The 144,179-nt window shown below is 45.5% G+C and overlaps 2 protein-coding genes across 3 annotated transcripts; both read right to left on the reverse strand.

The window, feature by feature from the left end:
- Nucleotides 1-28,292: 28,292 nt before the first annotated feature.
- On the reverse strand, nucleotides 28,293-68,060 carry TEX26 (testis expressed 26; the record flags this gene model as incomplete). The annotated part of the gene is made up of 6 exons (XM_082675642.1): nucleotides 67,942-68,060; nucleotides 63,699-63,783; nucleotides 57,099-57,267; nucleotides 52,987-53,155; nucleotides 30,225-30,400; nucleotides 28,293-28,376 (listed from the first exon to the last, which is right to left on the reverse strand). Exons 1-6 carry the CDS (start codon nucleotides 68,000-68,002, stop codon nucleotides 28,293-28,295), a joined length of 744 nt encoding a protein of 247 aa, XP_082531768.1. The 5' UTR covers nucleotides 68,003-68,060.
- A 5,675-nt stretch (nucleotides 68,061-73,735) lies between these two features.
- Nucleotides 73,736-99,330, reverse strand: MEDAG (mesenteric estrogen dependent adipogenesis). Of its 2 annotated transcripts, none has more exons than XM_082675735.1 (5): nucleotides 99,048-99,330; nucleotides 86,959-87,068; nucleotides 84,096-84,208; nucleotides 77,726-78,011; nucleotides 73,736-75,886 (listed from the first exon to the last, which is right to left on the reverse strand). In XM_082675735.1, exons 2-5 carry the CDS (start codon nucleotides 87,002-87,004, stop codon nucleotides 75,762-75,764), a joined length of 570 nt encoding a protein of 189 aa, XP_082531861.1. In that variant the 5' UTR covers nucleotides 87,005-87,068; nucleotides 99,048-99,330; the 3' UTR covers nucleotides 73,736-75,761. The 2 variants fall into 2 exon arrangements, with proteins under 2 accessions (XP_082531861.1, XP_082531860.1); XM_082675734.1 differs by lacking the exon at nucleotides 99,048-99,330 and adding an exon at nucleotides 96,732-97,131.
- Nucleotides 99,331-144,179: the final 44,849 nt, after the last annotated feature.

A 144,179-nucleotide genomic window follows, 5' to 3' on the forward strand; every position in this document is an offset into this window, starting at 1 on the left:
CACCTTAGTTGTTGTCTTATGGACACTGTGAAGTGGCCAATGAATGCCGTCTTCCTCTTTGTTCTGGATTCTAGGAAACTCAAAGAAAAAGATGCTCTTCGTTTAAAAACATTGTTTAGGGTATTATGAAGTATATTTTGTTCATTGACTCTGTCTTCCTATATATATTTTTTCCCTTCACCTTCATTCATCTGTGTGCATGTGTATTACATTTTATTCTATTCTCTATCCATTGCTGAAAGTGTCCCCAAATCCTCTTTTAGACAATGCAGTTATTAATAAACAAAAACACAAATGAATAGATTTTTGCCTATCCTGGAAGTTCTTACACTTTAATCTTTTATTGCACAGAACTTTCCTCAAGTTTTGCTCTCATATCTGTTGGTTAATCTTTTCTGGACTTCTGTCCTTAGAGTTCTGCTTTTGCAAAAGACTTTGCTTCACCCTCATTTTATTAAGATGTTCTCTTATATTTTCTTCTAGTATCTACTTTAAAAATATTTAGATTTTTATTCGGAATCTATTTTTATGTATACTGTAATTTAAGGACTTAATTTTTTCCCTTAACAAAAAGCTAAAAATTATTTGTTAGACTGTTCTCCCACTAATCTGAAATGTTTGTTTAATCAAATACTACCTTCCCTTTATACATAGGTCTGTCATCGACTTATTTGTCTCTCCTTTGTACCAGTATCTTTTCTCTTTCATTTACTTTAACTTAACAGCTTGCTTTGATACCCAGTAATTCCAGTCTTTTCTCCTTATTCTTTTTCAACATTTTCTTGGCTATTTTCACATATTTACTCTTCCAGATGAACTTTAGAATCAACTTGTTGAGCTTCAAAGCAATCTCTTAGATATTTTGATTGAAATTCCACTGAAGTTGACATTTAATTTGGGGAGAGGTAAAATCTTCACAATATTAAAATTTCCCATTGAGGAACATAGTTCCTTTCCCTTTTTTTTTTTTTTTTTTTTTTGCGGTACGCGGGCCTCTCACTGTTGTGGCCTCTCCCGTCGCGGAGCACAGGCTCCGGACGCGCAGGCTCAGCGGCCACGGCTCACGGGCCCAGCCGCTCCGCGGCATGTGGGATCTTCCCGGACCGGGGCACGAACCCGTGTCCCCTGCATCGGCAGGCGGACTCTCAACCACTACGCCACCAGGGAAGCCCCTTATATTTTTATAGAAGATTTAAAATATAAAATTCAACTCCTTGCACACATTGCCATTCTCCCCAGCACAACACTTTTCAGAATTCTTGGGATTTGAATATCATAAATAATCTGCCCAGTCTACTGGTTTCTCATTTGCTTGACCTACCTTTTAATAGTCTTGTCTTCTACCGTATTTCAGCCACTCACTGCCACGGTCGTACCCTTGATTTTGTTAGTAATACCTGGAACCCCTCCAGGATCTCCATTTCAAACATCCTACCTCCAGTCTTTCTAATGTATTCGCACTATACTCCAGCTTTAACTTAGGACTTTCAATCCATTGATCCTAACACATTTTCACTGCCCCTGACCCTTCCATGCCTCATTTTCCTTCATATCTGGCTTAAATTCCATGGTCAGTTATAACCACTTTCTCTGTATACCCCCAACTCTCTCTTTTGTTGTTGCCGTTCTTTCTTGGCAAAAGTACACCCCTGATTCAACCTGACTTTCCACCCACCCTCTGCATGCACGCATGTGAAAATGTGGCTGGAGACGAACCACACCGCTGTGCTGAGTGGTCCGACTCCAAATCCATGACCACAAACCACAAATAAGTTCTTAGTGCTTCCTGGCGGCCATCCCTCATCTCCCACTCTCCAAGACCATGTCACACTTCCTCTTTTCTCTGAAAATCTCCAACGCTTCTTCCCAATGTCCATTCTCAGATGAGGATCTTGCTTCCTGAGTCATACATCCTTGCCTGCAACCCCTGTGGCTCACTGATGTTTTTCCCTCCCCCAGCAGTGTCTAGTGAGCGTTGCCTATCCCCCCACCCACGAACTTTCTAGTACCTTCCACGCTATATTTGTTCTCCTTGGCCCTCACTCCCTAACTCACTCCTTATTGAGCTTGTACATTGCCTGTCTCCTTCCACGAGGATGGAAGTCCCCTGAGAGCAGAGCTTTTATCTGTTTCTTTTCCTGCTGGGTTCCCAGCACCCAAACAATGCCAGGCGCGCATGTGTGGATGGGACTTCCTTAGAAGGCACCCTTTACAGAGTTCTCTGTGATCAGCCCCCACACTTGTCACCGTGAGCCTAGACTAGAACACTGTCCAGCACTACTGGATGCCGTGGGTTGGCCTGCACTCTGCACCCACGGTCCTCAGGGCGGCCCTCATTCACCCTCGCCTGCTTTGTCTCCAAGCCTCAGCCAATATCGCAGCCTCACCTGGACGTCACAGGGCTCCCAGCACACACTCCCCACTGCCCATGGCCTCCTTGATTTCTGGACCTCCGTCACCCAGCCAAACTCAGGGCAGCCTCTCGCCCGCCCTCGACTCTGTCATCCTGTTGAATGAATGTTGGTGACCAGCCCAGTGTCTGTCACTGGCTAGGCACTCCCCCCACACCATTCATTCCTTCATTCTTCAAATAGTTATTGGCTATATACCAGGTGCCCAGTGCTGTTCTAGGCTGATGGAATATAATAGAGAAGGTCTTGCCGTTGTGGAGCTCATATTCTAATGGGCAGGAGATAATAAACAAACAGCCACATCAATACATCACGTGTCAGATAATGCTAATTGCTATGGAGATAAATAAAGCAGGGTGAAGGAATAAGCAAATTTGGGTCTGGGGGTGGGAGAGTGTATTTTCATGGTCAGAGAGGCCTCTCGGAGAAGTGGGTGACACTGGATTGAACCACATGGATTTCAGAAAAGAAGGTCACTCCTGGGGGTGATGATGGCAAATGCAAAGGCCCTGAGGTGCACGTGTGCTTGGGGTGTGCAAAGAGCAGTAAGGCATGCAGAGACCTGGAGCAGGGTGGGCAAGCAGGAGGGTCCTAGTGGGGACAGAGTAAAGGGAGGAGGATTTCCCCCAGAGCCGAAGGAGAGCCTCCTTGGGCTGGGGGAAGAGTAAGAGCAAAAGAACCACAAGGGAGGGGCAGGAAGAGAGGGCTGAGGGTCCTAGTGGGCACGCAGCCCAGCTTCCCAGAGGGGCTGCCTGGGGAGCAGTGGTTCCCCAGGAACGTGAGAAAAGTGGCTGCGTGGAGCTCCAGACAGACGTGCCACCTGGTGCAGTCTTGTGTACGAGACAGCCTCAGACGTGAAGGGGCCTTGGTGACGGCTTCCCACCAGTGCGCCCCCCGAACTCTGGCACTATGTGGGTGGGGGAACCCCTGCAGTGACTGATATTATGGTGGGTGCTCAGAATAGAATTGAACTCGAGTTTTGGAAACTAAAGTAAGTTATCCTTCTTGCACATCCAAGGTTACAGACTAAGATTCACACTTGCTCCGTTATTCTAAGTACATTAAGATCAGGGGAAACAAAGTGTCGTGCACCGCTGGCTTATCTTTCACAAATTGTTGCCCTTGGATGTTGGCATATTTTTCTTACAACAAGACTTTAAAGAATGGAGAGAGTTGCCTGAAGTGGAGATCTCTGCTCTGCTGTGGCTTACCCTGAAAGGAGGCTCCGAGCCTGCCTCAAAGTGTGAAATCGCCAACTTCTCTAAGAGAGAGACTCCAGTGGTATTTCTGCCAAAAAAAAAAAAAAAGAAAGAAAGAAAATCCCAGAAATACATCCATCCTGAATATCAGAGCCCAGAAATTATTCATATCACTCTGCAGCTCTGGCAAGAGACCAAATTCCTGGAATTCGAGGCATCCGAATCATTTCATTGTGCCTCAGTAACAGCGATAGACATGGGCGATAACCATCTAGAAGGATTGAGTTTTTCAGAGGGACTATCTTTGATTTTTTTTAAGATGAAAAAAGGTCCAATTTAGGACTGATAATTTCCTCCCTTCTTCAGAAATCTCTCTAGCTAATCTGTATGTTTTAATCTCAGTAAGGGCAGCAAGGCTCTCATCTCATTTAAGAGTTAGGTTTAGAGGAATCTTATCCAACTAGCTGCAGCCCAGGGATTCAGGAGAGCATTTTTTCACATCTAATAACCTGAAGCTTTCATACAGTGCTTAGGACAGGGCCCCAGACCCAGGGCGTACTCAGCATATGCCGCTGGAAAGAACAGGGGGGCCAGGAAATTGGAAGCACCCAGCAGGACTTGGACTGGCTCCAGATTTCATTTCTTTGAACCTTTCTAAATTGCAAAGCATTGTGATAAGTGAGTCAATTTCTGACAAGTCTTAGTATTCTAAATCCTAATGACCTTACCATCTCCATATTTTTTCCGTCCGGATCACAGTGAGCTAAAGCGTAGAATACATCTCCTGGTTTCCCCCTTCAAAATGGAGAGGATTGTGGAGTCCAGTTATGAAAGGTGATGGGGAGACTGAGGCCAATGACAACTGTCCACAAGGGCTCATCAGTGTTTCTGTTTTTAGGTGGCAAAAGAGAGAAAGGCCAGTAAGATAAGAGATCACACTGAACGTGTCCCTAGTTATTGACGTTAGATTCTTCCTCTCTAGATATCAGCCTTCCAGGAATAAAATAAGTGGATCATCAAGGCTCCCAATTCATAACTCAGCTCAGGAAAGAAGGCAGCTGTTTATACTCAGTGCATGCTTGACCTGGACCAGTGGATTGTACTAAGGCACTGAAGGGTGGCTGGGATTCTGTCACTTATGTGAGAAGTCTCATCTGCGGCATCATGGGGATGCCATTATGGGATGAACCATATCTTGAGAGAGCCAGGCATGTCTTAACATCAACCTGGATGAAACCCAGAAAACAATGGTGATTCTGATCACTTTCGTACTTCAAAGAAGCTGGGAAGGAGTGCAGATCATGTGACAAGCATCAGTGTCCAAAAAGGCCTCGACCCACTGGGATACGGGCCCAATATCATTGATATTTGTTCAAGAGTGTAAGCAGAGCATAATCAAAGCTGTCTAGAGTTTGTGGGCCAAGTTGCAAAGAGGAGAGACTGGAGGCTGTGAGCCAATCAACTAGAACATGCAAGCAACTGCTCCCACCCACACTGGGGCAGTGACTACAGAAATGAGAGGAGAAAAGGGACAAGAATTCGTCAGTGATTGGAAGTAAAAGATGAGGAAGAGAGGAAGCAACCACAGGGAATTCCAAGGTTCTCAATTTGAATGATGAGATGGAGGCTGTAATCAGGACAGAAAACAGGAAACACCGCAGAATCTGGGCGGGGGTGGGGGAGGGGGGGAGGGCTGTTGTATTTTGACACTTCAGTTTTGAAAGGCCTGTAGGATACCCACTCAAAGATGAACCTAGGAGCTTCCCTGGTGGCGCAGTGGTTAAGAATCCGCCTGCCAATGCAGGGGACACAGGTTCGAGCCCTGGTCCAGGAAGATCCCACATGCCACGGAGCAACTAAGCCCGTGCGCCACAACTCCTGAGCCTGCGCTCTAGAGTCTGTGAGCCACAACTACTGAGCCTGCGTGCCGCAACTACTGAAGCCCACACGCCTAGAGCCTGTGCTCCGCAACAAGAGAAGCCACTGCAGTGTGCCACCGCAGTGTGCCACTGCAGCACACTGCAATGAAGAGTAGCCCCCGCTCACTGCAACTAGAGAAAGCCCGTGCGCAGCAACAAAGACCCAACACAGCCATAAATAAATAAATAAAAATTTATAAAAGAAAAAAAAAAAGATGAAGCTAGGATTTAGAGGACAGGGGTCAAGAAGTAGATTTAAAATCATACCAAAGCCATAAAAAGGAAAGATAATACTGAAGGAGATAATGTGGTGAAGGAGAAGGCCAAGGCTAGGACTTGAGGGGCTCTCAGCATGTGAGAGGGAAGAGGAGGACAAAGACAGGAGGAGTTGGAGAACCAGGGAGGGATTTACTGCAAAGGTCAAGGGAAGAAAAAGTATATGTCACACAGGTTGGTATAATGAAGACTCAATAGAGGGAAAAGATTTGTCTCTTAGGATGTTATTGTATTAGGTTCAGTGAGAGATAGTGAAGGCTGGCAGTGATGGTGTCATGGGCACATGGCAGAGGATGAGGGACAGGATGCTGTGAGTCCCTGAACGTGCAGGGTGAGGTGTAACTTTACACCTGAAGGAACTAAAAAAAAGAACAAACTAAGCCCAAAGTTGGCAGAAGGAAGGAAATAACAAAGACTAGAAAAGAAATAAACAAAACAAAAAACCAATAAAACTGAGGGTTTTTTTAAAAGATTAACAATATTTGCAAACCTTTAGCCAGATTAACTAAGACAAAAAGAGAGAAGACTGAAATAAATAACATTAAAAATGAAAGAAGAGACATCACAAATGATACAACAGAAATAAAAAGGGTCACAAGAGACTACTATGAACAATTATATGCCAACAACTGGATAACCTAAAAGAAATGGACAAATTCCTAGAAACAAAATCTACCAAGACTAAATCATGAAGAAATACATAGTCTGACCAGACATATAACTAGTATAGAAATTGAATTGAAAGCCCAGGACCAGATGACTTCACTGGTGAATTCTACCAAACATTTAAAAAAAGAAGACCAGTCTTTCTCAAAAACTTCCAAAAAATTGAAGAGCAGAGAACACTTCCAAACTCATTTTATAAGGCCAGCATTATCCTGATATCATAGCCAGACAGAGACACCACAAGAAAAGAATACAACAGGCCAACATCCCCGATGAATCTAGACACAAAAATCCTCAACAAAATACTAGCAAACTAAATCCAACAGCACACTGAAATGAATGATGGTTCAAGGTACAGAAATCAATTAATGTGACACATCACATTAACAGAATGAAGGATAAAAATCACATGATTGTCTCAATAGGTGCAGAAGAAGTGTTTGACAAAATTCAAAATTCTTTCATGATAAAAACTCAACAAACTAGGAATAGAAGGAAAGTATCTCAACATAATAAAGTTTTCTTCCAAGAAATCCTCTGGGGTAGTAATGTCATATCCCTTAGTACAGTGGGTTTTTTTCCCCTTCTTCTATTGTTAGTTTACTTTATGTTCAAAGAGGGCAATGTCTTGCCCTAGGTTAGCAGACAAATTAGCAGTAAATCAAGCTGAGATTTAAAAAATACTTATTTTTTACATATTTATTTAATCAAAAAATAGCTATTGAACGTCTTCTATGATCTAAGGGCTCTATTAGGCAGATACATTTATCACTCATCAAAAGTATTTCTCTTGCCTTCCTGTTTTGTTTTTATAGCTAAGAGTTTTAAGGCTGAGACATACCTTAGAGTGTGTCTACAAGAGTGTAAAAGCAACAGAAAAGAAGTTGTGTGTGAAATTGTATATTAAAGGTAATAATAGAGTGAGTTTTGCACGTGGCAATTAGTTTACAATGTGCTCCCACAAATGCACTCAGACACCATGATTAATGCTCCCTGGAGCCTTCAGTCTCTGTAACTAGCTGTCATTGTACTTACCAGAACACCATTCTCCCAGGATATTATGATAAATACCACGTTGGTTCTAATATTGCTGTAAGTGATTAGGTCTGGGTGTGAGAGGGGGTGGTAAGATGAAATGGAGATAAAATGCAAAGTTTACGTTCTGTCTGCTTAGCTGGAATTCAGTAAGAAACCAAGCCAGCAATCCTTCTGTGAGGTTTTGGGGTGACACAGAGACATCCCACCCACCCCACAACACATACCCATGCCCGCTCTGTGGGGGTTTTAAGTGCTGTTTCAAATTCATTTTCTTTTGGGTGTGTCTGGAAGCTAAATATCAGAAGGCAAATGCCAGAACGAGAAAACTAGTCTCCACATCAGAGGAGCAGGGTATCCTGAACCTCACCCCTAGTCCAACAGAGAAGCTCTCAGAGAATGACATCATCAACAAACAGTCCCATTGGTTGATGGGATTGGTACATGGCCCATACCATTGGCTCCATCCCGGTGAATCCCTCAATAAGGGAGGGGTGACTGGTTAGAGTATACAACCCAAGTCAGTAAATATTCACTGTTGTGTACGAAATGTTTGTGTCCCCTCAAAATTTGTATGTTAAAACCCTAACCTCCAATGTGATAGTATTTGGAGATGGGGCCTTTGGGACGTAATTAGGGTTAGATGAGTTCATGGGGGTGGGGCTCTTGATAGGATTATGAAGAGACACTACAGAGCCCCTCCCCAATACAGACACACCAAGGAAAGGCCATGTGAGGACACAGTGAGAAGGTGTCTGTCTGCAAGTCAGGAAGAGAGCCCTCAGCAGAAACAGAAGGGGATGGCACCTTGATCTTGGACTTCCCAGACCCCAGAACTGAGAGAAAATTAATTCCTATTGTTTAAGGCACCCAGTCTGTGACATTTTGTTGGGGAAGCCCCAGCACATTTATACATTCACATTCACTAGAATGTGCTCTCCTTGAGGCTGGGTGTCCTGTGTGTTCAATCCCTGAATCCCTAGCCTATAGCAAAAGACTCCTCCTCACCCCCCAGCTCCAAGCCCCAAGAGTGGTGGGACAGGACAAAGTCTTCATGATGTCCTGGGATCACAGTGTCCCTGGAACCTTTGTTAATTTGGGGTGCTCTCCACTCAGCCCTCCCGTGTCAAGAGTTCACCTAATCATGATAATGGAAACCAGAATTTATAGTGTCCTTCCTGAGTGCCAGACAAGTACCTGACAAGTATTATCTCATGAAATCCTCCTAACAACCCAATGAGCTGGGTACTATTTTTATTTACCAGTTTTACAGACAAGGAAAACTGAGGCACAAAGAGTTCAGACCACCTGCCAGTAAATCCTAGTGAGATTTGAGATCAGAGTCTCAGTCTTTGATTGCTTATTCATTTTTTTTAAAAAAGTATTGAACAGCTATTATGTGCCATGCCTTGTGATAGGTGTTAGACCTACAGTGGGGAACAAAACAGTTGTGGTTCCTACCCTCCCAGTCTAGTGACAGTCAGTAGACAAAGAATTCACCATCTATACTCATAGGCCCATGACATGTACAATAGGGAAAATGAACAGGGTCAATGGGCGCATAGTCAGATAAGGAGGAGGTGAGATTTAAATTAAGGTCGGAAGAGAAAGATAGGGGTGGGGTGGGCATGGTGCTTCAGGCAGACGGAACAAGGGCAAAGGCCCTGAAATGGGAAACTGCTGAGGACATCTGAGTAACTGAATGAGGCCACGGAGGCTGGTGCTCCAGAGACTGGGAGCGAGTGAAGCGGGAGGGGGTCCGAAGAGCTTTGAGGCCATGGTGAGGACACAGGGGGCCCGCGGGCGGTCATGCGTTGTTCATGCCGCTCCCAGCACGTCGGGACTGGAAGAGGAAGGGCGTTGGCTGTGAGGAGCACCTGTTCTGCTGGGTGAAGTGTGAGCGCCTACATCTAGGACGCAGGTTTCATCTTCACCGCAGCCCTGTGAGGCCAGCCTTATCATCTCCGTCGTGCAGGTGGGCCACCTGAAGTTGAGAATGAAGACTGGACTTGCCCAGGTCCCCAGAGATGAGTGAAGGGACTGAGATCTGAGTCCACCACAAAGTCCTGCCTTCGCCAGAGTCCCCAAGCTGCCCCAGGTGGAGCCCAGCCCTGCTGCCCTGCCCCCCATGCTGGGAGCTGGGGTCTGGCCCAGGGATGGGAGAGGCAGGAGGCAAGCCCGCCGGGAGGAGCTGCACTCGCTTTGCTGGGCCTGCACGAGTCCTCTCAGGGCTGTCCTTTTTATTGTCTCATCAAAGTGGCCTTTCTTGAAAGCAGTGATAACACAAAATATCACTTTCAGGAAACTCTCCGAGATGGCGTGAGTAAAAAGCAATCAGTCACCCACAACTCAATCATGTGCCGCCCCCACTGGGCCAGGCTGGGCACCTTGGGCCCCACAGCACAGGGAAAGGCTCCAATGCCCCCTCCCCCGACCCCCCGGAAGGGGGGGTCCTCCTCCTGAGGAGTCAAGCGTGCAGCCCTTTGGGGAGGAGTGGGACCTAGGGCAGGACTGCACATGCGCACGAGGGGCGCTGGGGACGGGCTCTGCCTGGCTTTTTTCTATGGGAACACACTCGGCTACAGGTTTGCTTTTCAATCACTTCCTTCTAAATACATCAACTTTTCTCTGTATTTCTCAATATAAAAAATGATTGGCCACTCTGACTGGTGTGAGGTGATACCTCATTGCAGTTTTGACTTGCATTTCTCTAATGGTTAGTGATGTTGAGCATCCTTTCATGTGTTTGTTGGCAATCTGTATGTCTTCTTTGGAGAAATGTCTGTTTAGGTCTTCTGACCATTTTTGGATTGGGTTGTTTGTTTTTTGTTATTGAGCTGCATGAGCTGCTTGTATATTTTGGAGATTAATCCTTTGTCTGTTGTTTCATTTGCAAATATTTTCTCCCATTCTGAGGGTTGTCTTTTTGTCCTGCTTATGGTTTCCTTTGCTGTGTAAAAGATTTTAAGTTTAATTAAATCCCACTTTTTAATTTTTGGTTTTATTTCCATTACTCTAGGAGGTGGGACAAAAAAGATCTTGCTATGGTTTATGTCAAAGAGTGTTTTTCCTACGTTTTCCTCTAAGAGTTTTATAGTGTCTGGCCTTACATTTAGGTCTTTAATCCATTTGGACTTTATTTTTCTGTATGGTGTTGGGTAATGTTCTACTTTCATTCTTTTACATGTACCTGTCCAGTTTTCCCAGTACCACTTATTGAAGAGGCTGTCTTTTCTCCATTGTATGTTCTTGCCTTCTTTGTCGTAAATGAGGTGCCCATATGTGTGTGGGTTTATCTCTGGGTATTCTATCCTGTACCATTGATCTATATTTCTGTTTTTGTGCTGGTACCATACTGTCTTGATTACTATAGCTTTGTAGTATAATTTGAAGTAGGGGAGCCTGATTCCTCCAACTCCATTTTCCTTTCTCAAGATTGCTTTGGCTATTCGGGGTCTTTTGTGTTTCCATACAAATTGTAACATTTTTTGTTGTAATTCTGTGAAGAATGCCACTGGTAGTTTGATAGGGATTGCATTGAATCTGTAGATTGCTTTGGGTAGTATAGTCATTTTCACAATGTTGGTTCTTCCAATCCAATAACATGGTATATTTTTCCATTGGTTTATGTCATCTTTGATTTCTTTCATCAGTGTTTTATAGCTTTCTGAGTACAACTCTTTTGCTTCCTTAGGCAGTTTATTCCTAGGTATTTTATTCTTTTTGTTGCAATGGTAAATGGGATTGTTTCCTTAATTTCTCTTTCTGATTTTTCATTGTTGGTGTGTAGGAATGCCAGAGATTTCTGTGCATTAATTTTGTATCTTGCAACCTCACCAAATTCATTGATTAGTTCTAGCAGTTTTCTGGTGGCATATTTAGGATTTTCTATATATAGTATCATGTCATCAGCAAACAGTGAGAGTTTGATTTCTTCTTTTCCAATTTGTATTCCTTTTATTTCTTTTTCTTCTCTCATTGCTGTGCCTAGGACTTCCAAAACTGTGTTAAATAAGAGTGGCGACTGTGGACATCCTTGTCTTTTTCCTGATCTAAGTGGAAATGCTTTCAGTTTTTCACCATTGAGTATGATGCTTGCTGTGGGTTTGTCATATATGACCTTTATTATGTTGAGGTAGGTTCCCTCTATGCCCATTTTCTGGAGAGTTTTTATCATAAATCGGTGTTGAATTTTGTCAAAAGCTTTTCCTGCATCTACTGAGATGATCATATGGTTTTTATTCTTCAATTTGTTAATGTGGTGTATCACATTGATTGATTTGTGTATATTGAAGAATCCTTGCATCCCTGCGACAAATCCCCACTTGATCATGGTGTATGATCCTTTTAATGTGTTGCTGGATTCTGTTTGCTAGTATTTTGTTCAGGATTTTTGCATCTATGTTCATCAGTGATAGTGGTCTATAATTTTCTTTTTCTATGATATCTTTTTCTGGTTTTGGAATCAGGGTGATGGTGGCTTTGTAGAATGAATTTTGGAGTGTTTCTCCCTCTGCAATTTTTTGGAAGAGTTTGAGAAGGATGGATGTTAGCTCTTCTCTAAATGTTTGATAGAATTCACCTGTAAAGCCATCTGGTCCTGGACTTTTGTTTCTTGGAAGATTTTTAATTACGGTTTCAATTTCATTACTTGTGATAGGTCTGTTTATATTTTCTAATTCTTCCTGGTTCAGTCTTGGAAAATTGTACCTTTCTGAGAATTTGTCCATTTCTTGATGGTTGTCCATTTTATTGGCATATAGTTGTTTGTAGTAGTCTCTTATAATCCTTTGTATTTCTGCAGATTCAGTTTTGTTTTCTCCTTTTTCATTTTTAATTTTATTGATTTGTGTCCTCTCCCTTTTTTTTCTTGATGAGTCTGGCTAAGGGTTTATCAATTTTGTTTATCTTTTCAAAGATAAACTTTTAGTTTTATTGATCTTTGCTATTGTTTTCCTTGTTTCTCTTTCATTTATTTCTGCTCTGACCTTTATGATTGCTTTCCTTCTACTGACTTTGGGTTTTCTTTGTTCTTCTTTCTCTAGTTGTTTTAAGTGTAGGGTTAGATTGTTTATTTGAGATATTTCTTGTTTCTTGAGGTGAGATTGAATTGCTATAAACTTCCCTCTTAGAACTGCTTTTGCTGCATCCCATAGGCATTGAGTCGTCGTGTTTTCATTGTCATTTTTTTCAATGTATTTTTTAATTTCTTCTTTGATTTCTTCAGTGATCTCTTGGTTATTTAGTAGCTCAGTGTTTAGCCTCCATGTATTTGTGTTTTTTACAGTATTTTTCATTTCAGTTATTGTGTTGTTCATCTCTGTTTGTTTGTTGTTTAGTTCTTCTAGATCTTTGTTAAACATTTCTTGTATTTTCTCAGTCTGTGCCCCCATTCTGTTTCCGATATTCTGGATCATCTTTTCTATCATTACTCTGAATTCTTTTTCAGGTATATTGCCTATTTCCTCTTCATTTATTTGGTCTTGTAGGTTTTTACCTTGCTCCTTCTCTGTGGCATATTTTTTTGCTATCTCATTTTTTTTTTTTTTTAATGAGTTGGATTGTGTTCCTGTCTTACTGGTTGTTTGGCCTGAGGCTTCCAACACTGGAGTTTGTAGGTTGTTGGGTAGAGCTGGGTCTTGGTGCTGAGATGAGGGCCTCTGTGAGACCTCACTCCGATGAATATTCACTGGTGTCTGAGGTTCTCTGTTAGTCCAGTGGTTCAGACTCAGCGCTCCCAGTGCAGGAGCTTTGGCCCCTGGCTCATGAACCAAGATCCCACAAGCCGTGTGGGGTGGCAAAAAAAAAAAAAAGCAATAACAAAGTAAAAAATAAAATTAGACTAGGAAACTAACAGATATGTTAGAAAGAATATAAAATAAAAATATAGATGAATCAACAACCATAAGGTACATCAGTACCACAATAGTAAAACAGAGGAGGAAGGAAAAGGAAAAAAAAAAGAAAAAGAAGAAAGAAAAGAAAAGTGGGGGGAAGGCCTTGGCTGTGGAGGCGGGGCCTAAGCAAGGGCGAGGTTTGGGTGTTGGGTGGGGCCTATGCTCAGGACCCACAGGGCTGGAAAAGGCCCTGGGGCTGTGGGGGGTGGGGCTTAGGCTCAAGGAACAGAAGGGGCCCAGGCGTGCCCCCCACCCCTGGTCTCAGAGGGCAGGGGACCTCACCTGGGAGCCCAGCAGGCTTCCTGGGCTCGAGTGGGAGGGGCAAACACCCTCCTCTCCTCTCCTGCTCCTCCCACCTGTCTCTCCTGATCTCCCCGGCCTCCCTCCTATGCCCCCAAGGACCCACGCGGCCTGGAGGGGGCTTTGGAGCGGGGGTACCAGCCTGGGAGCTCAGCAGACTCCCCAGCCCAAGTGGGCCAGGTGATTGCCTTCTGCTCCTCTCTCGCTCCTCCCGGAGGGTCCCTCCTGCCTGACTTTCCTCATCTCCCCAGCCTCAGGGGCGCTGATCCTGTCTGGCCTCCACTTCTCTTCCCCCCCCAGCCCCCCCAACATCCTACTGGTTCACTTGGGGGTTCCTCCTGTCTCCCTGGGCGTCAGAGTCCCCCACCAGCGGCAGGCAGGTGCCCTAGTTGTGGAGAGACGCTAACTCCACGTCTTCCCACACCGCCATCCTGACTCCTGAGCATGCTTTTTAAAATCCAACCGGGCTGAATTTAGAAATCCAAATTTGTTGCTTTTTAATAGTTAATATTACTTATAAGAATATATATTAATATGTTAATAAGTATATTTTAATAATTAAACTTAACTTTAAACTTAATTGTATTTAATAGCCCGGAGGATGTGAGGTTGTATTAACTGTTCGCTAAGGTGATTGAAGCCTAGGAAACCAGGGGCTTCTAAATGAGGCAAGTTTGGGCTTGGGTGGAGTCAGAGGAGGTGGGAGGAGTCAGACAGGGTGGTGGGAACCACATTCAAGCTCCGCCCCTTCACTTAGCCACGCCCCCAGCCCCATGCTAAACAGCCTAATTCCTCAGCCTGGACACCACCGCCCCCATCACAGTTCACCCTGCTCCAGTGTTGAACTTTCTTTTGCTTCAACCTTGTTTTGGAGTTTTCCAAAATTCCTTCCCACCAAGCCGCAGCCCCTTGCCTTGGCCCATTACTGAAGTTGCTTGGCACCCGGGATGCTGCACGTTCATTTTCATTATGCTGCCATTGATGGAAACCTTCAGTATCTTCCTAACAGCCTGACCCATTCTTTGAAGGCTCTCCAGCAGTGAGTATAGTTTTTTGCCTTGTTTTGTTTCGTTTTTTCTTTGTTTTTTACTGTGGATTTTATTTTTTGAAAAATAAAATCACTTTGGACTGAATTTTGGTGGACAATAAAGTGGCAATATTATTTTGAATCTAAAATAAATGGTACTAAAAGGTACCATTTTCTCTCACTCTGGAAGTATTCCAGAAGAGGGCCCTGTCAGTTTGAGGCAAGGACAGTATCATTGCAGTAGGCCAAAGTGATAGCTTTCTTTGCACAGCAGCTTTTTTTTAAGGTCTTCATACTTTACCCTATTACCACAGATGGGTATGTGTCTGTGTAAACCCACACATGGAAATGAATTTCATAGCCCAACGATTTTTCACTTAGCCATTGAAGAGCTGCAGGCACTCACCCAGTCCCTAGGATCAGTTTGTTGTACTGTGGCGTGCGGGTGACATCCGTCACCCACCTGGGCTTCCGAATGATGGGCTTGTCCTAAAGGGTTGAAGGGTGGAAATAAACAAAAATATGCCCTTTTAATGATAAGACAATTTCCATTGTCTCAAGCCACTCTGGTCCTTAATATGCATACTTAACATAATAGAGTTTTCTTTTTTTTTTTAACATCTTTATTGGCGTATAATTGCTTTACAATGGTGTGTTAGTTTCTGCTTTATACCAAAGTGAATCAGCTATACATATACATACATCCCCATGTCCCCTCCCTCTTGCGTCTCCCTCCCACCCTCCCTATCCCACCCCTCTAGGTGGTCACAAAGCACCGAGCTGATCTCCCTGTGCTATGCGGCTGCTTCCCACTAGCTGTCTATTTTACGTTTGGTAGTGTATATATGTCCATGCCACTCTATAGTTTTCTTTAGTTGACTTTCGCTCTCAACTACAGGCGTATCCCGGAAATATTGAGGGAGGGTTCAGTTCTAGACCACTGCAATAAAGCAATTCACACAAATTTTGTGATTTCCCAGTGCATACAGAAGTTATGTTTACACTATGCTGTAGTCTATTAAGTGTGCCATGTCTTAAAAAAAATCAATGTACATACCTTAATTTAAAAATACTTTTTTGTTAAAAAATGCTAGCCACCATCTGAGGCTTCAGTGAGTAGCAATCTTTTTGCAATAGTAACATCAAAGATCCCTGATCACAGATCGCCATGACAGATAAAATAATAATGAAAAAGTTTGAACTATTGCGAGAATTACCAAAATGTGACACAGAGACACAACGTGAGCAAATGCTTTTGGGAAAATGGTTCTTATAGACTTGCTCGATACAGGGTTACCACAAACGTTCAATTTGTAAAAAAAAATGCAGTATCTGTGAGATGCAATAAAACAGGGTCTGCCTATATAGAGAACTTGCTATATAGATTTGAAGAACCACCTTTATTCTCTCTCTCTAGAGCGGGCTTATTTGGCAGCCTGAGGGTTATTGTTTAGCTGTAACTTCTAGGGTGGATGATAAGTTTCCTGAGGGCAGAAATGGGTGTCTGTACCCCCAGCACACAGCACAGAACCTGAGCAGTGACAAGGGCTCAACTATTTGTTGAGTGAGATAATAAAAGAAAGACTTTAAAGACAGAATATATTCTGGAATGGGTCAGGTATTGTTATTCCTATCCTAAGTGTAGTTCCCAAATGCTTCTTGCCTTCTGAATTTCTGATTCTGTGATTCTGTAAGTTCTCTAAGGAGAAACCCTCACAGAGCAACCTAAACTGAAATAACCATTAACAGGGAGAAAAATTCTTTTCCATTTGTCATTCATTAAGACATATGATCAAGTACATGATGGAATCACGTGTAATTCATCCATCTGATTTAGTAGCAAAATGAGGAATTATCTCGCACTACATATAGAGATCATATTTTATTTGCATTCCATAGACTGGCAAAATCCAACATGAATATATTATCTTCAAGGACACAATTTCTGTAATCATGCCACTCGAGGAGCAGTTTAAAATAGCAAATAAAATCAAACTGGAGCACTCAGCATCCTTATCAAATGAGAATCACATACAAAAACCCGCTTTCTTCTTTTCAACTTCAGCTGCAGGGACCAGAAATAAACGGCTCCATCTTCTCTGATCATGATTAAGGTGTCGTCAGGCGCAGAGAGAATGCACAGCACGGGACCCCCATACGACAGCCCTCGCAGCACAGCAGGCAGCTGGGAGGAAACCTCTTTCTGGCGAGCCAGAGCACCAGCTTGCTCTGAATACACTAACTGCAGGTACGTGCAGAAGCCATCCTGGTGAAGAAAGGAAAATTCAGTAAACGTCTACTGTCTTTCAAAAGTTCTCTTTATCCTCAGGACATGGATAAGTCCTGACATAATTAGTAGCTTATCGATGTGAACTTGGTTGCCAAAAACTCGGGGCTAATAACTGGGGTGCGCCTGTTCGGCTAGGGCTGGAAATCTGCTACTCAGTGTCTCGCTTCCCTGCCCAGTCTCTCTGTCTAAAGATGATGGTGAGGGTTGAGCACATACCCTGTTCCGTGCAATGTGGCCCTTCACCTCCATTCTTGCCATAGCTGGATAAGGTAGGTACTGTTACTCTCCTCATTTTACAAATTGGGGAACTCAAGCCTAGAAAGGTTAAATAATCTGCCTAAGATCAAACAACTAGTAAGTGGCTGGCCTGAGACTTGAGCCCCCATTGGTCTGACTGTACAGTTCTGACCCACCAGGATGTACGCCTCATTTCGAATCTCAGCAGTGCACGTAGGGAAAAGCCGACCTGCGGTCTGGGGAAGGGGTGGGCGTGCCTATAGGGCCTGGGAACATCTCCATTTTCTCTCCGCTTCCCCCAAAGCCCTAACTCACTAGAGTCTTCCCTTCTCTTCCCTGGAATCCTGACTGTTCCCTTTCAAATGAGATGACAGTGAAAACACTGTATTTGCTTTGGTTGGGGCACTGGCCCGAGGTCTGAATAGAGGTGAATGCCGCTCAGCTTGTCATTTTAGAACTTGATTCATCCTAGAACAATAGGATACTGATGCACAATGGCAGAGAATTTTAAAAGCAGATGTCTCAGCTCCTCATTATACAACCCAAATTGGGAAACATTAATAATGACAACGATGATAACATTTGTTGAGAAATTACTCTGTGGCTGCCCCTGTTCTAAACACTTTCCATGTGCCAGTGATCTGATTATCACCAGGTGTTGCTTGTTCGCAGGATTTCTTGCTCACCGGCGTTTCCCTTTTGCTTTTGGGTAGGGTGGCAGATGTAGCCCTCACTTCCTGGTTTTAGGAGCGCCTTCTTGGAACTTGCCTGAGCAACTGCAATTCCTAGTGAAGCTATTCCAGGCATATCCTGACATTACGAGAACTTGAAAATTGTGAATATGCATGTCCCCTTGGTTCAACTTCAACTTGGCAAGGGTACTGAGGGGCACAGGGTACTCCAGAAAGGCTCAGAACCAAACATTTTATACATTTTCCTCACTAACTTCAAGTCTGACTCACAAAACACAACCCAACTTACCCACTGAATTCTACCCACTGCTTCATAGTCTATTTTCATGAAAAGTTGTTCTATTTGTTCAATACTCTAGAGAGAAAAAAATCAATCTGTGTTTAGAGTAAACTATTCACTAGATTGGTGGGCGACAGGATACAGGAGGGGGAAGATATTCATTTTTCCAATTTTCATATTCAAAAACGCATACTACTCTAAGATCTCTGGAATGTTTGCTCCAAAACATTAATAGGACTGTTAATCTGAATTCAGTGCACTGACACCAGAACTCTTCCCCAGCAAGAGGCTGAGCTCCTCGAATGTCTATGTTTGAAATCAAGCCTTAATTAGTAGGAGGAGCTGTGGGTCTCCCAGGGCTTATGCTCCCAGGGGGTCCCACTCCACCCTAGTCAGTTCCAGCCAGAGGACTGAACTGAGTTTCAGTTTGAGACACTGAAACTCAAAGTGTATCAGTATCTTTGAGTGTATCCCCACTTTGAGATACACAGCAAAGCAAATTCTGAGGACAGTGGTTGGGATGGTGAGGATACTCACTTGGGTGTAGCCAGGACAAAAAGGTGCGCAAGTCATAAGAATTACTTTCAAGTGTTAGAAGGATCATTGTGTGGGAGAGAGAGTAGATTCCTTCTGTGTGGCTGTAACAGGCAGACGATAAGATGGATCCCACGATCCCTTCCTCTTGGTATTCAGGCCGATAAAACCCCCTCTCTTTGAGTAACTTGCTGGTAACCAACCGTAACTTCTGGTAGGCTGTCTCTCTCCCTAGCTGGCTTTGAGGAAGCTGGCTGCCAAGCCATGAGCTACCCTATAGAGGCGCCTACATGGAAATGGCCAACAGCCAGCAAGGAACTGAGGCCTTAGTCCAACAACCCACAAGAAACATGGCAGAGACCATGTGTCCTTGGAAGTGCCCTGTTCCCCAGTCAAGCTTTCAGATGAGACCCTAGCATAGCTACCACCTTGCTATAGCCTCGCGAGACACCCTGAAGCAGAGAATCCGCTAAGCCAGGACTGGATGCCTAACTTACAAACACTGGGAGATAATACATGTGTAGTTTTAAGCTGCTGAGTTTGTGGTAATTTTGTTCTGGTGCCATGGATAACTCAGAGAGTGGTGCAGAAGCTTAGAAACTGGGCTAATGGGTAGGATGTCAAGAAAGACCAATTTCAGCTCATAAAGGGAAAAAAACAAATTTAAGGTCAGAGCTCTCCAACCTTGAAACGGGCTACCTTATAAAGTATCGAGTTCCCTTAAGCTGAAGGTATTCAAGCGTATGCTGGCTCCTGGCTTAGCAGAGAATAGAATCTGTGCATTGAAGTGGTTATATACTAAGTGACCTCTAAGGTCCTTTCAAACCCCAGGATTCCATAATTGCAGCTTCAACAGAGATGGTCAGGTTTTATGTCTATTTTGGGGAGTGCGGTGTTGGCTTTTCTCTTATAAGTCTCAGGGGTGTTTGCCTTTGCTCAGTAATGATACCAAATGGAAAAAATGAGATGATGCCTTATTTCAAGACACCAGGGCATTGCCCCTTGGTGAGTCGATACCCAGTGCCAGTGTAGGGGTCGTGAGGAGAGACCCTGGCTGTGGGACTGAGCTCAGACCCAGTTCCCTCTACATCATGCTCCAAAGGAGACATCTCACACCCCTGGGTGTGGCTGCAGCGCAGACATTACCATGGCAACTAGGCAATACCACGCACATAATAAGTAACAAATATTTTTGGAATGAAAGTCCAAACAGACCCAAACACCTAGAGGGATGGCTTCCCGAGAGATTAGGATGAGAGATGCAACAGGAAACAGAAAAGCTCAGGAGGGGGGCAGTCACTGCCTGGGCTCGGGCTGCCCACCCAGACCACCCCTGTCACCACAGAGCAGAGCCTGGGACAGGTGTGGGTCCACCTGGGCAACTTGGAGCTCCGGACAAGGTGGCATGAGGCAAGGGCCGTGCAGTGTTGTGGACCACAGTGGGAGTGGGCCCTCGGGCAGTACATGGGCCATCGTACGGCCACTCCTTGGTCTTGCAGCACCGTGGCTTTGCCCAGAGAGATGCAGCCTCCCCCATCAGTCACAGCGAAAGGGGCACTGGGGTCTGCATGAACAGCCTCTGGCCCTGCCCTGGGGAACTGCCTTCTCAGCATGATTATGTGAGAGACACCGGACCACTTCCTCCTCACATCGCTCACTCATTGAGCACCAGTGGCATGACAAGCCCTGTGTCAGATGCTGCAGCTTCAGAGCTGAAAGATGCCTTACTTGCCCTCATGGCGTTCGCTGTCCAGCAGGGTCACAGCAAAGCAGCAATGCAGTGCCAAAAACAAATTGTGTTAACAGGAAACTGCGGACCACTATCGGCTTAAAAGGAAGAGCAGCTACTTCTTTCTAGGAAAGTTAGCACAGCCTCGTCTGAGTCCATGATGACTGTACTGCATTAAAGTCAGTCATTCATTTAACAGCATTTATTGGACATCTGTATGGGCCAGGCATGGTCCTAAGTTCTGGGAACATAAGAAAAACCAGAATCCAGGGAGAATTAGTACTCAGGCAAAAAATGGGAGGAGAGTATTCTAGGCAAGGGAACAGCACGTGGGAAGATACGGGAATAGGAAAATAGGGCATCACCTTCTCTGCTCCCCACGGGAACCACAAGTTTTGGTGTAAGACCCCCATTCCTCTAGGTGGCACCCATATCTGAAACACTCACCCTGTATATTGTGCCCCTGAAAACGCAGCCCAAGGTTCATCTCCTCCAGGAGACCTTCCTGGCTCCCTGGTCTGCTTTAGATGCTCGCGTAGCACCCAGGCTGAATTCTAGGCCAGCTCTGACCTCCCGGAGGGCAGAGTCCACTTGACTGATGCTGTGTCGCTAGTAAATGTTTATTGAATGAATAAATGAGTGAGTGAATGAATGCATGAGAGGAGAAGAGAATGAGTAGATCACTGACTAGGGGGGGCAGGCATGCTAAAAATGCAGGTAATTAGACTGCTTTGGCTAAAAAGATCTGGGATGTTGTTAAAACACCTGATAATTTATCCATTGAAAACACTCCTCTCTCTACCCCATAGTTTTTTGTTTAATATTATGCATACAGAGTAGATATTTTTAAAAGACGGGTGTTTTTTAATGATCACTTCTCCATAGCAGATGAAACTCTAAACACACATAAACTTCCACTTGAGCCATGGAAACCGAGGGCTTTGTAACTCAGAAGGGGCATTGGGGGCCTCACCAGCCTACAGTCTGACAATGGTGGGATTTTGTTTAAACTCCAGGGACAAGATCATAGTGCATTACCTTGAATAATTTTTTTCTATAGTTTAAGATGTAATCATGAAACCTTAGCAAGTAGAGCTTAAACAGCCTCTCCTGTCATCATATGTATTTTATCTTATGAATACAGCCTTGTTCATTGCTCTGTTTGGAGTTTTGTGTCCCCGCCGCCCTGCCAAATTCATATGTTGAAACCCTAATGGCCAATGTGATGGCATTAGTAGGTGAGGCTTTGGGAGGTGCTTAGGGCGTGAACGTGGAGCCCTCAAGAATAGGATTTGTGATCTTACTGAAGGGACCCCAGTGAGCTCCCTCACCCCTTCTGCCCTGCTAGGATCCAACGAGAAGTCTGCAGCCTGGAAGAGGGCCCTCACCTGACCCTGAGGGCACCCTGACCTCGGTTCCAGCCTCTGGAACTGCAAGAAATAAATGCTTGCTGTTTATAAGACTCTCATTTTATGGTTTGTTTGTTTGTTTTTTAACAGCAGCCTGAACAGGCTAAGATATTCAATAAGATTTCATATTCTGGGCTAAAAACTGGGCTAAACAGAACTGCAGAGAAAATATTTAAAATCCTTAATTCCAGCAGTTTGGGGGTGGGAAAAGTGTCCAAACTCTTTGGAAACAACCCACATGGAAATAACCAGTGATCTAATAAGAGCCTTTTTCTCCTTTTCCAGAAAAGTTTCTAAATATCTTGTTGGCCTCGTGTACTAAGTAATTTAAAACTATTTTCCTATATGAACTGTTGTTCAGTAAGTCGGCTGGGTGTTAGCAGAAATCACAGTTCAGAGCTGAGAGTGATTGCACAGATAGATCATCAAGCCTAATTGGTTCCTATGGTTGAAATTTTCACCGTGGTTTCAATGATCCAGCATTTCTAAAACCCATCTACTTTCTTCTGTGACCTCATGCTTGCTTCATTATGCATTTTTAACTTTCCATATCCAGCAGCCTTCCTCTCTTCTCATACTCCTAGGAGGGAAAACCAATAGTTAGCTCTGAACATAGTTGCATTTTGTTTAGTCTGGGTGTAAGAGTCCAAAGAATGGAATGTCTAATTGGACCTACCTGAACTCTGTCAACTTCTAGCGTGCTATCCCTTTTGTTCATTTCTCTGATGCATTCATACTTTGTTTCTAATTCCATTAAGAAGTTTTACAGACAATTACAGAGAATTTATTCTTCCTTGCTATTTTGTAGGAATTAAAAGGCATGTACTTTTCACTGAAAAATCAACCATCAAAAAGAGAATCAAGGGCTTCCCTGGTGGCGCAGTGGTTGAGAGTCCACCTGCCGTTGCAGGGGACACGGGTTCGTGCCCCGGTCCGGGAAGATCCCACATGCCGCGGAGCGGCTGGGCCCGTGAGCACAGGCTGAGGCCTGTGCTCTGCAACGGGAGAGGCCACAACAGTGAGAGGCCCACGTACCGCAAAAAAAAAAAAAAAAAAAGAATCAAATTAGAAAGCTCACCTGCTCAATTCCTACCTGAAAGAGTGCATTTAAGTGTTGTAGCTCTTCAAGGGTCACTTGATGTTCAATCTCATCAAAACAAAAAGAAAATAAATTAAAAACATATAATGCTAATAGTAATGCCCATAACATGCGATTTCTGGAAACCCATAATTCCTCTCTCTATGGGAGGCCAATATGGGGTGGCTAAGCCTCTGAGTAACACTTAGGCTATTCCAACCGTCATTGTTCCCAGTGTCTACTCCAATTCAGCTGATTCCTCAGCCCCAAGTTCTGGAGTAGGCTTGGCTCAACTGGCCTGGAAGGAAGGAAGGAAGGAAGAGGTGGCGGGTGGTGGAAGGAAAGGAGAGGATAGACATTGACTTGGGAAAGAAAAGATCAGGGACGGGACTGGTATGAGAAAAGGGAGAGTGAAAATATTTGCCAGATCACATTCCAAAGACGCTCTCTTCCCTGTCAGGAGTCCAGCGCATCAGAACTGCCAGTGCCGCATTCTCTGCTCCTTGGTCCGTCTCAGCCCAGGCTGAAACAGGAGGAGGCCCTGGGGGAACTGATCTGTGGCCTCTTTTTCTGGGGTAAATTTTCTGAAGCTATGGTCAGAGGCTCTTGGTACCCTTGGTGTTAGGGAATTTGGTTAGTCCCCTGTCCTCAGCTCAATAAACAGATTCCCCAGAGAATGCCTCTGCCTCACCTCCAGTCTCTTAGCTACTATCTCAACAATTTGGCTTTTATAAATGGAAATCCTTAAACTTCCGGCTTAGAAAGAATGAATAAACTGTCACCAGTGGGTAGAGCCGAGCTGAGCTCTGACGTTCTTTCACCATCTCCTGAGGCCCGAGGAAGATAGCAAAGGAGGAAATAGGCTATTTCCCCAATAGGATCATCTTCTGAAATCTCTCTGACCACCTCCAAGCTTCCAAGGTGGTGGCCTTTACCATAAAACTCGGACTAACACCAAAGCTCCTGGGAGATCCACAAGTTTGTAAAGTTGAAGCACCTTCAAATTCTGTCCTAAGTGACTCAATAATTACTTTTGAACTTGCTTTCACCAAGGAACAAAGTTGGAAACCTAGCTCTAGAAGGGGAAAACACTCCACCTGAAGTTTCTGCTTAAAATTTCCCGGTAGGGCTCTTTTGGCAAGACCTGAGCCCAGGAGGTAATGTTTAAAAAGCTGACTGGGAGAAAGACCCCAACAATATTTGACTACACGTGAAAGATGATTCCATCACACTGAGGGGCCATTTGCCCTCCCCAGTAAGAGATATTACCACTGAATGAATTCAACATTTTCTTAGACTACGCCAGCATCCAAAGAAGCAGTGAGACTATACCAACCTCATATCAGGCTCACACACAACATGTATGGGAAAAATGTGCTTGAATCTGAGACCTAACAAGAAGATGTTGCCTCTAAGAGCATGTGACTTCTTATCCTACATCCCAGATGTGACTTCCAGAGGGTGAAACAATTTTTTAAGGATTTGAAAATTATTCCCCTTAAGGTTGGAATATTATGGGGAAACATGGTATTATTTCAGTTTTCATATTGTATTTTTCTGAGCCTTTACAATTAAATACACAGTGTACCTTATGAGTCTGTACATAAGACATTTATTCCTAAATTTATATTGCTAAAAACACTTATATCCCTACAAAGTGGTGACTCTAGATTTGTACAAAGCAGTCAAAACATACTGCATATATGTTATCCTTACCGCAGACTTCTATCCTTCCACTGCCCCTGAATATCTTTTTCTCTTAGCTTCAGAATTTCCTGAAATTTATATCATGATCATTACTTGTCCACTAACCACCTTATTATGTGAAATGGGCCTTTCACCCTTCTCTACCTCCATTTCTGAAAAAGAACAAATAACAAAAAATTGCCTACCTCCCAGGAGGGGGCTCCCCAATCCAGAAAGAGACTAATTCATCTTCTCTCCTTAAATTTACTAGAAATGCTTCTGCGAGAGTGAAGTGAATGCCATCACTAATAATAGTAATGAAGGGCATGAAACCAAAGCCAGTGATTATATAATTTATGAAAGGTTTTACAGCAATTTTCAGTTAAGTATAAAATGTGACCAAAAAGCCTCACTCTCTCCCTTCACAACTTCTCCCCAGAGCCATCCTTCTATCCCCCAAAATATCCTACCCAGCCTGCTTCCTATTTATTTGCTCATGACACACCTACAGCCTCTGGCACCTTCCAAGCTTTGCTCTCTGTTATCCTGGTCATTCTATTCCATCTTGGCCTCCTGTTACAAATACACGTGCTTCTGGCCTCCCCTTCTCCCACTGTCCACAAAAATAAGGAAGTGAATGAAAACCCTAACCTTAACCCTAAGTACAGAAGACTTTTCAGGGCTGCAGTACCGAATGATGTTAACGAAATTTCTGTTGCACTTAAAAAATCAGTTCTTAAATCTCACAGCCCTAATCAAATTTTCATATGTCGTGACGGAATGCAAAAATCCAGTGATCATTAGCCAACTTCTTTTGAAAAGGCAGCAATATAAATACGTTTTGGAGAAACACAGCTACAAAACAGAGCCATTATTGTGCTCTTTCTTGAAAATATAAGTCAGGCCTTCACATAATTGCATGTTTTTAAGGCAAATTTGGAACACAAAGCAGAGAAAACATATGTCCCTTTCGGGGACTCCTGTGTTTGGCAGGGCTTGAAAATTTGTAACTGCCATCGACAGCCAGTCACATTGCATCACTTGAATGACTTGTTTTCCTACAAATAAAAACAGAGAAAAGCCTGACTATTTCCAAACTATCATAGCTATAGTGACAACCATAAATAATTGAGTCCACAGTTGTGGAGTCAAGTTTTAAACATACTGTCTATTGCCCAGCAATGCATTTTGTTGTATTCAAATGCATTTTCAGAGAAACCTACCTAGATATTCTCTAATATCCTATATTGCAGAGGGTTCATGGAGCTGTGACTCTGTTTGTCCTTACACTGCAGTCTCCCCGAAAGCAAGCAGTTTTTATGATTAGAGTGGTTTTCCCATAAGGGTTCATTTGCCGGCTGGTTGCTCATTTGCAATGCAAATGAGCTCTCCTATTGTTACATCCCAACATTTCTTTGCTTCTCACTGTAGAGTCTCCTCGGTCCGGATGGTTTAGGGGTAACTTCTCATCTATGATAAGGGAATTGACTAATTAATTGAATAAAGTATCCTTTTGAAAATCTGTTCCTTGAGTGTCTGTCTCTATAGCTTCAGAAAACAGACAGTTACGATCCCGTGGTCTTAAGATTCTTAAAAGAGATAGTAACTCCAGAAGATTTGAGGGGTTCTCCGGGTTGAAATTTAGGGGCTCCCATGGTGGATCGTCCTGATGAAGAGGAAAAGGGGAGGCTGCAGGGAGTTCTCCAGTGAACCTAGACTGTGAAAGTGATCTTTCTCTTGTGTGACACAAGATCATAACCACAGGAAGAAGAGTCAAAAAAAGGCCTGTGGGGCTTCCCTGGTGGTGCGGTGGTTGAGAGTCCGCCTGCCGATGCAGGGGACACGGGTTTGTGCCCTGGTCCGGGAAGATCCCACATGCCGCGGAGCGGCTGGGCCTGTGAGCCATGGCCTCTGAGCCTGCGTGTCCGGAGCCTGTGCTCCGCAGCGGGAGAGGCCACAACAGTGAGAGGCCCGAGTACCGCAAAAATGGAAAAAAGAAAAAAAAAAGCATCTTGATTAGTTGCTAATAAAACTAAAAAAAAACAAAGCCCTGGGTGATTCTGCCAGGAACTTTCAAACTCATGATAAACTGAGGCTTAAAATAAAAAAAAGCTTGTCTTTTTAGCCATCTTAGAAGCAGGAAGATTAGAAGGTGGCTTCCATTTTAAACCAATTAACGCAGCCTTAAACAGCACTGCCACTAACATCTAACCTTTATTTGAGCTTATAATGTACAAGCTGCTGGATACTTTACACGCAGGTTTCCATTAATCTTCATAACAACTCTGTCAGGGAGACAGTATTATGGTCCCCATTTTACGGACCAGGAAATTGAGGCACCGAGAGCTCAATTAACTTGCCCACTTTCTCACAACCAGTAAGTGCTGGCACCAGGACCTAATACCAGCTCTCTTTCTGCTGCCGCATCTCTGCTGGAGGTCCCCAGCCAGTTCCTGTTCCATCTCCCAAGAAAACACAGGCAGATGGGTAGACCGGAGGGGTGTGGACTTCCAGACCTCCAATGTCCACTATCACTCATGTCTCTCCTCTGGAGAGACTAACAGTCAGAGTGGATTGTTTCAACCCAAGTGACTAGTCCCCTAGAAGTGAACCTCAATTCCCCTTTACTTGGAGGCATTTTTACCTTGCTGTTTTAGTTATGATTATATGTTATACGGTTAAAAGTACGGTGACAATTGAAGAGTCAAACCTCCTCCTTCATTCAGAGAGTATTAAAGACTTCCCACCACAGGGACATTCTACAGCTTCTACAAAGTTTTTTTTTTTTTTTTTTAAGATTTTTTTGATGTGGACCATTTTTAAAGTCTTTATCGAATTTGTTACAATATCGCTTCTGTTTTATGTTTTGGTTTTTTGGCCACGAGGCATGTGGGATCTTAGTTCCCCGACCAGGAATCGAACCCTCACCCCCTTCATTGGAAGGCGAAGTCTTAACCGCTGGACCTCCAGGGAAGTCCCCTCTACAAGTCTTAAAGTGGATGCAAATGGGCTGCAAGGAGCACCCCAAGCATTTCCCAGCTTGCTTCTCTAAATTAACCTAAAATGAATACTTTGCTGTTTTCCAGCTGCTTGGGTAGATTCCATGGCCTCTCAGTGGTTAAAAAAAAAAAAAAAAAAGAGAAATGCTTCTGCCAGCCTTAGCAAATAAGAATGGCAAAGCTGACCTTGCACGTGTGCACTGATCGGTTGTAGCAGTCGAGTACTATGTTGAGAAGGATTCTGAGGCTCTTGGCAGGGAAAAGCCAGGATGGATTCGCTCAGTTTGCCATGAGCACTGGGGGGAGGAGAGAGAACAGAAGCAACAGACCTATACTAAGAACAAGGCAATGGAGAAATAGAGAAGAACTGAGCTGGAAGGGGTCTCAGACCGTTATAGTCACGCCCCTTCCTTACAGCGCGGAAGCTGAGGACCGGAGAAGACAAGTCCCCAAGGTAGTGAGTGGCAGAGCAAAAAAAGTCTTCTTCTATATCCAAAGCCAGTACGCCGTGAGCAACTCTGGCTCTTGTAGTTCTAACACAAATAAAAAATAGCTGCTGTGTGCCCGTTTTCCCACAGCTCATTTAAATATGTGTCACTGAAGCCATGCCTTTTCCTTTGAAGCCGCATCATCGCACATCCTCCTGCACAGCCTTGATTCCACACCAGCCCACACAGGCTTCGAGCCAGGAGCTGCAGATCCCGTCACTGTTCTGAGATGGCAACGGGGAGCCTCAGGCCTCGGAGGCACCCTGTCAAACACAGCCCAGCTACAAGCAATATGGCCTGGGTCACCGCAGGCTCCAGTGTGGCTAACCCAGTCAGCAAAGGAGCAAAACCTGGCCTGGCCGCAGTCGGTGAAAAGGTCACCCTCAACCAGGAAATGTCCCATAACCTCTGACAATGACTGAAAAGTTCTCATGGAAGCCTGGAAGACTGAAAAAGTGTTTGCTGGGCAAAGTGAAGGTCGGAGTATGACCTACATGGTTGAACTCTCTATGCACTGACTTGAGAGGTGACCGGAAATAGATTGTTCAGGAAGAACCTCAGTGGCTGAGATCACACGGGGGCAATTCGTTTCAAATATTCTGACCCGTTTGACATCATGACTCAATGCACACTAGGCAACAAAAGTTTCGCAATACACGACTTTTGCTTATTCAGAAGATGCGCTCTGATATTAACTAATAGCTGTCATTATTTTAGATGTCAGTCATATTCCAGCAAATCAGTCTCCTGACCCATTAATTGATCTCGCCCTCACTATGAAGATCCCTGCCCTGAGGAAAGCTCCTTTTGATATATTATCTGCATAGGTCACAATGGCAAAAAGAACAAAACCCCAATTTTTTTTTTCTTCCCCGCCGCGCGGCTTGTGGGATCTTAGTTCCCTGACCGGGGATCGAACCTGGGCGGGCCCTCGGCAGTGAACGCGCGAAGTCTCAACCACTGGACCGCCAGGGAATTCCCTATTTTTTAATCTCCTCATCGTCCATTTCCAAGCTCACTGTCCAGCATTCATCCCATTTCTGCTCCTCGGGCCCCGTTTACGTCAATCACTTGGGTAGCCTGGTGTGCTGTTTCCTCCACGTGGGGTGGCCTCCACTTTGTGATATCTTGGAAAAACTGCTAGAGATCCTTGAAGGCCCATCTCATATGCCACCTTCTCCCAGAAGCCTTCCTTGTCCTCAAAAGCCAGAAGTCATGTCCCCCTCCCCGTCTCCCCATCAGGGGCACGTGTCTTTGGATACACATCTCTTACTGAGCTCCTGTTTTCCTAAAACTTAGTCATGAGTCCATTATCTGTACAGATTTTTCTCATTCATTTACTTAATATTTTTCTTTAAATAGACTCACTTATTGTACATATTACCTTCTTTAGCCTCATCCAAAACAATGGTAATCAGGAAATCATGGTTGGGTTCGATGTGCTTGTTAGATTTCCAGGGAACATTAACATAAATATACCATTATTAAATTTAAAAAATCTCATTTTGGTACTCTAAAACATTTCGTTTGAGGAAAAAGTGCTGGTTGTGTAAGGTCTTGAGGGGCTATATTTTGTTTAAATTTGAGTTTTTCTCTAGGGCTCGGTATATGATACGCTCCATAAATGTTTGCAAAATTAAAATCAGATGAGATGGATTAATTGGAATTTATTCATACCCTCAACATATTAGCATGAATCTGATTTATCCGGAGAGGCATTTGTGATCTTGGGAAGCAAAGAATGAGACTTGAAAGGAGGTGGACCTAAGAAAGGAAAATGTTGATAGGCGTGGAAAGGAGAAAGGAAAGACACCTGCAGAAGCTGGGCCCGGCCGATTATAGGGATGCTCAGCGAGGTGCGTGCCCGCTGGGAAGGTCGGTAACGGAGCAGCAGACAGCGGATGGGTCTGGATGGGTCTTCCGTGGGAAGAGGAGGCCACAGCACACCTGATATGGACCCCAGCTTTAAACAGCGTCACTGGCCACGGACCCTAGGGGGCTCCAGCGCAGCCCTAAGCCTTGCGCGAGAGCCCGCATGGCCCACAAAGGCGGTCCGATCGCCGCTCCCTCACCCTTTCCGTCCGCAGGCTCTGGTGTGGAGGCGGCACCCACCTCCGGGCCACGTCCTCGGTTCCGATCGAGGGGCTGCGCATCTTCCCCGGGTGAGGCAGGCCCGCGGCAGCCAGGCTGGGGGGTCTGCCCTCCGCAGCCCCTGCTCCCCCGAAGGCCGAGGTCCGGCGGGGCAAGTCTGAGCTCGAAGCATTAGCGGCTCCCCCAGGATCGCCACTGCATTCAGGTTGCTGCCCGGACCCCATCCCGAGACACAGTCCTGTCAGGGGTCTCGGTAAGGAGACTTGGGTCCCCCTCCACCCCCATTGCCCATGACCCCACATCCAATTCCCTTCTCAGAGGTGGCACCAAAAGCGGGCCAGGACTTTTGGGGGTGTGGAGGCAGGATCTCTGCCTTAACTGACCACGACGGAAGGCATCAGCTGAGCCCTTCCCACTCTGCTTTAAGTAAAGGGGGGGAATAAAGAGACCCCTGATACAGCCCCAGAACTACTGGTTTCTTAGACGTTTTCAGTTCTGAACAGACAATGTAACGAGTAGGCAGTAAACTATTAAGACAAAATCCATGGAAGTTAAGGATTGTAATTAAATAAAGCTTACAACAAAGTGAATCTGTCATGATAATTTTTATTGTAGTCTGTAGTAATTAGGTATAAATGACAAGTTGTTTAAGCAGTAATTCTAATTACTGTTAATTTGACGACACTGTTACGGGGGAAAGTCCCCGAAGGTGCCTGGGATTGCTGGTTTTTCCATGTGTTTCCATCTTAGGGAAACAGAGGCAATAATAGATTTGCGACTTTTTACTTAAGTACTGTGCCCTTTTGTATTTGTTCTTAGAGTAGTACTACTCTTTCTTAAACTTCCTTGATTTAAAGATCTTGCTTATTGGGTCTTTTTGAAACATAGAGGTTGGGGGGAAAACTCATCTCTTTGGTTGCCAAGTAAGGCAAAAGAAGTTTGTAATCTCATTTCAGCTGATTGGGTCCATGTTTAGTCTCTGGGAAAAGGAACAAAAAGGTAGACCAGTTATCCCGTCAGAGGCCCAGCTGTAGGCCTTAGGGCAGACTGTGTGTCCTCGTCAGGGTTCAGGATTATTGGATGATTAAGAGGGCCGCCTTTAGAGCATCCTGGATGTTGCATGTAGGAACTGAGTCTACAGAGCCTGTGAAACTCTTTGAAGAATTTCTCACTCTTGGTGCCTTGAAATTTTATTTCATTGTAACCAAAAGAACATAAAATCTGTCTTGGAGGAAAGACCACTCTAATAATGGCAGACCTCACACAACGCATCAGGCTTGCTGGGGTCAGGTGAAGAGAGGGGCGGAGAGCTGGAAGTGAACTGAGAGGAATAGGATTTGGATGAGTGGGGGAGGGGAGAAGGAGTAGGGTGGTTTTGGACATGGGGCATTCTGGACAACTAAAATGAGAGCACGAACCTCTGCAGTGTGGGGGGCTGAAGGAGAGAGAAGAGGTTGGGATACGGAAGTGTTGCAGACACTCACCCTTTTTTTCTGGGGCGGCAGAATGTAGACATACAGCTTCATGGGTCATAATATTAAACTTCCCCAAATGAAGTGGTCGTAATTATAGCGCCCATCTCACAGGGTAAAAAGTGAAGGAAATGTTATCATGTATGTCAAGTAATTAGAGCAGTTCAAGGCACATAGTAGGTGCTCCAGGTATGGTAGCTATTATTATTGTTGTTATTATTATTATTTTTTGCAGTACGCGGGCCTTTCACTGTTGTGGCCTCTCCCGTTGCGGAGCACAGGCTCCGGACACGCAGCCTCAGCGGCCATGGCTCACGGGCCCAGCCGCTCCGCGGCATGTGGGATCTTCCCAGACCAGGGCACGAACCCATGTCCCCTGCATCGGCAGGCGGACTCTCAACCACTGCGCCACCAGGGAAGCCCTGTTGTTATTATTATTATTAAGGCCAGCCCTGCTCCTTCTGTCCTACCAAAGGCTGATCAGGTACCCTTGACCCTCTTGCCCGCAGCTGATTAGAGGAGTAAAAGATGTCCATCAACCTGAGGACTACTGAAAAGATTAGCTGGGCCAGTGAGAGTCTCTCTCTGTCTCAGTGTCTAAACTAGGACATTTGAAAAGTGTTCAGGAAATGGTGGGAAAATGTTCAGGAAATGGAGACAGGACAGACAGAAGCAGACAAGTGGAGGGAGCTGAGTTACACGAACAAGGAGGCGCCAGAGTGGAGCTTTTGAGCTAGTGCACCTTGGCTCCCAGACATCCTCCGAATCCAAAGCCACTCCCGACTCTGCCTCATGAAAGCCCGGTTCAGAGACAGCTTTCTGTTCTAAGATTTCCATGGGATTCCCTGTCATTGCATGTGTGTCCTCATCACAAAGCCCCTTGACTCGAGCCACCTTGACGGGATTTCTGTTTCTTCCAAAAAGCCAGATTGAAAGAACCAATTGTCTCTGGTGAGGGCTCCACACATGGTTCCTATTTCCTTTTCTTTGTGCTTCTCTGTATTCTATATTTTCTACAATGAGCCTATACAATCAACTTATAATATTCTATAATGAAGACTTATTTTGTAACCAGAAAAAAAAATGCTACGTAAGTAAAAGAATTGGCCCACATGTTCGCAGCAACTAGAACATTTGCCTGGGAAAGATCAGTGAACTCTAAGTCAGATCTACGTCCAGTGGCTTTCTCCTCATCCAGTCCTGTGCCCTGGCCCCTAAAATGAGAAAGTGGGTGAAGGAGTCTCTAGGTTTCATTTTGGTTCTAAACACTATTGCTATCTCACTTATTACCCAGCTTGTCAGAATCTGTACTCCCACACCTGTAGCAGGTTTGAGGAGGGTGGCTTTCTCCTGAGTCAGACTCAGAATTCTGGAAGCAGTGACCCTTCGGAATGGGGTCGGGGGGTGTGCATGGTGGTATAGCGTTATGAAACTCTTCGTTCATTTCTTCATCCATTCTCTCATCTTGATCAGCATTTTTTTTTTTTTTTTGCGGTATGCGGGCCTCTCACCGCTGTGGCCTCTCCCGTCGCGGAGCACAGGCTCCGGACGCGCAGGCTCAGCGGCCATGGCTCACGGGCCCAGCCACTCCGCGGCATGTGGGATCCTCCCAGACCGGGGCACGAACCCGTGTCCCCTGCATCGGCAGGCGGACTCTCAACCACTGCGCCACCAGGGAAGCCCGATCAGCATTTATTAAGTGCTTGACCTATACCAGATATTGGGCTAGACGCTGGGGCTATGAAGACAAAACAGAGGACAGACAGGTGAGCCAGTAATTTTAACACTCTGATAAGCAGCAGGTCTGTTGGAGCCCTGGAACTACACAGAGAGGAAGCACTTAACGCTGGCTGGAGAGGTCAGGGTGGGGAGACGCTTCTCAAGGGAGAAGCCACTGGAAAGATAAGTATTAGTTTTCCAGGCAGACTAGAGGGGCAGTGCCTTCCAGGAAGAGACAGAGCAAGTCAAACAATCTTGACCCCCGTGTATCTAGTGTATGTCATACTTAGGAGGCTGGATTTTGTCCTTAAGAAAATGAAAAGCCACCTTAACAAGACGTCGTAGGACCATTCTCTCTGCAGCACGAAGGAGAGAGATGGAGAGGGACGGAGACCGTTTGCAGGAGTCTCGGAGAGAATTGCAGAGGGCCTGAAGCAAGATGGTAGTGGGAATGGAGATGCAGGATGTGTGTCGGTAACAGGGTCCCATGACTCTGGAGGCTGGGGAGATGGAAGACGGCACCAGGATTCTGAATGAGGTGAATGGGAAGAGGCGATTAGGAGAACATGGGGAGAGTAAAAAGACGTGCAATATAAGATAATTCATTCCACTGGGGGCGTATTGAATTGAATCTCCTTTTGAGATATCCAGGTAGAGAGGTCCATCCAGCAATTGGAAATGGAGGGCTGGCGCACAGGAGAGGTCTGGACATGTCACCACAGGGGTCACTGTCGAGTGAGGTCACCACAGGGTCATTGTAGGGTGAGGGGACCAGGGAAGTTTTAGGTGGAGGGCGCCTTGTTCTCATTCAGAAATGTCAGGGTCACTGAAGTCCACATGCGCAGGGAGTGATCGTCAAGGTTAGTGATTCAGAGGTGACTGTGCACACAGCTTATAAAGGATCAGAGCTTGGGGGTGACAATAGGAAACACGAAGCCAGAGGATTCAAGAACGAGGGAGATACGACCAAGAGGCAACTCTGGAGCCAGGCCTCCATGCTGGCCCTTGCATGAGGTTTGGGAGGCGGAGGTGGGGGGTCCCTCTGTTCCTAAAGGTCCAGGGCAGCCTTCACTGGCTGCAGAATCTCTCCTCTTGGCTGTCTCACTGGCTCCTGGATCACCACCTTCCCAATGCTGCTCCAGCCTGGTTTCCCCAGAATGACCCCCACTTTGGACCATCCTCAGAGCCTGAGTCCTTTTTGACTCTTTCTACTGCCCACTTTCCTGGAAGCAGAGCCACCATTTGACCAGCTGCTCAAACTCAGAAGTTGAGTCATTCTTTTCCTCTTTCTCACCTTCCATCCCCAGCCACCAAGTCATTCAGTCCTCCTACTACCCTCTGTTACCATGACCCACAGCCTGGGTCGTTTCTGGGTCTCCCTGACTCTTGCTGCTCTCATCCTTGATCCTTCTTGACCCCAGATCCACTTTCCTGAAGCCCCCTTTCCTCACCCCATCCCTTTGCTTGGAGCCTAGGGGCTCCCCACTGCTCCATGGTCTGTACACACATGCCCCTCTCTGGTTTTCTGACCTTGGACAAATTGTTTAACTTCTGTGACTTTAATTTTAGTGTCTGTGAAGTGAGGAGGTTCGACCAGGTGATCTCCCAGGTGCTTTTTATGATTTCTTTGCTGCACCTCGAAGACTCTCCTCATCTCACACCTGTTAGGGTGTCTATTATCCAAAAGACAAGTAATAAGTACTGGCCAGGATGTGGAGAAAAGGGAACTCTTGTGCACTGTTGGTGGGAGTGTAAACTAGCGCAGTCACTAAGGAAAACGGTATGGAGGTTCCTCAAGAAATTAAAAATAGAATGAAACAGCAGTTCCACTTCTGGAATGCATATATATCCAAAGGAAATGAAATCATTGTCTCAAAGAGATATCCATACTCCCCAGCTGACAGTAGTGTTGTTTACCATAGCCAAGGTATTGAAACAACCTAAGTGTCTGTGGACGGATGAATAGATAAACAAAATGTGATATATACACACATATACATTATATCTTTAATGGAATATTATTCAGCCTTAAAAAGCAAGGAAAAAAAGAAGGAAATCCTGTCATTTGCAACAATATGAATAATGAAACTGAAGGGCATTATGCTAGGTGAAATAAACCAGACAGAGAAAGACAAATACTGTATGATATCACTTATATGTGGAATCTAAAACAGAAGTCAAACTCATGGAAACAGAGAGCTGAGTGGTGGTTGCCAGGGGCTGGGGGTGGGGAAATAGGGAGGGGTTGGTCAGAGGCTATGAACTTTCAGTTATAAAGTGAATAAGGTCTGAGGATCTAATGGATAACTTGGTGACTGTGGTTGATGACAATGTAGTATTGATATAATTGAAATTTGCTAAGAGAGTAGAACTTAAATGTTCTCACCAAAAAAAAGGTAGGAAAAAAAGGACTTTCCTGACCCCAGTTCACACAAACCCTGAGGCTTCTGGGTCTCCCCACGGTCCAGGAACACCCGGTGTTAGCTTCATCTAAGACCTTCTGCTCTCGTTGTTCCCACCTGAGGCACCTCCCTGTTGTAGCAGGTGTGCAAACTGACATAGACGCCTCAGCTTTAAGTCAAGGAGTGTGCTCTTCAGTGGCGGGTGTGGGATCTATCTCTCAACCAGTCTGCTCTTCTTTGAATCTGACCGAGACTAGTCAGTGAGGTGGGGACAGATCATGTTATGGTATAATAAAAAACCACCTAATTCTTAACTAAATGTTTTCATGATTCTTGTGACTATCAGTGGCGCTCTCACCAGGAACATCCTATAATTCATAGTTTGTGTCCTCTCCCCCCAGATTCATATGTTGAAGCCCTCATCCCCAATATGGTGATATTTGGAGATGGGACCTTTGGAAAGTAGCAAGGTCATGAGAGTAGAGCCTTCACGAATGGGATTAGCGCCTTTACAAAAAGAGACCCGAGAGAGGTGATCTCTCTTCACAATGTGAGGAGACAAGGAGAAGTCAGCTATCTATAAACCAGGAAGAGAACTTCAGCAAGGACCCCACCACACTGCCACCATGATGCTTGGGTTTCTAACCTCCAGAGCTGTGAGAAGTAATGTTTGTTGTTTAAGCCAGTGTATGGTATTTTGTTATGGCAGCCCTAGATGACTGAGACAGGCTCTTTTGACAATGAATTTAGGTTTGTATTGACATATTTAAGTGGAGTCATCACAGGTCATTCCTCTGTGCCATCCCCTCCCTCCAGCCCTTTTAATGGGACCTGTCTGCCCCTCACCCCACTCCCAGTGTTTGTTTTTGCCCAAAACCACCCTCTCTTTCCTCTTCATGCCTTCCTGTTTCTTGCTCTTGTTTTTCCAACCAGCGTACATCAGCTCCCAACATCTGATCAGGACCTCTTCTGGGGAAGACCCATTGAGCCCACTTTCCAGTTGACCAACCAGCCTGCCTCCTGGCCTCTGACCTGGGCATCCTTTTTGCTGCTCTGACCTCAGACCGTCAGCAGCTATGGGTGGAGTTTCTCGTTGCCTGCTCTAGTCCACACGGCTCCATCACACTCTCCCCACTCCATTCCCCAGCCTGCTTCAACACACACACAGAGGGGATACTGAAGAAGTCCTGTGTAAATAGGAGTTTTAAAAAGCTGCGCAGTTCAGATGAGAACTAATCCAAACCATCACAGGGGTGCATTTGTGTGGCGGCCAGATCAGAGCCAACACTAACATCCTCTCCTCCCTTGGAGTCTGTCTGCAGAATGTGCTTCCCAGGCTGGGAGACATCAGCCTGTTTCAGATCACAAGCTGGCATGCCCTGGTTGCCCATGGCAACCCAGCTGCACTGGGGTGTTCGCATTTGTAAAGTGTGTGGGCTTAAAATTATATTAGTGATTCTGTCTGGAAGATGCTAGTCTGATTTGTATGTAGCTCTGAACAAATCACTCATTATCCTTTACAGCCATCAGAGTATGAGTCTCTTTCTCTTTCTCTTTTTTTTTTTATTTTTTATTTTAGAGAGACAGCAAATTGTGTCAGCAGATGTGAAATGAAAAGCTTCCCATAACAACCATACTAAGAAATCAACGTCCAGGGCACCATCCCGGGAAGTAGTCTGGGTGTTACTGAATAGATAAAAAATGGAATGAATTGGGGAGGGATGGAACCTATATTGGGTAGTCTGTTTCAAAGGGACCATAAGGTATAGTTTGAGTTACAATGAAAAGCAGACAGGAGCAGAGGGAGATGCAGCCCCACCCTGGACTTGATCAGTTCCAGCTGAACACAAGCTTTCTCTTCGTTTTCTTTGATGTGTAGTATATACTCGGGCAGATTGAAGTGTTGTTCCAATTCAACACTCCTCCCTGTATCCACGCTTTTTGCCCTGTAGCTCTGTAGATCATCCCAGAAAAGCCCTTGACTCTGAGCTTGTTCTTACAGCTTGCTTTGACTAACTAGCTAAAGTGGCAGTGTGCCAGCTCTGAGTCTTGGCTTTAAGAAGCTTCAAGAATTTCCACTTGCCCTCCTGTGTTTTTTGTCATTAGTGTGAGAAGAACTTCCCTTGAGTGGGACCCACAATGAATACATGTGGAACATTCACCTCTTCACCATCAAACCCAGCCAGATCGATGGCTTGAAGCACTACCCCAGCAATACCCAGCCCAGAGGAGCCACTTCAGCCAAGCTGCAGGTGCATGGGAAATAAATTCTCATTGCCACCAAGATTTTATAGGTGCTTGTTATGCAGCAGTAGCTGACTGTTAAAATCCTCCATCTTTTCAACATCACAGCCATCAGTGTCACTGATGTTGGAAAAGAAAAGAACAACATCTCTCAACTCTTCATTTCAGTAGTTGCTGATCACAAGACTTACTGAGAGAAAATGCAGACCATGCATCACAATGTCAATTCACGTTGGGCCCTCATTGTGCACTGGACCATTGAATGTGGCATTGCTACCAGGAGCCATAAGGAAGCCAATGTACCTGAGAGAAGCTCCAAGTAAATTGTAAGATTTCACCTCTACACTTTTAGTGCTCATGGAAGTCCTGCCGAAAGATTGGTGGGCTTATGTTTGACTTGGGGAGGAAGAGTGGCATCATAACTCTCAGAAAGCACTGTCAATGTTTCTTTCAGTTCATCCCCAAATGAACACCTTTATCAGAATGTCCCATGTTATTACCCTCAGGCTCTTTCTAAACTTCCGTGTTTCCACTCTCCAGTCAAGGGATGTACCATACAAGCACACTCAATCATTTTCAACAAGTATTTGTTGAGCACCTACTGTGGGCTGGACACCTATTGTAGGAGCAGCGTGCTCGATGCCATGTTGAATAAAAGAAGAGTGGTTGTGATGGGCAGTTAGGGAGGGTAAGAGTCAAGACTGACTCCCAAACGCCTGTCATGAGACACCTGGCAGATGGAGTGCCATTTACTAAGATGGAAAACCTGGGAAGGGGCTGGTTTGGGGGAAAATAAAAAGCTCGGTTTTGGGAGTATTATGTTTGAGATGCTTCTGAGACATGTAAGTAGAGCTGTCACGTGGGAAGTTAGATGTCCAAATATGGAACTCAGAGGAGAGAGGTCTGGGCAGAAGATACCGATTTTGAGGGTTGCCAACGTGTAGATGGCATTTAAAACCACAGGACTGAGGGAGCACACACAGAGAAGAGAAGATGGCCCGGGCTGGGTGCTGAGGAATCCTAGTATTTCAAGGACAGGCAGACAGAAGAGGAGTAAGTAAGGGGGCTATAAAGGGGCAGCTAGGGAGACAGGAAGATGGGCAGTGGAAAACATAGATGTCTGCCCATCATTCCCACCCAGTAGCCATCTCCCCCCCAATGCTCCCCTGCTAACGGAACTCTGCCTCATGTAGGTCTTGGGGGTCATGCCCTTCGTGAGAGGGAGAGCTTCTCCCCATTCTTGGGGGGTGAATCGTGGGGTCTAAGACAACCATGGTAATCTGCTCTCCTTGCTGGCTTGGGTTTAGTCATGAGCATGTGACACAACTTTGGCCGGTCGGGTGTGAGTGGAAGTCCACTGGGTGGTTTTGGGCAAGGTTCCCATGCTTTTGAAAAGTGAAGGAAGGGAGAAAACTGAGTGCTTTTCCTGCCTCAGATGTGGCCTCTGGATGGAGCTGCTGCAGCCATCTTGCCAACAGGACACACGTGAGCCCCAAAGCCCAAACAACAAAGCTACAAAGGATATTTGTGTTCAGTTACACCTTTGAATTGTTGAATTAACCAAGTGTGGAGCACTCCCTACCAACAGATTTATTTTGTAAGGTAATCGATTTTCTAAATATTCGGGCATTGTGGGTCTTCTATGACCTGTGTGTAGCTCTAAGCATCCTAGGTGGTACCTGTGGTTTCACACGACAGAGATCAAGGTGACTCGTGCCTGCTGGTAAGATGATTGTGCCAAGGGCTTGAGGGTGACGTTTCGCTCAGAACTTAATGGTTTCTTTTACCTTATTTGAGGGAATAGTAATTTCCCAAACTTTTAAGTGTATTGTTTGTCACTCTTAATACTGATTTAATATTATGCTTACAGTTTGTTTCTTTCAACAAAGACAAAATTCTTCTGCCAAGCTAAAAGCATGTTTTATCTCAGCAATCTCAGAAGAAATGGGTCACTTTTAATTATGACATCTCATCCACACCTGGTCAGCAAGAAGGATGCTGAGAAAGAGAGCTGGAAATATTCTAGGGTTTATTTTCCAGCGAACATGGAAAAGATTCAGGATAGGGCAATGCAGGAAGGAAACATAGATATCAAAGGGTCAGAACAACGAGAAAATGAGACAGGAAGTCAAATATAAATAAAGTGCCCGGAAGTCAAGGTGTTTGATGACACTTAGTGCCTTAATTAACCAGATTTTAAGATAATGACTGTATATCTTCAAATGGTTTGGGCCATCCTTACAGGTCTTTGAATAGTGGGTTTTTTTATTCAATTAATGCTTCTGAAAGAGCTTTAATTTTACATTAATCAAAAGCCTTCATGATATTCTCAGGATTTACTCAAATTCAAGGGTTCTTTTTGTGTTTTTTTTTTTAAGTGCAATTAAGTTATCAAGGCAGAGGCTCTGATTGCAGGGACAAAATTCCATAGCAACAGCTAGCTGAGCACACTAAGCCCCGTGCACTGCTGCACCCCATGTTTGTGCCAGGCTGAGGGGAGCATGTGGTCAGTCTTTACAATGAATGGGACAAACTTCCCTTTACCTTCCTCCTGAGGAGCAAAACGTGCTTCCTTGAAAATGTAAATAGTTACCTTATAATACCCATTTTTACTGCAAACAACTCTCTGCCTGTACCCCAAGCAGAATTCTAGAAAATTCTATGAGATTAAAAAGAAAAGAAAAGGACAAAGAGAACGTTTTCTTACCTGTTAGCATGAGATGTTTCTAACCTTTCCAAAGCAGAACCTGCTCTTCTTCCTCTCCAGTTCGTGGTATCAGACAGCAAAACCTGCCAGGGACTCCTGTACTGATTAGAATCATGTCTACTCTGTCCCCAGGGGTAATTACTGATGCTCACAGAGATGCCAGGTGAAGAAAATCTTGCTACTTTCTTGCTGGGAGCAGCCAGTGCTGATGAGCTGTACCCACAGTGGTGGCTCACCCCTCACTGTGCCAGGATTTGTAACTGGAGTACCTGGGGAGGTTCCTCCTCTCTCCCCTCCCCCTCCCGCTCCCCCTCCCCCCTCCCCCACCACCCCGGGTGCATTAATCCCATCACATGTGAAGGTAATTGATGCTAACATGAAGCTGGGAGGTGGGGTGGGAGGAAATGCCAGGGAGTGAACAAAGAGGAAAATAACTGGTATTAAAAATGCTCTCTTACCATCTTGTCCTGCCAGGGTGCAATTAATAGTAATTATGTGTGGGTGCTATCCACTGTCCAAAATGGAACCCTTGATTACCCAATCCCACGCCTCCTCCACCTGCCCTGTCTCACATAACAACTCCATTTTTCTAATTGCCTAGGGAAAAACCCTTGGAGTCATCTCCCTCCCCTCTTTTTTCTCCCAAGCACACATTCAGTCCACCAACAAACCCTATTTGTTCTACCTTTGAAGTGTCTTCAGAATCTAGCCACTCCTCACTTCTGCCACCAATACCTCCTAGTCCAAGCCACCCATGTCTCTCACCTGGACCTTGGCAGTACCTCCTGACTCGTCTCCCGGTTTTCATTTCTGCCCCCACTACAATATGTTCTGTGTAAGGAGTGGTCTTTTAAAAACAGAAGTTGGACAATGTCAACCCTCTACTCAAATACCTGCCATGCTCCTCATATCATTCAAAGTAAAATCCATAACCTTGGAGGCTTCTCTGATCTGCCCTTCTACCTGTCTGACCTCATCTCCTACTGTTCTCCCCTCACTTCTCCAGGACAACCTTGACCTTCTCTTAGAACTTGCAGGGCTTCTGCCCTTGTTCCCTCTACCTGGAAAGTCCTTCCTCCAAACATCCACAAGCTTCTCCCCTCCTGCCTCACTTCTGTCAGGAGTGAGCTCAGTGCCACGTTATAGAGGCCTTCCCGGCCACCCCACCTAAGATAGCAGCCCCCATGCCTCTCTGTCTTTAGCCTGCTGTAGTTTTCTTCATACTCCTGAATTCAACGTTGTATTATATATTTACATGGTGTATTATACGTATGTGAAACCCACTTTAAATGAAAAGACACAGATGGGTTAAAAGTAAAAGGATGGAAAAATATACTGAAACTAACCAAAAGAACAGAAATAGCTACATTAATATCAAAGTGGACTTCAGCATATGGAATACTATGAAACATAAAGAGGGAGATTGTAGTGATACAGTGAAAAAAGGGATTTTCCTGAAACCCTACACAACTGATACATGCTAACAGGGCTACAATTGTCTAGAAGGGATGTCACCAGCCCCTTCCAGACACAGCAGGCACTCTCCAGTTCACCATCGTCCTCACCACTCCCTATGGCCTCACACCTGGCCCACTGCCCTTATTTTGGTCATCTGCCAGGCCGCTGTAGGCATTAAGTTGAGACTCTTGCTTGTGAAAATAGCATAATTACAATGCCATTGCCTCCAGGAAAGACCTAGGCCCAACATCATTCCAGCAACCTTCCTGACCCTTCAGGCTGGGTTAGGCAAGCTTCTCAGAAATCCCGTAACACCCTGTGCTTGGCTCTATCATACGTCTCTTCAGAGTTTATTGACAATTCTTTCTGTATTAGTTAGAACACTATTGACTCCCAGCTCAATGCCGCTTTCGTCAAAAGGGGACATGAATTGGCTCGTGTGGCTGAGGTGCAGCTGGACTCAAGGACTCACTCCAGTCTCATCAGGACCCTCCCTCTCTTTCATGCATCCTCTCCCATGTCTCCATTCTCTGGCTGGTTGTCCCCATGAGGCTGGAAGAAAGACCACGGGTAGCTCTGGATGTGTCTTACAGCCTCATAAGCACAGAGGAAAGAGAGCTCTGCCCACATCTCCACTGAGGAAAACCCGGGCTGGACCCAACGGTGGCCAGAGAGGAGAGGTACCAAACATGGCCCAGGCTGACTGCAGTGAGTTTTCAGCTGACATCAGAACCATGTGCCTGGAGTTGGGGGCAGGGAGTGCCCCCGAAGTGGGGTGCACCACCCTGGGCTGGTGAAATGTAACATCGCTAACTTGTCTGTATTTCCCACTAGACTCTTAAATCTTTAAGAATGGTTATTCTGTCTTTGATTTTGGTATCTAGTACAGCACAGTGTCTGGCGCAAAAGACTTAAAAATACTTTATTTTTATTTTTGGCCATGCCATGTAGCTTGTGGGATCTTAGTTTCCCGACCAGGGATTGAACCTGGGTCCTCGGCAGTGAAAGCTCGGAGTCCCAACCTGGACTGACAGGGAATTCCCCGAAATATTTTGTTTTAAATGTTGAATGAGGGATAAAGTTTGAACTGTCATAATCATACACCTTGGATTTTCTGGAACCATCCCAATTCATGAAATGTGATTATTTTTTAAAAGATGATTCTTTAAATGAATAAGTTCGCTGTTTTATAAAGTGTTCTATAAAATTACATTCAGAAATCGTATTCAGTACTTGGCCACACACTCTGCTTTTGGTTTTGGTTGAGAAAACCTGGCCGGCTGTGTTGGTTATATTCTGTTTGGCCTCCAAATCCCCTTAATACCTTCCCTAGCCCACTCTGTGCCACTGGAGCCTGACCCTTTGGGCTGCATCTTCCTCAGTACATTTCTGGTGGCGTCCGTTGGGCTTGGTCAATGAGGGCCGCTGGAGGAGCTCAGATTGTATCGGAGGGAAGGAGAAAGCAAGAGTGGAGTATTTCTTCCCCTGTCTCTCCCTGTTTCATGTCTCTGGCCATGGTTCTTTCTCTCTGTGACCACAGCCCCAGGGGACAGCAGCTCCTCCACGCAACTGGGTCTCACTGGGCTCCAGTCACATTGTCCATTCAGGCCTAGAGCTGGTAACAGCTTCCTTCCATTGTTAGCCTCTGCAAACCTCACCCTCAGAAGTAGTCCGTTCATTCAAGCCCCATCATGTGAAACAAATGGGGGGGATTCTGTTTCCTGCCTAGAGCCTAACTGAGCCATCCACGTAAACCTAGCAGGTACAACTTGCCACTCCCCTAGGTCAGTGTGGCTTCCTCTTTGCTGTGCATTGGAATCACCCTAGGGAATTTTAGAACAGACTGCTGCAGGTTCCATCCCTAGATTTTCTGATGCAATGGGTCTGGGGAGTGGCCTGGATATCAGGATTTTTTCAATCTCTCCAGGCCCTTCTATCGTGCAGTCAAGATTGAGAAGCATTGCTCTGGCTCATATGCCTCTTGTACAGACAGGAGATTTTTAACACATAATGAAAACTCAACTACACATGTCCCATTGTGATTTTTTACAAATTATTGCAGTCTTCAGTTGAAAGAGATGTTATTTTTCTACTCTTCTATTCGTGAAAGCATTTTTTAACAAAATAGAACAGGTTTAAACATATTTATAGATAAGAAACCAAGATGGCGGAGTAGAAGGATGTGCTCTCACTCCCTCTTACGAGAACACCAGCATCACGACTAGCTGCTGGACAATCATCGACAGGAAGCCACTGGAACTCACCAAAAAAGATACCCCACATCCAAAGACAAAGGAGAAGCCACAATGAGATGGTAGGAGGGGCGCAATCACAGTAAAATCAAATCCCATAACTGCTGGGTGGGTGACTCACAGACTGGAGAAAACTTATACCACAAAAGTCCACCCACTGGAGTGAAGGTTCTGAGCCCCAAGTCAGGTTCCCAACCTGGGGGTCCAGCAACGGGAGGAGGAATTCCTAGAGAATCAGACTTTGAAGCCTAGTGGGAATTGATTGCAGGACTTCGACAGGACTGGGGGAAACAGAGACTCCACTCTTGGAGGACACACATAAAGTAGTGTGTGCATCAGGACCCAGGGGAAGGAGCAGTGACCCCACAGGAGACTGAACCAGACCTACCTGCTAGTGTTGGAGGGTCTTCTGCAGAGGCGGGTGGTGGCTGTGGCTCACCGTGGGGACAAGGACACGGGCAGCAGAAGTTCTGGGAAGTACTCCTTGGCGTGAGCCCTCCCAGAGTCTGTCATTAGCCCCACCAAAGAGCCCAGGTAGGCTCCAGTGTTGGGTTGCCTCAGGCCAAACAACCAACAGGGAGGGAACCCAGCCCCACCCATCAGCAGACAGCAGAATAAAGTTTTACTGAGCTGAGCAAAGAAAACAATAGCAAAGATCAATAAAACTAAAAGCTGGTTCTTTGAGAAGACAAACAAAATTGATAAACCATTAGCCAGACTCATCAAGAAAAAGAGGAAGGGGACTCAAATCAATAAAATTAGAAATGAAAAAGGAGAAGTTACAACAGACGCCGCAGAAATACAAAGCATCCTAAGAGACTACTACAAGCAACTCTATGCCAATAAAATGGACAACCTGGAAGAAATGGACAAATTCTTAGAAAGGTATAGCCTTCCAAGACTGAACCAGGAAGAAATCGAAAATATAAGCAGACCAATCACAAGTAATGAAATTGAAACTGTGATTAAAAATCTTCCAACAAACAAAAGCCCAGGACCAGATGGCTTCACAGGTGGATTCTATCAATCATTTAGAGAAGAGCTAACACCCATCCTTCTCAAACTCTTCCAAAAAATTTCAGAGGAAGGAACACTCCCAAACTCATTCTATGAGGCCACCATCACCCTGATACCAAAACCAGACAAGGATACTACAAAAAAAGAAAATTACAGACCAATATCACTGATGAATATAGATGCAAAAATCCTCAACAAAATACTAGCAAACAGAATCCAACAACACATTAAAAGGATCATACACCATGATCAAGTGGGATTTATCCCAGGGATGCAGGGATTCTTCAATATACACAAATCAATCAATGTGATACACCAGATTAACAAATTGAAGAATAAAAACCATATGATCATCTCAATAGATGCATAAAAAGCTTTTGACAAAATTCAACACCCATTTATGATAAAAACTCTCCAAAAAGTGGGCATAGAGGGAACCTACCTCAACATAATAACATAATAAAGGCTATATATGACAAACCCACAGGCCATATATGACAAACATCATTCTCAATGTTGAAAAACTGAAAGCACTCTAAGATCAGGAACAAGACAAGGATGTCCACTCTCACCACTATTATTTAACATAGTTTTGCAAGTCCTAGCCGTGGCAATCAGAGAAGAAAAAGAAATAAAAGGAATACAAATTGGGAAAGAAGAAGTAAAACTGTCACTGTTTGCAGATGACATGATACTATACATAGAGAACCCTAAAAATGCTACCAGAAAAGTACTAGAGCTAATCAATGAATTTGGTAAAGTAGCAGGATGCAAAATTAATGTGCAGAAACTCATGGACACCAAGGGGGGAACGTGGCGGGGGGGTGGGCGGGTGTTGTGATGAATTGGGCGATTGGGATTGACATGTATACACTGATGTGTATAAAACTGATGACTAATAAGGACCTGCTGTATAAAAGAATAAATAATATAAAATTAAAAAAAAAAAGGAGACAACCAAGAGCTAGAGCTAGGCTGAATGATAAGGTTCAGGCAAAAGACTGATGATAGTTGGGGGGTACAGAAGGCTGAGGGAAGGGGAAATGAGTGAAGGTGGTCAAAAGGTACAAACTTCCAGTTATAAGATAAATAAGTTTGGGGAATCTAATGTACAGCATGGTAACTACAGTTAACAATACTGTATTGTATTTTTGAAGGTTGCTGAGAGTAAACCTTAAAAGTTCTCATCACAAGGAAAAAAATTGCAACTATGTGAGGTGATGGATGTCAACTAAACCTATTGTGATCATTTTGCAATATAAACATATATCAAATCATTATGTTGTACACCTTAAACGAATACCATGTTATATGTCCATTATATCTCAATAAAACTAGAAAAAAATGGGAAAAAAACCCTATTTATAGAACAGTTTTTTCCAAGAGGTTAAAAACAAAGAACAGATGTTTCTGGAAAGCATAGAAACATGGACTTTTTGGGATAGGATGTGTGTGTGTCGGCAGGGGGCAGTGAGTTTTGCAGGAGGTTAGAAAGAGAATCAAAAGAGCCATCAGGGTACACCACAAGAGAAAGAATTTCAGAATCATTATCTGTGTTGAAACACTGCTCTCTTTGAAATATAATAATGAAGGTACATAATTAACTCACGTCAAGTACATTGATCCGGTCTTGACAATCTGCTCTGAAAAAGGGAACATATTAAAGCACTCATTCACATCCTTTGGCACGTTAAAATAAGCCGCGGCCACTGGCCTCGTGAGAACCTTTGAAGTGTTCAACGTTTAAAATGCCTTCATTATTTGGCAGGTTTTAAAATACAAAAGGACCACAACAACACTCTCCTGTCTTAGAAGACAATCACTTTTTAAATGCATTTGTCAGTGGTGATCAGACAATATTTTTAAGAGGGAAAACGGATTCTACCAAGCCTTTCATTTCGCTTTGAGGGTTCCAGAGACGTCTCATCTAAATAAACACTGTGCCTGTATCTATTAGCTCTTGCTGTATTAATCTCAGTGGCATGCAATGGGAAGCACTTATTTCTCACTCACACTTTGTGGGTCCCTAGGGAGGGTCAGCTAGGGTAGCGGTATTAGTCCATTTGGGCTGCTAAAACAAAACATCATAAACTAGGTAGTTTATAAGCAACAAACATTTATTTCTCATATTTCTGGAGGCTGGAATTCCAAGATCATGGCACAAACAGATCTGGTGTCTGGTGAGGACTTTCTGGTTCAGATGGCCATCTTTTCTCTGTGTCCTTACATGGCAGAAGGGAGCTCTGTGGGGTCTCTTTTATAAGGGCACTAATCCCAATCATGAGGGCTCTCCCTCATGACCTAATCACCTCCAAAGGTCCCACCTCCTAATACCATCACCTTGGGGATTAGAATTTCAACAGATGAATTTTGGGGGTACGCAAACTGACCATAGCAGTAGCTCTCATCCACATGACTCTCATCCTTCTCCTGGGACCAGTGGGCAGCCCAGACTTATGTCTGCTAACATCCCATTGGCTAAAGCAAGTCACATGACCAAGCTCACAGTCAAAGGCTGGGGAAATACCTTCCAAAGAGTGTGGAGGCAGGGAGAGATGAAGAACTGGGGACAATAATTTAGTTTACCACAGTGTCCAAAGAAAAAGGCTGTCTAATAGTGCATGTTTATAAATGTAGCATTTCTGGCTCTAGAGTGGCAGTCACTTACCTGTTCTACAATTCTGTATGTAGTATGCCTTTCTGTTTCCAGCCAGATGGGAGGCTACATTCATCCCCAGGCTGTCTGCTGCGAGGCAGTGGGTGATAGTGGCTTTTCTTGGCTGTCCTGCCCTTAGAATACCAAAACTATCTCCAAAGAAGTAACGACAGGTTTGGGAAGAGAGTCAACTAGGTGAAGCAAGGGGATATTTTAGGTGGTGAAACTATTCTGCATGGTACTATAATGATGGATATGACACTATGCTTCTGTCAAAACCCATAGAAATTTACAGCACAAAGAGTGAACTCCAATGTATATAAATTTTTTCAAAAATTCATTTAAGAGGTCAAGGATCCCGTTTGGGATTCCCGGAAGACAGCAAATGCTGAAGACGCAGCCACAACATGTCTGCAGGGATGAACACTCCAGCCCCAGACAAGGCTTTGTTAGAGGATTAACGTAAAACCAAACCACGTTCATGAGGGATCCACAACTTGAACCAACAGAAATTTATGGACTATTCTGGAACACAGAAACTACAACAAGAGAGTCCATGCTATTAGGAGCCAATGGCACTCAGTCCATGCATGATCTCACCCCCGCCCCTTTGACCCCTTTTGTATGACTGACCCTCTGCCCTGTCCCTAGCCGACTCACAATGCTTCAGCCACTCTGCCTTCTGACTGTTTCTAGGACGTTTCAAGAAACACTTCAAGCTCCTTCCTACTTTGACGCCCTTGCCTTGCTGCTCCGCAAGCCTGGAAAGCTGTTGCTCATCTCTTCACACGGCTGGTTCTTTCCCCTCTTAACGGGTCAGCTTAAATGAGGCCTCCTCACAGGACCCCATCACAGCACTGCTTACACTGTGTGTGGCGCTTATATTTTGTAATTATACTGTTCATTTTGACTTGTTTTTGATCTGTCCCTTCTTCTAGAATGTAAGCTCCATGTATGTTTTTTCACTACAAATATATTCCCATGACCTACAACACTGCCACACAGCAGGTGTTCGATAAATATTTATTGAATGAAGGATGACTCATTTTTTAATATTTGGTTTAAGATCCCAATGGAATATGGACCATGATTTGGAGAGTGTTGTGAGGACAGGAAGTCCCACTATATATACTAAACTAAGAGAGAATCCACATGAAATTACTGGTTGGCCACAGCTACAGTCCCCAGTGCTCCAAGAAAGACATAAACAGCAAAAAAGAAAAATGGGGAATTAAGTAAATGCAAATAAAATACAAACCCAGCATGAATGGCAACATGAATATCAATTAAAATGTAATTTAAGGTCAAAATCATTAACGGGGTCAAAGAGGAATAACATGTAATGGGAAAAAAATTAATTAATGAAGAAGCTCTGTATAAGTCATAAGCATTGATAAACAACATAGTAGCCAAAAATATGTAGCAAAAATCCCAGAAATACAAGGAGACATTGATGAAAACATTTTTGTTGTGGAATGTTTCAAATATTATTGCCTCAGAATTTGACAGGTCAAATATGCAATTAAGGCAAAGGTAGGAGGGGCTTGAAAAATACAATAAACTGCACATTTTTTTCTTCTGATATTCATCTAATACACAAATTAATCTTGGCATAAAAATTTTTTTGCTAATTTTCCCAAAGCAGAGATTTGTTTTTTAACTTTCAAATAGGAAATCAATAATAAAAAGTTTTTTTTAATGCCGTAATTATTGAAAAATTAAGAAACCTCTTCCACATAATTCTTGGTTCAAAGAGGAAATCAGAATTGAAGACACAAATTAAGCATCCAAAAGAGAATAAGAAAAAAAGTTATATCAAAAGCTATTGGGGCTTTCCTGGTGGCACAGTGGTTAAGAATCCGCCTGCCAATGCAGGGGACACGGGTTCGAGCCCTGGTCCGAGAAGATCCCACAAGCCGCGGAGCAACTAAGCCCGTGCGCCACAACTACTGAGCCTGCGCTCCAGAGCCCGTGAGCCACAACTACTAAGCCCACGTGCCTAGAGCTTGTGCTCTGCAACAAGAGAAGCCTCGGCAATGACAAGCCCGCACACCGCAATGAAGAGTAGCCCCTGCTCGCCACAACTAGAGAAAGCTTGCGTGCAGCAACAAAGACCCAATGCAGCCAAAAATAAATAAATAAAAAATAAATTAAAAAAAAAAAGAAACCTACTGGATACAGTTAAAACTAGGTAGGTAGGGAGGTGGGGAGGGAAGAGATGACTTGCAGCCCTAAATGATTTTATTGTTTAAAAATAAAACAAACAGGGCGGGCTTCCCTGGTGGCGCAGTGGTTGAGAATCTGCCTGCTAATGCAGGGGACACGGGTTCGAGCTCTGGTCTGGGAGGATCCCACATGCCGCGGAGCAACTGGGCCCGTGAGCCACAACTACTGAGCCTGCGCGTCTGGAGCCTGTGCTCCGCAACAAGAGAGGCTGCGATAGTGAGAGGCCTGCGCACCGCGATGAAGAGTGGCCCCCGCTTGCCACAACTAGAGAAAGCCCTCGCACCGAAACGAAGACCCAACACAGCCAAAAATGAATAAATTAATTAATAAACTCCTACCCCCAACATCTTCTTAAAAAAAACAAAACAAACAAAACCCAGGGCTTCCCTGGTGGTGCAGTGGTTGAGAATCCGCCTGCCAATGCAGGGGACACGGGTTCGAGCCCTGGTCCGAGAAGATCCCACATGCTGCGCAGCAACTAAGCCCGTGCGCCACAACCACTAAGCCTGCGCTCTAGAGCCCGCGAGCCACAACTACTGAAGCCCGCGTGCCTAGAGCCCATGCTCCGCAACAAGAGAAGCCACCGCAGTGAGAAGCCCACGCACCTCAATGAAGAGTAGCCTCCGCTCGCCGCAACTAGAGAAAAGCCCACGCGCAGCAACGAAGACCCAATGCAGCCAAAAATAAATAAATTAATAAATTAATTAAAACACACACACACACACACACACACACAAACAAAATAACACAAAGTCATGATGAAATTATATTTAGAACAATTTGGATCTTATTTTTCCTTGATTATTGAGAAAATAACCTAGTTATGTTCAGATTTTCTTCATTTGAACTATTTTCCTTTTTAATCCGTCCCTTTGTCAACATCACAGTAAGAGTAAATAAAGCGATCAAGAACCTGTCGGTCTGAAAATTATGAAGAAAAACAGGATGAAATTTTCCATTTAACTATTTAAGTGCTAAATAGAGAAATTCTAGGAAGGAGGCAAATATCTGATAATAGTACTCTAAATATAAAATCAATGAGACCAAAATAATCAAAGGATAGTATGTCTAATAGCTAAAAAGACACAATTATGTTAATTATTGATTAAAAAGAGCAAATAATATTCAAGGGATCAGCAAGACTTCCTGGAAAGAGCATGGATTTCGGAATGAAATAAACTTAGGTTTCAGTTCTGTGCTGGCAAATACATCTGTCCTCTCCATTTATTCATTTCCTCATCTTTGAATACAGGTAATGATACTTACCTAGTGCAGGTGAATGGACAAGGAATGCTATGTGTGAAGCACCTAGACAGGGCTTGGCCTGGGTGATGTGATGATAAACAAAACAATAGAGACTATTGTTCCAAAAGTTTCATCCAAGCCAGCGTTGCTTTTCTGCCCAGCAGGGTTGGGAAGCTTTGCAATCTTTGAGTGATAACTGATCATGGGAGGCCCTTCAACTCTCTGGCCTCCATTTCCTCATCTAGAAATTGAAGGAGTCTTTTCTGGTTCTGAACATCTATGGTCCCCTAATCCTAATTACATATTTTTTAATTGTACTTTGTGAAGCTGTAAAGCTTTGTCACTTCTAGCACTTGCCATCTCTGCAGCCAAAACTAAGAGAAAGGAAGAATGCGAGTGATAACGTGTTTTCCTATTCAGTGTCCATGTTGTCATGCTCAGTGTTACAAATGCCAGCTGAGGGCTGGATATCAGGTGTGGGGGGGGGGCGGGGGGTGTTCCTGGTTTACTCTCCAGTTATGTGATTTTTGTCTAAAGCGCTACTTGATCCCAACTCCATGCAAGGAATAAATCACTGTCTCAGACGAACACCAGATTATCCTCTTACCGAGGAACTCGGAGGTGGCTTGGTCAATGGAACTTTTAAAAACTTTTCTGTTGTAAACAACAGCAATTGGGGTCATAAAAGAACACTCAAGTAAAATCATTGCTAAATGTAAAAGATGCTTGAAGGATGTGCTGTGTGGATAAACTTCCAGGGGATAACTGACAAGTCTAATTTTATTCCCGAGGAACTTTTTTTTTATTTTGGTTGTTTAATAGCAACTAAATCCTTCCTTTCATTTTATGTGGGGGGCATGTCCCCCAATCCCAACAACTGTCCCTCCCAGGCAGGGGATGTACTCATTTCACGGCACCAGCAGTCATTTCTCTTCTAAGACATCATCCTCATTCCCTGGGTTTGAGGCTAAGTGCACCAGAGTCCTAGTTTTGATTCCATTCAGGGGTCACTGACATTCTCTATGACTATAATCAAGGTCACCCACCAGGGCCCTATGTGTTGAGGAATCTTGGAGCGAGAACAGTCTATGAAGTTGTTTTAAAAGCTACAGGTGTGAGGGCTTCCCTGGTGGCGCAGTGGTTGAGAGTCCGCCTGCCAATGCAGGGGACGCGGGTTCGTGCCCCGGTCCGGGAAGATCCCACATACCGCAGAGCGGCTGGGCGCGTGAGCCATGGCCACTGAGGCTGCGTGTCCTGAGCCTGTGCTCCGCAACGGGAGAGGCCACAACAGTGAGAGGCCCACATACCGCAAAAAAAAAAAAAAAAAAGCTACAGGTGTACTTACCTAGACCCTGAGAAGCAATGGGTAGGCTTGAGTAACATCCATATTTGAAACTAAAATCCTGAAGCTCAGGAATTTTAGCTGGAATTTGGTAATTCCATCGAGATTCAGTGTCTGCTGTTCGGGGAAGTAAGTTTTTCCATTCCAGAAACATCTGAGAATGTTGCTTAATCTTTTGAGCTGGGGTACAAATGAAAGGCAATAATTACTCCTTGTAGGCTATTTCTAATTAGCCTCGTATTTTCATTTCATTCTGCTTCTGTCAGTACCTTCCAATTTATCACACTAAAACACACTCTTCTTGCATTTAGAGGTATGGTCAATGTACTTTTTAGGGACATTTCAACCAGGAAATAATTTTCTGCTTTATCAGGCACAGGAAGTACAAGTTCAAATGATTAGCAGTAGTTTCTGAGTATATTGTACATCAGTTAGGAGTGCTCATTTGTTTCTGCTCCGTGGACTCAGGAAGCACGTCTCACTCCAGTAGCCTGTCTAGTCCCTGGGGCAGAGGTTAGGGTGCAGAGTGAGAGATTTTAGTTAGGGCTACGGTTGCCATATAAAACATAGGGTGCCAGTTAAATTTGGGGGGGGCACACCATGTGACTTGCAGGATCTTAGCTCCCCAACCAGGGATCAAACCCATGCCCCCTGCTATGGGAGCACAGAGCCCTAACTACTGGACTACCAGGGAATTCCTGGATGCCAGTTAAATTTGAATTTCAGATAAACAATGAATAATTTCTTAGTGTAAGTATGTATAGGTACTCATTTTTTACCTGTTATACACCATTATTCAAATTTAACTGGGCGCCTGTATTTTTATTTGCTAAACCTGGCAACCTTAGGGCAGTGCATATCATCCCCATTATCTGGAAAAGAACCACTCAAAGGAAAAGAACCTTACCGATGGAGGGTTAGGTAAGATCATTGTCATTAGTGGACCGTAGCACTATTATTTTTGGAAATAACTCTGCTAACAAATACTCATTAAACATATGATCCTTAAATACCTCTGAAGCACTGACTAAAACCAGGTTCCACAAGCACTACCAGATTAACTGAGGAGAGAATCACAAGTCATTTCACCTGGAGCGAGTTCATCCCTAATTCTTGCTACAAAATGTTGGTTCAGAGGCACATCATACAACACCAACTTTAATTGGGACGTAGATATTAAAAACATGAATATCACCTAATAAGGACCTACTGTATAGCACAGGGAACTCTACTCAATACTCTGTAATGGACTATGTGGGAAAAGAATCTAAAAAAGAGTGGATGTATGTATACATATAACCGATTCACATTGCTGCACACCTGAAACTAACACAACATTGTAAATCAAGTATACGCCAATAAAAATTTTTTAAAAATAAATAAAATGAAGAGAAAAAATTCAAATCGTGGAAATATGGACAAAATCAGTTACTTGTGATAGGAGATGAAAAAGAGCTTAGAAATAAAGATCAAAGTCTTCTCTGAAAAAATAAAATAAGTGATACTAGAAAAAATAAAGTATTCATAACCCTAAAAAAAAAAAGCCACAAATATCATGAGCAATGTCACAACAGTGCTAATTACTATTAACACTAACCTCTATTCTTTTTCCAAAATAGTTTTTCAATAGGTCTTTTCAAAATAAATTCAAATGTACATTGTATGTCAAACAATATGTGATGTCACCTACTGGTACTCGAGAGCATTTTAATATTGATTTTTAAAAATTGATCTCTGTCCAGACCAGCACAGTGGGAAAGGGTTTCACTACATGGTGCCTCTTAGTTTAGATGACTCAGGGAGAGAGGCCATGGGTACTCAATGGCCCTCATAATGACCTCATAAACCACCCGAGGAGAAGGCAAGGTTATAGAGAGAGAAGCAAACTCTCGGGCTCAAACAGCAGGACATTCCTTAAGCTATTTTGGAAAATCATCTGGTATCGTTCCCAGTAAGCAGCATCTATAAGTTGGTTTTTGTAAATTACTAATGGCTTTATTAATAAATAAATTCCCATTGAAATACTTGATACAGATGTCTATCCTTCTCCCCTAGCTGACACTCAAAAGCAAATGTTTTCAGTTCCTATATGGATTCTGTGCCAAGGTTAAAGGTAATTAAGTCATTGTTCTACCTCAAGACAATCTCAAACCAGTGTGATTAGAAAGAGATATACAGGATACATGGAAATGGAATGTGATATCTTGCAACCATAACACTTGGAACTGTGGTTCTCACATGGAGATAATACATCAGAAATACCTAGGAAGGTTATTCCAAAATATACCTGCTGAACCTTATCCCAGACATTGAGACTTTCTAGAAGTGGGACCCAGGCACTTATATTGTGAACAAGCTTCTCATAAGAATCACTCACTCAGAGCTGTGGATAAGGTGCTACAGAAGCCCAGAGGGAGTGTGACAGGCTCTGTTACCGGAAGGGAAGGAAGACAAGAATCAAAAAGGCACACACAGCAAAAGGCATGTTTTGAAAATGGGTCAACACTGAAGCAAAAGATGCACAGAGTGTTCATGAAATGCGGTCTAGTTGGTGCGAGTGAGGAACGCAGGGAAGCGGGGACTGGCTGAAGGTGAAGCAGGAGAGGAAAGTTAGGAGCCACGTTGAGAAGGGTCTTGAGGGGCTGGTGCATATGGACCAGGATGGACCAGCACAGAAGGAGAGCAACTGGAGATGAAGACCCAGAAAAGACAAAAATCAGGCTCTGGATTTACTCTGAGTTCCTTTGAAGATAAAGATTAAGTCTTTTTTTAAAATTAATTTTTATTGGAGTAGAGTTGCTTTACAATGTTGTGTTAGTTCCTACTGCACAGCAAAACGAATCAGCCATACATATACATACATCCTCTCTCTTTTGGACTTCCTTCCCATTTAGGTCACCACTGAGCATTGAGTAGAGTTCCCTGTGCTATACAGCAGGTTCTCATTAGTTACCTATTTTATACACAGTATCAATAGTGTATGGGTGTCAATCCCAATCTCCCAATTCTTCCCATCCCTCCACTTTCCCCCTCGGTATCCATATGTTTATTCTCCACGTCTGTGCCTTTATGTACTTAATTAAGATTAAGTCTTATTCTTCATTGATCCTTAGTACATATCACTGTAATAGACCTCAGTAAATATTTACTAAATTAATGCGTGAATAAAAGAAAAAAAAAGAAATGTAATTGCTATGTATTAGCAATTAATCTGAACCACACTCTAGTTACTGCCTATGTGATATATGCTTAAAGTACCTATTAGTTCTTAGTTCTTCTTGACTAATGGTTTTATTGTCTGTATAAAATTTCATGTTAATGAGCTCCTTTGGCATTATTAAGAGAAGTTCCTGATACAAAAGGACCTGACCAAGGTCACTTATTATATAGTATGATTCCACATATAAAATATCTAGAGACAGAAAGCAGATTGGTAGTTGCTAGAGACTAGGGGAGAGGGAAACAGGGAATAATTTCTTAATGGGTACAGGGTTTCCTCTTGAGATGATGAAAATATTTTGAAATGAGGCACAGGTGGTGGTTGTAGAACATTATGAATGTACTAATAGCCAGTGATCTGTTCACATTAAAATGGTTAATTCCACGCTACGTGAATTTCACTTCAGTTAAAAAAAAAACTTTCAGGGACTTCCCTGGTGGCGCAGGGTGGTGCCAGGGCAGGGGAAGCCGGTTCGAGCCCTGGTCCAGGAGGATCCCACATGCCGTGGAGCAACTAAGCCCGTGCGCCACCACTACTGGGCCTGTGCTCTGGAGCCCGTGAGCCACAGCTACTGGGCCTGCGTGCCGCAACTGCTGGGGCCCATGTGCCTGGAGCCTGTGCTCCGCAACTGGGGAGGCCACTGCGGTGAGAGGCCCGCACACAGTGGCGAAGACCCAGCGCAGCCAAAAATAAATAAATTTATTAAAATAAATGTTTCTTATGTAAGGGGATAAGGAAGTAGGAGTTAGAAATAAATGTGAGAAGGTGAGCAGAAAATAGTCTAAGAAGGACCACAGCTTAGATGATGAAGGATCTTTGGGATATATCCAAACTCTCATTCTTACGGATTATTGATAGAATATCACGTTCAAAAGATATGTAGATATTATCTTACTTGACTGGGGTAATAAGATTTGTGGTTCTTGATTCCTCTTGAGGTTCCAATGTTGATCAAATCTTCTTTAGAATATGATTTCCAAACATACTCATCATTGTACTGTGTCTGGTTGGGAACAGGATAACTAAGTGAATATGTATATCCTAATCTTCTGGTACTTTTCTGACTGTGAGAAAAGGGTGGAAACTAGAGTAAGGGATTAAATACCAAATTTCACAAGAGTACACATGTCAAATAATTTTTGAAAGATTGGCTGCCTTAAGACTTGATGCCAGAAATAATTTAATTTCTAGGTTTCCCTGAAAAGAAACAATCCTGTATATTATTATGGCCCTTAACAAAAGTAAGAGTGTCCTAAATTTAAAAGAATAATCTGAAATACATTAATTTTTTACTTAATTTTTTTAAAGAGATGAGTACTCTTCTGTGTAAACAGTACTTGAGTATAACTAAATACTTGGTGAAGGAAAGTTTCTTTATGTAAAAAGTATTCCAGTTAATAAAAGGAAAAATATAAGAATTAGGATACCACTGGCTTGCAAGTCCCTAATGAAATGACGCATCTAGGCAATGATCAGCAGTTGCCACTCTGGATATACGTGCCCAACACCACCTATTAAATACTTTTGTGAAAATACCCAACCTGAATCAGATGAAGTCTTTGGAATATTAGATTACAGGAAATACATGAAAAGAAGGATAGTTTTAAATGACACTATGGGGATGGAGTCAGAAAAATCCAGAACAAATCATCTGTTTCTTCAACAAAGAAATTCTCAGAAAAAAAAAGTGGAGGAACCTGTAGATTAAATGAAGTAAGAGAATACAATGCAGAGACCTTGTCTGGATTCAATTTCTAACCAACTGTTTGTTTTTTTTTTAATTATGAGACAACTGGGGAAAATTTGATCGCTTATTGGCTATTTGATATTAAGGAATTGCTTTTTTAGGTGAGATAATGGTATCGTTACGTATTTTTAAAGCATCCTTATCTTTCAAGAGATACATAAAAATATACTTTGACTTATGATGTAATGCCTGGAATTTGCTTCAACATTAGCCAGTGGGAAGGCTAAGTGGAGGATATACATTAAAAATGTCCATGTGTTGTTGATTATTATAGCTGGATAATAGCTAGGGATTTATTGTATATTCCTTTGTGTGTGTCTAAAATATTTCATATTGACTTTTTTTAAAAAAGAGGGCTGGGTAAGATTCAGGTTACGTCTGTAAGAAACCAAACATCTGGAAAGTGGGATACATCTGGACGCTGCACTATTTCACTTGTCATTCAGATGTACAGATTCAAGCATGACTGTGGTCCTAAATCAAACTGAAGTCATCGAAGGTGCATGAAGACCTTTCCAAAGGGATCACAGCACAAATTGCTTTAAAGGAATAGATTTTCACATCCATATTTCTCAGTATATTCTTTCTTAACATGTATCTGCCTGAGACACAAAGCTGCATATCTAGTGGGTCTTTTCCTTCCCGCATCCTTTTCTCCCTTCCCCACTTCACCATAGGATCTTACTAAGGTGCATTACACCTCAGGGTGTTAGCTGCCAATGGTGAGAGGGGCGCCGGGAACTTCATAATGGTGATTCAGGGAACTCCCTTGTAACCCAAATTCCATATACTTACCTAGGGCTTGCCGTTCTAGGTCAAGAGTAAAGGGTGGGGCTATAACCAGAGCATTATGGCCTGTGCAGGGATGTTCTGAATGTAGGTACACTGTAGATTGGTGTGGCTGACAGTAATGGCTAGTTTTCCCTGTCCTAAAAATTATCAAATGTTCATCCCTCTTTAAGGAGAAGCTTCTAAGAGGAGAGCAGAGAATATAGATTGCTGAAAATGGCTCTTTCCCCTACATATTTAAAGGTAAGCATTTTTCCAGCTTTAAAAAAATCCCTAGGATATGTCACTAGCTGGAAAGAAGAGCATCTCTGTTTAGATGAAGCAGTACAGGATGGCGATGCTGATTCTTTTCAATGTACCTGGAATCTTTTCTGAGACTATCAAATTTTTAAAGATTCACTGGATAAAACTGGTACATAAAAATCTTGTGATCTTTTTTTCAGATTTTGTATTCATCATTCAATAAGGTATTTAAAGCTAAGTTTTTAACCCAAACATATTATGAAATATTTACTTCAATATAGCCAGTCCTCATTTTATTTGATGATGTAAAATATTTAACAATACATGAAAGTATACGCTAGCTTGTCAGACTAGTAATTTTCCATATATAACAATATACTTACCATATATAACTTTCTCTTTCATTAAATACATAGTAAATGTTTGATTTGGTTTCCAAATAAATCAATGAAATTGTTTCTGACTTTTATGCATGATATTATTTAATTATTTTCCAAAGTCAAGCACTAGAGTTCTGCACACATGAGAACATATTTAACTAAAGAACCTCATATTTTTTTATCATACTCCTCACTTCACAGATAACTTACATATTTAGCTACATATTTCATTGCATTATTTTTGTTACTTGGATGTAATTAATCATATTAGACCTGAATCTTTCTACACTTCTCCTGTCTACTTTTAATAATCTTCCCTACAACATGCATTCTATAATTTATCAGTAGTTTTCATAATATTCCTCAAAACAAATATTAACATTTATTTAACCTAGAATTGTAGTCAGATTTTTATTTTGACAGGAAGTAAACCTAATTTCACTTGTTGGTTGGACCACAAGGACTGATTTTACCAGCTAGGTAAACATGGTGTAAATTGTATGAGTTAAATCTTTAGCTCAAAGATTTGGATAAAAATATATTTAGAGTATGCAATGACAAAAGCATTTTTATAAAAAAAAAGATTATTTTGGAAAACCTTTATTGAAATTAATGTTCCTATTTTCCAAGTCCTTTTTGAGTATATAATATTAAATAAGTTTCTTCCAAATGAAGGAGTAACAGATGTAATTTAATAGTCATTTGTTAAGACGTGCCTTTTCAGGCCATATATGACAAACCCACAGCAAACATCATTCTCAGTGGTGAAAAATTGAAAGCATTTCCTCTAAGATCAGACACAAGACAAGGATGTCCACTCTTGCCACTATCGTTCAACATAGTTTTGGAAGTCCTAGCCATGGCCATCAGAGAAGAAAAAGAAATAAAAGGAACCCAAATCAGAAAAGAAGAAGTAAAACTGTCACTGTTTGCAGACGACATGATACTATACATAGAGAATCCTAAAGGTGCCACCAGAAAACCACTAGAGCTAATCAATGAATTTGGTAAAGTAGCAGGATACAAAATTAATGCACAGAAATCTCAAAATGAAAATCAAAATTAATGCACAAAATAACATAGGAGGAACACTCTTTGACATAAATCACAGCAAAATCTTTTAGACCCACCTCTTAGAGTAATGGAAATAAAAACAAAAATAAACAAATGGGACCTAATGAAACTTAAAACTTTTGCACAGCAAAGGAAAATATAAATAAGACGAAAAGACAACGCTCAGAATGGGAGAAATATTTGCAAACAAATCAACAAAGGATTAATCTCTGAAATATATAAACAGCTCATGCAGCTCAATATTAAAAAAAAACAAACAACCCAATCAAAAAAATGGGCAGAAGACCTAAACAGACACTTCTCCAAAGAAGATATACAGATGGCCAAGAGGCACATGAAAAGCTGCTCAACATCACTAATTATTAGAGAAATGCAAATCAAAACTACAGTGAGTGATGATGCCCAGTTAGAATGGGCATCATCAGAAAATCTACAAACAACAAATGCTGGAGAGGGTGTGGAGAAAAGGGGACCCTCTTGCACTGTTGGTGGAAATGTAAATTGATAACAGCCACTATGGAGAACAGTATGGAGGTTCCTTAAAAAACTAAAAACAGAATTACCATATGACCCAGCAATTCCACTACTGGGCATATACCCTGAGAAAACCATAATTCAAAAAGACACATGCACCCCAATGTTCATTGCAGCACTATTTACAATAGCCAGGTCATGGATGCAACCTATATGCCCGTCGACAGACGAATGGATAAAGAAGATGTGGTACATATATACAATGGAATATTACTCAGCCATAAAAAGGAATGAAATTGGGTCATTTGTAGAGACGTGGATGGATCTAGAGACTGTCATATAGAGTGAAGTAAGTCAGAAAGAGAAAAATAAATATCATATATTAACACATATATGTGGAATCTAGATAAATGGTACAGATGAACAGGTTTGCAGGGCAGAAATTGAGACACAGATGTAGAGACCAGATGTACGGACACCAAGGGGGGAAGTGGCGGGGGGGGGAGAGCTTGGTGGTGGTGGGATGAATTGGGAGATTGGGATTGACATGTATACACCAATATGTATAAAACTGATAACTAATAAGAACATGTCTAAAAAAATAAAATAAAATATTTTAATAAAAATTTTATATAAAAATACAATAAAATAAAAATAAAATTCAAATATAAAAAAGAGACAGGCCTTTTCAGTATACTTCTCAGAAAAAGGAGATAGGGAATAACTCAATAACTGGATGACAAATCATCTAATTATTTGCTTTCAATGAAACTGAAGGAGTACACAATCAAGCTGTCAGCCAATCAATCATTAAAAAATCACCTTGTGATTTTTGGCATATAACCATAAAGAGTTCAGAGTGTCGAATGACAATGCTACACTAAAACTCCTTTCATTCACATCTACTTAATTATGAGAACAAGGTTTCTCAACACTAGCATTTATAAATTGAAAAAAAAAAAGCAGGAAAAATTGATGCTGAATGTGGTCTCATTCCCAACATAATAACACTCAAATCTGGAAACATAAAGTAATTGAAAACAAAACAGCCCCATTTATCTCATCAAGATGCAATTCCAAAAAATTTACTTTTTCTGTTTAGTAATTATTAACACTTGTAATGTGTTTATTGCTTTGAGCAATTCTGTACTAAAAATAATTGTGATAACTCAATACTTAGGGTCCTATAACATGTTTAAAAATTAATGTCAATTAATATACTGAAATAGTTGCAAAGAGGTATAATGGAGTGATCAATAAATTGCTTTCAAACACAAAATATATTAGAGCAGCGTAAAATTCTATGGAGGAAGTAGACTGGGAGTAAGAGCTCAAGAAGGAAAGAGAATGAAATAAATGATCTGTTAAAGAAGAGCTTGTTTGTATATATTTTTTAAAAAGGGTCAGAGTGAGTATCAATTTGCTAAGGTGGTTAGATTACCCACTGGTTATATGTAAAGAAATGATTTAATGGTCTTGTTTTAAAATGTCAATATTTAGGATGGGCTGGAAGTTTTATCTTTTACAGCTATTTAAATTTATAATAAGAACTTTTCTGTGGACTTTAAAAATATGTGAATTTGAAGACCACTGACCTAGACTCCATAAGTACCCATTTGGTTTTGGCTTTCATCCCAAATGTTTCTTCTTCAGACAACTGTTACTGTTTGGGAAGCTGGCATAACCCTTACTGTCAGATGGTAAACCTCCCAGTAGGGGATATAACGTGACTCAGTGGGATAGCCGGTAACTCGGAAATTAGGAGTCTTGCAGACCTGCACTTTTTGGAAGTCTGTCGTATATTATGCTGGGGAAAAATGAATGAAAATTTGGGGGGTAACTTCTTCGTGCTATAGTCACTGGATTAATGCTTTCAGTTTGTCCTCAGAACAACCACCTTATGCAGCAGTCATCATTCCCACTTTGCCAACCATAAAACTGAGCTGTAGCTGGCTGGTTACTTGCCTAAGGGAGCAGAGGAAATAAGGGGTAATTAGAGCAGGGAGCTGAGGCTGGAACCCATTTCTGCCTGACTGCACCACAGTCTGGACAGTACTCCATTTGACTTCTCGACAATGTGAACTTTTAAGGTGAAAAGATCCTCTATTTTGGAAGTAATTTACAGAGTGAACACAGTCAAGGGAAGGTCCTCCATGCTAATTTCCCACCTACCACTGATGCAATGAAAGACAGGGCTTTCGCAGCCCCACCCTCTCTCACCCACCAATGAGCTTAGAGAGGCGGCTGATGGACAGAAATTCCCACCACCCTCGGTTCAGGTGGAATTGAGGGAGGAGTTGCAAGCAAACATTGCTTTAGGAAGCAATAGTTGGAGGAGTGAAGGTAAGGGGAGGGGGACTGTGGCCTTGTTCCAGCTTCCAAGACTAGTATTGGGTGGAAGTGCTAACAATTACTCACTTATCCAGTCATTCAGTTGTCATTGCCTGCCTACTGTATACCAGGTAATGAACTCAATTCATGCTCCATGTTTAGGTAGCACAGTTCTCTTAACTGTATACTGGCTCTGTTGTAAAGCATGATACACAGTGGCTTTATGAAAGATCCATGTGTTAATTTTCTCAATTTTCCTGTAGGAGCTTGGGATACTCTTTGAAGGGGAAACCCCCTCTGATGCTTGGAGGAGACCTGTGCGTGCAGTGGGTCTTATCTGAGTTCATTTTCTACAAGCCTTCTCTGATTACTCTCTATTGGTTTTGGACTCTGAATAATAGAAGAAAGGTGAACAAATTCAAGCGTGTATATCAATCTGATTTGAATTGGAATGTACCGAATTAAAGCAGGCACTGCTCCTGTCTTAGGTGTGAACGCAGTCTTCGTCATGGTGGCGTAGGAATCCCGATCGGTATCACCTGCTAAAAGCACAATAAAACAGTTTTAAATGTGGCAAGCCAGCATATTTTGATCAAATGTTGTTTTAATAATTAAAATAATTTTGCAAGAGACAAACATTTTGGGTGGTAATGCAGAGTGTAAAGGAGTGAAGGCCAACTTGTGAGCTCCACTAGGGTAGAGGGGAAGCTCAATTTAATTATGAGTTCCCCCCCTAGATAAAAATAGGTCTATTGTTTTTCTTGAGAACTCACATATACTATTTTAAAGAATTCGAGCAATACATAAAAATATAAAGAAAAGAGTTCATTTGAAATTCTATCATCTTAGGATGTTCACTATCGCTGTTTTATTGCCTGACTTTTCATGCATCACATTAGATATACCTGTAAATGCATGAACTGATTTTACACAAAGAGGGTCATAGTTTCCATGTCAGGTTCTCTCCTGGACCCCTTGTCGTGGCTTCCTCCTGGCCCTGCTTGTAATCACCCTCCTCCCAGGTAGCCCATGTCAACAATTGTGCCTGTTTCTTTCCAGACTTTTATAACTGCTACTATAATCATATACAGATTGATATATACGTACATCAATACATTATCACATTGGGTTCTAGTCCTATTTTGTTTTACAAAAACAGGCTCATCTTACACAAAGTGTCCTCTTCTACCTGTCACTTAACGGCGCCGTATGGGAAGCCCCTCTGACTCGTCTGGTGCAGCTCTAATTAATTCTTTGTAACGACTGTGCAAGATTCCGCGGCATAGCTGTTCTTTAAAGCTGTGAGAGTGAGTGAGCTCAGCAAGGGAGGGAGTGGCATTAGAGGAGGTGACGTCCAAAGGCTGAAGCCCGGGGCCCCCCAGTGTCAAGAGGCTGGGGAGCTGAGGGGAAGCCGGTGAAGGAGGCTGAGAAGCTCAGTGAGCGAGGTGAGTGGAGACCCAGGAGGCTGTGGTGTCCTGATGGCCGAAGGAAAAACATGATTCCAGGAGGAGGGAGGGACACCTACAACGGCAAATGCTGCTGGCGGGCCCAGAGGGTGAGGATGGAGAATTCATCAGTATGCAGACACGAGGACTGATCTGCCCCAACCTCCCCTTGTGAACGGAGGTACCACCAGATTACTTGGGAATATATTTTTAAAATTTAATTCGATCATTCTCTCTTTCTTCATATCTAGGCAGTTACCTGTGGCTTTTTAGATTTCACTAGCACCTGGGTGAAATGATCCCTTCCATGTTCGAAGCAAAGCCGTCTGGGGTCCATCACCTCACCTCTCACACCGCACCCACCTCACTGCCTGCCTTTTCTCCCGTTCACGCATCCTGAATACAATTGCCGTAAAGCATCTTTCTCAAAGGTGTCTTCAATTTCCAAATAGTCTGAAAACCTATATGCCACTGCCTACATATAAAAAAGAAACATTTAGTTTTTGCCATCTGTGTACTTCTCCCCATCTCTCCCATCTCTCCATCTCTGCCATCCAGGGCTTGTTTCTCATCGAACAGGTCCTTGAATCCAGCCAGGCAGCTGCATCTGCCCCTCTGTAACTATTCACCCGCCGCCTTCACACGGGGTGAGCTTCACCTCCACCTGAGGCTTCCCCGGGCTAACTAAAGCCTTAGCCCCTGCCTGTCACGCTCTGTCCTTCTGTTCACAGACTCCTGGCTGGTGTCTACGCTCTGATCCCATTATACTAGAAATGACATTATCCTTTGATTCTTCTTCTTTAGTGGGAACCACTTTATACTTTAAAGCATTTTATTCCAACAGCAGAATTAATGTTCTTTGTTAAGAGAATTTCAAGCACGGACAAGTAGGTGGGGAGAAATTGTGAGGCTGTGTTGCTCTTAAAATAAACTATCACTTCACCTGATTTGAAGCTGAGTTTGACTCTTAGAAGGATCTAGAAGGATCTTCTGCACAGAGACTGTCTTTTTCCGAAGCAAGCAACACCAATCTAGGCCTGATCACTCTGCAGATGCAAGTAGGATTTGAGATGAAGAACACCCTAGATTATCCGGTGGGCCCTAAATGCAATTTCAGTGTCCTCAGAAGGAAGGCAGAGGGAGGTTGGCCACGGAAGAGGAGGAGGTGATGTGACCATGGAGGCCGAGACTGAAGTGATGGGCCACAGGTCAAGAATACTGACAGGGCTTCAGGGCTTCCCTGGTGGTGCAGTGGTTGAGAGTCCGCCTGCCGATGCAGAGGACACGGGTTCGTGCCCCGGTCTGGGAGGATCCCACATGCCGTGGAGCGGCTGGGCCCGTGAGCCATGGCCGCTGAGCCTGCGCGTCCGGAGCCTGTGCTCCGCAACGGGAGAGGCCACAACAGTGAGAGGCCCGCGTACCGAAAAAAAAGAAAAAGAATGCCGACAGCCACCAGAAGCTGGAAGACGCAAGGACGGATTCTCCCCAAGAGCCACCAGAGGGAGTGCAGCCATGCCAATAGCTTGATACCAGGCTTCTGGCCTCCAAAATGTGAAAAAAATAAATTTCTATTGTTTTCAGCCACCAGTTTGTGGAAATTTATGGCGGTCCTTGGAAGGAATACAGCACTTAAGAGCCCAGTCGATAGTAATAGTTCGATAGCAATTCGTCCATAGGCGTCATCAGCCTCATCCTATTTTGAGACCAGAGCTGGACAGTGACACATTAGGCCCACCTTTTAGAGGGTGACCCTTCCATCAGTGGAGGATGGAGTAGCACAGAGTGGCTGTTAGAGACTCAGGACCGGAGGTGAAGGGGCAAACTCCCCCAGGGGAAGGGACACTTTGGAGGCAGAATCAGTGACACCTGGAGATGACATTGAGGTGTCAGTGAAGCTGCCCTCCCCTCTCCTTTAAGCAGATGGGACCCTCCTTACTGAGCTTCCAAGTCTAGGAAGACAGTATAGTTTTGTACGTGTTGCGTTTGAGGCCCTTCTGTGCCATCCAAGTGCATCTGGTAGACAGATGGATATTTTGGTCTGAGATCTAGGAAGAGCATCTGAGTTAGAGATAAAGATGAGAGAGCCGTTGATTGGCACCTTTATGTAGACTAGAAGCCCTGTGGCAGGATATGGCCACTCACATAGGGGATGTAAACCAAGAAGGAGAAAACCTGGAGGACGCCAACATTCCCAGACAAGAGGGGGGAGAGCAGACAGTGAAAGAAACCAAGACAGGGTGGCTAGAAATGGAGGACGAGACTCAGGGGAGTGGGGCGGGGGGCCGGGGGGGGCGTTCCTGGGGAGGGCTCCAGCTCCTCTGCCTGGACACCATAGAGAAACTCGTGTTGTAAATATTTTTGTATTAATTATTTTCATTTGCTCTTCGTAATTTACAAAGGGATGAATGGGATGAAAGTATGCATTTCATTCATTCTCCTGGGACTACAATTCTAGGGAATTTGCAGTTGAACAATCCCCACTGCTCTGTAGCCACCAGGGAACCACAATTACCCAGCTAGAGGGCTGCGATGGGTTATTATTGCCATGAGAAAGACCAGGATGGAGCTGACTACACAGTAATCATGCCAGTAGCACCACAGCTAGAGTGGCTCTCCCTCCACTGACACAAACAGCTGAGTTAGTACACCAGCTGCATTCGCATGCAGAATTAGTATTAAAAGCACTGCCTCTGTTAGATACAAAATCCCTTTGAAAGAAAAATCAGCGAAGTTTAGAAGCGACAGCTGAATGCCATAGTTCCCAGCCTCTGCTACAGCCGCGGGGGTGGGGGTGGGGGACGCTGCAGATCCTCTTGGGGGTCGCTTCTCTGCATTCTGCAGCCCCTCCCCGCCCTCTTTCTGCGCTGTTTCCCAGATCCTGCCGGGGATCAGGGCCCCCGCTGGGTCTGCTCTCTTCAGAGCTCCCGACCTCTGTTGCTTCTTTGTCTTTGTCTTTGTTCTCCAGACACTAGGCCTTCCTTTTGCTTGTCCCCTCCTGGACATTTCATGGGGTGTTTAAACTCCGAGCTGTTTAGGGAGGGCTTTGACAGAAGGTATGGCGAAGGGCTGGAAAGGGGCAAGGTCGTGAACACCCTTTCATTTTCCCTGACTCCCAGCCTCTCCTTAAATTGAGTCCCACCCGTAAGGAGGAGGCACACACCCTTGAAGACCCGAGCGGCCTTCGCTCCAGGCACCGCGTCTCCAAGGGAGAGCCCGTCCCCGCCCCCCGCCGGCTGGCAAGGTCCGCAGTCTTACTTGGCAGGATCTTGTGGCCGCATTGAGAAGGACACGGAGCCTCGGGCCCAGGCTCTGCCATTCTTGCTAGAAGAGGCCGTCGCTGGGCCTCTCGCACCAGCCGGGCTGGGTGCTGCGCGGCTGCTTTGCGACGCTTCGCCATGGAGACGCGGGGAGGTTCCCGGCGGCTCAGCCCCCGGCAGACGAGGTGCAGGGCGCTTCACCGGGCCGGCTGGGGAACCCGGTCTGAAAGTAAAAAGATGTGTTTCTAGTAATATGATGGATACCTTACTTTCGTGTATTTGTCTAGTTCATGCAATGAGCTTTCCCGAGAACTGTCTTATATATATTTGGGGAGAGGAGCAAAAGAGGCCGAAGAGAAAGTAATATTGTCAGATTTTCAACTGCAAATTGCCAGCTATGCACAGTTTTCAGCTTAAGCGAATGAAGGCGAAGTCGTCAGGGATCTTGCAGGATCCGAGCAAGAGGAATTAAAAATCACAAGTAATCTTGCGTTACGTGGAACTAGAACCAGAGTTTCTGAGATAGTTTCATGCCATCAAACTGGTCATCTCTGCACAGGAATTAGGAGCCGGCAGGGAGGTGAAAGAAAAGTGCGCTTGGAAAGAGGAGTGAGTAGGGACGTGTGTGACACCTTTCTTCTCACCGGGCCATGTTCCTGGCACCAAAAATCGTTTTTGTGACGGTCAGTGTCATCATTCTTCTGTCCCCACAGGTTCAACTGGGTCTCTCACCCCCATGTATGTGGAGGGTCTTTTATATTATTTGACAGCTACCTGGTCATTTGGCACATAGGTGCTTAGTGATATTGAATGTCTCCTGGCTAGGACACAGCTATTACCCACTTGGATGCGAAGAGGAAACAGTAAGTACGCATTGGAGACTGTTGGCACCATGCTTAGAAAGCAATTTACAACCATCCCTTAACCTTTCAAGGGGTTATTCTAACATAGACCTTAAGCGAACAGTGAAGTAACAAAAGGGAATTTATCAAAGGAGACAGAATAGGCATCAAAGTAAGGATCCCATGTACCTATGCAAGGATTTCTTCAAACTGAAGAGCTCAACCAGAAGTTTCTGAGAGTCGAGTCCCATCCATGTAATGGAATGAATATAACAGATTTAGGCTCTCAAATTTATAGCGATGAATGGTGGGACACACAGACTGCTGTCGATGTTATTAGAAGGAAGGAGTCTAAATTAGGATTTAGTAGTGGAGTCTAAATTAAGAAAGTAACACCCAATAACAGATCACTGTCTGGAAATAGTAGAGCTAATTAGCATAGCATAATTTAAAAGAAATACACTTTAAAAATAGAGCAGTGAGTATATAGAATTTTTGCAGTGAATTTGTATTAATATCTTACATTTGTCTCGTCTTAGGCAAGCTGTGAAATGGCGGGGAGGGATACGCGCTGAACCGAGAGCCGGAAGATCCGTCACTTTCTACCTGAAGGCCTTGGGCGTAAAGCAGGTACTGCTCCGGGCCTCAGCTTCCTTATCTGTAAAATGAATATGTGAGTACCCCCCTCAGTGGGCTGTAACGATGAATAATTCTAATGATAAGTTATAAATCGTAAAGCCACACACACCTAAGGTATTGCTCTTTTGTCTTATTACTCTTTTGATCTTTTTTTAAAAAATTTAATTTTATTTTAAAAATTTTTTAAATTATTTATTTTATTTTTGGTTGTGTTGGGTCTTCATTTCTGCGTGCAGGCTTTCTTAGTTGTGGCAAGCTGGGGCTACTCTTCGTTGCCGTGCGCTGGCTTCTCATAACAGTGGCTTCTCTTGTTGTGGAGCACGGACTCTAGGCGCGTGGGCTTCACTAGCTGTGGCACGCGGGCTCAGTAGTTGCGGCTCACAGGCTCTAGAGAGCAGGCTCAGTGGTTGTGGCTCACGAGCTTAGATGCTCTGCGGCATGTGGGATCTCCCCAGACCAGGGCTTGAACCCGTGTCCCCTGCATTGGCAGGTGGATTCTTAACCACTGCGCCACCAGGGAAGTCCTTCATTCTTTTTTATAGCCTTTCATTTCTGCTTCTGCTTCTGCAGACGGATGGTTGATACAGGTCCATTTCATTATGAGCAGTATAGCTCTCTTCCTGCCTTTGAATTTGGGTTCCTTGAGGCAACTCCGTTTAAGGATTAAGCAGAATATTTTTCCTTTCTTCTTTCCCTCAACAAATACTGAGCACCTGAAGTGAGCTGGATGATGACATTAAGGGCAGTGCCCAGAGTATTATGGGACCTTGGGGGAGGGGGAGAGGAATTGCCTGAGCTGAGTTTTCCAAGATGCCCGGGAGGCGACCAGATGAAGAGGGAGAGGTGCCCCAAGGCCCAGAAAGGACCCAGGAGGGGGAAACAGCCTGTGTCCTCCAGAGGCCCTGTGAGCTTGGTCTTGCCATACTGTGAAGGGGGAGGGGGACAGCCAAGCAGCCCCACAGCCCCGCTGAGGAGCTCCACCTGAACATGAGGAGTGTGCACTGAGTGGGTCAGGCAACAGCGTGAGGGCTCAGGTCAGTCGTTTAAGTAAATCCTCTTTTCCAGGAGTAAGAGAAGCAAGGTTCCATTCACCTGCCAGAGTGGATCCATCACCCAGACACTAAGACCTTGAGGTTGCCAACGCTCCTGTGACAGAGTTCTGAATTGACCAAAACCAGTTGAGAGCAGCTGCATCAAATGAATTAAATGGGAACTGGTTTCCAATTCACATTATTACAAGAAATTTCTTTCTGCCACACACACGTACAGAGGGAGCGTGATATGAAGAAGTCAAGATGGGGGTGGGTGGTGGAGGGAAGAGACAGCAACAAAGGAACACTCAAATTTTTTTTTTCTTTCTTCCTTTTTTGCGGTACGTGGGCCTCTCACTGCTGTGGCCTCTCCCGTTGCGGAACACAGGCTCCAGACGCGCAGGCTCAGGGGCCATGGCTCACGGGCCCAGCCGCTCCATGGCATGTGGGATCTTCCCAGACCGGGGCACGAACCCGTGTCCCCTGCATCGGCAGGCGGACTCTCAACCACTGCGCCACCAGGGAAGCCCGAACACTCAACTTTTGCCTGTGAAGGAGAAGAGGGTCTAGTGGGGGAAGAGGGTGTGGGTCACATGGAGACTTGAAAGGAGAGAAGAATAACCAAGTTCATAAGCCAAGGGTAAGAAGCAGGGAGAGAGAGAGAACTTGATGCTCCAGGAGAGAGTAGACAGGGTCCCAGCCAGGAGAAAGCAGATGTACCAGCAAGCTATCCCCAAACTGAGCGTGTCCACACCACCTGGGCATTTGAAGAGAACACGAGTTCTGAGTCAGTAAGTCGGGGGGGAAGCAAGATTCTGCTTTTCTAACAAGATCCCCAGGTGATTCGTAACGCTTGAGATGGACAGGTCTAGAGCCTTGTCCCAGGACCAGCGGCCTCGGCATCACCTGGGAACTGGTTAGAAACGCAGAAACACAGCTCTCCCTCCCTCCCCCACCGAGCTCCTGAGTCAGGATCTGCAGCTAAACCTCCAAGAGATTCCAGGGCACATTCGAGTTTGAGGACCTCTGCTCCGGGTAACGTGAGAGGAAAGGTTGTCTCCGGAACGAGAGGAAGAATGTGAAAGAGTTGATGGGAGACTTGGCCGGTGACTGTTTCCAAAAGCCCAGAAGAGGTCACGGACATTCTTCAGCAATGCCAAGTGCTTTGGATATGAATGTACTGAGTGAAGTTTTTCTGGCTTGCTTGCTGTATTTTGGCAAGACTTCCTGTTATTATGTGGTATGCAATGCTTTTATTCAAGTGTCTTCATGTAAAAAAAAAAATACTGTCTTTTCTCTTTGTTTTAGCTGATGGATTAACTCGTAAAACATTTTCTCCATTTCTGTGATGGACTCTGTATTATTAAGCGTTCTCTAGAGAAACAGAACCAATAGTGTGTGTGTGTGTGTGTGTGTGTGTGTGTGGAGAGAGAAAGAAACTTAGTTTAAGGAACTGGATCACACAATTGTGGGGACTGGCAAGTCCTAACTCTGCAAAGTAGGCCAGCAGGCCAGAGGCCCAGGGCAGCCCAGGGCAGATCCTACATTGCAGTTCAAGTCTGAAGGTCATCTGTGCAAAATTTTGTCTTGCTTAGGGGAGGTCAGACTTTTGTTCTATTCAGGCCTTCAGCTGATGGGAGAGGTCCATTCACATTGTGGAGGGCCATCTGCTTTACTTAAAGTCCACTGATTTAAATGTTAGCCTCATCCAAAACACCCTCATAGAAACATCAAGAATAATGTTTGTCGACACATCTGGACACCGTGGCCCAGCCAAACTGACACTTAAAATTACCATCAGAGATCCAGGTCTTCCTGAGGTCACCTGGTTCATATCTGCCACTAAGAAGGGTTGTGTTTAAGCCGTCCAAGAATGATTGCTCTGTTTTTATTGAAAAATCCAGAAAAGAAAATTTTATAATGGTCTCTATTTTATTAGGACAGTCCAGTTTAACAGGGTAAATTCTAGCTCTTCTTCTAACCTGCCACTCACCAAACTCACATTTTTATCCAATTAAAGCCGTAACAGCAAATTCAGACGTTCGATTCTATCAAAAGCTCATCATCAATCGTATATAAATGTCACCTCCTTCCTGGGCCATCTCTGCTGTCTCTGATTCTTGTGTTTTTCTCTTCTCTGAACCCTTAAGAACAATTACTAATGCCTTGCATTATTGGGTCTCTCAAGTTTATTCAAGCCGTGAGTATCAAGTGTGAACACTCATTTTAAATCTGTTAGACCAGCAGTTAGCCATCCAAATGAATGTTCTCTTCTTCAAAGTAATCATTTATTATAATGACAGTGCCATTGCTTAAAGCATCTTTGAAATTCTTTAGAAACTCCCTTCAAGCACTGATGCACATTCTTTTGAATTTCTTAAATTGGGGTATAACTTTGCTCTTTGAAGATAGACGGGTATTTGAAACAGTAAGAAGACATTCGAGCTGATAATTAAGGTAGGCAATCAAGTTGGACAATGTTTTCCTTTGGCCAACAATCAAACTCTAACCATGAGGTAATAAGAGAAAAACTCCCTTATTCTGTAGATAATGTCCAGATTGCATTCTTGTTGGAAAAAATTAATAGCTTCCAAGGTGACTCTTTCACTGAGAACTTCAGTAAATCAGTTGCTTGGATAAATTGATCCTTACATGTTTCTTTTAAAACTAAATTTTACAGTTACACGTCAGTAATTTTATCTCCAAAACCGGATCATAAGCGTTTTAGACGCTTTCCTTTTTGAATCTCTCCCGTAGCACTGATTTTATTGTTCTTACTAGCTGTACACCTGTCTTTTACAAGACTGGATGTTCCTTGAGAGCAAGGGCCATGTTTTAGGCACCTTTATATACCAGCTCCAGTGCACTGCACACAGTAGGCGCTCAATCATATGTGATAAATGAATGAATGAATGGAATGAATGATTGCTTAGGCCATTCTTGTCCTATACATTTCTACTGATCTTAAACTGTTTAAGATGTCTGAATTAGGGCAAATATACATCCAGACTGAGGTCACTTTGACCCGGGAAGATCTGTCCCAATAGACTTTTCACCGATTTTATAGATTTCCCAGTATCAATTCTTTGTGACATTTGCTAATGAAATATACATTAGCACAGTGTATATTTCCTTGGAGGCAGTCATAAAACTTTGGTAAGTGAATATCGAATTAAGTAAATGCATTTGGCTCTGAGTTGACTGAAAACAATTTTTAATGATAAAAGAAACATTCCAGGGGCGGACACGAGTTTCAGCCCTGGTCCAGGAATATCCCACATGCCACGGAGCAACTAAGCCCGTGCGCCACAACTATTGAGCCTGCGCTCTAGAGCCCATGAGCCGCAACTACTGAAGCTCGCGAGCCACAACTACTGAAGCCTGCGTGCCTAGAGCCTGTGCTCCGCAACAAGAGAAGCCACTGCAATGAGAAGCCCGCGCACAGCAACGAACAGTAGACCCCGCTCGCCGCAACTAGAGAAAGCCCGCGGGCAGCAACGAAGACCCAACGCAGCCAAAAACAATAAATAAATAAAATAATAAATTTAAAAAAGAAAACTTCCAGATCTTTAGTCCATTTCTGGAGCGATTACCAAAGGTTTTCCTGAATTCAACTATTTTCAAAAAATGGACTTTGTCAATTTTTGTGAATAGAGTTTCTATTTCCTTTGGGAAGCATATACTATTTGATATTCACCTAAGGTTTGTTTGTTCTGGTGTATAACTTATTTTTTTGTTAATACTCTTCATTTTGCACCGAGTGAATAACAAATGTTTATCACCTTCTGTTATTAAGGAACATTCCCCTTTTCTGAAACATCAGTATCAATTTTTTTTCTCCAAATACTTCACAGACCTATTCTTCAAAGAAGGCTCTTGATAAAATAGCTGTAAAACCACAATTCTCACTGTAATAAGTTACAAGGCCAACATACCACCTGCAGGGTGTGACGGAAAGATCACACATCCTTGGTCACAAATTTACTCAATTCGATGCTGAATGTTAAGGAAAAATTTAATTGCACAAATATAGTACATACCATTTCAAATATAAATGAAAGGACAATCAGTAGTGCTATCATAATGTATAATACAGGAATATTTTTTAAAAGGACAGAAAAATTATACTCGGGACCCAGAAATCTTTCTCATTATAAGCCTGTGTAGCAACTCATTCATGCAGGTTTTTAGGATGTAAATAGGATGATGTTTTGTGTCTTTTGGAAGAACTCCACTGTAGCTATGAGATGAAAAATGTATTGCTGTAACAATGTATTATGGTGATGGCATAGCTATCTTCTCTTCTGCTTTTAGTGTTAGGATTGCTAAAAGCTTATGAAATACCCAACTGACATAATGTGCTTTTAACAGAGAGGACAATGCCGCATACATTATCCTTCTCCTGTCATGTTTGGTATCACATCACCTGGCCTCTTTCTACGCGGGCCACTTTGTTAAGAGGGAGGTCAAGGGAGTTCAGATTTCAGGCAGCGGGTGGCAGGGTTACCGCCTTATCAACCTGGCCAATCCTCCCGCGAGCCTCACCGTGAATGTTTCTCCTAAGGTTTCATCCTATGGGCAGGATGAAAAACATACTTGCCTTCTGATGAAGGATGTCCTGGGCTTTTTGCTCAGCAAGGTTTGCAAGAGAATGGCACTGCTAACCCCGTGCTTGCTGGGTTTGGGTTCAGACAAGCAGAGGGCTAAACCCAGATTTATGAAGCGTCACAGGGCAAAACCCAGGTCAGGTGGCTCCCACAAAGGCTGCCCAGGAGCTCCCAGGACGCCAGGGCATAAGCGAAATATTCAGGGTGGCAGGACTCTGCCACTCCCTCTGCCTCTTTGGAGAAGTGTTAAAAGGAGAGGAAGCACCCAGGCCATGGGGCCAAAGCCCTCCCATCCTGAAGACAGCTGCATCGGCCCTGCCAAAGCATCACCCACAAAAATGGAAAGGAGAGCGGCTTCCCTGGTGGCGCAGTGGTTGAGAGTCCGCCTGCCGATGCAGGGGACGCGGGGTCGTGCCCCGGTCCGGCAGGATCCCACATGCCGCGGAGCGGCTGGGGCCGTGAGCCATGGCCGCTGAGCCTGCGCGTCCGGAGCCTGTGCTCCGCAACGGGATAGGCCACAGCAGTGAGAGGCCCACGTACAGCAAAAAAAAAAAAGAAAAAAAAAAAAAAATGGAAAGGAGGGGTCTCTGTAGGAGCAGAGGGCAGAGGTACCCGCCTCCCATCTCTCTTGGATCCCCTCAGCCTTGGGTTCTGGCACAGGCCTGGGGTGTAGGAGGAGCTGCAAAATGTCCAATCCAATCAGATAAATGGGTTGGGTGTCTCTTCAGATTCCAGAACACATGGAAATGGTAATTCTGCCAAAAGAGGCTCCATCAGAGATGATCTGGGTGACAGACTGCAGTTAAAAACTTCATCTAGTGAACCTGAGAAAAGTAAACAGGGCTTGCATTATTACCATCTCTGGAAAACTACAACCCAAATCCAACAGTACCTAAGGCCCATGCAGCATCCAACGTAACCATTTCAATAATGAATAGGGAATCCTGGCTTCCTCAGAAAAACTCAAAACGCTGACAGAAACGTGTTCCTTTCTGTTCACCAGGAGGATGTGGATGTCACTTGCTTCTCCATGGGCTGGAGTTACAGGTACCCTTTCTCACTTGATGACAAAAGGCCCACAGGTGGGGAAAAGATGCCTAGGACAAAGATCTGTTCTCGAGAAGGAGATGAAGCCAGGCTAAGTGATCACCAGGGCTGAGCCAGCGGAGCTGCCTGCCGAGTGGCTGATGCATGGTGGTTGGGTCACCTGCAGTGCATGACGACGACTCAGGTGGGCCTTGAAGAATCCTTCCCCACTGCTCTGAAGTAGAAGTGGCCCCAGGGCCGGCTCAGAGTAAACTTGCAAGGAAGCACTGCCCAACTTCACATGCCCCTCAGTCTCCCCAGGATGCCAGTGAACACCCGGGCAGCATAAAGGACAGTGGGTGAGGGATGAAGAAACAGAAAAACCCTGCTCAGGCTGCTGTGGCCAGTGGGTGGGCTGGGGGGTGTCCCAGGAAGGACCTGGCATCTGGGATGGCCACAACCAGGCAAGGTAATCTTCCCCCAAAAGGATGAGCACATAACTTCCCCTCCCCCCCCCCACCATGGCAGCAATGGAGCAGAGAACAAAGGCATCTTTGTAAGAAGCACCCAGACAGAGAAAGCAAAGCAACAAAGAGGGAGAGAGAAGGAGGAGGGGGAAAGGCAGGAGGGAGGGAGGGAAGCAGGAAGAGACAGAGACAAACAGAGACAGAGGGAAGCTGCTTTCCAGGATAAGAAATAGCTAGGAGTAAGCATTTTCGCTAGAAACATTGGAAGAAAGCAACTGTCATTAAATGCAACTAATGAAGCCTCTGTTTTTTGTGTTTTTTTTAACTTTTTGAAAATGACAGGTTCGTAGAGACTGGTGTTTTGTTGTTGTCTTTTGCTTGTTTTTCTTTGTTTATTTGTTTGCAATGAGCAGCAAAAGTCCTGGTTCAGGGAAGTTGCCTTCCAGCACAGACTAGCCTGGGACAGACAGCAGGCTCAGCAGAAGACCGATCCAGGTGATTTGACTGATATCACTGCCTTAGCCACATCGGACTGAAAAGTCTCCCCAGGTCCTGGGAAGGAGGCCCTGGATGGAAAATCTAGAACGCACCGGATGTGACCTGTGGTCTGTTAAGTGAAGCAGTCTCAAGAGATATTCTTTTGTGGTCTTAGAAACTCTGGAGGACCCTTCCAAATATTTATAAAGATGGATATCTCGACCACGTGTCTTCCCCCCTCAGCCAACACTTTTCCATACATTCTGTTGCCCTGAATATGCACATGAGGAAAGCATCATTCTTCTATAGTTAAATTATTGTTAATAATATTTCAATGAGTATTAACATGTATTTACATTAATAATATATTTAAAATTATTTTCTGGGTATGCTGCACTGTAAAACTGCTATGTCAGAAAACTTAAAGGAGCCTAAAAGGAAAAGTCACTATATTTCTTTTCTTTTTTTAAATTTTTATTGACGTGTAATTGGTTTACAATGTTGTGTTAGTTTACTATATTTCTTTTTGGTAGTAAATGTTTCTCACTTCCTAGTTTCTGAAATATGTGATATTATATTTCCCCTTTACCAAGAAGCCTTACCTTTTCCATTAATTGATTCTCCTCCCCCATGATATTATTCTACCCTTTAATTTAACTACGTTCCTCGGGTAGTTGAGAATTTTTAACATACCTCTGGAAGTTACACTGAATTTTCGGTCAGAGAAACTGCTCCTTCGGATTAAAGGTTCACTCATCTTTTCCAGAAATAATTTAATGGTCTCCTTCTTTTCTGGACTTGTACTTGACAAATTCAGAACTTTTCCATTCACTTTTACAGTGGAATTGCTGAGCCCAAACCAATAGAAGAAATCAAATAACGCGTCAGCTTTGAATTCATACGCAAAGCTCAAATTTTCTCCATTAACCACCTTGTTTCCTGGAGGGAGAAAATTCTTTACTGCCTCTTGAAAATCAAACTGAAAGAGAGAAGCATTTAATTAATTTCAGTGATATAATGATAATGTTGTATTACAGACTTATATCATAGAATTATATTATAGAATTAACAACTGTCCAAATGTCCAAAATATCACACCTCTTATTTCTCTTCCTTTCTGACATACTTTTTTTCCAAACAAGAAGGTATAGATTTTTTTTAATTGGGGTATAGTTGCTTTACAATGTTGTGTTGGTTTCTGCTGCACAATGAACTGAGTCAGCTATATGTACACATTTTCTGACATATTTTTAAACAGTTGCCTTTATCTTTTATTGATTTATTTGACATCTTTATTGGAGTATAATTGCTTTACAATGGTGTGTTAGTTTCTGCTTTATAACAAAGTGAATCAGCTATACATATACATACATCCCCATATCTCCTCCGTCTTGCGTCTCCCTCCCTCCCTCCCTATCCCACCCCTCTAGGTGGTCACAAAGCACCGAGCTGATCTCCCTGTGCTATGCGGCTGCTTCCCACTAGCTATCTATTTTACGTTTGGTAGTGTTTATATAAGTCCATGCCACTCTCTCACTTCATCCCAGCTTACCCTTCCCCCTCCCCGTGTCCTCAAGTCCGTTCTCTACGTCTGCGTCTTTATTCCTATCCTGTCCCTAGGTTCTGCAGAAACTTTTTTTTTTTTTTAGATTCCATATATATGTGTTAGCATACTGTATTTGTTTTTCTCTTTCTGACTTACTTCACTCTGTATGACAGACTCTAGGGCCATCCACCTCACTACAAATAACTCAATTTCGTTTCTTTCTATGGCTGAGTAATATTCCATTGCATATATGTGCCACATCTTCTTTATCCATTCATCTGTTGATGGACACTTACGTTGCTTCCATGTCCTGGCTATTGTAAATAGAGCTGCAATGAACATTTTGGTACATGACTCTTTTTGAATTATGGTTTTCTCAGGGTATATGCCCAGTAGTGGGATTGCTGGGTTGTATGGTAGTTCTATTTTTAGTTTTTTAAGGAAACTCCATACTGTTCTCCATAGTGACTGTATCAATTTACATTCTCACCAACAGTGCAGGAGGGTTCCCTTTTCTCCACACCCTCTCCAGCATTTATTGTTTGTAGATTTTTTGATTATGGCCATTCTGACTGGTGTGAGGTGATGCCTCATTGTGGTTTTGATTTGCATTTCTCTAATGATTAGTGATGTTGAGCATCCTTCCATGTGTTTGTTGGCAATCTGTATATCTTCTTTGGAGAAATGTCTATTTAGGTCTTCTGCCCATATTTGGATTGGGTTGTTTTTTTGATACTGAGCTGCATAAGCTGCTTGTAAATTTTGGGGATTAATCCTTTGTCAGTTGCTTCATTTGCAAATATTTTCTCCCATTCTGAGGGCTGTATTTTCGTCTTGTTTATGGTTTCCTTTGCTGTGCAAAAGCTTTGAAGTTTCATTAGGTCCCATTTGTTTATTTTTGTTTTTATTTCCATTTCTCAAGGAGCTGGGTCAAAAAGGATCTTGCTGTGATTTATGTCATAGGGTGTTCTGCTTATGTTTTCCCCTTAGAGTTTTATAGTGTCTGGCCTTACATTTAGGTCTTTAATCCATTTGGAGTTTATTTTTGTGTATGGTGTTAGGGAGTGTTCTAATTTCATTCCTTTACATGTACCTGTCCAGTTTTCTCAGCACCACTTATTGAAGAGGCTATCTTTTCTCCATTGTATATGCTTGCCTCCTTTATCAAAAATAAGGTGACCAGGGAGCTTCCCTGGTGGCGCAGTGGTTGAGAGTCCGCCTGCTGATGCAGCGGACACGGGATCGTGCCCCGGTCCAGGAAGATCCCACATGCCGCAGAGCGGCTGGGCCCGTGAGCCATGGCCACTGAGCCTGTGCATCCGGAGCCTGTGCTCCACAGCGGGAGAGGCCACAACAGAGAGAGTCCCGCGTACCGCAAAAAAAAAAAAAAGTCCAGTCAATGAAGTTGCTTTCGCATGTGCGAGCAACAGGGCTATAAAAAATAAATAAGGTGACCATATGTGCATGGGTTTATCTCTGGGCTTTCTATCCTGTTCCATTGATCTATATTTCTGTTTTTGTGCCAGTACTATACTGTCTTGATTACTGTAGCTTTGTAGTATAGTCTGAAGTCAGGGAGCCTGATTCCTTCAGCTCCGTTTTTCTTTCTCAAGATTGTTCTGGCTATTCGTGGTCTTTTTTTGGGGGGGGGGTCTTTTATGTTTCCATACACATTGTGAAATTTTTTGTTGTAGTTCTGTGAAAACTGCCATTGGTAGTTTGATACAGATTGCATTGAATCTGTAGATTGCTTTGGGTAGTAGAGTCATTTTCACAGTGTTGATTCTTCCAATCCAAGAACATGGTATTTCTCTCCATCTGTTTATATCACCTTTAATTTCTTTCATCAGTGTCTTATAGTTTTCTGCATACAGGTCTTTTGTCTCCTTAGGTAGGCTTATTCCTAGGTATTTTATTCTTTTTGTTGCAATGGTGAATGGGAGTGTTTCCTTAATTTCTCTTTCTGATCTTTCGTTGTTAGTGTATAGGAATGCAAGAGATTTCTGTGCATTAATTCTGTATACTGCTACTTTACCAAATTCATTGATTAGCTGTAGTAGTTTTCTGGTAGCTTCTTTAGGATTCTCTATGTATAGTATCATGTCATCTGCCAACAGTAACAGCTTTACTTCTTCTTTTCCAATTTATGTTCCTTTTATTTCTTTTTCTTCTCTCATTGCTCTGGCTCAAACTTTCAAAACTATGTTGAATAACAGTGGTGAGAGTGGACAACCTTGTCTTATTCCTGATCTTAGAGAAAATGGGTTCAGTTTTTCACCACTGCAAATGATGTTGGCTATGGGTTTGTCATACATGGCCTTTATTATGTTGAGGTAGCTTCCCTCTGTGATTACTTTCTGGAGGGTTTTTATCATAAACAGGTGTTGAATTTTGTTGAAAGCTTTTTCTGCATCTATTGAGATAACCATATTGTTTTTTCCTTCAATTTGTTAATATGGTTTATCACATTGATTGATTTGCGTATGTTGAAGAATCCTTGCATTTCTGGGATAAACCCCACTTGATCATGGTGTATTATCCTTTTAATGTGCTGTTGGATTCTGTTTGCTCATATTTTGTTGAGGATTTTTGCATCTATGTTCCTCAGGGATATTGGTCTGTAGTTTTCTTTCTTTGTGACATCTTTGTCTGGTTTTGGTATCAGGGTGATGGTGGCCTCCTAGAATGAGTTTAGGAGTGTTCCTCCCTCTGCTATATTTTGGAAAAGTTTGAGAAGGATAGGTGTTAGCGCTTCTCTAAATGTTTGATAGAATTCACCTGTGAAGCCATCTGGTCCTGGGCTTTTGTTTGTTGGAAGATTTTTCATCACAGTCTCAATTTCAGTGCTTGTGGTTGGTCTGTTTATTTTTTCGATTTCTTCCTGGTTCAGTCTCAGAAGGTTATACCTTTCTAAGAATTCGTCCATTTCTTCCAGGTTGTCCATTTTATTGGCCTATACTTGCTTGTAGTACTCTCTCATGATCCTTTGTATTTCTGCAGTGTCAGTTGTTACTTCTCCTTTTCCATTTCTAATTCTATTGATTTGAGTCTTCTCCCTTTTTTTCTTGATGAGTCTGGCTAATGGTTTATCAATTTTGTTTATCTTCTCAAAGAACCAGCTTTTAGTTTTATTGATCTTTGCTACCGTTTCCGTCATTTCTTTTTCATTTATTTCTGATATGATTTTTCAGATTTCTTTCCTTCTGCTAACTCTGGGTTTTATTTGTTCTTCTTTCTCTAATTGCTTTAGGTGTAAGGTTAGGTTGTTTATTTGAGATGTTTCTTGTTCCTTGAGGTAGGATTCTATTGCTATAAACTTCCCTCTCAGAACTGGTTTTGCTGCATCCCATAGGTTTGGGGTCATCGTGTTTTCATTGTCATTTGTCTCTAGGTATTTTTTGATTTCCTCTTTGATTTCTTCAGTGATCTCTTGGTTATTTAGTAGTGTATTGTTTACCCTCCATGTGTTTGCATTTTTTACAGATTGTTTTCCTGTAATTGATGTCTAGTCTCATAGTGTTGTGGTCAGAAAAGATACTTGATATGATTTCAATTTTCTTAAATTTACCCAGGCTTGATTTGTGACCCAAGACATGATCTATCCTGGAGAATGTTCCTTGAGCACTTGAGAAGAAAGTGTATTCTGTTGTTTTTGGATGGAATGTCCGATAAATATCAATTAAGTCCATCTTGTTTAATGTATCATTTAAAGCTTGTGTTTCCTTATTTATTTTCATCTTGGATGATCTGTCCATTGGTGAAAGTGGAGTGTTAAAGTCCCCTACTAGGATTGTGTTACTGTCAATTTTACGGCTGTTAGCATTTGCCTTGTGTATTGAGGTGTTCCTATGTTGGGTGCATAAATATTTAGAATTGTTATATCATCTTCTTGGATTGATCCCTTGTTCATTATGTAGTGCCCTTCTTTGTCTCTTGTAATAGTCTTTATTTTAAAGTCTATTTTGTCTGATATGAGAATTGCTACTCCAGCTTTCTTTTGATTTCCATTTGCATGGGATATCTTTTTCCATCCCCTCACTTTCAGTCTGTATGTGTCCCTAGGTCTGAAGTGGGTCTCTTGTAGACAGCGTATATACGGGTCTTGTTTTTGTATCCATTCAGCCAGTCTATGTCTTTTGGTTGGAGCATTTAATCCATTTACATTTAAGGTAGTAATCAATACGTATGTTCCTATTACCATTTTCTTAATTGTTTTGGGTTTGTTATTGTAGGTCTTTTCCTTCTCTTGTGTTTCCTGCCTAGAGAAGTTCCTGTAGCATTTGTTGTAAAGCTGGTTTGGTGTTGCTGAATTCTAGTAGTTTTTGCTTGTCTGTAAAGGTCTTAATTTCTCCATCAAATCTGAATGAGATCCTTGCTGGGTAGAGGAATCTTGGTTTTACGTTTTTCCCTTTCATCATTTTAAATATCTCCTGCCACTCCCTTCTGGCTTGCAGAGTTTCTGCTGAAAGATCAACTATTAACCTTATGGGGATTCCCTTGTAGGTTATTTGTTGTTTTTCCCTTGCTGCTTTTAATATGTTTTCTTTGTATTTAATTTTTGATAGTTTGATTAATATGTGTCTTGGAGTGTTTCTCCTTGGATTTATCCTGTATGGGACTCTCTGCACTTCCTGGACTTGACTATTTCCTTTCCTATATTAGGGAAGTTTTCAACTATAATCTCTTCAAATATTTTCTCAGTCCCTTTCTTTTTCTCTTCTTCTTCTGGGACCCCTATAATTCGAATGTTAGTGCATTTAATGTTGTCCCAGAGGTCTCTGAGACTGTCCTCAATTCTTTTCATTCTTTTTTCTTTATTCTGCTCTGCAGTAGTTATTTCCACTATTTATCTTCCTGGTCACTCATCCGTTTTTCTGCCTCAGTTATTCTGCTATTGATCCCTTCTAGAGAATTTTTAATTTCATTTATTGTGTTGTTCATCATTGTTTGTTTGCTCTTTAGTTCTTCTAGGTCCCTGTTAAACGTTTCTTGTATTTCCTTCATTCTATTTCCAAGATTTTGGATTATCTTTACTATCATTACTCCGAATTCTTTTTCAGGTAGACTGCCTATTTCCTCTTCATTTATTTGGTCTGGTGTGTTGCTCCTTCCTTGCTTCTTCATCTGCTGTGTGTTTCTCTGTCTTCTCATTTTGCTTAACTTACTGTGTTTGGGGTCTCCTTTTCACGGGCTGCAGGTTCATAGTTCCTATTGGTTTTGGTGTCTGCCCTCAGTCAGTTGCCTTTATTTTTTTTAAAACAAATCTTTGCATTTGCATCAAAATCCATGTAAAGACCTTGAGCTGCTTGGTCAAATTTATATTTATTCTTACCCTATTTCTAAGAAGCTGCTAGAAACTAAGTTCACTTTATTGGTAGTGATAATGAAGCAATCGAAAAGGTCTGTGTCTGGATTCATTTAAGTTAGAGTTAAGCTCTAGGGACTCAGTCCTGGCCTGAAACGCCTAGACCCTCTTCTGTGTGTTGGCAGCCCTGGATTCACACAAGCCAACCTCACCTGAAGCCAGTAGCTTTCTCCAATCACTGAGGAAATGACCATGTCCATCCCCTGCTCTATCTGTCTTCTTATCTTGGGGTGCCTGGTGTTCACAAGAAACGCATACGTTCTTTCTAGAAATTAGGAAGTAGAAGTCAGAAAACAAGGGTGCATGTGTACTTCTTAGTATCTGACAAAGCAGTGATTCCCACCATATTTGGAGATTTTACTAATTTATAACCTCCCTCGCTGCTCCCTCACTGCAAAGCCTAACCAGGTTTCTAGAAATGTTTCCAAGAAATTTGCAGGCGTGAGGAAGCTCCAGGATACTGTCAACGCAGGTTAGAAAATCAGCTCCCCCCAGGCTGCACTTTGTCACTCATGCCTCAGAAATCGAAAGTTCCAGTCCATAATTATCACAGATAAGCACTGAGTCTCCTCTGTGTGCAGCCAGCATGGGAGCCAAAGTGAAAACTGGAGATGGCTGGTTTTCGTGTCACTGCCTTGCTGGATAAACAGCAACTTGGCTCTCGCCCACATTTCCTCACTTACAAAGCAGAAAATCCGTCCAGGGAAGGACGCTTCCCCCTGCCTTCCCCCTCCCTCATCATTCCCTGTCCTCCCCCAGAGACCTGGCTTTCAGTCTGCAAAGGGCTAGTCTAGAGTTCTAAGGACCAAGGTAATCTGAGATTGGTTCTCCTCCACGTCCCAGCCCAGGACAAGCCCAGCAGAAATGTCCCTCCCATTGTTTAAATAATGCCACGTCTGTGTCCTGGCAGTTGTTTTCTGTTCTTTATTTGATCGGTTTGGTTTGGTTTAAATCCAATTCTGTCCAGTTCTATCTAATCTAAGCAAAGGGGTGGTTGTTTACTCCCTAGGAAATTTTAAATACTGCGAACCAACAACCTCTTAACTTTTCCAGCCCCCGGAATCAAGCTCCATGTCCTTCATTACTCAAGCACTTTTTCTAGGAAGACCCATAACATAGAATGCCACCCTTTGTTTAAAGGCCATGCAGCATGTGATTTGGGGAACTGAACATCCTACACCGGCTTTGAGCATCAAACCTGTGGTCCACCAATAGCAAGTGTTACGTCCTTGGGGAATACATTTTGAACTAACCTTTGCACTAACCTTATCCATCTTCTTTTTCCTTCCCCTGTTTTCCTTTCTCCCAAATTATTTTTTGGGGCACTTTAGATAGAAACTACCTTATTTCCTCTTTGAGAAAATATATAAATAAGCAAGTAAAGCAAGCCAGCTATTTGATACCTTGAATTAACTTTCACATAAACTAAACCAAGACCTTTGGGCTCATTAGATACTTAAGGCCGCCACCCTCCATCCATCGTTGTGCAGGTTGGGCAGGCTGTGCACTGCACAATTCTAGAGGATGCCAATCGCTTCCACATTGTCTACTTGTACATTTATTATGACAAACTTCTGGGAAGGATTAGTAAATTGTCTTGAGTTAATGGTGGCTTCTTCTAAATTTGCACAAAAGTACAAGTTTAGGATAGCAGCAGGGCTGGACGTGTTGCCCTAATCACAATTTTCATAATTTACACTTGAGCATCTTAAGCTTTGTGTCACAGAATCTCCTCATTGCATGGCTTTCCTCACAGCCAAGGAGGACTGGGTTTCTCTACCTCCTTCCACAAGCATTATATAACCGCCAATCTTTTCAAGGCCACCCACAAATATTTCCTTTTACCACTCCCTGTATGTTCATTGCAATGTTAAAATGGAGAGGTCTCTTATTCTGTCTTAAGAACCCTCCTGAGAGATCGATGCGGGAGGTATACTGGATACATCTGTGCTTTACACTCTTAGAGAATTCTCAGCTTTCTGGTCACCAGCAAGCCCAATAGCATCAGGGGCTCAGATGCTCTACTGAGCATTGCTTGTTACAGTGTGATCTGTTCCCGGCCCCTCCTGCCAAGAAGGACATTGTGACTTTGAAGTATGAAGTGAGAAGGGAATCTGAATGACTCTGAATGAGACGAGCAGAGAATCAGGTCCAACGAATCTGAATGAGGAAGGGCATGTCTGAGGAAGTCTATTTGGAATTTGTAGATCAATTCTTAATCTCTTGGTCTCATTTGAAGAACGTTATTTAGAAGTAAGTGTAAGAAACACTACTGCTATTACAGCACTTATGCCCATGACTTTCCCCATGTATCACTGAGCGGGAGGGAGAAGGGAAAACTGAGATATTTTCGTATTGGAATTTGAGTTAATATAGTTGTTATCAGTCTGATTTCTGAAGAAACAATAAAGAGAGATCTCTAAAATTGAAATTCGAAGGCCAGAGCGTGAAACATAAAAGCATCTACATAAGCGTTTATTTTCTTTACCTTAGTTTTCTCATCTATAAAATGGGGATGGGATAAGTACCGCATAGGCAGGACGGCCAGGCATCCTGGTTACGCCTGAGTCAGTTCTAGTTTATACCTTTATCCCAGCATACTTATTACAGTTCCTGCTTTCATGCTCAGAAATGTTCTCCTTTGCATGATATGCCCTACTGGGCTGTTGACCAATTATTCACATTAGCACATGCCTCACAGAAGTGCTTGATACATGGTAGGCAATATTATATATCATCATCTTCATCACTCTGGTCATTTTTGCAACCCCTGCAGGCTCAGAGATCACTTCCTGCTTAGACAGGAAGTATGAAACAAGACTCAGAGACAGATGGCTTCTGCCGTAGGATCACTTAGAGGTCTGCTCTGCAGGCTTGTGCTGTGCTGATGGCCTCACACACCAGGCTTCCAGCCTTGCACAAGCTGCTTTCTCCATGCCCAACTTCTACCTCATCGGCAGGCTACAGTCCACAGCCCAGCAAGGCGGAACCAAACCCAAACATTTACAAACCTACCTTTCGAGGAGTCCTTTTTGGTCTGTACATTAATAAAGAATAGCATTGGTTTGCTCAATATAGTTTCCCGGTAGTCTTTATAATCGCAGTAGTTGGTCAGTTCCACGTATCTATGAAAAAAGAAGAGATGATTACAAGTGCGATGTACCTTCCCATCGAGGTCAGGAAGGGGACGTACTGGACAGGTGCCTACTACATCCTCAGACCCTCTGAGGGAAGTCCCCTGAAATGTCCTTCGGGAGGCAACCATATCTTGTACCAAATAAATAAATCCCCTCCCCTGATCAGCATGCAAACTAAAGGTGGCCCTGGTCCTGGGGGTGCCTGGCACCAATACCTGGCTCTCAAGGGCAGCCTGGACCAGATGATGACTAGTACCGTCTATCTTTGGGCTGTAAGCGTTCATTTGAAGCTACCGGAGCCTTATGTCTCTCTGGGTTGAGAATGAATTATACTCAATAAGTGGAATTTTCTGGGTCTTCTCCAGTGTAGTCATCCTAACTGGTGGGTCTGAAATTTTCCTTTCCTTCTCTAATCCCAGGATAAACCCAGACGGCTCCACTGATTAGACAATCAACCAATATTCATATGAACCAATTCACATCTCCCTGATCGTGAGCTTGTGCAATTTAAAAAAAACAAAAAACAAAACTAATGTTGCATTTCTGCCCAGGGCCCTATTACATTTAGCCTCCTTGGTGTTAGTTCATTATTCCAGCCCAGGAAGATCTTTGTGCTTTTTGACTCTGTCCTCCAATATGTCAGCTTTGTCTCCCTACTCTGCACATTTTCCAAGCAGCCTTTCTGTGTCTCTACCTGCACTGTTGATTTTAAAAAAGACAGATGCAAGTGCAAATTGGCTTCCTTCAAAAAGAACGCTAATTTTCTAACCAAACCCAAGCTCAGAAGCGGCATGGACACGGGCAGGCTGAGTGGCATCCAGCATGCTGGGGGATGTGGATACCCCAGTCCCTCTTCAAGATACAGCAGCTTCCCCACTGACTGGCACTACTGCAAGGTCTGCATGGACTGAATGGGCTGCTTTTGCTAAAGGGCCGCATGTTGGCTTCTGACATCTAGTCCCCTGCAGAGACGGCTCCCCCGTTTCTTTCCAGCTTCTTGTCCTTCCAGAGCCTGACATGAAAATACCAGCCCTGGGGAGCACCCGCAGCAGAGAGCTCTGGCCGCAAAGTCCCCTCAGCCTCCTTCCCCGTTGTCCTCTCCCCACAGCCCACTTAGAGGGGCCGGAGCACGAGACGGGGACCCAGGCCTGGGTCAAAAGCAGTGGGAGAATATCCACCCCCCGAGTCAGGAAAAAACAGCTTCCACTGTCTGCCTCCAGCTTGGTTTCTTAGAAATCTGTGTCATTATCCTTTTTTCTTGGATTGTCAGATCTGATTTTGAGAGCTTTTAAAACCTGACCCCCGATGGAGCATCTAAAATGCTTCCTGCCTTCTATTTCACCAGGCTTTTAATGTAGCGTCCATCTCCCAACCCGGGGCACGTGGGTAGTTAGGGGGCTGGTCCTGCAGTGGGGAGGGGCACACAGGCTGGTGCACCCGGGGAAGGAGAGTGGGTGCAGGTGTCGCTGTTCAGGGGTGTGGGCGCGAGGGGAGAGGAGGGTGGGAATGGAGAAGGGGGTTAGCAGTGGCATGGACTGGGTATGATAATGCAGACACAGACCAGGGATTTCCTAGGGTTCTCCCTCCGTGCCTCCCCTACCCCCATCCTCCTCTGGGCAGAGCAGTGCACAGTGAGGATGGGGTAAAGGGGCACCTGGCGGGAGCGGCACTGTGTCCCACATCAGCAGAGGGAGAATTTTCCTGTTCTTTGTCCCAACTGACCAACTGCCAAAAGGGACTGGAGAAAGGAAGCGAAGGAGAAGGAAGGAGAAAGGGAACACGATTTGCTGGGTTCACTCACTCTCATTCAGCAGCATTCACTAAGCACCGGATGGTGTGCTCACACGTGCCTTGCACATCTGAGGCGCTCAGGGTCCAGGAAGTGGGGATGGGGTAGCAGGGCGGCAGTACAGGGGCCCCTTGTGCGCCCCACCCTTCCACCATCCATCTATTCAGCTCCCAAGGACCTGGCCCAGGTGGGCAGAGAGACCTGGGCAGCGGTAGAGGAGAGGCCGGCCCGTGAGGCCTGTGGTTGCAGGGGGGTGTGGGGAGGGGCAGGGGGAGAAAGCAGGAAGAAGAGCCTTTAGCAAAAGAAGGGCAAGGCTGATTGGACTAAACATCAAAGAGACAGATGCACGATGCTGGCTGGAAGTCGGGTACCACCTGTGAGCCATCCAAAGCAATTTTCACATTCTCCCACCTTGTGTATCATGGAGTTCATTTATAGTCATTTAAGCACTTAATATTTCCCTCAAAGTGATTGCTCTGCTCTCTCAATATCCACGGTCTGACTGTCACTCTCTAGGGCATGGACATGGTGCGTGTGTGTGTATAGGACACCCAGAAAATCTGCAGGTTTGAATACTATTCTGATGACCCAAATGGCAGTGCAGTACTTGCCTCTGCCTACAACGTCGACTGACATCTCATTGGAGGCATCATTGGCAGGAGGAAGATAAAAATCTCAACTTGGAAATGATCCCTGGTTGGAAAAATCATCAGTTTTCCACCAAATTCTCTGGAAGACTTTTTTGACTGCTGTAGGGCCCAGAGAGCTGTTATTCGGCCTGATCAAAGAAGGGAGACTGGGTGGGGAAGGGGAAAGGGGGCATCTTCTGGAGTTATGTATTGAGTTTAATGCATAACCTATCCATGAGTCACCTCTTTTGGAGTCTGAATTTAATAAGATATCCTGAATCATAAGACTATGCTCAACATAACTTAATCTTCCTTTGATGATTCAGAGGCACTTTTCGGATCTTAACAGGGCTGTAAACATCATCACAGAGCATCGCCAGTTATCACTGTACCACAGATGTGGGAAAAGGCTGCTCACTCGAGAGCTCTGATAACACAATGTACAGACAAGAGATTGTGGCAAGATCCCTACTTAACTCTCTGTTTAAACCAGGTCACAAATAAGAACCACTTCCTTAATTCATCCATCCCCAGCCTCCCAGTTACTGTCCAATTGTTAAACACCTCAAAATTGCAGTGGAATGAATACATGTGAGCATCCCTTTGGAATTCACTGGTATGAAATCTGGATATGTAAGTCACTAAAATACAAAGATTGAGGACCTAGTTGCTAAATCTCACAGGTCTTCAAGTACCTGACATTCAACCACCAGTTTTGTTTCAAGATGAGCCTGACTAGACGACCTTAGGGACCAGTTATCTCATCTTCACTCATGCATATTTATGAATTACTCATGCAAATATTGCTTCTGTGTCCTAGATATTTATTCTATTCGCTGAAGTTTTCATTAGGGATGAGAAGCAAACAGTTTAAGATAGTTCCTTTAAACGCTCATTTCTTCATTGCTTTTATCCTGGCCCCAAAATGCTGCTAGGCTGGAACTTTCTACGCCTGGCTTTAATCCAAAGATTGAAAGGCAGAACAATGTGATGGAAAGCATAGTGTTCGAAATAAGAAGATTTAATTCACGTTTTAATTGACTGGCTGTGTGAACTCAGTCCCAGAGCCACAACTCATTATGACCTTCAGTGAGTTACTTAACCCACTGAACCCATTCCCTCATCTGTAAAAGGGATATAACGGTATTGCCTTCCATTTGATGATGTAATGCAGCGCCAGTAACATAGACATATGTACTTGGGCCCATAGTAGATGCTCAACAAACATTATTAGTGTCTTTAATTCTGGCCAGCTCCGCTGGCCTTAGCGTGAAGTTCTGTAAGCTTCTGACACACAACCAGGGCTGTGTTCATGTGAGTGACCAGGAAAGGAGGACTATATGAATATCTAAAAAATAAGGAAGGGTTTCTCTTTCCTTGCTCCAATTTCTTTCCTCATCTTTTCAGTTTGGAAGGCTAGAGGGAGCAGTTTAACGAAGGCAACACCTGAAAGATGGGACCAAGACAGAACATTGAATTTTTGCTTCTAGCAAATCAGGAGTAGCTGAAAGATCACCTACCCTCTAAGATGCCAACCCTTCTCCAGAGTTTTCTTCAAATTTTACATCATCTTTAGCATGACTTGAAAAGCTGCTCCAAATTTCCCTGGCCCCTGATGATTGAATGCTCAGAGACAAACAGGAATTCAAACACACGGCTCCCATCTCGTGTGTGTGTGTGTGTGTGTGTGTGTGTGCGCGCGCGTTCATTTTTTAAAGTATGGAGGAAGGAGCAGATAAAAAGAGAAATATATTGGAATAGTCCTTGTGTAAAAGGGCCAGAAATTGCTAACAGCTTCCACAGTCCTTTGCTGTGACTAAGCAAAAGCTTACAGGGACATTCTTTCCAGTGTTAACTTGTTAGTTTTATGCAAAGCCTTCCCTACACACTTAAACAATTCCTTCTGTTCACTCCCTCACCTCCTTCTTCTGCCCCAACTCTAGTTAAATAAGCAAAAATTTCAGATTTATCACTCTAACATCTGTAACTCTAATCAACGATACACGTGTTCATTCATTCATTCATTCGTGCAAGAAACATTTACTGAGCACCTACTATGTGCTGGGCACCGGGGACACAAAACGAAGAAGGAAACAGTCCCACTTTCCAGAAGCATATAGTCTATTGGGGAGACAGCTAAGAAAATGTATCATCTCAATATGAAATGATACACATCTAAGGCCTTGTTGCTTGAAGTCTGATCATTGGACCAACAGTACTGGCATCACGGGGGAGCTTGCAAACCTGCAGAATCCTGGGTCCCTCTCCAAATGTATTTGCTCGAAAATCTGTATTTTCACAAGAGCCTAAGGAGACCTGCAAAAACTTATTTAAAGTTTAAGAAGCACTGGTCTAAGCCACGGTCCCTGTTTTTCAGAGGCTTACAAACGAGTTAATCATTCAAACACACACATGCCAGAAGAACGCACAGTTCTCTGCACTCAGGCATCCACAGGGCCATGTCCTAGTAACGTAACTAAGAAGGAGCAAAGCCAAGGGGCTTGGAGCTAGAGCCACTTGCTGAGCTGGGACAGGAACAGAGGAGGGATTGTTCCGTCGGGCCGAACAGACTGCCAATGGGAGGGCAGAAGCAGGAGGGAGACGGGGACCCCGCGGGGAGTCTTGGTTTAGCTGAGCCTTGTGGACTGCACGTGGAGGCATCCAGGCCCACAGACAGGCATGTGCAAGGACCGGAGTGTAGCTGAAAGGGCAAAGCAAGTCTCCGGAGGAAGAAGGTAGCAAAGGCTAGTGCCCTTTGTTTTGAATCACCGATTTGGGTTTGATTCCTGTCTCTGTGAGTTCAGCAAGTTTCTTAACCTTGTTGAGATGCATTTCCTCACCTGTAAAATCTGGCTGATAAGAGGTACCCCATGAGGTGGCTGAAAGACGAAATGGTGTGTGTGAAGCACTTGGCCTTGGGGTTGCTTGGTAGGTACATAAGCTGACGTTTGTCCCATGATGAACAGGTACCAATGACTGTTTTGAGAACTTTATACATTTTAATTGTGAACAACAACCCTATAAGGTTGTTGGCAATATTATTCCCATTTTACAGCTGAGAAGACTGAGTCACAGAGATTAAGTAACTTTCCCAAGTCACTCAGCTAGTAAGCAGCAGAACTAGGACTCAAACCAAGGCAGCCTGGTCCTGGCGTTCATGCCTGTCCACACTTACTCCGAAGTGAATCCCGTAAAAATCATAGCTCAACACGTGAGAGATTATAATTCATCAATATCACTATGAGTCCTGTTTAGGGGCTGCTGTCCTGGGCAGGTCATCAAATCCAAGACTCAGACATGCGGACAAAAGCAGAGGACAGGTCAGGGGCTTGCTGAGGGCAACAGCAAGGGTGGCCGGGCTGCATACAGGGATGTTTCTGAGAGGTGGCCTGGGCCACAGACAGAGCCCAAGCACCTCCCCCCAGTGAAAATCTAAGTATGATCCAACCCTGACTCTCCTCCCCTGTGTCCCCTGCCCCAGGCAGCTGATCTCGAGGTAGGTGTGACTGTCACCCAGCTAACAGCTGGTCAGATCTGGGCAGAAGCAGGTCACAGCACTGCTTTTAGTGGCTTCCTTCAAACCACTGGACTTACTTTCTCTTTTAGGCTGATTATATAAGATGTGTACTGGCTGACGTCATTCCAGTTATTAATTTGAGGTTCCGGAAATCTATAAGAAAGCCGCTGTGGTCTACAGGAAGCCAGAATTATTCCAGGTTCGAGGCAGTTTGCTGACAGGGTGGGCTGCATGGTTAGCTAAATGCTGTGGAGAGGCCCCGGTCCCGCAGCTCACCAGCATCTCACCCAGGGAAATTATTTAATCTCTCTGAGTCCTAATTTTCTCATCTGTAAAAAAGGGAAATAGACAATGGTGCCGACTTTGTCAGCTTTTGTGAGATAGCTGTGAAATACTTTGCACCCATTGCTGGTACTCAAGTAAGCATTAGTGGCCACCACTATTATTGTTCTTATTTTTATTACCCAAGCAGCCTTTTTCATGCTAGAGGACCACTGAAAACAGGGAATTAGAGCTCCTCTTTGTCAAATGTTTGCCATTCCATCCCACTAAAAGGCTGCGTTATAGGAAAAAGAGGTAAGGGAGGGGGTGTGTGTGTGTGTGTGTGTGTGTGTGTGTGTGTGTGGTAGTTAATGGTAATTTGCACCTGGAACCCTAAGCAAGTTTCGTTTGTAACATGGGTGGGAATCCTGAGCTTGAAAGAAAAAAATAGCAATAAAGATCTTGCCATAAATCCCCGACAGGAGGACAAGGAAATTTCAAGCAGGCTCTCAGGACTGGGTGCCACCACTAGGCCTTCCCACCACCCTAGTTTTCCTGAGGCTTATTTAGCAGGTACATATTTAGGAAAATGTTCCAGTATTACGAAACAAACCAGAGCGCGTAGAACCACTGAAATCTCCTCTTACTCTCTGAGCACGTGAATCGTATGAATGTCAGCGTCAGGAGCTCTTAGCCTCTTGGGGTTCTCTGGGAAAGGACCTTGTGAAAGTCACAGCACACACTTCTGAGGCCACGAAAAGAAATCCTGCTTATGCTGTGGGCTTATCCCACACCAAAATATTTGTTGAATGATTCAAAGAAAACCAAAAGAACTAAATAAAGAGGAAGGATTCTTAACCTGGATCCAAGCATCTCCTAAACTACCTGCATGGTCAGCAACATTAGGTGTATCTCGACCTTTCTGGGAAGAAGGTCTACCTACGATTCTCAAAAGCTTGATGGTCCAAAACGATTAAGAATCATCACCCTGTGTTTCTTACTCTCCAGCCATCTCAGCAGCTGCTCTTGGTTGGGGACCATCCCACACCTAAGGCAGGAATATGGGCCACAAAGAAGACAAAAACGCCACTGGAGTCCATCAACTCTAGGCCCCAGGGTATTATAAAAAGTGGAAAGTGCATGGTGGGGTACAAGGTGACTCTGAAGATGATACACTAGGAAGGCAAAGCAAAACTGGCCATCCTCGCCAAGAACTGCCTGACCTCGAGGAAATATGCCACGTCGGCCAAAACTGGTGTCCAGGACCACAGGGGCAACGACACTGAACTGGGCCGAGCCTGAAAGAAATACTGCAGAGTATGCAAGGGGCTGTCCCTGAGCCGCGTGATTCTGGGGTCTTTAGAAGTGCGCCAGAACTGACTGGTAAAAAGGAAACCGCGTAAAATTCTTCTTCAGCTAAACTGGCTAGAGCTTATTGAAGGAAGGAAGGGAGGGACAGAGAGAGAGAGGAAGGAAGGACGGAAGAGAGAAAGAAAGAAATGAGGTACTGCTTTTTGAGAGAGGAAGTTGTGTGCTATCTCCAAACCAAAGACAACTGGGTAAATCTGTGTCCATTTGAGGAGCGGCCACTTCAGACGTCTGTATTCAACTATGCACCCCACTCCTGATGCATGAGAGCAAAACCTCTCACTGCTGTCCACAGCCGTCTTCCCCCTCTTTCTAGAAGGCTCTCTCCATTCAGACCAGGTTCCCTCCCTATCGTCCTCCAGGACTGTACACCCAGGTATAAGGGGCTGCTGTGCTTGCATAGTGCGTTCCCTGAGAGGAAGACAGGTTGTTCCTTCCACCTCCCCAATTATTCTCAGGGGCGTCTTGGTACTCCCAGGGTACAAAAGCCTTCACACGATTGCTTAGACAATGAGAACCTCGTATTTGCTGATTCCTGTTTGCACCCTGGTCTGTGTCACCTGGTCATTGTTTATTCTGGACTCTGAACTGCCAGGGGAACACTGCTGTTCCTTCGGGGAGGAGGTGTTCAAAGCAAGAGTTGAACAACCAGACTTCAAAACCATTGTAAGCTTTGCAGCATTGTTTGCTGAGACTGGGAGAGCTGACTCTGTCAAAGCCTAACCTATAGCTTCAATTAATTCTGGACATTTAAATTTTTCATACTCTGTTAATACAACGGTTATCTTCTTTTAAAATCTTTGCAAATCTTATTTCTAACTCAGTTCCTCCCACCGCCCCCTGCTTATGGCTTGGAATTTTCAATTCACTAAGAAAGGGAGAAATTCTTGCTGGGGAATGGTTTTTCAGGCCCTCAAAGCCCTCAGTATCTTTGTGTGAAAAAGCAAGGTTTTCCCCAGCAGCTTTGAAGAAGGTATTTTAAACATCTGATTTTGTTTGCTTCCCCCCTCTTGGCTTGGTCCCACCCACAGGGTGACCCTGGCCCTTGTCTTTCCCCGGAGCTAAGGCTTTCTATCTTAATAGCTGGCCAGCTTCCCCACCTCTGAACCAACCTCGAGACTGCACTGCCCGCTTCCCAGCACTCAGCTCTGCAACACAAATATAAGCACCACCACCCGCCTGCCCCCCCCCAGCCCCCGACCTCTGGAGGCACAGGGTGACCTCTGGTAGCAAGAGGCGCAGAATGCAGCGTGAAGCTCCCTCCTCCTTTACCCCGTCAAAGCCTGCCTCCGATAGACGACATCCCTGCTGGCTTCGAATCTGCTAGGAAGGGCTTCAGGCACTTTGGCCACCACAGTCAAGCATCCTGTGACCCTCCATCAAATTCGGTTTGGCCCAAGCTCTGTCCCTGGATCCTGGAAGCCACACTCATCCCTCTCATTTTCCCAGAACTGAACTGCCCACTCGACAGCCCACACGGCCCTGGGCTGGACTTCACGGGTCTCTGGTCCCTTCTCAGCCACCGTTAATTGATTTATTTTTTGAAAACTCACTGAGGCCAAAGATGGGAAACTTTAAACTTCTGCACGCTTCTCCCCGGGCCTCCTCACTGGATAAAGCTCCTAGGGCACAGAACAGAACATCCTCTCCCCTTCCCTTCCCCCAATTCTAAAGCCAGGGTGTGAGTCTCTGCTGAGCAACATCCCCAAAGGGTGTGCCCCCAATTTGAGCTCATTTGATCCAGTTAAGGGGCCAGAAGGAAGACTCATCCACCAGTTCACGCACTCCCCACCCTGCTCTCCCTCAGGCGCCTGCCCAGTGCCCTCCTGGGGCAGCTTGGACAGCTGCAGAACGTCAGTGCCAGGGGCAGAGAAAGCCAGGGCCGGGGGCGGGGCGGGGCGGGGGGGGGGAGTGGGGGGAGTTTTGCACCTCCGAGTGACGTTAGCAATGAGAAAAATCTGAAAATGTGATGAAGGAGGAGATCCAGGCTGGATCTCAGGAAGTGAGGCCAGAGGACTGGGATGGGCAGCGGGGTGAAGGCCTCGGCAGGGACCAGGCGGCGGGGACCAGGCGGCGGGCCCACCCACCTCCTGATGTAGCTGCTGAGGCGGTAGAGCTGTCCGTCGAGGCGCACGAGGCCGTCGCTGAAGACGTTAAAGCCCCCGCGCGTGGCCGCGGGCTCCGCGGGGCCCGGGACCACCAGCTGGTCGCCGCGCAGCTGGAAGGCGCCGGGCTGCAGGCGCAGCAGCTGGGCCAGGGGCAGCAGGGCCAGCTCGCAGTCGCACGTCCACAGGCTGCGCAGCTCCCCCGACGAGATGGAGGTCAGGCTCGGCCTGGCCGCCGGCGCGCTTTCCAGACCCGCCATGGCCCGGCCCGCGCTCCTGCCGTCGATGGACCCCGACAGGGGCCGGGCGCCCCGACTCGGTCGGCCCCGCGCCCGGGTCGCCGCTCAGGTGCTGCCGGGCCGCCTGCCCGCCGGCGAGGAGCGAAGCTCTGCAGGCACCGCGCGGAGAAAGCGGTCCCGGCGCCGCGCGGCCCTTTTATCCGCCCCGCGCCCCTCCCGGCCCTCGGGCACGACCCCAGACGCTCAGGGCGCGTTTCGGCATCTCAGGACTTGGCACGCTCCCGCCTGGCTGCGCCCGCTCGCAGCCAAGGGTTACTCATCCCCCTGGGGTGCGCTGCTCCACGCCTGGGGCTGGTCCCGCCCCTGCCTGGACACTGCCTGGGAGGGGACACGCTGCCGGTGGGGGACACTGCCGGGGGGGAGGCGGCGGGGGACACTGCCGTGGGAGGGGACACTGCCGGGGGGGGGGTGGGACGCTGCCGGGGGGGGCACGCTGCCGGTGGGGACACTGCCAGAGTGGGGGGGACACTGCCGGGGGGGGGAACACTGCCGCGTGGGGACACTGCCGGGGGGGTGGGACGCTGCCGGGGGAGGCACGCTGCAGGTGGGGACACTGCCAGAGTGGGGGGGACACTGCCGGGCGGGTGGACACTGCCGGGGACGGACACTGCCGGAGGTGGGGGGACGCTGCCGGGAGGGGGAGTGGGGAGAGGCTGAGGGGGGTGCGGGAGACTCCACCGGGGGTGCCGGGTCTGGCCCGCGGTGGGAGGGAGGGCGTGCAGCTCCCACCCTCCCCCAAAGCACCACACTTCATCTCACTGGTCAGAGGGAGGCGCGCGTCCCTCTCCCCGCTCCCCACCAGGGCCCGGCTCGTCCGGGCAGTGCTGGACCTCTCACCTCGTCTCCCACGCCCCGCCCCCAAGTTGGAGTCAGTTGCCAACCACCGTCTCCTAATCTCAGTTTCTGCTTTTTCGCTTCCAGATCATTTCCTGCGTTTCCCCCCCCCCCCCCTCAGCCTTTCCCGGCACCATTCCTTCCCCTGAATTTGCTGCCAAAATCTCAGCCTCTGCACACCGGTGCCCAGTGGCATCTCGGAGACAGAGCTTCGGGTGGAGTAGCACAGAATAGCTTTATTACTCCGCCAGGCAGAGGGGGCCACAGCAGGCTCGTGCCCTCCGTGTCCCGACCTGATGAGGGGTTTGATAACAATGGTTCAAGGGTGGGGCTGCTGAGAGAATTCGGGCGCGAGTAGGGCCTGCACTCCCTTGAACTCCTCTCAGGTGGCCGCCTCCTAATCTTGCTGAGCTCCTCTGGTCCCTTTAATCTCGCCTCAGGTGGTTTCTTGGCTGCCCCCCCCACCCCCGGATTAGCAACTGTTCCAATCAAAGATTTCAGTTTGAAACCTGACTCTGACACTGACTAGCCATGTCGTCTTCACCTCTCTGGTCCTTGACTTTCTCACCCCTAAAATCAGTGCGAGGCGGGTGGAGGCAGAATAGCAATGTGGCTCTGAGCTCAGCCTTCGGGGCCTCATCAGCCGGAACCCAGTTCCGTGTCTAGCTCTGCAACGTGAGCAATCACCCCTGTGTGCTGCAGTTTCCTCAGGTGGAAAGGGTGAGGCTTGGTGGGAACTCGATGGTCCACCACAGGTTACTGTGAACAGCGCCTGGCATACGGTAAGTGCTCTTTAAGTGTCTGCTTTACGCCTACAAGAGCGCACTTCTGTAAGAGTCACATGAGATGCTGTCACCGCACCTCGCACGGTGCCTGGCTCAGGGCAGGCCCACATTTGGTCAGCGCCAGCTCCCTCTCACCTCCGGGTTTTCCTCCCACTTCTCAGGCCACTCCTTTTCCTGAGTCCCAGGGGTCTGTCCTTGGCCACCTCCTCTTTCTCTGGGTGACCTTGTTCGAATCCTTGGCTGCAAATCTTTGGCCCCAAGCTAGCGGATGGTTCCCACATCTCTAGCTCCAGGCCAGACCTGTTTCCAGCTTCTTAGACCAACATCCCAGCTCCCTGCTAAACTCTCCCCGTGGCTTTCTGCTGGCACTTTTCACTCACCATCTTCCTTCCACCTCCAGATGCTCTCCTCCTACACTGTTCCTCATGCCAGGAAGCATCGCCATCCTTCGGTTCAGAACTTTCGAGTCACCCTACCCTCTGACCTCCTCCCTCCACCCGTGTCCTCCCAGCCGACTGGCTGCCTCCGTCCGCAGATTCTTCCACTGATACAAATCTCAAGAACCTCCTGCTTGCTTTCCACGCCCAGTGCTGCTGTTCTCTTAGCTTCCCATCACTCTTCCCCTGGACTGTTTCAGAAGCTGCCGTACCGGCCTCACCCCCTCCAGCCCTCTTCCTTCTCGTGGCATTCAGACGAATTGTGTCCCTCTAGGGAGGGGCCCTCACCCAATAGGATGGGTGTCCCTATAAGTAGAGGAAGAGACACCTGACAGTCTTGCCCAGAAGGATGGCCATGTGAGGACAGAGCAAGACAGCAGCATCTAAAAGCCAAAGAGAGGCCTCAGGAGGTACCTAAACTGCCAACACCTTGATCTTGCACCTTAGGCTCAGAGCTGTGAGAAAATAAATGTTGTTTCAGCCCCGCCCCAGTCCGTGGCTTTTTGTATGGCAGCCTGAGCAGGCTGAGACCCCGCCTCAGGCTCAGATCCACACCCTCTGCTCTAGGCTTGTGGGGTAGCGCTTGCTGCTCCCTCAGTCCTGTGCACAGGCTCCTCCTGGGACCCTGCCCCTCCTGTTGCAGCCCTGCACGCACCCTTCAGGAGTCGGTGTAAACATCACCTACTCAGGGCAGGTTACACGCTCTTCTTCTCAGCCTCGGGACAAATGATACCTGCTGCCCGTGCCCCTATTCCAGACATTGTGCTGTTGATTTCTTTGTCTGTCTCTCCCACTAAGCCCATGAGAGAGAGGAAAAAAAAACTGTATCCGATGCCTTTTTCATTCCTAGCACAGTGTGGTTTCACAGAATACATCCAATTTATTTTTATTGAATGAATGAATAAATGAATGAAAGGCAGCATTGTGTCATACATAAAGTTCTTAGAATGGTACCTGACACCCAATATGTACTATTGAGTGTTTGCTCATTAAACGGACAAAATTATGCTGAACATGCTTTGAATCACTTTTTCTGCCGTTGTAGCTGTTGGAGTCTTATGAAAGCTAAAGTAAGAACATATGGGAAAATAAAAGCCCAGATTTGCAGAGAGATTTACCCATGCAAAGCACTTCAAACTCATAGTTATTGCACTGGTTCCTGATAACTTTAGTCATGGCTGAACTGGAATGGAAAATTTTACTTCCTTTCCTGTATGTTGACCTCATCGGGCTCTGGCCGTGTTCATCTCTGAGTTCACTGTCTGCCAAAATAAACACTCCCTCTCCGTGGCAGAGTTCACATGCAAGCCTACCCAGGCCAGCTGGTTCATCCTGTTACGTTCTTTGGAGATTTGGTTAAACCTCTTTATTTTATTTTATTTTTTTAAATTTATTTATTTATTTATTTATTATCTTTGGCAGCGTTGGGTCTTCGTTGCTGCACATGGGCTTTCTCTAGTTGCGGCGAGCGGGGGCAGTGCGTGGGCTTCTCATTGTGGTGGCTTCTCTTGTTGTGGAGCACGGGCTCTAGGTGTGTGGGCTTCATTTGTTGTGGCACGCGGGCTCAGTAGTTGTGGCTCACAGGCTTAGTTGCTCTGCGGCATGTGGGATCTTCCCGGACCAGGGATTGAACCCACGTCTCCTGCATTGGCAGGCGGATTCTTAACCACTGCGCCACCAGGGAAGCCCCCTTGGTTAAACCTCTTTAATTGCTGGTGGGGCACCGAGTGATGTGGGCACGGAGGCAAATGTGGGTTAGGATGTTGTAGCAGCCGGAAGCACCTGGCACAAGGAGAGCATCTGGAGGAAGCACAGATGACTGGAGAAGAGTGCTGTGTTGACGAGAACCAAGTGTGGGAACAAACGGCCAATTCAATTTTACAAATGCTGATTGGATGCTCGTGTGGGCTTGGAATGCTTGGGATGCAAAGATGCCTAAGATCTGTTGCCTGCCTCTAGGGACCTCAAGCCAAGCCAGGTACGAGTATTCGATAACTGTTGGAAGAGGAGATGGAGAAGGACAAAGAGAAGAAAGGAGCAGGCATGGAGGCATCCAGATACATACATGGTGGAGAGTGTCAGGATGCAAAGTCTTAATTAGATATAGGAGGGAACCAAGGACGTCTCCAGAACTTTTAATGCGTTTGGATGCAGTTGAAATCTCACTGGTTGGAGGTGGCTCTGTAATAGTGGCTGCAGATAAGATTCCAACTGCAACTTATCTTGTTGGAATAAGAGGTTCCAACTCTGAACACTTAAGACTCTAAAATGAGCAGATTGGGAGGGCGGACACAGGGACCCCCTCAGTACCCTCAAAATCACTGCTGTCCCTGGAAGAAAGAAGCATGACAAACTGTCTCTGGGATTTTGCATCTTTTTGCATCCCAGTTACAGCATTAGCCATGATAGTAATCATAGCAATGATGGCTAATATTTAGTGAAGACTCCCCTGTCCTAAGTGGCGTCAATGGATCATGCCTTCGCATCCTCCAAGCTAGGGATTATTCATACTCCCACAGTATGGATGGAGAAATAGATGCACATTGAACCCCTGTAACGTGCCTGAGGCTGCAGAGGTGGTACAATGGAGAAGCACTTTTCCTAAACCCCCTCCTACCCCAGGTGGCTGCACTGACACCCTAGATGGAAAGGTTCACTCCTTTCATTGGCCTTGACTCCAGAACAGGTGGGCAGAACATGGTCCCCAGGCCAAGTGCAGCCTGTCACCTGTTTCTGTACACCTGTGATTAAGGATGTGTTTTAAATCGTCAGAAAATATCAAAAGAAGAGTCATATTTCATGATGCCTAAAACTTCTAAGAAGTTCAAAGTTCAGTGCCCATAAATAAAGTTTTATTGACACACAGCCACACTCTTGTTGACATCTGCCTGCTGTTGCTATAACAGGAGGGTTGGGCGTGCATGGCTCTCAAAGCCTAAAATATTTACGTCTAAAGTAGAAATATAATGCTGTACACATGCACCTTATGTAATGTTATAAACCAGCATTACCTCAATTAAAAACAAAGATGAATTAGTTTTAAAAAAATAATAAAATATTTACTGCCTGGCCCTTTACAGAGAACACGTGCCAGTCCCTGCTCTGGGTCCAGACTGGAGTCTGGAGTGAGTTCCCCTCGCCAGGACACCTCCCTGTCCTGGAGGCAGCACTCTGCCCCCGCAATCTCTCCATAGCATAAAGTACCCCACCACACCCACCATGGAAGAGACTCCAGACCACAGGAGAACAAAAGCTACCCCCAAAACCCAGACCCTCAATCCCCCAAACTCCTCTCTCAAAGAAAAAAAAAAGTAACCTGACTCCATGGCCACCTTCACACTCTGGCAGGTTGGCGGTAGCCCTGTCAACACATTCATTCACCCATTCATTCATTCCACAAACAGTGGTCGAGTCCCTTGGCCTTGGTGCTCTCTAGGGTGGGTGAGGGAGTGGGGAGTGGACCTTCAGCCCCCGCAGAGTCAGTAGTTATCTCCAGTCTTAGACCCTGACCTCAATGGTCAAGGCACAGACTTGGCACTTGGACAGAACTGGGCTAAGATACTGGTTCTGCCACTTGCGAACTCTGCCTGCACAGAAGCGTCTAAACTAATGAGTCCCGAAGAAGTGAAGAAGCGGGGATGCTTTTATCCCCCTCTCACTTTTGTGTGGAGCGCTAAGGAAAACAGTGTGCGCAAAGTCCTTTGTACGGGGGAAGGGTGCACAGGACCAGTTCCAGAGAATTATACCAGCATCACCACGGACCTCTCTCTTGCTGCTGAAGAATCCAATCAGTCCCCATCTCGGAGCAGATAAAGTTGACACAGATTTACAGAAAACAACCCTGAGTGTGTTCTCTCTTTTTATACCAGGAATCACTGTACTATTTCTAGTCCCCTTGGTATTTGTTACAATCTCAAGATTTGAGTCAGGAAAAAAATAAGAATTTTCCTCTCACCAAGATCCTCTGGGATTTTTGAGAAAACACAGAACAGAAATAATAAGGATGTTGGCAATATCGGGCCGACAGCAGTGGGAAGAGGGGCCCGAATCCCCGGTCCCAGCGTCAGGCCTTTGGAATGCTGGGCCCTAGTGCAGTAATCCTTTTAGAAGAAAAAGAGGACAGGCACAGAATGTTCAGAAAGGAGTGAAATTTAACAAACAAAACACAACACATTTTGTGTCTTGTGAGGCTTTACAATCAAGGGCTTAGCAGAGACAGGGGTTGGGAGAGCTGAGTCGGCCCTTCCTTAATCCTATTTTGGTCTGTAAATTACCAAAACAGCGGAATGAGGGGGAGAATGAATATTTCCTCACCATTTTCGACAACCTTGCAGCTTTGAAAAGCTTGTAATTTGTTACCAGCAAGGGATGTGTGTCAAGTGCGGAAAAATCAGAAGACATTGCTCTAATTTTAAATTAATAAACAGAAGTCTTAAAAAAATAAAAAGATAAAAATAAATAAACAGAAGTCTTCCCTCTGTAACTTCCCCCATCAGAGGCAGCACTGAAGGCTGGGCAGTGTGTGACCCCCATTCTTTCCTTTCTCTGTGTAAAGTGAGTGCGCAAAGCACACGTTTTCACCCAGTGGAGCCGGGCTGGTAGTTAAGACCAGGCGCCTTGGAGCTGCAGGACCTGGACCGGAATCCAGGCTCTGCCCTTGCCAGCTGTGTGACTTCAGGCAAAAGCTGCCTTCTTTCTGCCTCATTTTCCTCAACTGTGCTGTAGAGTTCTTTATAGCACCGACATCACAGGGTTGTAGTGAGGATTATATGGAGTATTATATGTAAAGCACTGAGACAGCAACTAGCACGGTTCTCCGTGTGTGTGTTGTGTGTGTGTATTCATTAATATATACATGCATTTTTCTTCAACAAACACATCAACTATTCACGGTATTTGGTAGCTCTTCTTTTTTGTGGGTTAATTATGATACATATGACCTCATATTGTCAGTATTTTAGGTTGTTTCTCATTCTTCACTATTATTAAAAAAAGCAAACTGTCATTTACATTTCTGCCCTTGGATCTTTGGCAACTTTTCCAATTACTTGCTTAGAATTTACAGCTAGAAGCTGGGCCAGATGCTGTGCTCTTTTTTAAGGATTCTGATACATAATGCTGAATTGCTCTCCAAAAGGGACTTTAACGTCCCAGTAGCATAGCAGGAAGGTGCCTCTTATCCTAAATTCTTGGTAATACTGGATATTTTCATCCTATTCTATTTTTTCATCAGGTAGGGGAGTTTTATTGTTTTAATTTTTATTTATTTTGATACCAGCAAGGTTAAACATTTTTGTTTATGTTTATTGGCTACTTTAATTTTTCCACTGGGAATTTGCTATTTATGTCCTTTGTTAACATATGGATTCATCATTTCCTTATTGGTTTGTAAGAGCTCTTTATATATTATAGGTGTTCCTTGTATTTTTAAGTTTATCGTCGCCTTTAAATTTTGTTAAATGCCAAAGTATATCAGAGTATATTTTTCACCATTCAGAAGTTTTTTTGTGTGCATGTGTAAGTTTTAAGTACACAAATCCAGCAATATTTTCCACTATGACTTTTGTCCTAGAAGTCATGGTTATAAAATCCTTCTCTACAATCACCCTTTAGATTATAACAATTATTCTATTTTCTTCCAAAATACTTATAATTTCATTTTTACGTTTAAAAATTGAGTTTATATCAAGCTTATTTGGCCACTTGTATCTAATATGTACGGTTTCTCCCGTAGACTCAGTGATTCTATAAACTGATCATTATCCAACTCAGTCAATTTTTTTGAACATCATTGTTCTCCTCCAAAAAGTGAAAATAATGAAATCTCCCCTGCTTGTTATATTGTGAATATACACATTTTGAAAAGTATTAAGTGACATAGCAGTGTATATAATTACCACCAAATTCAACTTTAGGATGTGAAAGGCGTGAGACACAGAATTGAAAGGTTTGAGAATTTCTTCTAAGACTTTGAGGAGAAGTGAGAATTTTCAGCTCTAAGTTTCCCTGATTCTGAATGACCAGTAAGCTTACTAAAGCTGGGAGCAGGGAGGCATTTGGGGTTTTATAGCGTAAAGGTATGGTTTCAACATGTCAACGACACTTTATACCTTTAGAATATCACAGAGTTGACTTTATATCCTGTCCAAAAAAAAAAGTAAAATTCAAGTTTTATAACTTGAAAAGTTAGAAGTGGTTCTTATTATGTATTTCAGCTGGAAAAAAACAAAAACAAAAAAACTTCCATTTCCTAAATTGCTTTGATTCTCCGTAAACCTCATGGCAAATTTATTAGTATTGTGCAAGACTGCCACTTCTACAGCACAATATTTGCAAACTTTCGCCTTGTTATTGTCTCTGATCAGAATAGTGTAGATAAGGAGTACGGAGGGCTCGGCTCAGAGCTGCCTCCACCCACACGCAGCCTTGCACCAGGACCCGGTGTGCTCCGGATCCATCGCCAGAGGGGACGAGGAGAGGGCCCCCAGCCACTCACCCTTCTGCTTCCTCCTTGGTCCTTAACAGGAACAGACCGCGCCGTTGACAGCTGACGTGGACTCGGCTTCAAAGATGAGAGACATTACCTAAGGGGAAACAGCACAGGTTTATGAGTAAACAGTTACAAAACTGTTTGTAACATTTCTGAAAGGCTGTCAATAACCCGCTGAATAATCCTCAGTCATCCATCTCTTTTATCGTTAGTTCGCTCAAGGTCCTGAAGGACAATGTCAGAAACATGAGGCACTTCGAGTGGTTTTCAAGGATGTGAACAAAGCCTCCCTCATTTTCTCAGATGAATGTAGTAAATTTAGCAGTAAGAGGTACACGAGGGCCGTGTTCCACCCTCATTATGCAGCCGTGACTGAATTTTGAGTAAGAAATTTCAATGCTCTGCAAAGTACCATGTGTTCTTCATTTGCTTTTCCCTTTCTGTGCCATCGGACACTATGTGAAGAAAAATCTTTTTTACTGATCAGAAAAGCAGAAGTAAGTGTGACAACCCTTTTTTAATAAATCCAAGTTTGTCCTACTTATATAAAAAGTACAACATAATAGCTGCTATTTCCTACGGGCCTGGTATACGCCGGGCACTTGATATGCACGTATCTGACTGCCACAGCACCCTGTTAAGTAACTATCATCACTGTTTTCCAGGTGAGGAAAGGAATCTCAGAAGGATTAAGTAACCGGCCTGAATTATCAGAGGTAGGATTTGAACCCAGCTCAGTCTTCCTCTAAAGAGTTTGCTCTTTCCACTCACTGCTCAGGGCTGACTTTCCTAAATTTGACCTCCAAAAGGCATCTAAGGGGCAGCTCTTTTCTCTGTTTTCATGCAGGACAGGAGAAGGGGGAAAAAACCTTGCTGAGTTTTTAAATCATGAAACAATTTTCATCCGTCGATTCTGTGGATTTAAATTCTCTGAGGTTTCTATTTGATATAAGGGCTTAACCTTTCTTGGTTGTGTCTTTCTTCGGTTCCACATTCCATCCCTGGGAAATTACAGTTCAGGCTATTTTCCTGACTAGTTGGTTAGTGCCTCAATCCCTCAGGGTAATCTTCCTTATACTTTCTTGTTACTCTAAAAACTGACAGAGTTTCAATTCTATATATTGCCTTTTCCGGTTAAGTATGGATTTTTGATCTACTGTGATACATACTAAAATAGTAAAAGTCCATCTTAATGGTCCCCCAGAGATTTGAATGAGCAGACATCCTAACATACTGTCAGAGAAAGACTTAGGCACTGAAGAGACTGTAGTTCAGTATTTACAAGGTATTGGGCTGCATGGAGAACTTACAACATACAACCACCGACGCGTCTTTCTACCCGAGTTCAATGAGGCAGAAAACATGGATACAAGCAACAGAAAAGAGAAGAGATTTTAAAACACAAGGATCCTTTCTAGCAAATCACTGCAGACCTTTAAATAATCTCTTAACTGTTTGAAACTTTTAAAAGAGCATAAGAATATTAAAGACTTCAACACTTCTCTCTCTCTCTCTTTTTTTTGTATGGGAGGTGCTGACACAGTATTGAATTTGAACACTTAGTCTCATGCCTGGTACAGAGTAGGCATTTGGTAAATATTTGTTGAAAAAAGGAATGAATAATTAAAACAAAGCTGGTTGCTCTTTTTTCTATGTTGGTTCTGTTCTTCAATTTATTTATTTTTTCAACATTTATTCTATCCAGTTGACAAGCACTGTAAAAGATGCTGATAATACAGTATACTGCCTATCCTCACATAACGTTTTTTTTTTTTGTTTTTTTTTTGCGGTACGCGGGCCTCTCACTGCTGTGGCCTCTCCCGTTGCGGAGCACAGGCTCCGGACGCGCAGGCTCAGCGGCCATGGCTCACGGGTCCAGCCGCTCCGCAGCATGTGGGATCTTCCCTGACCGGGGCACGAACCCGTGTCCCCTGCATTGGCAGGCGGACTCTCAACCCCTGCCCCACCAGGGAAGCCCCTCACATAACTTTTTAACTTAACCATCTGGTTAACCTGGAGCAATGCCTTCGTGGCTCTTTTCTTCATATAATATGAGAGGAATTACAGCCGTTCTGAATATCCCCATGGAGATGTTGTGAAAATGAAGTAGGATCAGATGATTTGTAAACTGTTTAGTTGTATGCTAATATATCATTGATAAGCTCTATCAGTTACAATGCAAGTAACAGAAAGCTTCTCTTAAAATGGCTTAAACCATCAAGGTTCTTCATTTTGCCCTTTCTGGTGTCAAATTCTAAATTCTTAACTCCCATTAAGGTCCCCCATAGCTTCCAGCAGCTCTCAGGGATGGTACTTCCTCCTTCTAGTCCAGAAGAGAAGAGAGAGCATCCCTGCCCAGCCTTTCCAAAAAAAAAAAAAAAAAAAATCTTAAGATCCATTCCAACTGGTCCTCCTTCGGTCACGTGCCCGCTCTGTAACCAATGTCTGTGTCCAGAGGGATGGAAAGCACTGATTGGCTTAGCACAGACTACACACCCCAACCGAGAAGATGGACTGGCTTAGCATAGACTACACACCCCAACCGAGAAGATGGACATGAAATCAGCTTCCCTGGAACCTCATGGATCCCCAGTAGAAAGTGGTTGGCTCCTGGGTAGAGAATGGGGATGAAGGGAAATGGATGAAGAATATGCAACCATTAGCTGAATTTGAAGCAAGAGTCAACCAGCATTGCTGCCTGAAATCCATTTTACAGTGCCAGATGAACTTAAAAAAAATCTCAATATTTGGAAAAACTAGAGGCATGAATAGACATTCTATGATGTATATAAAGGTTACAGAAACACAATTAGGGCTCTGATAAGTAAGATAATTAACAGATTCATTGACATAATTCGCTCTTCTACTCCAAATAATAGCTATATAGTTTAGATGAATTTTTGACATTTATACAACTATTAAAAAAAAATAAGGGTATGCCTGTCTGATGATAGATACTTTCAAGGATTTTTAAAAAGATTTTTCCTGTTTAAATATCTTATTCAAATCACTAGTTAGTCAAGTATGATGATTTCTCATTTCTTTAAAAAAATAAAACCTCTGAATAATTTATCTGGATAAGGCTGGGCCACCCCTAGGCCAGAGTTATACACTCAGAATTCCACATAAAACAATTATAAAGGACCTCTTCCACAGGTGGAACTTACAGCCATTATATTCACTACAGCTTATGTTTTCAAGGTTGATCTATGTTACAGCCTGTGTCAGAAGTTCTTTCCTTTTAAAGGCTGGATAGTATTCCATTGTACGTATGTACCACACTTTGTTTATCCACTCATCATCAGTGGGCATTTGGGTGGTTTCCACCTTCTGGCTATTGTGAATAATGCTGCTATGAACATTGGTATACAAATATTTGTTAGAGTTCCTGCTTTCAATTATTTCCGGTATATATCCAGAAGTGAAATGGCTGGATCATGTGTTAATTCTAAGTTTAATTTTTTGAGACACTGCCATACTGTTTTCTACAGTGGCTGTACCATTTTACATTCCCACCAGCAGTGCACAGAGTGCGTTTCTCTATGTCCTCACCTACACTTGTTATCTTCTGGTTTGTTGAGGGTGTTTTTGGGTTTTGTTTTTTACAACAGTGGCCCTAATGGGTGTGAAGTGGAATCTCATTGTGCTTTTGATTTGCAGTTCCCTGATGATTAGTTGAGCATCTTATCACATGATTATTGACCATTTGTATATCTTCTTTGGAGAAATGTCTATTCAAGTCCTTTGCCCACTTTTTATTTGGGTTGTTTTCTTGTTACTGTTGACTTGTGAGTTCTTTATATATGCTGGATATTAATCCCTTATCAGATATGTAATTTGCAAATATCTCCTCTCACTCCGTGGTTGCCTTTTCACTCTGAGTGTGTCCTTTGCTGCACAGGGACCGTCTCCTGTGGCACATGAAACACCGTCTCCACCTGCATCCAGCCCCTTCTCTCAGGTTCCCCTGCACATCCCCACAGGGATGTTAGCGGACGTTGGGACCTTCCTCGGCCTTGCGTCCTGCTGCCTCGCAAGGTGGGCTCTGTCCTGGTGGCAGGTGGAGGATGGGTTGGTGGGTGCTCCAATTCCCTGTGACTCCAGCCCCCAGCAGGGCTTCCCCAGGCCTTGTCCTAACACACTGGAAGCTAAAGACGACATCCTACCAGGAGAATTTACTGACAGCTTTTAAAAAATACAGAAAATGGGGCTCCCCTGGTGGCGCAGTGGTTGAGAGTCCGCCTGCCGATGCAGGGGACACGGGTTCGAGCCCCGGTCCGGGAAGATCCCACATGCCGCAGAGCAGCTGGGCCCGTGAGCCATAGCCGCTGAGCCTGCGCGTCCGGAGCCTGTGCTTACTTCAGGGACAACATTTTTTTTTTAAGAGAAAGCAACCTATATATTTTTTAAATGTAAGTAACAACTCCTCTGTCCCAGCCTGAGGGAAAGGGCTCTGCCGAGAATGGCTGGCAGGAAAGGAGCAAGATAAAAAGGCACGTCTTTGCCTGAAGCCTGTGAGGGGAGACAGCGGGTCAGGGGGAGGTAACCCAAATCAGGAAACATGCCTGTGTGGATCCGCTTCCGGCCCCAGCCCTCCCAGGAAGTCTCTGGTGGGTCCAGGGTGATCCTGGCCTCCACTGGGACAGAGGAAGGAGACAGACCTCTGTCTGAGCTGAGCTTGACGGCTGTAATCTGGGCTGTAATTCCCTTCCCTGGGCTTCGGTTTCTTATATGGAAAATCAAATCAATAATTGTCATAAAATCTTACTTTTCTGCTATGTGATACAATTTACACAGCGCTTCACACGCATTACCCAATTTAACAAAACACTCCAGAGCAAAGCACTTTGCAAGGAATAAAATGCTTAACATATGTAAGGAATTCTTTTCTTTCTTTGAAAACTGCTCTGGGTGGCTCAGCTATTGTTTGGTTAAGAGAATTACACAATTTTGAGACGTGCATCCTTATCTTGTGTAGACTGAAAGGCAATTAAACAATTATTCATGTCAGAATCTGAGGTAAGGAGAAGGCTGCTTCAAAGGGTCCGCTTGACAAAGTGAAAAGCATTTGAGCAGAAACAGAGCCGTATATAATTTCCTTCTAGAATATCCACTCCATATGGCCCAAAGCAAGAATTTCAGACTCCTCCGTGGAAAGAAAGAGACAGAAATAAAAACATTAACTTTTTTGCTCTGACTTCTCTCAGCCATTTTCTGAAGAGTCTTTGGAAACCATCCGTTCTTGTAAACAGAAACCAACCGAGAGACTCCAAGGAGGTTTTTTTCTCTGGGTGTAGCGGTTGTTCAGTCATGAATCAGTGTCTTATTCCAAGAGGAAGGTGCCCCAGCAAAAGCTGGTCGTACAAAGGACATTAAACTTTAGTATTGTCTTCATGGTCCCCTCCTGTTTCCAGTGGCCAACAACAGAGACCACGGAGGACACAAGCAAGGGAAGTTCCCCACCTACAGCCCACCAGTCAGGACTCCGGGATTCCAGCTTCCTGGCAGAATATAAAGTCAACAGTCAAGGTGTTTGCCTATAAACCAAGGCCACCTCCACTTACAGCATCATTCCCACTTCTCACCGGTGCCTGTTCCATACACCCCACACTCCAGCGTCTCCCTTTTCACTCCTTTTCCACAAGGGTTATGCTACCCCAGGGCCCAGGGGGTAGAAACCCTTCCCCAGGCCCATTGCCTGCTTCCGCGTGTGGTCTTTGCCCAGCCTGGACCCTCAGGGGGCAGCAGAACAAACAGAGTTCTACAAACAAATGGAATTTCAAAATAACTCCAACCTTTGACTCACTTTCCTAAAAACCAAAGGGGACCCGCAGGGCCGGTCCCCAGCAAACTCCCCTGGGTATTTCCAGCCCACCTCACGGTTTCTCACCCCACGCTTGTCCAGACAGCTGGCCCTGTTTTCTCTCTCTCTCTCCACACCCGGCTCCCTCGGGTCTTCACTACTGTAGTGTGACAGAGTATTTATGCAGCCAGGTTTCTTCCTCTTTGGAGGTGGGCGTGGGAAGCGCGGGCTGGGCTGGGACAGGAGTGTTGGGTGGGTGAGTGGGTGGAGTCCTTGAACCCTGTCCCCGCACAAGCGATCGCTCCAGCCTTGATCTCTCTTCATTCCTTGGCCTCCTCCAGCCCATCAACCTGGTAGCCATGACAACTTCAGAGCCTGAGCTACCACCCAGACCTCTGCGGCGGGGGGGGGGGGGGGGGGGGGGGGGGGGGGGGGGGGGGATGATAGAGGTAGGGGGATGGGAGGGGAATGGCAACACAGAGGAAAGCTTGGTTTGAAAGATCTGGAGAACACTAAAGAAAGTTTTCCTGGGCTTCCCTGGTGGCGCAGTGGTTGAGAGTCCGCCTGCCGATGTAGGGGACATGGGTTCGTGCCCCAGTCCGGGAGGATCCCACATGCCGCGGAGCGGCTGGGCCCGAGAGCCATGGCCGCTGAGCCTGCGTGTCCGGAGCCTGTGCTCCGCAACGGGAGAGGCCGCAACAGTGAGAGGCCCGCGTACCGCAAAAAAAAATTTTCCTTACTGCTTCCTCACCCCCACTGCAGCCCCTCCTTACGCTGCCCTTGAAATCTACTTTACCAGAGCAGAAATGATGATGTGCACAGCTCCTGCCAAAGACGAGTTTACTGCAAGCCCACTCCATGGTCAGAGCATCACAGAGTCACAGCACTCGCTGGAACTCCCCCGGGTGTTTCTGAGACCCACCAGTGTGCTCCCCTCTGAAATCTTTCTCATTACATCATTAGGGAGGGAAAGGCACCAGGTTTGAAGAGGGGTCTGGGCAAAGTTGGGGCTTCTTTCTTTAACTCAATTTAACCTTGATTCCAAGGACAGATACTGCCATTTGAAAGGATGTCTCAAACGGAGCATGTGGTGCGGTGCCTAGTAAGCCATGGTGTAACGTGCGGCTTTTAGCATGAGTCACCTCCCTGCTAGGAAAGAGGCTGGAAGTCCAGAAATAAGGATATTACAGCAATGGACTGTGTGGTTCACAAAACCACAGGGGAAAGGGTGGAGGAGCAGCCGGTGCCTTGCTTAAAGGTCACAAAGCATTATTTCTACTTTAATATCCAGAGTCCACGTGAAATAAACTGAGAGGTTAAGATCTAAATGAAAATCAACTGACGGCAACTGTGCCATTTGGATTCTCTGAGTCGTGCTTGCTGTAGGAGACGGCAAACCCCCTTAGCTACCTATCATTCCATGAGCAGAGATGAAGAAGAAAAAGGCCTTAATAAGAATACACATAAAGAAAAATTGCTAATTATTGGCACAGAGTGGCAAGAAAATTTGGTGGAATTCCCTTCCTTGAGGATTCTTGGAACAAGGCAGATGTATGAGTCAGGTACAGATGCACCTGGAAACAGTTTTCTTTCCCTGGAATTGTGATTCTGTGTTGTGTGTAACCCCTAGTTCTACAGACCACCATAGTCTGGGTCATACTAGAGGTGCAGCTGGTGGCAATCCACTGGCTTTGAGCTGCCACCCAGACGAACCATGGGCGCTCTGATCTCCTTCCTCCTGGCAGAGTCTCTCCTTGGTGGTTAATAAAGATTTCTTGCCTGTTTCCAGCCTGTGACCTAATGGCCGTAATCTGTCTCCACCTGTGTTGCTAATGGCCACTCTTGTATCCGTCTCTGCCTGATGGTTCTCCAGCAGTTGACGTTGGCCTTCCTGCAGTGGATGCTCTCAGAGGGGGTGGTGCTGTCCTCACCAGTGCTTCTAATAAAAAGAGGCGCCCTGTGTTCTCAGTTTGTTGTTGAATTTCCCCTGGTGGAGCTACGCAGGGCTCCCCACAGTTGAAGGAAGTATGAGGGCAACTTCTCCAGGATACCCGACACACGTCTCCCAACGACCATCACCTCAAGTTCCAGGACAGATGCTGAGAATAGCAACCAATCTACACCAGGTGACTGTTATGCACTAGATGCCAAGACAACTACTTTACGTATATTAACTCAGTTGATCTTTGCTTCAAGCCCATGAGGTAGGTACTATCATGTTCCTATCCATGGCCGCTGAGCCTGCACGTCTGGAGCCTGTGCTCCGCAATGGGAGAGGCCACAACAGTGAGAGGCCCGCGTACCGCAAAAAAAACAACAAAACAAAACAAAAAAGCCCTTGGTAGTGGCCCAGGGGGCAGAAGAGTTCCATGTGTCTGGGGAGGACCCTATGCACCTGTTTGCCAGGATGCCCTGGTTTACACCTGCTGTCATGGCATCCCATCTCCCGTCCACTTTCAGGGACAAAAACGTATATGGCTACCCTGTATCTGGCAAGTTCAAAGAGCCAACAGGTAGGGCCCAACACTTAGGTGTAATGAAAGTGCTCAAGAAATCGTGTTTTTAAAAGTCTGTGTCACAATGCTAGCTAAGTGTTATAAACAAGATGGGTCTCAGACACTGAACTTGTAGGTAACTGCAACCACAAATAGTTCTGAAAGCCAGAGTCAGCTGTTCTTCCCTACACCTTATCTGGTCTGGGCCCAACTTTATACGAAATAATCCCAGTGGGTATCTATCACAAAGATATGCAGGAAAAGCCAGCCTTTGATAAATAAATAGCCTCCCATCTATCTGCAGCCAGTTAGAGCAAAGGAAAAGCTTACCACAGGCTTACAACACACACACTGACACAAACTGAGCGTGATCATTTTTATCCAGGAACACTGTTGAGCTTAAAAAAACTGTATTCCAAGAAGTTAATTAAAACCACATAGAGCTGTCAGGGAGCTTAAAAATCAAGTACACAGTAACTTGAAACAATGAGGCTTACTAATCGTGGCAGACAAATCAGCTAGTTTTTGCAGAGGAGCCAGACTATTTGTAGATGAGCTAGAATACTTTCAGGAAAGAAAGAAAATTGTAAAGTGTTCACAGAGCAGAGGGAAGGACAAGAAGGAAGCAATTTTTTTTTAATATAAATTCATTTTCTTATTTATTTTATTTTTGGCTGCATTGGGTCTTCGTTGCTGCGCGCGGGCTTTTTCTAGTTGCGGCGAGCGAGTTACTCTTCGTTGCGGTGCGCGGGCTTCTCATCGCGGTGGCTTCTCTTGTTGCAGAGCAGGGGCTCTAGGCACGCAGGCTCAGTAGTTGTGGCTCACGGGCTCTAGAGCGCAGGCTCAGGAGTTGTGGCGCACGGGCTTAGTTGCTCCGCGGCATGTGGGATCTTCCCGGACCAGGGCTCGAGCCCGTGTCCCCTGCATTGGCAGGTGGGTTCTTAACCACTGCGCCACGAGGGAAGCCCGAAGGAGGCAATTCTAACCATCTTTTCAACTTGGACGTGGAATCTGTCTGCAGGGATCCCGCGGGGGTACGTGTAGGCTTTTTTAGCGAACTCCCATTTAGTTGACCGATGCTGTGTTGTTGCTGGGGTTTGTTACTATGTGAAGTTGAAACGCTTGATGTTAACGCATCTTCAGCTTCAAGACTCACCACGCACACCCTCGTTTAAACTTAACTGTGCTGGACAGTGTGCTTTGATGGGGTGGCAGTCTGGCTTGGGTGTTTCTGCCATTCCCCAATGCACGTGGTGTGACCACTGAGACAGGGAACCCGCTTTTTCTCCGGCTCTCTTCTGATTCTTCTGTTGTTTCTTCATTAGAAAATGGATAAATGATGACAAAAATTATTAATAACCCCCCCTAAAGCCTGATATATAAAAGAATGTGGAACCAAAACCATGAAAATAAAGCAACTTGAACTCATTTACACTAGGAATAGGGAACAAAGACTTTGGACCTTCCCTAATTTTGGATTCCAGATTCCAAACATTTCATAAATAAAATATGACCAGCCGCATGAAATTGCAAGGTATGGACTGTGGGAATTATATTCACAAGGAGACGTTGTTTTCAAAAGCTCCTGCTGGCAAAGCCAGACTTCGCCCTGCCACTTTTAACCCTGTCAAATAAAACCACTCCAGATAGGGAGGTTGGCGAGACTTCACGGTACACTGAAAGCTTAAAATTTGCACTCTAGAGTAGGGGAAAAGCTGATTATATTCATTTACGCTCTATGGTGGCATCTATTATGTACTTTTTAAAATATTTCTTTTTTTATAAATTTATTTTTATTTATCTATTATTTTTGGCTGTGTTGGGTCTTCATTGCTGTGCGTGGGCTCTAGAGCGCGTGGGCTTCAGTAGACACGGTGTGTGGGATCAGTAGTTGTGGCTCGTGGGTTCTAGAACGGCAGGCTTGGTAGTTGTGGCACATGGGCTTAGTTGCCCCGCAGCATGTGGGATCTTCCCGGACCAGGGCTCCAACCCGTGTCCCCTGCATTGACAGGCGGATTCTTAACCACTGCGCCACCAGGGAAGCCCCTCTATTATGTGTTTTTAAGGAAAGAAAAGGCATGTCACTTCCTTTGTACGTGTATCATCTAAATGAAGTCAATATCAGATGTTAATGAAATGCCATAGGACAGAAATGAGACCACCTACATGAAAATTTATAGTTGTACTCTTATAAATGCATATCTTTTATCCTAATAAATATTATGAAGTATATACACAAAAGGTTATCTCAGAAATAAAACTCAACTTATTTTCAGATACTGAGGGTCTGAAAAGACCCCACTTCAGGGGAGAAAAAAGACCTTCAAACATATTTGCTTTATTCCCAGATAATTCCTGCATACATAAATGTGGTAAGTTGAAACAACGGCATCAAAGACTCTATCAGCAATTCCCCAAGGAAAGCAAGAAAGTATATGCTTTAATTAGTCTGGTAGCTATTTTCATAGTCAAGGGATGCTGAAGACACTAGCTTCCTCCCAGCACAAACCACCTTTATTCAGAATCGGGCAGACAGAATCCACGGGTGCAAAGTTTGATTCCAAACCATCCAACACAAATACACAGTTGCCTGCTGGGCTGTGACTGTGGGCCAGCCACCGTGAGATCCTGGGGGTATAAACGAGCAACACCATAGTGACTGAGTGGTGGCTCCAAAGGTATATCCACATCCTAATCCCTGGAACCTGCGAATGTGATCTTATTTGGAAGAAGGGTCTTCGGGCTTCCCTGGTGGCGCAGTGGTTCAGAGCCCGCCTGCCGATGCAGGGGACGCGGGTTCGTGCCCCAGTCCGGGAAGATCCCACGTGCTGCAGAGCGGCTGGGCCCATGAGCCATGGCCGCTGAGCCTGCGCATCCGGAGCCTGTGCTCCTCAACGGGAGAGGCCGCAGCAGGGAGAGGCCCGTGTACCGCAAAAACAAAAATTAAAAAAAGAAGGATCTTTGTGGGTGTAATTATGTTTTGTTAGGGATCTTTAGATGAGATCACTTTGGATTAGCTGGGTGGTCCCTAAATCCAGTGACAAGTGTCTTTATAAGAGACACACAGGGAGAAGGAGGAGATATGGGAAGATGGAGACAGAGACTGAAGTCAAGGAATATTTGGAGCCACCGGCCATTGGAAGAAGCAAGGAAGGATCCTGGTCTAAAGTCTACAGCGGGAGCGTGACCCTGCCAGCACTTTAACTTTGGACATCTGTCTTCCAGAACTGTGAGAGAATACATTTCTATTGTTTTAAGCCACGAGGTTTGTGGTAAATTGTTACAGCAGCCCTAGGAAATGGATACAGGGGACCATCCCGACATCCAGAAGCTTAGGGACAAAATGCAGGGCAGGGAAACCATAGATCAAATTTGCTTTATAAGTAGCTTCTTTACAATAAAGAAAACAATAGGCAGAAAAATAGGAAACTTAATGGTATGTGTGATTTTTTAAAAATTCAAGCTAGCTAAGGACCCACGCACATATATTTTGGATCCATCAACCCCAAGTGCTGGAGTCCTGGGCTGTCTGGGGTTTGGCACGTAACCTCAGCAATCTGCCTTTCCAAGTGGAGCTAGACTCATCTTTACGAGAGGCCCTGAAGAGCAGGCTTGAGTAGGAAACACTTTCTTGTACATGCTTATTTATAGACAGCATATGTGGAATAAGGGAATTGAAAATTCATGTGCACGTGTGAATATCCTCGGCTTGGGCCTGGGTACACCCACGGTGGGGATTCAGCTGTACTGGGTGTGTCTGGCACACTGGTGAGTTGGATTGGACAAGAGACCAAAGCAGTGCTAAGAAAATTCTTGCAAGAAAATTCCTCCTTTGGCAGGATTCTTACCCGGAGGCCCAGGCATTGGCTTCCCAGGTCTGTAAAGTTCTGAGTATGTCTGTGAAATGCTGCATGTGTGCATGCACTTTTCTGAGATGGGGCTTTTATTACCCTTTTGAAAGCCTCTGTGACCCCCCAACATTAAGAAACTGTGTCCTGAGAAACCAGAGGAAGAGTTACTGAGTGAGACCCGTGAGAACAGCTTCAGTTGTCAGAGAAATTCTAGTTCCAAAGACACAGCTTCTGCTTGACAGGACTCCTAGAGGCAAGGCTGGGTCTGAGGCGATGGGAGAAGACTGAAAGCAATGACCGGAAGGCTGGTATGTAGAGGCCTGGGTGCCCTTGCTTTGGGGCCCCGTCAGGGACTAACGCAGCAGAGAAGGCCATTCTCCATCCCCCTTCCAAGGGTCCTGCAAAGGCTTGGTCCACTGAGCCTTCAGTAACCACCGATGGAGACTGGCTGCATCTACAGAGCAGAGCACACGCACGATGGCTCTGGAGACCCCAGAGATGGGGGAGAGCTTCAGGGGGCTGAGCGTCCTGCTGCAGCCGGGGGGACAATGGAAACAGCAGAATTCAGGTTGCCATGTGCTGTAAACGCACCGCCACCCACAGACATGGGAATATTCAGGTGGCACACCGCTGCGACACAGGATTTGTACCACAAAAAGATTATACAAATATATTTAGGTTGACCAATGCTCATTACGTTGGGGACAGCTTTTTTTTTTTTTGCGGTACGCAGGGCTCTCACTGCTGTGGCCTCTCCCGTTGCGGAGCACAGGCTCCGGACGCGCAGGCTCAGCGGCCATGGCTCACGGCCCCAGCCACTCCGTGGCATGTGGGATCTTCCCGGACCGGGGCCCGAACCCGTGTCCCCTGCATCGGCAGGCGGACTCTCAACCACTGCGTCGCCAGGGAACCCCGGGGGCAGCTTTTAATAGTCAGTTCTATTTGAAAAACAAAAAACCCTAGATTCTTGCTCAGATTCTTCTGACCAAGGCAGTGATGGCAACGCTCATTCCCTAATGGGCCCAGAGTACCATGCTTTGCCCTGAGCATCACAGAAGGAGAACTGGGGGCACATCTCTGCCAACTGTGAGTGGATGGTATTTTCAGACTTCTGGTCGACCTCTGCTGTGTGGCTGGTGGGCTAGATAGGCGTTCAACCCTCTAGGGCTGATGAGGCTGATGTCTTTGTTCCAGACAACAAGAGTTTACCCAGAACCTTTCCACTGAAGTAAACAGGAAAATCAGACCCTTTCTCAAAACACTGGACAAAAAAAACACAACAAAACAACAAACCCACAAATGCATAGTTTTTGTTTTGTTTTGTTTTTTTATGGTCTCAAAAAGGCAGGTAAAGACAAGAATACATATTTACATAGAAGGTTTTTTGACAAAACAGAAAAGGAGCTTAGGGAGTTCCTGTTTTATGATTTGCTTAAAAAACAAAAAAGCTAAATCCTCAGCTGTGGTCTCTATTGAAAAAGAAAAAAAAAAAAAAAATCAGAGAAGAGGAACTAGTCGGAAAGTGGAGTGAATGCTGGCTTCCCCCCCGGCCCACTCAACCCCGTCACCATGGAGACTCCTGAAGGTTCCAGGAATGACTCACGAGATTCGCTGATGAAGCCTTTGAAATGGAAGCAGTACCACAGCACAAAGACAAACTTAGTCTGCAGCCCTTGAAGAAGGAGGCTTTGACTCCTGATGACGCCCAAGATGTGGAATCTGGGCTGCAGCGCTGCAGACAGGATGCCCTTTCCTTCTTCCAGGTCCTCATTACTTGGGGCGCTTGCCTCCAAGAGCAAAGATCCAAAAACGCTTTTGCCTGGGATGGAGCTTTTGCACCACTGTTGGAGGAATAGTGATGTAAACCCCGAGTGTGTGGGTGCTGGGAAGGGGAGGCTGCAGTGCTGGAGGCTGGGGGTAGGACGGGGGCCCTCGGAGGCTGGGAGGGCACTTTTACAGAAGCACCAAGCTGGGCACACGTGTGCAGGTGCTCTGGGCCGTCCCCTCGTGGGCCACTGAAGCTCAGTCCCTCGGCTGCCCCTGTAGCTGCAGGAAACTCACTCACCACAGTTCTTCAGAGCTCAGAGATGCAGGCACCATGCCGAATGGCCTTGGGCTTCACCTCCACCTTAGCAAGGATGTAGAGACAGAGAGCCGCGGGAAGAAGCTCGAAGGAAGACATTCTCTGCGCGGAGTTTTATCTGCTGAATCCCTTTAAAATCATCCTGGGCAATTTTGGCGCTGGAAAAGCTCCTGCCCGGGGCTCTGACCTGCATGTGCCCTGGGTGCTTCTCTCTCAGGGGCCTCGCTGGTGTAGGGGGTCCTCTCGCAAAGCCTACCCTGGAGGCCACATCAGCTCCCGACTCAGGGGGCCAGTGCCTCTGTTCATCCCCAGAGCCCGGAGCCCTCCCTTCAGGGCTTGTCCAGGGATCCCAGCTCCCGCGGGCGCGTGTGTCAGGCTGGACTGTCCCCCCGCTTGCTGGACGCAGCCAAGCCCGTCAGCCTCAGAGGAAAACCTAAGGAGGGAGGGAAGCCTTCTGGGGTCAAGCCCAGGCCTTGTCTCAGACTGAACAGAAGCAGTAAACCTGAGACTCCAGGCAGTCTGCCAGGATTGCCCCTCTAACTCATTCATAAACTGAAGTTCACCAGAATTCTAGAGTGTGAAAGGCATGGAAATGACCCCCTTTCTTCCCTCGAAGGGCAGAACCAAGGGGAAGACACGTATTCTTTCCTCCTCCACCCGAAATCGACGCCCTGGGGAGTGCACTTGCTTAACCAGGAGAGCAAGTAAGAAATAAAGGTCTGAGCACTGCATCACTCACCTCCTCTCAACTATTTATTCTGATTTCTCGACAAGCGAGTTAATTGGATGGGCCCCCGTAACAGACATTCCATACTCAAATTCATAGCTTTCTGCCAAAACAACATATTGTGTGCTGCTATATTTTCCACATCGGAACTGGGAGCTGACGTGGGTCCTGAGCAGTTTTACGTGGGAAAAGAACAAAGGCAACAGCTCCAGAGGTACCGGGCCGGCCTGGGAGGAAGAGCCGGGGGCCTGACCCTGCATCTTGCATCAGCACCTGCTCTGGTTGCCGTTTTTAGTGTGGCTCTGGCTTGGCTGGGTTCGAGTTCAAAGGGAAACACAGAACAGATGCCAGTTAGGGGCCCTCCTGAAGCCTGGGAAGGACTTGGGCTGTCCGGTGGCAGCCTCGCTGGGCTATCTGGCTGCCCCTGGCGGGCAGGTCCCTGCCACGTGACCCTGTGTCGCCGTCAAGTGCGCCCACACACAGGCAACCGGATCTTCCCGAAAGCATAGTGCCCACCGGCTGCTCCTCCCCCGGGGGGCAGGGAGGTCCTGGCCACACAGACGGAAGGGCCAGGGCAGGCTCAGGGCTGCAGGTCCATGCTGGCTGGCCTTCAGTGACCATCTGCCGCCTCCAGCACTGTCTGGTGGGCTCCTGTCTCCATCAGCAAAATGTAACGGCTACTTCCTCTGGTGCAATGATGTTTCCCCTCTGAAACATCTCTCTTCATTTTCTGGGATTTTCCATCCCTCTCTGTGTTCCTCCGTCCGTCTGCTGGGGTCCCTTAGCCTCCACCATCCCTCTGCTTCCGGCGCCTCTCTGTGGTCCCCTCACGCTCATGGAGCACCATGCAGCGATGCCAGCGCCCCGCCCTCCTCCCGGCGCTTGGGCCCCCTGCACACTCCACCCACTGTGGTACCTGCTGTCAGCCCTAAACAGGCAGAGAGAGGCTGCTGCCCCTCCTGGGAGATGGCGACCTGGAGCCTTTGTTCCCCATTCAGGCCCCAGAACGCTCAGCAGAGACCAAGCAAACGCGACCCTGGGGTGCACTTGCTGGAGGCAGAAGGCCTGCCTCCCACTCTACCCTGCAGAGCCTTCTGGGGCCCCCGGTGCACTCCAGTGCGGGCCACTGAGCCGTGTGGCTACCCCAAACCTCTGCTGTCACTGTCTCCAAAGGGCCTCACCTACATGCCCTCAGACACTGCTCAGCCCTAAGGATCACCTATCAGCGTCGTTCCTAAGGATCACCTATCAGCGTCGTTCCTAAGGATCACCTATCAGCGTCGTTCCTAAGGATCACCTATCAGCGTCGTTCCTATGCTATAGTGGAGATACGCTCTGGGGGTCCTTCCCTCCACCTCTCTGGACACATCATCTTGAGAAGCCCTTTGGTTGTTGTCAGCGTTTGTTTTGGCTTTTTCATCAGACTGTAAACCTCTCAAAGGTGGAACCACACCCTCCATTTCTCTGTTGGTTCCCATGAAACTCTTTTCCGGGGGTCCCTCCCTCCACCTGTCTGACATACGCCCTCTCTGTTCTCCTCCCTGGCTCTCCGGCCATTGAAACTCTGGTTTAAGGTCTCAGTCCTCTTGTGGTCCCTTCCCCCCTGAAGCTACACTTTGGACAACCTCACCCACACGCAGTCGCCACTGCTGCCTCCAAGCTGAGACTGACGGTCCCAACCAAGAATCCAAACCCAGGGCTTCCCTGGTGGCGCAGTGGTTGAGAATCTGCCTGCTAATGCAGGGGACACGGGTTCGAGCTCTGGTCTGGGAAGATCCCACATGCTGTGGAGCAACTGGGCCCGTGAGCCACAACTACTGAGCCTGCGCGTCTGGAGCCTGTGCTCCACAACAAGAGAGGCCGCGATAGTGAGAGGCTCGCGCGCCGCGATGAAGAGTGGCCCCCGCTCGCCACAACTAGAGAAAGCCCTTGCACAGAAACGAAGGCCCAACACAGCCAAAAACAAAAATAAGAAGACCCCAAGATCACTATTAAAAAAAAAAAAAAGAATCCAAACCCACATCTCAGCTTCCGACTGGACTGCTCCACCTCAAAGTTCTGAGGTGACTTCCATCTAGTATATCATGAATGAAGCAAATCACGTGTCTCCCAACCTGGTCTTTTTCTGGTATCACGTGTCTTGGTTAATGGCTCCACTACCCACCCAGTCACCCAGAAACCTGGAATCCCCTTAGACTCCCCCCTCCCTATACCACGACTGCACCCAGCTCATCACCTAATCTGTTCCTTCCAAACTCACCACATGTCAGGACCAGAGCTGAGCACTAACTTAGACTGTTTCATTTACTTCTCACCAGAAGTCTATGGAGCAAACACTACTGTAATGCCTATCTTACAGATGAGAACAACAAGACTTAGAAAGGCGAAGAAATTTGCCCCAAGTCACACAAGTGACAAGTAGTGGCTTTGAGAGTCGTAGTCAGACGAGCTGAACCCGGAAGAGACAGACACATCTTCCTGCCCTCGGCCAGAACCTGTCCTTCACAGGAGACCACCTGGCGAGGCGGAGGGGTCTTTCTATAAAGGGCAAACGGAGGTTCACAGCACCCGGTGACCAGTCCCAGGCCCAGCAGAGCCACGGCCTTGTTGTTCCCCCACGGCACAAGCTACCTGCGAGGGAACAGGATCCAGAGCGATCAACAGGGTTGCCTTCTGCTAACTGCCAATCGAGTTTAAAATTATTCTATGAGTTAGGATTATTCCGGCGATGATGAGCAGCTCTGAATTTCCACTGACTGAGAATAAAAAGAAGGGGTTGAAGTGGCAGTACGAAAGATCTAAATTTGAAATTTAAAAAAAAAAATCTTCTAGATCTGGAGAGCTGGTAGACTTTCTATTCTCTTGCCAAGGGGGTCTATGCCACCTCTCTCTCGCCTTCTGGAAATCCTTTTAAATGGCTCAGAGACATGGTATAGCTCGAATGAGTTTGGAGAAACCAAAATGAAAATAGTCCTGCCACTCAACATGAGAGGTTGCTTTTTTTTTGAATTTCTGAATTTTATTGTATTTATTTTTTATACAGGAGGTTCGTATTAGTCATCTATTTTATACATATTAGTGTACATATGTCAATCTCAATCTCCCAATTCATCCCACCACCACCCCCCGCACCCCACCACTTTCCCCCCTTGGTGTCCATACGTTTGTTCTCTACATCTGTGTCTCTATTTCTGCCCCGCAAACTGGTTCATCTGTACCATTTATCTAGGTTCCACATACATGCGCTAATACACGATATTTGTTTTTCTCTTCCTGACTTACTTCACTCTGTATGACAGTCTCTAGATTCATCCATGTCTCTACAAATGACCCAATTTCGTTCCTTTTTATGGCTGAGTAATATTCCATTGTATATATGTACCACATCTTCTTTATCCATTCCTCTGTCAATGGGCATTTAGGTTGCTTCCATGACCTGGCTATTGTAAATAGTGCTGCAATGAACACTGGGGTGCATATGTCTTTTTGAATTATGGTTTTCTCTGGGTATATGCCCAGTAGTGGGAATGCTGGGTCATATGGTAATTTTATTTTTAGTTTTTTAAGGAACCTCCATACTGTTCTCCATAGTGGCTGTAGCAATTTACATTCCCACCAACAGTGCAAGAGGGTTCCCTTTCTCCACACCCTCTCCAGCATTTGTTGTTTGTAGATTTTCTGATGATGCCCATTCTAACTCTTGTGAGGTGATATCTCATTGTAGTTTTGATTTGCATTTCTCTAATAATTAGTGATGTTGAGTAGCTTGTCAGGTGCTTCTTGGCCATCTCTATGTCTTCTTTGGAGAAATGTCTATTAAGGTCTTCTGCCCATTTTTGGATTGGGTTTTTTTTTTTTTTTAATATTGAGGTGCATGAACTGTTTATATATTTTGGAGATTAATCCTTTGTCTGTTGATTAGTTTGCAAATATTGTCTCCCATTCTGAGGGTTCTCTTTTCTTCTTGTTTGTAGTTTCCTTTGCTTTGCAAAAGCTTTGAAGTTTCATTAGGTCCCATTTGTTTATTTTTGTTTTTATTTCCATTACTCTAGGAGGTGGATCAAAAAAAATCTTGCTGTGATTTACGTCAAAGAGTGTTCTTCCTATGTTTTCCTCTAAGAATTTTATAGTGTCCAGTCTTACATTTAGGTCTCTAATCCATTTTGAGTTTATTTCTGTGTATGGTGTTAGGGAGTGTTCTAATTTCATTCTTTGACATGTAACTGTCCAGTTTTCCCAGCACCACTTATTGAAGAGACTGTTTTTCTCCATTGTATATCCTTGCCTCCTTTGTCATAGATGAGTTGACCATAGGTGTGTGTGTTTATCTCTGGGCTTTCTATCCTGTTCCATTGATCTATATTTCTGTTTTTGTGCCAGTACCATATTGTCTTGATTACTGTAGCTTTGTAGTATAGTCTGAAGTCAAGGAGTCTGATTCCTCCAGCTCTATTTTTTTTCCTCAAGACTGCTTTGGCTATTCGGGGTCTTTCGTGTTTCCATACAAATTTTAAGATTTTTTTGTTCTAGTTCTATAAAAAAATGCCACTGGTAATTTGATAGGGATTGCATTGAATCTGTAGGTTGCTTTGGGTAGTATAGTCATTTTCACAATATTGATTCTTCCAGACCAAGAACATGGTATATCCCTCCATCTGTTTGTGTCATCTTTGATTTCTTTCATCAGTGTCTTATAGCTTTCTGAGTACAGGTCTTTTACTTCCTCAGGTAGGTTTATTCCTAGGTATTTTATTCTTTTTGTTGCAATGGTGAATGGGAGTGTTTCCTTAATTTCTCTTTCTGATCTTTCGTTGTTAGTGTATAGGAATGCAAGAGATTTCTGCACATTAATTTTGTATCCTGCTACTTTACCAAATTCATTGATTAGCTCTAGTACTTTTCTGGTAGCATTTTTAGGGTTCTCTATGTATAGTATCGTCATCTGCAAACAGTGACAGTTTTACTTCTTTTCCAATTTGTATTCCTTTTATTTCTTTTTCTTCTCTGATTGCCGTGGCTAGGACTTCCAAAACTATGTTGAATAATAGTGGCGAGAGTGGACATCCTTGTCTTGTTCCTGATCTTAGAGGGCTTTCAGTTTTTCACCATTGAGAATGATGTTTGCTGTGTGTTTGTCGTATGTGGCCTTTATTATGTTGAGGTAGGTTCCCTCTATGCCCACTTTCTGGAGAGTTTTTAACATAAATTGGTGTTGAATTTTGTGAAAAGCTTTTTCTGCATCTATTGAGATGATCATATGGTTTTTATTCTTCAATTTGTTAATCTGGTGTATCACATTGATTGATTTGTGTATATTGAAGAATCCTTGCATCCCTGGGATAAATCCCACTTGATGGTGGTGTATGATCCTTTTAATGTGTTGTTGGATTCTGTTTGCTAGTATTTTGTTGAGGATTTTTGCATCTATGTTCATCAGTGATGTTGGTCTGTAATTTTCTTTTTTTTGTAGTACCCTTGTCTGGTTTTGGTATCAGGGTGATGGTGGCCTCATAGAATGAGTTTGGGAGTGTTCCTTCCTCTGAAATTTTTTGGAAGAGTTTGAGAAGGGTGGGTGTTAGCTCTTCTCTAAATGATTGATAGAATCCACCTATGAAGCCATCTCGTCCTGGGCTTTTGTTTGTTGGTAGATTTTTAATCACAGTTTCAATTTCATTACCTGTGATTGGCCTGTTCATATTTTCTATTTCTTCCTGGTTCAGTCTTGGAAGGCTATACCTTTCTAAGAATTTGTCCATTTCTTCCAGGTTGTCCATTTTATTGGCATAGAGTTGCTTGTAGTAGTCTCTTAGGATGCATTGTATTTCTGCGGTGTCTGTTGTAACTTCTCCTTTTTCATTTCTAATTTTATTGATTTGAGTCCCCTTCCTCTTTTTCTTGATGAGTCTGGCTAATGGTTTATCAATTTTGTTTGTCTTCTCAAAGAACCAGCTTTTAGTTTTATTGATCTTTGCTATTGTTTTCTTTGCTCAGCTCAGTAAAACTTTATTCTGCTGTCTGCTGATGGGTGGGGCTGGGTTCCCTCCCTGTTGGTTGTTTGGCCTGAGGCAACCCAACACTGGAGCCTACCTGGGCTCTTTGGTGGGGCTAATGACAGACTCTGGGAGGGCTCACGCCAAGGAGTACTTCCTAGAACTTCTGCTGCCCGTGTCCTTGTCCCCACGGTGAGACACAGCCACCACCCGCCTCTGCAGAAGACCCTCCAACACTAGCAGGTAGGTCTGGTTCAGTCTCCTGTGGGGTCACTGCTCCTTCCCCTGGGTCCTGATGCACACACTACTTTATGTGTGTCCTCCAAGAGTGGAGTCTCTGTTTCCCCCAGTCCTGTCGAAGTCCTGCAATCAATTCCCACTAAGCTTCAAAGTCTGATTCTCTAGGAATTCCTCCTCCCGTTGCCGGACCCCCAGGTTGGGAAGCCTGACGTCGGGCTCAGAACCTTCACTCCAGTGGGTGGACTTCTGTGGTATAAGTGTTCTCCAGTCTGTGAGTCACCCAGCAGTTATGGGATTTGATTTTATTGTGATTGCGCCCCCCCCCCACCATCTCATTGTGGCTTCTCCTTTGTCTTTGGATGAGGGGTTTCTTTTTTGGTGAGTTCCAGTGTCTTCCTGTCGATGATTTTTCAGCAGTTAGTTGTGATTCCGGTGCTCTCACAAGAGGGAGTGAGAGCACGTCCTTCTACTCCGCCGTCTTGAACCAATGTCACTTTTTAAAAAAATTTATTTTATTGAAGTATGGTTGATTTACAATGTTGTGTTAATTTCTGCTGTACAGCAAAGTGATTCAGTTATACATATACATATTCTTTTTCATATTCCTTTCCATTACAGTTTACTGCAGGATATTGAATATGGTTCCCTGTGCTATACAGTACGACCTTGTTGTTTATCCATTCTATATATAATAGCTTACATCTGCTAATCCCACACTCCAAATCCATTCCTCTCCCACCCCTCCTCCCCCTTGGCAACCACAAGTCTGTTCTCTATGTCTGTGAGTCTGTTTCTGTCTCATAGATAAGTTCATTTGTGTCATATTTTAGATTCCACATATAAATGGTATTATATGGTATTTGTCTAACTTAATTCACTTAGTATGATCATCTCTAGGTCCAACCATGCATGTTGCTGCAAATGACATTATTTCATTCTTTTTTATGGCTGAGTAGTATTCCACTGTGTGTGTGTGTGTGTGTGTGTGTATATATATATATATATATATATATATATATATATATATATATACACTGCATCTTCTTTATCCATTCGTCTGTCAGTGGACATTTAGGTTACGTCCATATCTTGGCTATTGTGAACAGTGCTGCTATGAACATAGGGGTGCGTGCATCTTTTTGAATTACAGTTTTGTCCAGATATATGCCCAGGAATGGGATTGCTGGACCATATGGCAACTCTATTTAGTTTTTTGAGTACCCTTCATACTGTTTTCCATAGTGGCTGCAGCAGTTTACATTCCCACCAGCAGTGTAGGAGGGTTCCCTTTGCACCAGAGGTTGTTGTTGGCCTGTAGGCATATTGCTTTGGCAGACATAGTGTCTCATGAGAATCCTGATTTCTGGCTTCTTCTGAAAACTCAGTTCGTATGCCCACCCCAGCCTCTCTGTCCCCTTTGGCAAAACCCCAGCTGAAGCAGGATCAGCCTGCCTCCCTGGATGCGTCCTGCACACTCCAGGTGGCCTCGGCCCCCCAGGCAGCTTAGCTACAGATGTCACCTTCCTGACTTCTTCGGGCCTATGAGTGGGTGACCTCAGATGGCATTAGTAAGGTCAGCCCTTCAAAGGTGCACCTTTCCCCTTCGTCAAAGGCCGGGCTGTGCCAAACTTTGTTAGGCAGCATCAGATCATGGACTACAAGCCGACTGCTTTTACCTTGGACGGTCTGGTTCCCACACTCCTCTTTTATTGCTCCAGAAAAACACGGCCAGGTCAAGTGATCTTCTTGCTTACCTTCCGGGGAGATCAGAGAAGTATTCACCAGGTGTTGCAATACAAACTTCTTTCTCAGAATTGCCAACTTTGCTGCACCGACTCACACGTTGGTTTCTACCTCATGAAAAATCCAGAGCAGCCTGGAGTCCGACAGATAGAGCTCGCTCCCCTGTTTACTCCGGGGCTGATCACAGACGTGTTTACGGGAAAATGCCCTCATCTGCTTCAGGCAGCTCCAGCCACTCAGCCATGTGAGAGCTGTCTTCAGAGTCAATTGCCTGTCATTTTGCTGATTTATGTTGAGCAACTGCAAGGCCCCCTGGAGGTATTTGTAGCGGCTTGATGATTCCCGGCTTATAAAGTGGCAGTGGGCAGAATATTTCAGTTCAAATTCCCATCAAGACAGAATTTAAATCCCCGGCTCTGCTGCTTATATTTGCAATGTGAGCACTTCAGATAAGCAGAAACCACCGAGCCTTGAATGCTGGGAGAAGTACAACCTGGGTTTCTTCAAACAGAGCCTGGACCCAAATCTTCTTTCAGACTTTGGCTGGAAAGGGATTCCAACAGTCTTTAAAATTGTGATCACATATGCTGTTTCCCAAGAAATACTGCCGACTGGGGCTGGATGGGAGCTATCAGATAAGATGAGAGGCACCGAAATGCCTTCCCCCTCCCTCCGGCCTGCATTCCTCACATTTCAACCAGCAGAATCTGACTTCTTTGGAATAACTTGCCTTCTAACAGAAGTTTCCTTTTAAAAATAAAAATATTACTGAAAAGAGTGACCTATTAAATGACTGACCCACTCGTTTCTGGTTTAGCTTCGATTTTAACGGAGTAGAACTTCCCTTCTGAGCCCTCTGCCCCCTCCCCCTACACACAGAAAGTGTTGGAAGGTTCCAGATCCCGGGGAGCTGGCCCTCCTCCACTGGTGCTGGAAGGTGAGCCAGCAGGTTCTTTCTGAGAATCTCCCAGCGTCCTGCAGGGATACCTTCCAAGCTTTGTCCCAGCACAGAGCCATCAAGAGGTGAAAATGGAGGCATCTTTTCTGTTCTCTCCTACTGCATTTGGAAGTCAGACACCAGGGATTTATGGACTGCCCACGGCTTACATTGCCTGTATTCCTGCGTTGCTTGTTTGCTCGGATAATAAAATCTCACAGTGTTAGGGCTGCAAGGAGATTTAGAGACCTTGCTCAGCTTCTTTGGGTAAAGAAACCGAGGTCTAGTGACGTCCCCCCGAGTCAGTAGAGCCCAAGGATCCTTAAACACCCAGACATGTGAGAGACTGAGTCATGCTAACTGAGGCCGACTCCAAAGAGTGCGTTCCATTGATTCACCTCCCTGGCATCTTTCTCCAGCTCTCACTTAGAGAAAGTGTGTATTTCTTCCATTTAGGAAAATACGGCTCAGCCGTACCACGTCATTACCTTCTTTATTCTCTTTATATCCCCGCCGCCTCTCTCCATGTTTCCATCACCCACCCGATTTAGCCAGCTCCAAACTAGTTACTTGCCTTGGTGCCTAGAAGCGTGCTTTTCTGCAGCTCGCCCTCGCGGTTCTGAACCAGCTTTCACACCCAGCCCCCCACCCCTGCCCCTGGTCCTTCAGCTCCCAACACCAGGTTCCCTGCTCCCTGGCTGTGGACTGTTGTGCCTCGGAGGCGCCTCTGGGTGGCAGTGTTTCAGAGCACTCCTCAGCCTGCTACGTGGCTCGGGGCTGGGCTGGTGGTTTGTCTTGGGCGGCAGGGACACGGCGGCGTGAATAGGCAGAGCAAAGAGGCTCGCCGTGGTGCTCGAGAAATTGAGAAATCGAGAAGGAGATATTATGGTGACGAGGGCAGAGGTCCGCGTGCTGCCTGTGTACTCTCAGAGCTTGCTTAAGCCACAAAGCTGATATCTGCCCTCCTTCTTACAAAGGAACCTCAAATCCCAAGGCTGTTTGGGAGGTGTCCCCGAAAAGAATGACCATAACCCTCTGCCCTCCCCGTTCTGATTTTTCAATCAATCATTGGGTCCTGATTCATCCATGAAGACAACAACCAAAGCGGAAAAGGCAGTCCTCGTGAGCACTGTGTGTTTGCTGGACAGGATGGTAACGACCTAATCCTTCTAATGGCTTTGGTCACTGCTGGATATTAGCTATTAGAAGGGTCTGCTGAAAGGGGGGCCGTGGGGAAGGTATGGCTGGCCATCTGCTGATTACAACATGCCCGGGGAACGGAAAGAACATTTAAAGAGACACTGTCCATCTCCTTGGATACATAATTCATATGTCATTTAAAAGGTATATGCAGGGCTTGAATTTTAGTATCTGAATTATTTCCACAGCTCAGACTCTAAATGCAAGGTCGCAGACTGGAGACAGTCCCAGGAACTGTTTGTTTCCACCCCTCACACTTTCTGAACAGAACTTCTCTGGGGACTAAAGGGAATGTGGGCTGGAACGCTTGAGCATTTACATCATAGGTTGGATTCTCTGGAAGTCAAACCAAATGTTTTTATTATAAACAAGTCAGCCCAAGACCAAACTGTGAAGGACCCGTTTGATTTCCAGGCCTCCACAAAGAAAGAGTCCCCGCATCCCTTGTGACCTGGGACCCCCTCTAGTTCCTCTCTCATTTCTTTTAGTTACATTTCACCTTCCCTCCCAGGCCAGAGGGAACTAGAGGAAGCAAGCTCTTCCCGAGTGTCAGGAAGTGTCAGGAGAAGGCAGGCTCTCCTCTCAGGGAAGCTGGGGTCAGGCGGCCCCACCGCCCAGATGGGTTAGCCCCGGATGGACAGGTGAACAGATAGTTCCCTGGCTTCCCCTCCCGGCCAGGCCCTGGCTCAACATGGCAACAACTGTTCTCGCATCTGGGGATTTTATATCCCAGCTCAGTGAGAAGGAAGATGTGGAGGATATAGTTGGTATCAAGTGCATCCCGTCATTGCACAGAAACAAGCATTTGGTCCCTGAACTAAGAGAATGTAAAACCTTAGGGAGAGGGACGTCCCTGGTGGTCCAGTGGCTAAGACTTCGCCTTCCAATGCAGGGGGTGCGGGTTCGATCCCTGGTCAGGGCGCTAAGATCCCACATGCCTCATGGCCCAAAAACCAAAACATAAAACAGAAGCAATATAGTAACAAATTCAATAAAGTCTTTAAAAAATGGTCCACATCAAAAAAATCTTAAAAAAGAAAACAAAAAAAATCCTTAGGTTAAGATACTTCCCGAACATTGAGAGGTGAGGGATGCCAATGTGAGGGGCAAGGCCTGTCCTATAAATGTCCCAGGCAGCAGGAGATGCAGGTGTCCAGAGAAGGATACGGTTGTTATGGTGATGAAGTCATGGAAACCTCAAAGGAAAGGTGAGGCTGGAGTTGGGCCTTGAAGGAAGAGTAGACTTAGCCAACAGAGGGAAGGAGGAGGGCATTCCTGACGGAGATCTTAGATGAACAAGATGTGGAAACCGGGAACAGTCGAGAATAAAAAGATACCCTGTGTGGTTGCAGCTGAAAGGTCTGAGAAGCACAGTAAGAGAAAGGGTGGGAGAAGTAGGTACAGGTCAGATCTGGAATCCTGTAGTTGGCTTTTTTGGAATGCAAGGAATAGAACCGCTTAATTTACCTTAAGCGAAGGGGGTTGAATCTAAGACGTGAGGGATAAGAAAGGAAGAGCACAGTCCTGCCTCTGAGGACAGCAGGGACAACCGCACCGCCAAGCTCCATAGAGACAGTGGAGTGTGGGAACAGAGTGCTTCAAGGTCCCGTATATTCACAGAAAAGTTGAGGTACAGTAAGGCCAACAGGTTAGAAGATGATTTCCACTGAAAGGATAGTTTGATACTCACAGCTCTCAAGAGGAGGGGGCATACCACACCACACAGGGCCTCACGGGGCAGCACCAGGGCCAGTCCGGAGGCCGGGGAGGCCGGCAGAGCTGGGGCAGGAGCCTGTATTGTGACGTACGCAGCACGAGTGGGTGAGGAAGAGGGAGTGGATTTAGGATTGGCCGGTTTGAGTAATTTCAGCAGTCCCTGGGGCACAGAGCTGTCCTTAGTTTTTGGGTCCCTGGCCCTGGGGTGATTAGGGCAGGGGACTAGTGGCCCCGAGTGCGAGAGCCATAAAGAGGTGGTGGGGCGTGGGCTCTGGATTGGTTGGTTTGGGTTTGGAAAGCATGTTCTTGGATGGGTTGTTTACCAGCTCTAAGACACGCCTAACCCTAGGAGAGGCAGTCCCTTCAGGTCAGCAAAGCCCCAGACGTCAAAGGATCAGAATATAGAAAATTAAAGACACGCATGGTTAATACACCAAGAGATCATTCAGGACCAGCGTGGCTCTAGCAGTGCTGTCATCTGCCGCCCCTGTGGCTGCCACGCCAGTGCCGCAGATTGGGTGACGCATCCTCAGCCCCTTGCTGACTCTCCTCCACTGCCCTGTCTGGAGCTAGACTCCCAGGAGAGGATCAGATTCGCCCAGTGGCCTCCATCCAGCACAGCTGCTCCTGTCGGGCAGATCTTCATGCCAGGCCACTGTGCTGGCTGCTCGAGTCCAGTACCCACTCACGGGCTACCAGTTTACTAGAGGGTCTCACGGCTTGGCAAGCTGTGCTCAGATCCCACTAGCTGGGGCACCCTAGGGGTGGGGAGAGACACCCTGAGGATTCCCAGAAGGAGAAAATACACCCAGCCAGCACCTCACTCGGCTTTTCCTGTACAAAGTTTCTGAAAGTCCAGAAATAAGTCTGAGTTACAACTGCAGATGCACCCGAGGATTTTAAACAGGGTGGTGACAAGTGAAAGCAGCATTTTTATAAGGAAGACGAATCTGGCAACAACACATGGGAATGGGGACTTCCCTGGTGGCACAGTGGTTAAGGATCCGCCTGCCAATGCAGAGGACACAGGTTCGAGCCCTGGTCTGGGAAGATCCCACATGCCGCGGAGCAACTAGTGAAGCCTGCGTGCCTAGAGCCCGTGCTCCGCAGCAAGAGAAGCCACCGCAATGAGAAGCCCGCGCACCGCTACGAAGAGTAGCCCCCCGCTCTCTGCAGCTAGAGAAAGTCCGTGCGCAGCAACGAAGACCCAATGCAGACAAAAATAAATAAATAAAAAGTAAAATAAATTTATTTAAAAAACATATGGGAATGGATTGGAGATGGAAAAGCCTGAAAACTGGAAGAATCATGAGGATTCCAGGATAAGTCCTCAAGGATTCAAGCACCTGGAATTGGTGGTGACCATGGCGACAGAGACGAAGGTGCAGTTCCCAGAGTCGAGGCTGAAGGAAGTACTGATGGAACTTAGTAACTGACTAGCTGAGGAAAGGGAGGGAGAAGGACCACTCAAGGGCAACATCGGGGCTTTGAACCTGGAAGGTGGAGAGAAAATGCCTCCTTGACAAAACACCCCAGCAAAGATGGAACGGGAAGAGATGGGGGTGGGGGGCTTGTTTAGATCCATAAACTAGTGTCAAGTGATGGACATCAATAGCCTCCAACGATGACGGCTGACTAGGAGACAGTGTGGCCCTCGCTGTGCGACACCTCGCTGAGTAGACAACCTAGTGATGTTCTTATTTGCTCATGAGTCCAGGAACTCAACAAACACAACTACCACATCAATAGATTTCGCCAGCTTTTCTCGAAGTCCAGGTTCTGGGTCCTCAGTAAATAAGTACCACCCACAGTTTTCTGACATCCTCCACCCACCTCTGACCAAGTGGGTTTTTTTTTAAATGATTTTTAAATCATTCAAAGCATGACTCTCATACAAATATATACAGAGCACCTGCTAAAGAGTTCTTTTTTTTTTTTTTTGCGGTACACGGGCCTCTCACTGTTGTGGCCTCTCCCATCGCGGAGCACAGGCTCCGGACGCGCAGGCTCAGAGGCCATGGCTCACAGGCCCAGCCGCTCCGCGGCATGTGGGATCTTCCCGGACCGGGGCACGAACCCGTGTCCCCTGCATCGGCAGGCGGACTCTCAACCACTGCGCCACCAGGGAAGCCCTAAAGAGTTCTTTTTCTCACTAATGAGGAAACCAGCAGGATGGTAAAACCGGCCCAAAGAGCATTTGTGGAACAGACATTTATATGCTCTCTCAGGAAAGGCATGTTGAAATAATTTTGCCAAGTTAGATACAAAGCAAGTTAATGTCCTACAGGGCAAGACAACTGTAACCTCTCAGGGTATTTTTTCACTTGGATGGAAATGTGTGCATCTCTACTGGACAAACAAATCATCTGCAGCTGACTGATTGTCTACAAGTCAACTTCTAACTTGGCAGAGCTTGGGCCCTAATCACAAGTAATGAGTAGGTCAAACCAGCTTTGTTCCTCCAGATGGTTCTAGCATGGGCCTTTTCAACAATGTTCCAATTTGACCCTGAAAGGTCGTGCAGTCACCCTCTGGCTTTATTTCCAAGTTCTGGACCAATTTTAACATCCCGCTTCCATCCTGCCTTAAGCCATTCGGTCTCAGCTCAAGCCTCGTTCCTCAGACAAGCCTTCCTTGACTTCCCTGACAAGCTCAGATCCCCCTATTCACTTGCTTCCACAGCATCGAGCATCTCCCGTTCGCAGCAGCTAGGTGAGAGAAAATCTTATTCCGACACTTGTTAAAGTGGTGAGGAAGACTTATTCTGGATCAGCAATAGTGTTGAGACTTTTACAGTAGGAGAGAGACCAGGCTCAGCTCCCAACACAAAGACGAGTGTGGGGTTATAGCCAACCAGCAGAGTGAGGGGTCAGTGGATGGAAATTACTAACAGGAGACGTCAAGGGCAGGGCTTTTTGCTAACCCGACTTAAAAAGCCTATCTGAAGGCAGGCCAGCATGGTCAGGTGTCAAGGGCGGGGGATGAGGAATTCGATCCCATATCTTAGGTGATCAGAAATCAAGGGTAGGGGAGTCTCACTATACTAACTTAGCAGGCTTCTTGCTAAGACGCGCCATGCAAGCCCAGCATCTAGTTGAGAAGCCCGGCTACCACAGGGTCGAGGAGAGTTCTTGTCAGTTGCCAGCACTCTAATGCTTATGAATCTGTGTGGCCACATCATTCGTGTCTGCCTCCTCTTCCAGACTTAAGCTCCTCGAGGACAAGACCATGGTCGACTTCTGCTTACTGTTGATTCCTGGCATCTACACCGGACTTGAGGCACAGAAGCCGTTCCATAAGTATTTCCTGAATGAACGAGTGAATGGACGCCAGGCATCCTACGTCAGGGGAGTGCCCTGGAAGACAGGAAACGGTCGTTCTCACACGGCCGCCAGTTCCCTGCCTGCCTGTCCTTATGTCCTTCTTTGTTTCTGTTGCTTAATTGCACCTTTTCCCATCTGACTGCCTGGCTGGGAATTCAGCTCTGGGGGGGCTCGGAGCAAAGTCAACGGCTTTGCTCCCGCAGCTCCTGTGCTGGCCCAAGCGGTCCTGCCTGCTGAGGCCTAAATGCATGGATCAGGGGAAGCAGCAACCCCCCTCTCCCTCTTATGCAGATGCTTCCTGGATTGTATGCCTGCCCCCTGCCCCTTTCCCAGGACTCCCTGCCAGCCGTAAGCTAAGAGGGCTGACCACCAGCTTACTGTCCATTATTTAAACGGTTGGGTGTGGGGACGAGGGGTTGCTGAGCTCTGAGGATGGAGAAGGGCTCCCCTTTTCAGCGAACAACCTCTTTAAGAGCAGAATGCCGGGAGTGGCCAGGGGGCTGGGGCTCGCTTCCTGCTCCCCACCTCCCACCTCCATCCCCCTGCGTCCACGGAGCTGGGAGCCCCTCCCCTTCCACGTCTCACTGTGCATCTCTGATCCCTCGCAGCCCACCCTGCCCATCCGACTTCACTGGCCCTCCTGGTCCTGGTCCCCTCCTGTTTGTTCCTTCCCAGATTCTGATTCCTCAAGGCTCAGCCCTCCAAGTTCTTCTCTGGTGTAGACGTTCACTCTTGGTAGCTTGTCTCTAAGCGGCCCGGCAGCTCCCCGCTCCTCCCTGGAACCCCAGCCTGGCATCCTGGGGCAGCCTCTGGGATGACCCCTGTGGTCCCCTCCGCTTGAGGTTCACCTCCCCTGAGTGTGGGCTGGATCCATGACTTGCTTCTGAGAAATCGGATGCAGCCAAAGCGACGGAGGCTGCTTCCGCAGTTGGCTCCCGTAGCTGGCCCTCCTGCCCTTCCTTTTGCTGGCTGCACACAGGCAGCTGCCCGCTGCGCGCTGCCCTAAGGACAGGCCCACATGGCGAGGAGCTGGGCGTGGCCTCTGGCCAACAGCCAGTGGGGACCTGAGACCCTCAGCCCAAAGCTGTGAAGGACAGCACTGCAGACCGAGAGACCCTGAATCACAGGACCCGGCGAGGCCACACCCAGACGCTAGCCCCAGAAACTGTGAAATACCATTTGTTTTAAAGCTCTAAGTTTAGGGGTCATTTGTTACGCAGCACTAGATCACTGACACCGTATCTAACTTCCTCCTCTACTTGGATGTGGAAAGGACATCTCAGATTTAACACTGCTAACCCAAATCTCAATTTCCTATCCTAAGAGAAGAGAGAACAGAATATACCAAAATAAAGAAACACAGGTGCTTTGGGGCAGAGAGAGTCGAGGAAACGGAGAGTTCAGGTGACCCATCCGCCTGAGAAATCTCCCAGAAGGAAGCAGCTCACGTGTGAGAGTCAGAAAACAATAATTATCCCATAGGTGCAGGTGGGCACCCAACTCAGGGGAAAACTCAGCCAAAATTCCTGCTGATGAGCCTGCCTGATTAGCCGGATTGGTTGGAGGGGTTCATGGTGCACCTGCTGGCACGGACACTGGCCAGTGGATGTGCACGGCCAGAGCCGGGAAAGGAAGGGCATCACCACTGTGACAAGAGCCACAGAAGCTCAAGCCCGGGTGTGCATCCTTTGGACATTTCGAAAAATCCACCCCAAACCCAGTCACATCGTTCAAACAGTTTCTAAGATGAGCATCTGACCAAGCATTAACTATCCTGATGCTTTCAGCTTCCTCCTTATGTGAGCAATTGTCAGATTTTATTCCAAGTTTCTCTGGATAAAAAATGGCAAAGTTTGAGCTCACCCCCCTCCACACCTCCATTCCAGGCAGAGCTAGGAGGAGAATCCTAAATGTGAACACTGAGAGATAAGCTCCCTCCGTATGCTTTGTGTTTTTGTAACACCGTATATTGAGATTGCGTGTGAAATAAAGTGTGTTCTTTCACATATGTTAGCTCATTTGAGCCTCACCCAACCTGTGGAAGGAATGGAAAACACGGCTCTTTTGCCATCTTAAGTGGAAACTGAGGCTCCGAGAGGTCGGAGACTTGCCTAAAGTCACACAGCTGGTCCATTCTGGAACTTGCCCTGGAATCAGGTTTCCTGATTCATTCGCCTGTTCCTCTGCAGTGGAGGCCCTTGAACTTGAGCTGCGTCCACCCCAGTATTCATCCCACATGTTGGGAGAACAGGACCACAACCGCGACCATGTTCGCCAAGGCATTAAAGAACCCACACTGGGAGAAGATGAAGCAGAGGGGCCCCACGTGGCTCTGCGGTCCAAGGGAAGCGAGGGAGGCTGCTCCAGCACGTGGCCTGGCAAGGGCCACCAGCTTGGTCTCCCAGGCCAGCATCCCAGGGCACTGGTGGTTTAGCCAAACCCTCTGGAAGACGTAAGCACACAAGTGGGGCCCCCTGGTGCCAGTGAGGATCTGCCCCGACTTAGAGCAGAGCGCCGGGCAGCCTTGGTTCGTCCAAAGTTCCGGGGTCTCGGGTGCAGCACTGAGTAGGGATGGAGGTGATGTCGGCGTGGACCCCCCCACACTCACCACCTTGTGGTGGACAGATCTTAGCAAGAGCGGGGCGTATGGGGAAACAACTGCTGTGACTGAGTTTGGGATCCAAGCTGCTGCCGGGTGAGAGGGAAAGGGAACCGAGGGGGGAGGTCCCCAGGGCTTTGCACAAACTCAGCGAGGACTTCGGACATCCACGCTGCCCAAGAGGAGGTTCGAGGTAATCCTGCCTTAACATCCAGGGAAGCCCCTGATGACCAATTACCCTAATAATGAAATTAAGGCCTGGAGGGTTTAAGAATCTGCCCAGATCATCAAACCCCTAAACCAGTGCTCTTTTTACTATATCATGATTTTACACGTCACACCAGATCACTCGACTCTGAGAATTCCCCAGCCGACTCTGGGCGACAGCCCAACAGTCACACGACAAACACCGAGCACTCCCTACCCCTGTCTGGCCCAGCTCGCTCTATCCCAAGGGCTGGTTTCTGCCCGTCCTGCCAATGTTTACTGAGTCTAAAGGAATGCACATTTTCTAAAGGTTTGCCCTTGTTATATACTCGATGACAGGCCTTTGCAAATCTGTCCCTAGGTTGTTGACTCTGACAGTGCACTCCAAGGGGGGGTGCAGTGAACGTGGATTTCCTGGGTGAAGACCACCCAGGAGCAGGCTGGTGTCTGTGGCTGTGCCTTCCTGGCCCTTGGAGGCCCCGGGCAAGGTCTTCGCTGATAATAGCAGCAGGTTGTTGTGCAGTCACGGGCAGCTCATCCAACAGCTGAAATCTGAGATCTGCTTCCATAATGACTGCAAGTCTTGGGGCTATTGGCCCCTTTTCAGCACTTTCCCAGAAATGGAGGATGGAGACAAGTTCAAATCACCCTGCAAAGTGGAAACATTCACAGCAGCCATTCATGACTTCCTTCAACACAGGCTTACGGGGGAGAAGTACGTGCCAAGCACTGAGCCGCGTGTCTGGAATTCCCCGGTGATAGAGATGAACACATGGTCCTGCCCTTGAGACAGAAACGTGGGGGAGACGGAACGGTCAGCAGTTACCCTGCAGCGGGGAGCAGGTGTGCTGGGGACGCGTGTGATCCGGGTGCTGACGGAGGGGCAGGTGGGCCAGGCTGGCCGGGATGCCCACATGGTGAGCGGCGGCCGAAAGAGTTGAGCAGCAGCCAGCATTGGTTTGTCAGCGACGTCCAGGTTGTGAAGAAGCTGGTTCTCCAAGAATCAAGAGTCCATCTTCAACTCAAACTCCTGGGAACCCTTCAGGAATGACTACAGAGCTGACATATACACTTCAGCACTCACTTCTCCAGCCCTCCCTGGCTGGACTTCTTTTATTTCAGCTGCCCTGGTGAGGCCATGGATTGGGGCACTTAAACCACAGATTTTGGAAACAGACAGACCCAGCTCTGCCTCTTACTAACTGGGACTTGGAGGAAATCCCCTAACTCAACATCCCTGAGCCTCAGATTCCTCAGCTGCAAAACGGAGCTAATCATAGAATTGTTAGAAGATGTATCAGGGTTCTCCAGAGAAACAGAATATCTCCATCTCTATATATAGATATATCCTTCATATATATTAAGAGATTTATTTTAAGGAGTTGGCTTACAGGATTATGGGGGCTGGCAAGTCAGAAGCCATGAGTCAGGCTGGAAACTCAGGCAGGAGTTGATACTCTGAAGAATTTCTTCTTCTCTAGGAAACCTCAGTTTTGGCTCATAAGGCCTTTCAACTGATTGGATGAGGCCCACCCATCTTACGGAGGGTAATCTCGTTTCCTTAAGAGCAACCGATAGGAGATGTTAGCCACATCTACAAAATGCCTTCGCAGCAAAGCCTAGATTAGTCTTTGGTTAAAGAACTGAGTACTATAGCCTGGCTACGTTGACCAAACTAACCATCACAGAAGTAAGAAAATAAGGTAAGTATAACACTCAGTCCAGTCCCTGGCACAGAGCGCGCTCAGTTCTTACTTTTAATTTATTCAAAAACATTTGGGCACCTGCTATGATTGGTGAAAGTATATCTAATTCCTCGCCCATCATGAGAGAGATCAATAGTACACCTAGTACATCCAACAACTACCGAGTTTGATAGAAATGCAGAATCTCAGGCCCTACCCCAGGCCCAAGTCAGGATCTGCATCTTCACAAGATTCTCGGTGGCTCACGTGTGCACATTAGGACACATACTAGGACTTTGCTATTTATTTTGAGTAATAAGGTTGGATGCCACTGAGTTTCCTGAACATTGGAGGATTCTGGTCTGACTTACAATTCAACGGGTTCACTCTGGCTAGTGTGAAGAGAAGAAATTGAAAGGGACAAGAGTGGAAACCAGTTAGAAGTCTTCATCACCAGGCAAGAGACATTTAGTCTCCTACTGCTGTGGCCTAAATGTTGTGTCCCCCCAAAATTCATATGTTGAAATCCTAATGCTGAAACATGATGGCATTTGGAGATGAAGCCTTTGGGAGGTGCTCAGGTCATGAGGGTGGAGCCCTCATAAATAGGATTAGTGCCCTTATAAAAGATGCTCAGAGAGCTCCCAGCTCCCTGGCTGTTGTAACCATGTGAGGACACAACCAGAAATCTGCAACCCAGAAGAGGGCCCTCACCTGACATGCTGGCACTCTGATCTTGGACTTGCAGCCCCCAGAACCGTGAGAAATAAGTTCCTATTGTTTGTAAGCCACTCAGTCTGTGGTTTTTGTTATAGCAGCCAGAACAGACTAAGATACCCACCTGGTCCTCCGTTGGCTGCCCTCACTCTGAACTTGGGAAAAAATAGCTACATCACAAATCACTCCCTGGCAGGTTTGAGACTGAGATTGTCAAGTGAAAGGGTGTGAATCATCCCTTCACATGGGGCCTGTCTTCATCTCTTGATCATTAAATTCCCACAGAGATGTGAGGAGCCTGTGGTGAAGGACAGATGTTGAGGCTAAAATTGAACACGGGTGCAACAGAGACATGCTTGGAGGAGACGAAAGGAAGGGAGGGGTCGTGTGCGTTCTGCCCACTGCAGTGACCAGGGACCACGGTGATGGAGGGACAGCCTCTCGGGGCTGCAGGGCAGCTCTGGGCTAGCCCACCGTCCACCCATTACCAGTGCTGTCTCCAGCCACCTGCCTGGACGAGTGCGAGACAACCCCTGGGTGGGGGGCTGACTGGGGAGGCTGTCTTCCCTGGCTTCCATGGAATTCCCTAGGAGGATCGCCACCTGAACAAAGCATGCTTTCCTCTCCAGAAAATCACCCCACAGATCATTATTAAGTTTAAGTTCTTCCTTCCCAGTGACCCCTTCTTGCCCTAGGAGTTTTCATCTTTATTTTTTAATTAATTTTTATTGGAGTAGAGCTGCTTTACAATGTCGTGTTAGTTTCTACTGTACAGCAAAGTGAATCAGCTATATGTATACATATATCCCCTCTTTTTTGGATTTCCTTCCCATTTAGGTCACCACAGAGCACTGAGCAGAGTTTCCTGTGCTATACAGTAGGTTCTCATTACTTATCCATTTTATACATAGTATCAATAGTGTATATATGTCAATCCCAATCTCCCAGTTCATCCCACCCCCCCTTCCCCTTGGTATCCATACATTTGATCTCTATGTCTGTGTCTCTATTTCTGCTTTGCAAATAAGATCACCTCTACCATTTTTCTAGATTCCACATATAAGTGTTATAATATGCGATATTTGTTTTTCTCTTTCTGACTGACTCCACTCTGTATGACAGTCTCTAGGTCCATCCACGTCTCTACACATCTTTAAAACAAAGCATCATTAATTTGCCGGGAACACTGTAATCATAAGGAATGCAGAAGAAGGTGTTCTGACTACATTTTGATCCTTTCTTGTAGGTTCATGTCATCTTATGCGCAACAGCCTTGAATCCTAATGAGCCAGGTGCTGGCCTCCTTGTTAAAACAGCCATCCGTGTTTAGGAGTCCCTCTCACCTCAGCCCAGGTCTCCTTGTTCAGTGGACTGACGGCCGCTTTGTAACTCACACCCAGTTATACTTGATGCAACCGTGCTTTCTTATGTCCAGACCTGCGGAGGGTCTGTGATTTCACCTCACCTTCAAGCTAAGACGTTTCCCGGACACGAGATGCCGGAATCAGAGATGAAAAACTATTTTTCACAGGAGTCTCACTCCACAGAGTGTCCACACATTTGCCCTGGTTCCCCTGCCCCAAGTCCACGGAGCTACGTGACCAACCACATACTGTCACTCAGCAGCTCGGGAGCCCAGGGTCCAGGGCTCTTTGAGTGAGCAGACAGCCTGTAGCCGGCAGCTGGCAAGCCGCCCCCCACTCCTGGGGAGGGAGCCGTTCCAGGGCAGACGCTGTGGGCACCTTGACCTACTTAGGCATCTGCGTGATGAGCCCTGCCGTCTGGCGTACACGGCAGGGGTGTGGGGGGCAGTCACACCAGGCCGCAGCCTCTGCACCTCCATCTCTCCAAGTCTCTTCTCCATCTTTCCATTGTCTGAGAACATCTTAAATGACATCCATGCTACTTTGCAGACAACTGAAATTCTGGCCTGGGAACCGTATCTCCCAGGCAACCCATCTCTCTCACAAAAACATACCACTTCTCGGAAGAGCAAATTAGAATTAAATATAAAACCAAGGCTTTTCCATCTTTCTCCATGTGTTTGGGCTACGCTGACTTCATTTACAGAGTCACGGAGGCCAAGAAAGGTATTTGTTTGGTCGGGAGTCGGGTGGATATATATATACTGTGGTTATATGGGGCTCTGGGCCGAGACAGCTAACAACTGTGTTGGGTGGGGAACATGCTGGGATATCTCTTAACAACATAGCTCACAAATGCTTTCAAAAATGCCGTTAAACAGTCCTCCTCGAAGCCTGGCTGAACTTTAGGTCACCTTGAGGGGCACAGTGTGGGAATCTGTTACACAGGGTGGCAGTTCCGTGACCAGGCCTTTTATTTTCTATATTCTGAGGCTTTGACAAGAGGGGCTTTGCTGACCCTGGAGGGACTGACCCCCCAGGGTTAATCAAGCCCTAGAGCTACTGAGCAACATGCTTTTCAAACGCAAACCAACTAATCCAGAGCCCACATCTGCACCACCTCCGTTATGGGCTCTCAGACCCTGGGCCATTCTCTACCTGCCCGAATAGCCCAGGGGCCAGGACCAGACACCTAGGGAGAGCCTATGCCCCAGAGCCCCCTGAAATCACCCAAGCTAGCCAAGCCTAAGCCTGCTGGCCCTGCCTCAGCCCTTCCTTCCCTAGGAAACCACAACCAAGGCTCTGGCCTGAGGCTCCCCCCCTCCCTCTGCCTGCAGAGCAGCCCATGTGGCCGGGGCTGGCGCATCCCCTCCTCTTGGAAACTGTGAGTAATTAGCCATCTTTCAATGGCAGTCAGCTCCTGATCTATTGGTCTTACTGTGTCTCAGGTTTCCTATTCATACACTACATTTTAAAACTGGCAGTAACTCTTGTACTTGGGGAAAGGCCTTTGGGTGAGAAGAGAGAGAATCCAGCACTGTCCTGTCAGTCTCCGACTTCCTGTAAGAGCCACAGAGAGGCTTTTGCTCATCTAATATGGATACCCCAGAGATCCAGGTATCATATCCAGCTACCCCCCCCCGACATCCCTGCTGGGTGTTCCCTAGGTATCTCTACCTGCACTGTACATCAGTAGAGCTCTTCCCGACACAGACACAGACATACACACACACACACACACACACACACACACACACACACACACACACACAGAATCTACTCCTCCCACAGCCTCCCTGCCTTCACACACGACATCTCCATTAAGTTGCTTAAGTCAGAAAATTTGCTGTCATCCTTGACCCTCCTTCTCGCTCCATTCCAATCCATCACCCAACTTCATCAATT

The sequence above is a fragment of the Grampus griseus genome (genome assembly GCF_964374135.1).
Source record: "Grampus griseus genome assembly, chromosome: 18".
Lineage (NCBI taxonomy): Eukaryota > Metazoa > Chordata > Mammalia > Artiodactyla > Delphinidae > Grampus > Grampus griseus.

Bases quoted from the DNA above. Each gene is read 5' to 3' on its own strand.
- MEDAG (XM_082675734.1), bottom strand. From the start codon at position 97,009: ATGGCGGGTCTGGAAAGCGCGCCGGCGGCCAGGCCGAGCCTGACCTCC. The intron at 84,209-86,958 runs GTAGGTTTGTAA...CCTAATTTCTAG, and splicing joins CAAAAAGGACTCCTCGAAAG to AAAGAACGTATGCGTTTCTT. The intron at 78,012-84,095 runs GTGAGGTTGGCT...TCTCTCTTTCAG, and splicing joins GAGAAAGCTACTGGCTTCAG to TTTGATTTTCAAGAGGCAGT.